Genomic DNA, 143,728 nt, shown 5'->3' with positions numbered 1-143,728 from the left:
TAATATAAAGTACGAGAAGAGTTAGAGTTAGTGCATATATTTCTATCTTATGCAATGCCTCATTAACACTAGTACTGACGAAGGTGCTCATTCATTTAGGAGGCAGAATGCTGGGAGGTAAAAAACATTAACACAACATGTCCTGTACAGTAGCACAAAATACAAGTATTCATGGAGATGTGTGAAGTGTGAAAATGGTTTCAGAATGTTGTTCAAGCACATCAAGTAAGCATCCAGTTGGTTAACCAGGATGTGCAATGATGTGCGTGTCTCTGCTAATGGCACTCATATCTTCTCCAAGTCTAATAGGACTGCTTTTAGTCCTTATGCTCCAGTTGTTAGAGCAGTCGATAAGATGACCAGAGGTGTGGCCCAACTCAATTAAATTAGTCTGTGGCACAAAGTGTTTTCCCCCATGCAAAATATGTTTATGTAATTTTTCTCTGTATGGGTTTATGCTTCACTGTGTAAGTTTGCTCCATAAGTTTAAGTTGATTAAGTACTTTCAACTTCGCCTCATGGTGAAGATTAGTGTGTGCTATATAAGGGGGAATATATATTACAGTGTGTACTGCAGTAGGCCATAAAGCTCAGGGAACACAGGCAACCTCACTGATGTTCAGGCAGTATTACTCAATAATGTGCATTATTGTTCAGGGCACAAAGCCTCTCTCCTCAAGATAATCTTTCCTGCTTCATGAATGTCTTGGGGAAGAATAACAATATGGAAAATTTGCAATTAAAATTTAAGAAAATCTTTTGATGCATTTACGCATCATTACGCATTTACGCAAAACAGGATAACTTTAGTTCTAGAGACCTGCCAACTGTAAAAATGAATCCATGAATCAGAACCATTTTCACAAGAATATTCTTTTGTCCAAAAACTATCATGTAAGATGGAAGTTTTCATGACCTTATGAATAAATAAACCACTAAAATGGATAAGAAATGCTTCTTATCTACTGTGACACAGAATTTGTAAAGCTGCATTGGGACCACACCTCATAACAGGTGACGATCATATTACTTTGAAGTGGCACTAAAATATCAGTGCATCGGCACTGTACTGTAAGTAGATGCCAGAGATTAGTTACAGCTTAGATGTCCTCAAGGATGGACATTTTCTGTGTCACAAGGAGTGAGAGTGCTGTGGCTGCATCTGGCTGGTTAATCTTATCAGCAGGTGGCAGGGAAGGGTGTGTGTGTTTTGGGAAAGTGAAGAGGAAAAGAAGAAACCTCCAGCAGAACTAGGCCAATCTTTATCACAACTTCTGAATTTGAACAATTTGTTACAACAAATGGAATTTGTTACAATAACTCAAAACAGGCTTCAGTTGTATTTGATGAAAAATGGAGAACTATACACTTAAGGATCCTCCATATTTCCTCCAAGCAGCATTTGTCCCCAGTCCCCAAGACTGTGAGACAGCTGGTGAGGGACCCACAGCAATTTTGAAGTGTGACCACTGCTTACACAGTTCCCATATGTGTTCTCACACATTTAAAACATATGACTAACCAATCAGTGACATTTCTGAAAAGCAAAATCAATCAAAAGGCAAAGGCTATCTGAGTGACACCTTAGCCAGCTCACATGAAGTACAATTAGCTGATGAAATCATCTGATGCTCTCTCACACAGGTCACCTGGACATTGGAAGGCTTCCAGGGTTTTGGAAGCATAGTATATTACTGGGGTTTGTGGCAAAAGAAGAGAACATCACAAAAAAGACTGTGGAAGAACATGTTTTTCAGTATCATAGCAATAAAGCCCAGTCAGGGAGAATGTAAAATCATTTTGATTGTGTACAAAAGACTGTGCCTGTTGACTAATCTGCATACCTGTGCAAAAACCTACAATACTCTTATGCAGATAAAGCATGGCACACGCATACAGCACACATTGCAACATACTGTACACCAAGGGCTATAGTATGCTTGTATAGTTAATACAAAAAATAGAAAGTGCACTGGCGCACTGTTAGTACAAGTGGGAGATACTATGTACTATAGCGTAGTGGATATCTGGTTCAGTAGAAGCAGTAAATGAGAAATAAAAACAGACAGGGAAGTAACCCAGCCGGAGGCGCTATCTTCACCTTTGTGTTTACGACTTGCCAAGATTGATCATTGTAACAGTGAAAGGTGCACCTCTGCATTGTGTGTGTACACTAAACTGTGCAAGCTGGCAAACCTTATACCAACCTCACACTCTTGTGGATAAATCAAAACAATCCACCATAAAAATACCTGAATTTGATACTAATGTAATGTTAGCTGGATAGAAAATCAGCAATCACTTTAACTGCTGCAAATTTAAATACGCCACGACAGTAGAAAAGGAAACAAATTGCTATAATAATGGATTCCCTGCTAAACAATACACTTTTGAGTTCTGGTGCATGTTGCCACAAATGTGCCATAAACATATTGACTCCAGTCCAATTCTGCCTCATGCTTCAGAACTAATTTAAATGATGATGAGCTATATTACCAGAATTGTGCTAGACCTGATCATCATGGTTTCCCACAACTGAACATCTTAAGAAAGTAAGAATTAAGAAAACCAGAGCAGGAGAGAAGAGCAGAGGTGGAGGAATGTTTGTAAAGACCTGATGATGGTTGAAAAAGGAAACTCATTTGTCACCATCTGAAATAAAACTTGTGTAACTTTGCTGAAAAACATGTTTACATAAAAGCTTAGTCTTCCTGTAGATCACATTTCTGTCAAATCCCAATGCATTATTTTGATCTGTAAAATGTCATGTTTCCCATTTTCCCTGCATGGGTTGCCACAGTCCAACCATCTGCTTGCTGGCTCTGTATTTCATTGCATCCAGATCAAGAAATAAGCAGCACATTGGCCACGTCTAAAGAAATTAAGCCATCCATCTCATATGAGAACTGCCAACATTCATGTCAGCATTTAAAGCAAATCAATGTCCACTTCACTGAACTTATTTAATGTTTTTTTCCTCTTCTTTACAAAGTACAGTGCATAAACAATTTCTTCTGCATCATTGGTTCGCAAGAGAACAGGAAAAAGATGACTGGAACAACCTGGACCCTTCCTACAGCAGGAAACCTAGCCAAACAGAGCAATCAGAGAGAAGGGTCTTGGTAAGATAGGTGACCAAAAACCCAATGGCTTCTCTGGCTAAGCTTTAGACATCCTGTGTGGAGATGGGAGTAACTTCCAGAAGGACTGCCATCATTGCAGCACTCCACCAATACACATAAAAGTCAGACTGTGTGAAACAAGATTCTGAGGTCTGTTGAAACCAAGATTAAATACTAAGCATCATGTCTGGAGCAAACCAGGCACCACTCATCACCTGCCCAGTAACGGTGAAGTATGATGGGTACAGAGATTGGATCTGGGTTAAGGAAAGAAGCTGAATGAAGCAAAGTATAGAGTTATTCTTTTTGAAAACCTGCTCCAGAGCACTCAGGACCTCAGACTGGGCCGATCTGTCCGAAAGGATAATGACCCTAAGTACACAGCCAAGGCAAGACTGGAGTGGCTTTGGGACAACTCTGAGAATAGAGTGGCCCAGACAGACTTGAACCCAGTCGAACATCTCTGTAAAGACCTGTTAATGTGTGACCAGCGATGAGCAACCTGACAGAGCTTGAGAGGACCTGCAGAGAAATCCTCAATTGTGGCATTCCTAAGAAGCCTGAAGGCAATAATCATGCCAAACAGTTCTGAATACTCATGACAGTGCGTTCAGTTTTTCCTTTTAACAAATGTGCTAAAATGTCTGAAATTCTATTTTCAGTTTGTCATTATGGGGTACTGAGTGTGGACTGATGAGGGAACAATACATTTAAAGGAGTTTAGCATAAGGCTAACAAAAAATATGAAAAAAGCGAAGGGGTCTGAATGCTTCCTGAATGCACTGTATTTTTATCTGCTATCCTACCTCACACAGTTGTAACAGACCAATACATTCGTGATAGGAGGATAAAGAGGAAGGATGAACTCAAGGACAGATGCAATGGACTGTAGTGTGCATGTGTATGTGTATTAGGGGTGGGTGGTAAAAATAAGCCATGAGACCCAGAGGAGGGGGAGAAGCATAATGGCAGGGAGGGGCAGTGAAATGTAGCCACCCCAAGGACACTGCACTGAGATTATATTTAATGATCGCAGCACCGCTGAGGGAACATGTCCAGTAACATGTACTCTTGTAGAAGTAAACTTGCACAGTTATTGTTACTGTGTTTTTGCATAGTAATCAACAGAGGAGAAGTGCTTTAAATCGGCTTAGTCCAGATTTGGATTGTTTCCACTGTGAATCTGAAGATTGAACTCGTAGGATTTTAACATATATAAATAAATAAAACTCCCTTTTTTTTTTTACTATGCAACAATACTTTGGACATGTTAGGTCATGCTCTTTTGGCTAAGGACAACCATCACATTCATGCAGCCATGTAACCCATCTAGCATTTGGTTTTCCAGGACTGCTTCTGTGTTGATGGGCATGTTTACTGCAGCTGAGAAGCAGCACTTCCTCATACATCATATCTCTTTACACCGTATGTGACTCACCAGCGAACCTTTGAAGAGCTGGTGCAAGCGAACAAAGAGAATGGGAGACAGAATCAGAGTCACAGTGACGTGTTGGGGGAAATTGTTCCCACTGAGATGACAGAAAGAAAACTCTACACTAACCTGCTGTCACAACAGTGGAGGAGTAAAAGACAAAGTAGTGATGGTTGTGTTTCCTGACTGGGTCACTGCATATCATCATGTTAATTAGAAACCTTACAAAAAGAAACAGCTAAAGATTCTTTTGTTTGGGGGATTTGTCCTTTATTTGGGGTTTGAATGGACTAATTGTATGTAGTATATACACTGAAACAGTTTTAGCTAGAATATCTGTAATAATCTTATTTGTTTAACTCAAGACAGCTAAGACCTCATAATAGTTATTATAGAACTACACAAAATAAGGACTATGGATTATGTCCTCCCTTTCTTATTTTGGAACTGTATTCTCTTCACGGTCAGTATGCAGAAGAACACTTGAGACAATCATGAACAATATCTGTGTAACATTATAACATTATGAGCATGTGTTAAAATTGAGTTGAGAAAGGGGAACCTGTGCTTAGCCTCCACTCTATATTGTTTGATGTTACAGATGTATCATAAAATAGTCCAAAAAAGTGGGATTACCTCCTATAGGTTGACATTTTCACATTTTTCTTTGATGCCGTCATTCCCTTGACTCTCTCATGTATTTGGTCTTTTTGGTGAGTTATGACTCACATTAGGCTCTTTAAAAACAGAAAAATAAATAATGGTCTAATACCATGGATACAAGCTTAATGAGGTGCAACCACCAATATTTCTCTAAATGAAAAACCTGGCCATTAGATTTACTAAACCAACAGATTGTTTGAGAATTGGTCCACTGCCTAAATATATTCTCAGGTTATTCTCATGCTGAGATCTGAACCGGTAAATCATTACTAGAGAAGGTTAAACATAGTATTAGGTTAAAGCATTGTAGTAATGATTGTATTGGAAAGTTCATTACTGTAATGAAAAAAACATGGTCTAAACAGAGATCATGGGATGTGGTATATTAAAGCTTCATTCTGCACTGAACACTTGCAAGAAGCTCGTGGGAGGCACAGTGACCTTGAGCCATAAGAAAGCCCTATAAAGAGAAAGTTACATGTTTGACTCTTATAATGGAAAATAGATCCCCATCAGTAGCATTTTAAGGAATTCGTTTTCAGTCACTTTAAATGAGACTTATGTTACCGATGCACAGCTTGCAGGAGTACATGAATGTGTTAGTGATGCAGGCTCTTTTCCAGTGAGCTCAAACTTGCTGTGGCTCTCTCCCAGGCTGTCTGGGCATGTGCAGAGAAGTACTGCAGTGCTGCACTGTGAAAAGAGAGAACAGAGAGAGAGGAGTTTGGAAAGTGAGACGCTCATTCCCTGCAAAATTCTCACTATCATGCATTGTGTAAGATAACATTTCAAGGATAAAAGACTGTATTTGCTAATATACCTCTGTTGCATTTACAATACAACCCCTTAAATTATTGCATTATAGATGTAATGTAGGGCTGCACATCCTTTTCTCCAGTTCAATTCAGACAGTTTCTTGCAGACATCTCAAGGACAGCCCCAGAGACAACCAAATCCCATCACAGACAGTTTTAGACTCTTTGTTTGTTCCCAAACAGATTTTTTCCTTTTTCCATCGAACACTTTTTTTTTTTCATCTAAATTAATTTTGGGTTCATTTGTTCTCTTGATGGTGCAGATTCTTTCCCTATAGATGCAGTAAAGACAGGATAAGAGTTTCTCTTGATGTAGCACTGTGCAGTGGAAAAAAAAAGTTCCACCTGTGCTCTAACCAATCGTTCTACATGAGGAAACATGCAGCTCAGATAAACAGCACTAAAACTGATTAGACTGAACAGTAAGAACAGAAAATAGATGTGAGTGAGGCCACTCAGTGTCTTAGCTCAACCTATCAGTTAGTCTGGAGTGTGGCAGCCAGATGGACACACGCACGCACACGAACAGAGCTCTGATTAAAGCAGAGATGCCAACAGTCCTGGTAAACAAGCTTTAACTACTTATAACCAGAAAGACCCCTTGATAAAGCATTAAATTGAATCATGGTTAATTGCTTCCTTTGTGGTTGTGTTGTTTTCTGCAAATTGATAACTTGGCAAAAGCCTCACAGGTAATTAGTTCTTATCTCTGAAAAAAAAATATTGTGAATGAGGTTATTAGTCCTGTAGATTTGATCAACTATCAACCTGCAACCCTAATTGGCTACTTGTGCTGGTGCAGGCTTTATCACTCTGCCTCTTGGGCTTCTGAAGCATCAAAACAGGTGGAACATAAATGGCACAGCATGTGTACCTCAGAGTCGTGACGCACCCTGGTATTTCTAAAAGCTGTCATCCATTTTGTGGGCAATGATGACGATAGTGGTAAAGGGGGCGTGGGGGTTAGAACTCTTGGTTGAAAGGGCCATCAAGTGGCTGGAAAGTGAACTGCACCTTCAGATTGCTATAGAGGCTCTGTTGTAATAAAGCAAGCAGACAGTGAAATGCTGCTTTCCCTTGAGCTGAAATGGTCATGCTTGAGCAGGCCCTTTGAAAAAGGCCCAGGGTGTCATTTTATACTGAATGATGCTAGAAAAGGCACAAGTTCCAGGCTCCAATAGAAAAGAAACTTGAATGTAAAAGAAAATAATGTTTTAGGTTTCTCCTGAATAGACACTTTGAACCAGGATATATTTCAATTAAAGTTAAATCATACCTGACTGACCTCAGGGATTGAAAAGCAACCATAGTGGCTGTAAGTGACACCACAGTCCTTTTGTTTCACTGGTATATCCTTTACAGGGTCCTCAGTGGCTCTACTATGCTGCTCCCTGTAATGTCACACTGCATTCCTGAGAAACTGAAGAACTCTTGGGTTCTGCAGGTGCTAGTGAACAATGTTTACACACAGATCAGGCCTGTTGGTAGAGGTCACACAGAAGTCAAGGTCATTCAGAAGAAAGCATATTAGTGGAGCTTAGATCACTTGCTCCAACATAGTGAAGTGAGATGGGTTAAAAAAGCATTAAAGTTACAATTTGTGGCTTTCACTAAATACAGTACAGTAAAGGTAAAATAATGAATTCACTATAATAATTTGTTAGAATGAGTGAAGCTCAACGAGGCACACATTGTTGATTAGCAGCGTTTGAATTCCAAGGTTGGGAACATAATCTGCTACTTTGGACATTACCTAATGAAGCACACAGTGTGCCAATGGGCATCAGATTGGAAATACATCACATTTGTCCTGAAATCCTAGTAGGGGATAGTTTTTCTAGATGTTTAATTAATTCACAAATCATTTCTCTTTCAGTTTGCTGCTCAGCTTTGTTTATACACCATAAACTCCCAGTGTTTAGACTGTAAATTAAGACGGTAATGTTCTTTGCTTGTACAGACACTGAAAACAATATTTAGTTAAATTATACTGTAATAAGTTACATCAAACGTGACCAATGATTTAAGGCAGCGGTCTGAGTTGCACAGAGCCATAACTCATTGACGTTTTGTTGTTGAGATGAAAACCTGGTCTTTTCAAGACACATCATCAGTTAAGAAATCAATCAAAAGTATTTTGAAATATTGTGTGAGGCTTCCATATTTGAGCTGCATATTAAAGTTCCACCAAATGTGATTTGGTAAATATAAGTCAAATACTTCATGTAGTAATCCTGTGATTTGAGAGGTCCTCACTTTACTACCCAACTAAACATGACACACTAAATATGTGCATCACTGTGGTCTAAATTTTCATTTCCCTAAGTAATTACATTTCCACTTTCCAGGTATCTTATTTATTATTTAATTAATGGTAATATAGTTTATATATAATTTATTACAAATGCTTTATAGATCAACCCAAAGGTTGTGAAAAACACTCCTCTGGCTCCTCAGCCAATCTCTCTCACTCTTGAATTTATTATTGATTAATTGTTATTTCGATAGCAGCCGCGCGGTGGTAGCAGAGATGTAGACATCATGACGCACGAAGCGCGTCTACTACAACGTAGGTTACCGTGTGCGGAACCCTACTGACATGTTCCGATCATTTTTGTCTCACCCACAGAGAACCAAAGATACATAAAATCCTCACTAAAGAGATTTTTGATGATTAAAAATATTGCGGCTCTTTTGGTTTCTGGGCCATTACGCGCCTGTCAGGATATGAAGCAGTTCATTCACCAGCCGCTCAGTGAGTGGGAGGGTCTGTCTGTGCGTTTCCACACTTCACGCTCAAAAGTTGTGGCAGTGAGGAGGTAATCACCATAAGTGCGGATTACTGACCGGACCCGAGTGACTAGACCGATGAGATGATACTAAAGCACAGCAGGAGTCCTCTGCTGCTCACCGTCACCTGCATGTGCTTCTCAGGAGGTTTACTTTGGTCCTACCAAGAAGAGGATGCCAGTGACGGGTAATTCTAAGACACCACATGACAGCAGGACTCCTTGAATGAGATGAAAAGGAAATGCTCACTTTGGTTCAAAATGTTGGGTTTTTTTTTCCACAGTGAAGAGTGCTCTGAAAATAATATTTCTACAACGAAATACCCCTGCGTGAAGTCGACTGGGGAGGTTACCACGTGTTACAGGTACAGTAGATAAGTTCATGTGCATGGATGCTGAGTGTGTTCTATTATTAAGTGATTGCTAAATGTAACTTTAGATTAGCATATGTAAAATTTGACTTATGTATTATTCACATTAATAACCCTGTCCAAATGGTACTTTTTAAATGTTTAATTGTGGAATATTGCACTGGGTAGACTTCTGCCTTATGACGCACTGGGTGAAAATCACATTAAATCTTATTGCTGGGGCAGAAGTGTTCATTTTTACTGTCTATGTGATTTCATTGTTTTCAAAGAATGCACTGTTGGTCATTTGTTTAGTAACATGTCAGCTTCTTAGCAAGGCTGCAGTTGATTAGCACAGATATTGCAAAACATAATAAATCAATGTAAGTAGCCTAATTATTTGCTAATGTGTTAAGATTATTTTTGGAGACAGATTAGTCATTGTGAATATTCCTCTTGGTCTTTCTTTGTGAACTAAAGGCATCATAGTAAACAAAAATATATCTACAAGCCTCCAGATTGGCCTGTTACACTGTGACACCAGCTTTAATTACGATAGTTCACAGATACAGTGGATATGGCATCGCCTCACAGAAAAACTCCTGTCAAAGGTTACGGAATAAGTTGTTAGAACCTAATCTGTCTTCATTGCAAAGGACCCCTGCACAGGCAAAATGAAAAGACGTCAACTACTGGATTTTAAAAAGCCATCTTTGGCTGTGATTTTGTAGACAGCAACAGAGTTCACCCTCACATTGGGGTGTTCCTTTTAAATATACTAAAATGAATTATTTCATTAAATATCTGATAAATGCTAAAACTCCACTGCATGAAAATGTATTGTCCTTTTTTCAGACACACTGTGATTTAGGCCAATAAGATGGAGCTTTTGTAGCTTTGGAGACAAAATGATGCAACTTAATAAGAGAACTCACTTCAAATATTCTGTCAGTGATCCTGATTTAGAGCAAATCTATTTCTGCATGTGCTTTTCTGGGAAAGATTATCAAGAACTAAAAGAAATGCCAGAATGTTGAATATCACTTGTGAGAAGTCCTCCAGCTGTAGACTTTGTAAGGTTTCATCTCTGAATCACTTGACAAACTGCTGGCCATGGTTCAAGCACACAGTGACATCCTGTTTGATCTTCAAATCTCAAACACACTCTTAACATAATTATGTTGGTTTATGGTTATTGGCCGTAGTCACAGTTGTTTCCCACAATGTTTATTTAAAGAAGAAAAACTGTTTCAGCTAAGAGCCAAGATAATATTCCTGGTGCGTTTCAGTTCACCTGCACAGTGTGAGCTGATGACTGCCCATCAGCACTGTAACTGTTAGTAGAAAACTTTTATTGTAGTGCCAAATATTCATATTAATGATCTGAATATGATAATATGAATATGAGATTTATATACTACATTTTTTTCCAAAATGCAGTCACATACCAGTGCAATTACACCTTGGCATGAGTGAGATGGAGTTCAAAAGGAACCAAACAGGATATAGGTTTCTGTTGCCAAAGGAAAAAGTAAGCTTATAGCATTCATTAGGCACTCTGCAGTGCATCAGTGTGTCTGCACACCTCAGAGCATTTTGTTGCTGCACAATCTGTAAAGCTAGTGTGCATCAGTTTGCATACCACTGCAGTGGGCAGTTCTATTGTGGGGGTGAGCACAGGGGTCATGGTCAAGGTTAGCTTTTAGTAAATACGCTTAAATTCTCACTGAGCAGTTCATGCTGTTATCACCACGTATTTAACATTTATTCTTATTTGGTGATTTGGTGCATTCCACACATGTTTTTCTCAGAAAATACAATACATTACAATTGTGTTACCAAAAACTTTTTAAACATGAATGTGTACAGATGAATTCGTTTTAGAGGTGCCGTTTGGTGGATTTCATTACTCTCTGACAGGCCCAGGCTAGCTTTTTCCTGTTTCCGGCTGATGGCTTTAGTTTCATATTTAACAGATAGATATGAGAGATATCGATCTTCTCATCTAACATGAATAATATTTCCCGAAACCTTTCCTTTAGTTTAGTGGTTGCTTTTGAATATTTGTCTTCTTGAGGCCCAGTGAGAGAGGAGAGGACCTCATGATGGGATTTGGAAACAGGTTCCCTTTGGTCATGGCATACCACTGTGTGCACAGCTCAACACTCATCCTTGGAGCATTTATCACATTGTGAAACCGGACCAGAGAAGACCCTAGAGAGCATATGTCACAGTGCAAGAGAGGTACCAGGGCCTCAGCTGACTTTGCATATCTGTCTCGCTGTCAGTGCATGCACATTGTTCGCTCTCTGTTTCTCCGGATTGTTTTATGTGGGGACTGTCATATTTGGGTTTTTTGCATTAAAGGCCTAGTGTGTTGGCATTCAGAATCATCAGGCTTTATGATTTTTGCTTAGAACTGTACTTTTACAGGCTGTAGAGTTAAACATGCTTGGTGTACAAAGGCTCTGTAGGGTTTTGTTTCAGAAGCTGCACATACACCATGGATGCCTGTGAGTGAAACAAACTAAAATCTATAGGGGAATAAGGTGTGGAGCTGTTTGGCAACATCTCCAGTGCCAAGAGGTCGCTGCTGTTTCACTATTGGTTTTCATGGTGGTCATTGCTTGCCAAGCTTACTATGCTCTATTTCCAAACCACAGTCACTGCAACTGAAAACCAAAATCCATCACTTTCTGTTTGCAGAGAATGTTTTTTCTGTGCCTCATGTCACAAAGTAGGATTACTGAATTAGCTGAACAAACACACTCAGAAGGGAATAGGTTTTTATTTTAATCCGTGTTGCAGATTTGAGAAGTTTGCAGGTTTTACTCAGCAGTTACTCAGCTAACTTTATAACCCTGCTTTGTCAGACAGGCCCTTTGACGAAACTGCATTGTACCTGACAGCAAAAAATATATATTTTTGAGCTTTCCTGAACTACTTAAGGTTGAATTTATGAAAATGTCTAGGGTTATGCACTAAAGGTGAATTATTTATTGTTTCTATGCTGTGCAGTCAGACTCAGAATGTAGACATTTTTCTGCTGCTGGAAAACATCAGAGATGATCAAATCCAAGATGAGAGCCAGATCCATTATATGGTGTTACCCCTTTACAGAATGGAGAGACATTCATAATCTTTGTTTATACCTTTTCTTGGGTGAGAAGAGGGTGCATGAAACAAAGATCACACTAGTTTGATTTATTGTGTACACTGTTGGCCTTACCTACTCTGTAAAGGAAATACTTTTCTAGTAAAAAAGCAGAACACAGGCAGAGTCTTTCACTCTACAGCTGTAACAGTTACACATAATTGATGCGTAGCAAGTATAATTGCTGCTTTGTTATTTTTCCAAATAATTCTGGTGATACTAAGCATTTTGTTGTGTTCCCCCTTTTCTGCTCCTTCCTCTTCACCTCTGGAATTCAGAAGAAACTCTGATGTATGCAGTAAAGAAACTGAGAATAACATTTCTACATTTTTTGCCCCCCTGTGAGACATGATAGCTTTGATACTTCACATGCTCTTGGCTGATCCAATCATTGTTTGTGTACTGTAAATGTTCCCATCAGCTCATTCCAATGAAATGCATTGGATTTTTTTTAATGCTATCTATCAATTTCACTTATTCCTTTTCCAGATTATATTGTACTGATTTAAGAACTGCAAAAAAATGTTAAAACACCTTAGCTAGATTTTCCACTGAGTGCAAAACCAGTAATTGATTTATATTGTTAGATTCAACAACAGTCTTATGTTCCAGTGAAGTGACAACTTGAGTCTGATTATTCTGCTTGGCTATGAAGTCTGAAGTCTCTTTTGTTTCCTTAGTTTTCAAATCTGTTTTTTACATTACATTTAAATGTGCTCTGCAACTTGGAACAACCCTCTCAGCTGGACTTGTGTTCCCTCTCCTGATTCCAATAGCTTTCAACACGAGAAATCCTCTTGGGGGTTCTTTGTTGCCATATTGTCGTCCCTCCAGTGATCGTAGCTCCTTGAAGGATTTATTGTGGCACAGCATAAGGAGTTCAGCAGGCCCTGCTTGTGTTTTGTCATTTTGGGTTACTGTGTTTCTGATACTACTATAAATGTTTTGTACTGAAAAACAAAATGAGTCAAACTTTTTGGACAACATATGAGTACAATCTTTCAGGAGAATTTCTTGGTGAAAGAATGTGTAAATCTGGAAAGGTCCCATGTCATGATGTTACTAAATAAATGTCAATTGAGCGGTAGGCACAAATCCACTATTGTTAAATACTGTAATTTACTGTAACTTAATGGAGTCTTTTAAATAGATGTCAAACCAAAAATTTCCCAATTTTTTAAATGTCTGCTCATAGAGAGGTTCTAGGTAAAATTACACATGTATTCATGCAGTATAATTACCATTAAGCACATAGCGATTACTCCAGGATGAAACAATGAAAACCCCCCATAGAAAGGCTGATAATTGGACCTGAGGGTGATGAAACTCAAATCAAATCTAAAAGGATTACATGCTGTTCTTCTGTATAGATTGTTTTAGTACATACAAACCCAATTTTCAACCACATGCGTCAGAGAACCAGTTTATAGGCTTGATAACTATACTTGTCAAGTCTTGTTTGTAGATCACAAGCACAGTGCAGTGATTTTTTTTTTTTTTTTTTTTCCAGAAGATTTTTGGCAGAAGCACTAAAACACTATAAAATGTTACGCTTGCTGTTGGGCTGTTGTAAACACTATTGTAGTGGTTTTCTTTTAAAGGTTTCCTGATACAGAGAGAGTAAATACCAAAGCAGGCACATTTTTGATTTATTAAAACCAAATTGGAAATACTAATAAAGCATTTGTTTAAACTGGTTTAAACTGCAAATTGTTTTTAGCGCTGATAACATTATAAATGTTTACAGTTCTGCTTTGGAAAAGACAAAAGCACATGATGATTGGGTAAATAGGTTGTCTGAGGAAGGAGCATGGAATGAGAACAAGCTGTTGCCCTTTGAGTGAAACTTAGCTTACCGGAATTAACTTCAGCAGATATAGAACAAGATAATGCTGCTGAAAATCATGCCAATCAAAAATGCCTGAAATGATTTACAGTACCTGGCACTGTTTCTCAGCGTCGTTTACTGTGTAACAAGAGAGGAAGTTAAAAAAAAAAAAAACAGTGAAAGTTACTGGTATGATGGGTCCAATTATACTACACAAGAAACTCTATTATTAACATGCAACAAACTCTAATGTAATAAAACATGTGGTAAATTACCGACAACAACCACAAGACTGGACAGACATATCCTATAACTCATCATACCCCAAGTCCCTCACATGATGCATAATGTCTTGTCAAAGAAAAGATATCACCATCTGTTTTCTATCACTATTCAGAAAGAGGATATGAAGCCTGTTAGCTGAAGTAGACTGCAGTAGTACTGCGCAGTACTGTGGATTCATAAGGTTGACATGAACATTTGGTGTTGCTCTTTAGTGACAGCTCCCACACAGTTGAAAGTTAAAAGGATCTAAAGGGACAGAGCAGGAAGTCAGCTGTTAATCTACCAGCTGCTAATACCATAGTCTGTCTGTTTTAAAGCCTGATGTGTATCAGCTGAAGATATGCTAATAATAACTTGTTTAGGAATTATTTTCTTTGGTTGACTCATAAACTCACAATTTTAAATAGAGCTTAAACTAAACTAACTAACCTTTGCTCATTCACCCATTTTGATTAATTAGCGGCATGTGTGCTCATGTGCAAGATGTACAAAATAAACCTGGATGCTTCTCGCTGTGCTGCATCACAGTAGTGATGGGATGCTCCAAATGTAGTTAATGTTATTCTTACTATGATAAATTCAGGAGTGGGTGTAGTTCTATTGCAAATTCTGTACTGACATAATCAGATTCTTATCTGTTACCGGTCAAAGAAAAGAACGTATATGGGTTGGTTTGATTTATGTTCCTGATATAAAAGATGTTGTAAAGCACATCCAAAGTGTTTTACAATACAAAATAAAAATACACAGGGCTGAAGAACATCTTACAAAATATTCCAGGAAACTGCTGCAGAGAGAGAGAGAGAGAGAGTCCATCAAAGGGAAAGTATTGTTTTCATACATCAACTTTATTTATGATTATCTCTTGTCTGTGCTCAGAAACATCAATATTGTTAATGTTAATCACTTTAGTTTGTTTTCCTGTCTATTGATGTTTATAGGTCACAGCACATACAGCCTATATATGCCATTATAGTGTGTTACTTTAATGGTGTCGCACTTTGCACCATATTTCCAAAAATATTGTTATAGAAGTGGAGCCAACTGGCTATTTATAATATCTTCAGGTCTTGTCATTTATATATTAAATTCACTGCTGTGTAAATTGTGTTGTCAAGTTTGAGTTACATTCATCTTTAATTTTAACAACAAACCGTATCTTTATTTTAGTTTATATGAGACATGAAGAATATATTTAGCCACAGTCTTGTCAACAATTGAACTGATATACTCGATTAGTTGATGATTCCCAATCCTGTTCCTTAAAATGACTGAGAAAGATACAGTGCAGTGTGTTATCAGGGTGAGATAAGAGGAGGATATGTTAGTGTTGAGAAACATTCTTTAGTAGAGCACAGGCAGCAGCAGAGAACTCACTCTGTCCTCTCTTATTTCTTTGGTGTGTTGCACATGTCAGTTGTTACTAATCAACAAACTCAGAAATAAGAAATGAAAAGCTGCCATTTTTTTGTCCTTGCCCTTTTTCTTGAATTCATTCATTTTTCTTTCCTTGCACAATTAGAAACATTATTTTAAGATTCTTCTCACATACTTTCATTAATACTAAACTGAGGTTATTTTGATTTGGTTATTTAAAAATCCATTTTACCCATCTGTTTCCACTTGAAAGAAGACTGTAATACAAAACATGCCTTTACTGGAAAGACCATGACTTCGAGAGCTCAAATGCTTAGTAATGTGTCCTAAAGCCTGTCTTATCGGAATAGATTGACAGCAGTTGTTGGGATGCTTTGAGCGATTGCCCAAATCAGATCTGGTTTAACACTATGCAGCAGATGTCAAATACTATGTTTAATTAAGACACATGGAGGACAAGTTGTAAATTGCCACAGCCTCCACATCTTCAAAGGCATGTTCAGGGTGTGGGTTAAGTTACAGTACTGACTGAATATCAAAATGGAAATAAAAACTGAGTAGTGATGTGAAAAGAAATGGCCATAAATCAAATGTATAAGTAGAGGAAATAACAATGAATCATATAAGCAATTGGCATCTTCATTAACTTAATAAGTTCTGAAACCTTTTGATCCTCTGTACAAATTCTGACTTTGAACGTCAGTTTTAAACAGATGCTAAATAGTAGTGCCTCTTATATGAAATAAATAAATAATGAAGATTAATATAGCACCTCGTGATCTTTGAGACCTTGTTTGGTCTTTTTCATATTTACCTTCATATTTTCAGATTGCATGCAGTTTTCCTTCTCTAAAATATCACAAAAACCTTGTTGATCCATTGTGTTATTTCCTACAATCCCTCTCTTGTTTCTCTTGGCTGATGCTCATCTGCTTTTTTTGCATGGGGAACTATGGTCATGCACTGGTCAAACTGTGGTTTTGCGCTGGTTAAGAAATGTGATGATATGTAAACCACAAGCTGCAGTTTTCTGCTTCTGTGACTCTGCTCTGTATATCTAAGACTGTGCTGCAGTTTTGGTCAGCAGAAAGATATATCTATATATAGCCAATCTCTCTCTCTCTCTCTCTCTCTCTCTATATATATATATATATATATATTCTGCATTTGTGTACCTGTTACTGTGAAGCAAGAACTTCTTGACAAGTTAATCAGCTAATTGAAAGCAATCAGGTGTGTGTTTTATTTTTTCATTGTTATTCATCATTGGGCCACTTGAATCTCTAATTTATTCTCCCATTAGTAATGAGTAAGCTGCTAATTTATCAGTCCTGAAGGACAACAGCTAAGTAAAGGGAATGATCTGCACCAGTGAACATGCTTCTGAATAGCAGTCATTTAAAATTCTAAACAGCTGCAGCTTTCAGTGTTAACACATTTAGAAAGAGGGACTTCATATTTGTTTTTTTTTTTTTGCAGCACAGATGTTGCCACTTCCACAAAATTTTGCTGATTAATTTTAACAACATTCACCTCTAAGCACTATCAGTGTGTTTTCCTGTGATGCACAGTAACATGAGTTTTAAAAAAAAAATTCAACTGAGTTAATCTGCCTGTGTAGTCCCTGGACAGAACACTGAATGTTAGAAACTGGAATCCAGTACATATTTACTGTTCAAACATGCTAGAGATAATTTATGCCTTATCATCTAAACCAAATGTGTGTACAGTCTTTGACACTTGAACACCAAGTGGCGCCAGCTACCCCTTGCACCTTTAAAACATTATATTTGATTAATCCAAGTGTGTTTGCTGAAAAACCATTTCTAGTTCCTCAGTAAATAAACTGTATTGATTTCTCTCCTGCCTGAAGTCCCATGGTCATTTGTTGTGAGTGGACTGAAGGTCGATTAAGAGCTGTTTTTAAATTTTATTGGCCTTTTCGTTGCACTTTTTTTCTTGTTAAATCATCAGGAGGAGGTAATGACACAGTAGACCAACTCTACTACTGGAAGGTCTTATATGAAATAAAGAACATATGCTTTTTACTCCTAAATCTTTATAAATATTGTGAGAGTTAACCTTACATTACAGTAAATTGGATTAAAAGTCAAAGTCAAATACTCTGTCATAAACCATTGTTGCTTTTAGTTCACCTTCCAGGAGTGTGGGCCAGTTTTCTTTAAACCCAATTTTACATGTGAATTTTTTGCATCATCAGGCATTTTATGGCTATTTTTATTGCAGTGTTTATTTTTTAACTGATTTTTCCACACTGTTAATGTAATGAGCTGTTAAATCTCTGAGTAACAACAGAGGAATTAAATTACTAATAATCCCTTCAAGATTTTTTTTTTTTTTTTTTTTACCATTTCCCTGAAGTGGAAGTTGCACTGACTTCACAGTAACTTCAGTGTTTGGAGATGACTGGTAATATCTGGCTTGTGTCCAATAGACTGGTTTGAGTTAAGAAACACATGGAAGGGCTGATGATGGTTTACTGTAACAGGCTGCAGACAGCAGTGCTCTGTGTAATTTCCTGAAGTGTCAGAATCAGAAACGTCACACCCAGCTCTGCACTTGTCCTCAGTATTTTAAATAAAATGGGGCTATTTTATTGATGGAAATTTGAGTTTCTTAATTTAAAATGTGACAAAAAAAGTGCACACTAGCCGAGGAAAGGCAACAGTAATACGCTGAAGTGTCTTTTGCAGCTGACTGGTAGTTTTTGGCTGCAGCAGCCTGCTAAAGCTGAGTGGAGCAGGAGTGTTTTGCTGCAGTCAGTCTCATTGGAAAACTGACAGTTTTGTTGGATTATGGTGGAGATGCCAGCAAGTGTGCTGCCCATGCCCAATGTAGCTCCAGCAGAGCAACTATAAAGAAAGGTTCTTACTTTAAGTGACCCTTTTAACCACACAAAAGTAGCTGTTGTTCAGTTTCCATGCATTATAAAAATTATTCATGCTGCATTTGGCTGCATATTGATCAGACAGACAGGAGTACTTTGGTTTTGATTTGTGCTGTTACTGTTATGAACCTCACATTCAAGCCATGATGTTACATGGTGTCACAGACAGAGTGGACATGCAAGCCATTCTTAAAAGAGTAGGTAGAGAATTTTGTTTTATGAAATAAAAAATGAAATATGTTATGGTGCATAAGGAGATCAGGGATATTGGTAGATAGATTTTTTTTTTACCTTTGACACAGGCCAACTGTTTCCAGGCTGCTGTCTATAGCTACATATTTGAAAATACATGCCACAGAGTGGTATATTTTTATTCAGTGTTGTGTATTTATTAAAATGTTGAACATAAAGACTAAGACTTTTCTGTAATTATCAGCAACAGTGACAGCATTTTTCCTGACCACATTTGCATTGGGTAGGGCTTTTTGTTACTGTTGTGTTACATGAAAACAAAAGGGAAAAATCAGAAAGTACAGTTTTGAAATGGTGACATTAAATGGAGCGCTGCATTTCCGCACTTTTCAAACCAGACTGCTTGTTTGTATTAAACAAGACGCCTTGCCACGGGGTATTGCACCAAAGCTGTGTTACTGTTATGGGCAGCGAACTCTGAGTTCAAACAGTCATTAGCCAATAGGTTATGTTAATGTACCATGTTAGTGATCAAATGGGCACCGTTATTTCTCTGGGTACATGTATATGTATATGTGCAGTCACCCCACTTACAGGCAGAAACAGCAATTCTTTTTAAGTGGAAGAAAGAGGATTTTACTGAAGAGAGGATATGTCACGTAAAAATCCCACTAAGTTGTATTCCATGCAGAAAGAGTGATGTGCTACTCTGGCTTGTCTTTCATTTTCTAACACCATGCCTCTGTAACTTTATTTTTTCATTGCTTCCTCCCTGCATTTCTTCATGTGAAAGGTTCAAGAATTCGCTCATTTGCAGTTTTATCATTGTTTTGGTTTCAGGGATTCCAATAGGTTAAAGATGTGAGTAATTTGTCTTATGGGCCTGAAATCTATTAATACAGTTTACATACCTCTGTCTGAGTGAACCCTCATCCTAATAACGGATGGAGAAATTCATAGCTGTACATAGACTAGTATGCTCTGCAATAATCCATCCATCCATCCATTATCTATACCCGCTTCACAGGCGTCAGCTGGAGCCTATCCCAGCTCTCTTTGGGTGAAAGGCAGGGGTACACCCTGGACAGGTCACCAGTCCATCACAGGGCCACATAGAGACACACAAAGACAGACAACCTCTCACACTCACACTCACTCCTATGGGCAATTTAGAGTCACCAATCAACCTGACATACATGTTTTTGGACTGTGGGAGGAAACCAGAGTACCTGGAGAAAACCCACACAAGCACAGGGAGAACATGCAAACTCCACACAGAAAGGCCCCTGCTGGGTTTCAAACCAGAAACCTTCATGCTGTGAGGCAGCAGTGCTAATCACCAGGCCACTGTGTTACCTGCTCTGCAATCTAATGTCATATCTATCTACTGTCTGATTTGTTGCTAAAACATGCAATCTGTGAAATGTTCCTTGAGTCTTCACGCTCAGTTACACTGCTAAGTGCTTTAGGCTTATAGTGCTACAGCTGTTGTTTTCTGAAATGTTCTAACCTGAAACTGATATATCAGATTGTGGAAAAACATTTTTTACCTTTTATGGTATTGCCAAACAATCATCTGTAATTACTTTATAATTACTCAGTAATGGGACACAATAGCTGAAGTAACAGGGAAATTTGAAGGGGGAATGTTAGGGCATTAATAACCATCACTAAAAGTTTGATTTCTTCCTTTTCTGAGTGGAGTATTTTTAGCAGAAAGAATGACCTTTCCAAGAGTATTTTGTTTTTGTCAGCCTGAGGTTTGAAAAAACAAAGGCATGCAAGCACTCTGAAGACTCTGCACTTCACTGTCAGGTTTATACTTTGTTCCTATAAACTTGGTGTCCTCAGGGTATTGTTTAGTTGGATACAGCACTGGCAGAAGAAACTGTCCTCCTTAATACACTCTAGTTGTGTCTAGCAACTGGAAACGCTAACGTGTTACGTAACCATATCTCCTGTTTGTCATGACGACCAGTGTGCGCTTACAAAAGTAGGACACATTTTGACATGTTGGAGTTTTATTTACAAATGACATGATGTGAATTACCCTGAACCAGGAAAAGCGGGTATAGAAGATGGATGGATGGATGGATGGATGATGTGAATTTCCAGAACAAATGTCCAAAGCCTTACAAACTGCATTGCACCTTTGTTCATTTGTTTATATTATACTGTTGACCCTGAAGCTAACAGGAGTCTGATGTGTCTGTGTGTGTTTGGCTGCAAGTATTTCTAAGTGAGACTGAGAGAGTTTATATGAAAACGACAGCCTTAAATATACAATTATAAATAACACACAGTGAAATATCCTGTAAAACTCTTTGTTATTCCTTGCATTCATAGTGTGGTACACAAAGTCATGGAATGAGGAATCTATGACGAGTACAGGAATTTGTATTAATCATTTTTCATTGAAATACAAGACAAAAGACATAAGGTGCAACTACAGTAGCCATTTCATCATCATGTTATTCTACAGCAGCAGCCAATTGTTATTTATAATATCTATGTATCTGGTAATTGCTTCGGTGATAATTGAATTACTTCAGTCAAAATATCAACAAATACAAAACATTTTAAATAGATAAAAAAGTTTAAAAGATGCTTGAATACAGTAGACCAGCATAACTGAAGCCAATTCATTTTCTATGGATCATCTAAACGTATTCGTCAAAAGACCAACATTACTTCTAATTTCTTTAAGGTCTAATTGTAGACTGGCTTTTCTGATTAATGCAACTGGCCATATCTTTTAGCTACTTAGAGAAAGATACAAATAGTTACAACCTTATCCACTTACTGTAGTCATCTTAAAAAAAATATTAATCATTGACCCCCAAGTCTACATTTCTAAGAAAAACAATGGAGCACATATTTATGCTTTACATGCCTAACATGCCTAACATTTATTTTCACAATACCTGCGATTATCATTTGAGTCCTTATTTTCCTGACCACGCAGTAACCAGAATTGTTATTCTTTTCGTGATGCAAGAGGCAATCATGCTCAGCTCTGGTTTTCTTCAAGATAAGTGTTAAACATGAGAATGTCAGTATCGTATCAGTACTAGTTGCACAAGAACATCAAAAGCATCTCTCACCGTATTGCTTAACCACCACTAAATTACTGATAAATCAAAAATTCTACTACATGTTGCTACGAACTCTTATTTAAAATGTTTTTTGACAGCAGAATGAGATGTGATACATTTAAGGTGACATCTAAGGGTTGTGCTTAAAAATTGGATTTTGAGTCTAGAGGGATGTGGCTTTCATTGTGAGTGGAGTATTGACCTTGATAATAATGAAAAAACAATAGCAATCAGACTGTAAAGCTGAACAGAAAGATGAATAGTTATGCTGCAGATTAATATGTAGTCTCAAATATCAGTTTTAGGGTTTTGGATGTGAAATTAGCTGCTATAAACACAGTGAGGAGACATGAGCTGAAAGAACTGGCTGCCTAGGAGGGAATTGCTGTAGTCCAGACAACATACTAAAGTTTGACAAAGAATTCAGGCAGAATTATGGTTGATGAGGAAACAAGTGTTTTAACAGTTTTTTTGCAAACATACTTGCAAAATGTTGCAAAACCTGCAGTGCAGGTGCAGATGACTAAGATCATACTGAACACTTGGCAACTGAAGCAGGAGCCACCACGGTCTGTCAGTAATGGCATCTTGTAAAGAGAATAGTTTTCATGGAAGAAAAAATGCAGCAGTGATGCGGGATGCAATGATGATGCAAGTGGAGAGTGGGAGAGAAGCCGTGGAATTTGATACCAGGGCCAAAGGGTGATCTGAGAGAAGAGAAGAAAAGGAGCAATGACTGAGTTACAGAGGAGTCCAGAGGACTAAAGGGTTGATCAATAAGTAGGCAAACAATCCAAGGCCTCCATCGCTAATGATTGAATATGGAGTGAGATCCCTGGTAGAGGTTGCATGACCTCAGAGTGATGAACACATTAGCAGCTCTTGGTAAGGGATGTGACTATTTAAGTAATTTTTTCTATTAAAGTTAAAGTTTCTATTTTTTCAGTTTGCCTTTTGAAGATTACAAGTCTCTGCACTCTCCCATATGAGAATTTCTTGCTTTTTTATTTTTCACAGTCATTTATATTTTGTAATGGAATTTTTTTCCTTCATTAAAACTCATTTTACTGACTAAACAGTTAACCAATTCACTACTAAAAATCAAAATATTAATGTATAGTATGTGAAAAATGCCAATAACACCTTTCCAGAGCTTGTTATTTTGTCTGTCTAAATCACTTAAATTGTTAGTGAGATAAAACAGAGAAAAGCAGCAAATCATCACATTTTTGTTGAAGAAGTGGCAGCTTGTATGTTATCACAGTTACGGAAGCGTGAGCTGAATAGTGCCTCTTTTATGCCCCTCCATTCAGCATGAGAAGGCTAATCAGTGTGAGTGTAGAAGTTGTGTCCTTTCCGCTTCAACAAACATCTTTTCTAGAGTGGAATGCAGACATGTTATTGTATATCAGTGGCAGCAACGCTGGAAAAATAAGCCTTCACTGAGCAGACTGCATGTGTTGTCTCACAGCTGTGTGTGTTTGTGTCTGAGACCCTTTAGTTTTGTAATTGTTATCCCCATTAAAGAGAAGAGCATGCTGGGACGTGAAGAGGAGAAGGTGCATGTACAGTTTGTCTGACTTCTTCATTCTTGTGAACTTTTATACTGACTGAATAGCTGCTTCCAACTAAACTCATGCATCTATGTGAATTAGTATGTTTCATTACGAGGTAAAGCCAGGCCAGGCTGGTCCACCGTGTTGGTTCAGGGGAGGTCCTGTGTTTATAAGGTAATTAGAGTGCTTATGCTTCACCCTGAGTAACTGAGGTCAGACTAATCTATGTCTAGATTTCAGAGGAGGGTGGGGAGAGGGGGCTGTAAAATGATATTGATCACTGGCAACTTAAATAACCTTCAGCTGAAAAAAGGCACAGGTGGCAAAACAATCATATCGTCTCTGATGTCTTGATCATTCTGAACAAGTGCAGGGCTCAGTGTAGTTTGTCTTGAGTTAAAAGATGTTAAACAAGCTGGTACGTGTGACTGTACAAACTCTGCTTGTAGAAAATTGTCATGAATGCTTTTGGGATATCTAAGTCAGCAGATGGTAGAGTTCATTGCTTCATGAGCACTGCTTATATAATAAGAGTTTCTTCTAAAAGACTTAACCCGGCCTTGTCTATGAGAAATCATTACTATATTACCTTAAGCAACTTAAACACTCACTTCCTCAAAGACATGTTTGGACTACAAGCACTAATTACAGCTCTAGCCATTGCCACAACTTGCCATTTCACAAAACCTGTGTAAAGTAGGTAATGATATTCACATTTAGACTTATTGTAAACACCATAAGGATCACACAGCTACACATAACTCTACACCAGTGTCTGAAAAGAATGTTCACATTTTCACATATCAGAATATTATCTCTGAGACCACCTTATCAAATGCTTGGCAGATTTTCTACTCCCAGAATATAAATCATTTAGTTGGTTTGGGGCTATTTTATTGCTTTAGTGCATTGACCTTCAGCTTAATATCCACTACTCTGTGTCTTTACTAGGCATGTTGACTTAACATGTACACAGGTCATATCATTTCTGTCTCCGTTCTCGCTCAGTCTGCCTGTTTTTTACGTTCATGTGTCAAAATAATAAAGGTTAACAAAGGGACAACATAAGAAATCAACCATTTTAAATTAAATCAATCTGTATAAATACGAAATGCAAGATAATACTGTAATTGTGTTCTGTGCTTTAATCTGCAAAGTAACCAAATATCACTTTTTAGACCTGTTTATTTAATTATATAATGAGAGGAAGTACAATTTAAAGGTAGATTGTTATAGACCTAATAAGCATTTTCCTGAATGATAATTTAATAAAGATGCAGTTTTTAAAAAAATGAACTTCAACACAGATATGGATCCGGTTTCCATGGGATGTTGTTGCCTCTTTCATGATCTTCTGCAGACGGACATAGATGTTTGTTTTCTTATGATTGTTCAACTAACCCTGGTTATTTTGCTAAGCTGCTTATTTGCTATAAGTGCCTTCTGTCCTAAAGGGGATGTTATTATGACATAAAATATTGGGTCACACAGGAAACTATACTCAGATCAACTCTCTCAGGGTGTCCAATTTGTAGCCTCCATTCATTGTTTAGGGAAGACGACTCTAGTGAGACTAAAACTGAAATGAAGGTATGAAATCAAAGCAGGATAAGTAAAAAAAAAAAAAACAGAAAATGAATATGTTGGAATGAGGGATAAAATGAAAAGAAATATTCAATGCATCATGGCATTTGTGTTTTTCTTTCACATTCTTGCACTATATAAATGTGCGCCTATGTCAGTGCTGTGTTACTTGTGCTGGGATTGTGATGGGAATCCTTATGGCCCTTCTTTGAGTAGTAAATATTCAGTTGTCTGAGTGAATAAGTACTTGGCTGCTCTGTATATCCTGTATCCATCAACATGATGACTACTGGATGTAAAATCAATGTAAAATCAGTTAGCTGTAAAAAGTAGACTTATTGCATTGCAGTAGTGCAGTGATTTACATTATTTTACCAAGACCGCATTTCTGTAATGATGTTTTTGTAAAACCCTTGACCTTTTTGTATATGGTTCATTAGATCCATAAATACAACTGCTAGTATCAAATGGAAAATCTTACTGTAATGAGATGAGAAACTGAAATGAAATGCTTGGTTTCAAAATGTATGACTTTAATATGCACTGATTCTGTTCCAACTCTCTAATGGACCATTTAATAGAGAGGTCTCAGAAATCAATCAACAATCTGTCAGTTTAACTGTCTTAGGATAACATATTCTGCTTTTCTTACTTTTCCACAACATTCGTTCAAATGATTTCCTTATGTATCTTCTCATGTGCGTCTCTATTGCTCCTAAGGTGTAGTGTTTTACAGCAGAGTCAGACAGTTTTTTATACAATATTTGCATCTTTAGAGATGAAATATCTGAGAAACTACTGGATGGACCACTGTGGAATTCAGCCCCATGAAGCCTCTGGCCTAGCTAAAGACTGTTTGGTCTCGTTTTCCTATGGGTCATGTTGCAGAAAATAAATTAATATATACATTACCTCAATTGTGTTTGGATACTGGTGAGCACACAAGGAAGAGCTTCCATTATATGAAAATACTGACAGGCCCATAGCACTGCCCCTATCATCCTAATTGCTCCTGTATAAAAGCTGCAAATAGTCATATTTTTTCAGTAAGGCCTTCAAAGTGACGGTGACTGTGCTGCATTGCATAATTTCATGGTGTAATTTTTTTATCACCTCCTGTTTGAAAGCAACACCTGGAAGCACTTAGAACTGTATGTAAGCAAGGAATGAAAAATGCTTCATGATGATGAGACTTGTGCTGATAAAATATTACAACAATGTGTTATCAAGGAGATAATGTTAGTAAAACTTAACACAGATGTGGGAATGAGGGATGGAAAAAGGGAAGCTAATTACTTTGCTGCTTCACAGCATCAACATCAAGGTGTTTTCTCGCTCCTCTACACACACACACACACACACACACACACACACACACGTTTGTATCGTTGTTTTTGTGAGGACAATCACAGACATAAAGCATTCCCTAGCGCCTAGTTTGAAGCTTAACCAGCCAAAATGTCCTCACATCCAGGATATAAAACTCAAACTAGTCCTTGTACTGTTGGCCAGACACATATTCAAGTAAATACACACACAGACACACACACACACAGAAAGACAACACAAACCATTTGGAAAAAGAGTTATGATATTAATTATGGTCTTTTTGAATTTTCTCCCAGAATTTCTTTCTACTGGATAGAAAGAAAGTACAGCATACACACATTTAGGCAAGAAAATGATGTGATAAAAACCAAAAGCAAGAGATTAAAAGAGTGACGTTCAATTTAAGTATTTCATCAACAGTGATGATTCCAACTGGAAACTGGAAAAGTCAGCATATTGAAACTGATGGAAAATTTTATTGGAAATTCAGAGGAGTGTTGTCAGACATGAACAACAGGAGGCCAGTCGCAGCAATGAGACCTGCAGAAACAGGTCAGAGACAGTACGCGTGTGTGTGTAGTCTGGCCAGACAAATCTTTGTGAAGATGTTTCCTACATTACAAGCACAACTGTAAAAACAGACTGAATCACTGGATCACAACGAAATCTGCACGACTTTTTGCTACAGTACAAACCTCATGTCGAACATTACACACATAAGGTCTACATGTATGTGGAAATATGAGATATATTATGTGAATGTTAAAGTATTTTGGATTTTTTTATATGAGCATGTCAATTTGATATTTTACAGAAAGAAATGTTGCAAGGGCTTCAAGTTTGTCCTGGGCCAGTGCATCCCTGAAGGTAGGGAAAACTGCTTGGATGTCTTTTGTATGTGTCATTTTTTTTGTAATTCCCTCCCATGATGTCCAATTTAGTTTTTTGATATACTTAATGTAACTTTCTCATGTTTTAACCTCACTGAATGTGTGATGAACTGTCACAGGCCTGTTGCCTGAAATTTTGAATAGAATAAGCCTGTAGCTAAATAAACAGAGATACTGCTGATGTGATATGAGATTCCCTTTCATGTTTTGTGAATGTAATGTTCACACCAATGAAATTCTTCATTACTGTAGATTTTGACGTGTGTGCTGGTGCCCCCTGTGAGCAACAGTGCACTGACCATTTCGGCCGAGTGGTCTGCACCTGTTACCCTGGTTACCGCTACGACAGGGAGCGCCACAGAAACAGAGAGAAGCCCTACTGTCTGGGTATGACCTTGTACTACACAAAGTCCAAATGCAAAAGGATCTGATACACTCACTACATCAGACCCTTTTGATAAATGCTGCAGTTAATCTCCCGTCATGTTACAGTTTATAATTGATGCCAAAGTGAAAGAGTTTATAAGATTCCTTAAGATTATGCAGGTTAATGTCAGATAGAAATATATTTTCTGCATCTATGATAATGTATATATTATATTGGATATGTGCAACCTTTTGTGTTCCTATGATTTTTTGCTACCTCTTCTTTCTCTGCAATGTACAGACATTGACGAATGTGCGGACAAAAACATAACTGCATGTTCTCAGATCTGCATCAATTCAGTGGGGAGCTACAGGTGTGAGTGTGAGAAAGGCTATTTCCTAGAAGAAGATGGAAAAACATGCACCAAGGGGGTGAGAGGTGAGAAAAGAAGTTTTACTCAAACATTTTCTCTTTATTCAAGGGCACATCTGACTGTGGTGCAGAGCTGACCACACATTGTTATTTAATGTGTGTGTGTGTGTGCACGAATGAGAGAGAGGGAAGGGGGTACTACAAATACCACCTGGTAGTCATTACACATCCCAGCTCCTTGTGCATGTCAGAGTAGTTTTGTCTCCCAAACATATTGCTGCCCCTGTGACTCCTGGTCTTTTTTAATTTGCTGGATGCATTTGAAGAAAACATCACAAATGGGCCAGGCAACAATAAAGTCTTTTTTTGCCCCAAATTCAGTTGCCAATGAAGCGGTCAGAGGCTGCAGATTTGCTACTTCCTCCCATGAGTTTATCTTCCATTACCTCCTACAAGATTTCAGGAGAAGCTGGAGAGTGAAAAATTGCTGTACATATAGTCATGCTCCTGCATTGAGTGGAAAATAGTGTCCAGACTTTTTGACTTATCCATTAAATATATGCATGGAAGTGGTAGGACCCATTCTACTACAGGCCAGAGGCAGTTTAGTATTTTTGGTTATTGAAAATGACAAAATTATTCTATACATTGTGATGCTACAGAAACAACGGAAATGTAACGTGACAGTAATCAGTTTCTTTTGATCAGATTGCTATCAAACAACTTTGAGCATGTTTGAAATTAACATTTTTAAGACATTTTTGCATGTCAGCTCACACATTTAGGAATTAGCAGGATGCTGCGTTTTTGTTATTTTCTGATATTTTTCTGAAAGGAACACTTTCTAGTAACTTCTGTAACAGAAACATTTCCACCACTCCTCAGCAATGCATCTCCTTGAGAAATCTGACAATGTGATGAATGCTGGAACTTGTTCAGCCACCTGTGACGATTTCAACCAGATCAAGATGTCAGTCCTGCAGCTTAAACAGAAGGTAAAGGTCACAAAATAATAATGAAAACCAAATACATTTTAATCTAAAATGTGTAATTGAAGCCATACAGTTTTCCTGTAACTACACTATTTTTTTACATCAATCATATATCTGCACCCTGGAGCATTTTCCATCATTGTATGGTTGACCGCAGAAAGGCTGCAGTGAGCATTAAACGTGCTTTCGTGATTCAGCTGAATGTAAATATCTGCAGAACTTTTGTTTCTTTATCACCACCTAAAAATCTCTCTTTATTGCCAAAGAGTTCAGACGTGACAGTATTTCAGAAACAACAGCAGACAGATTTTTTATAACTCTCTTGAGATGCATTACATCACTTCCTAATGTCCCAATAAAAACAATGCTGAAAACCATTTACTTTAGGTAGTTCACTGTAAGTATGAATTAGTGGGCAGTTTGTGTGAAAATGGTGATATAACATTTCCCTCTGTGTATTCTCGGGTGTCTGTCTGAGTCTATCTGAACACAGGTCCATCAGCAGTGGCACTCAGCACCCGCAACTGTAACACATGATATATCACTTCCAGCTGTGTGGTCTCAGTGCTCCTGGAACTGTACTCTCCTTTTTCTCAATGTCAATATTAGAAAACAAAGTGAAAATACTTTGTGCTTACTATGTATTATTACACTGAATAAATTCTCATTTATTTATATCACAGGAAGGTTAGAGTGTGAATTTAGATCACACTGCTGTTCAAACACTTGTGCCTGAGGTCACAGGCTACAGTCTTGTATAATGCTTACTGAACCATGACCTTGATCAGTGCATATGTGTGGGAGCATATGCTTTTATGTCTGTGCACATGATTTCTGATTTAGGCCCTTACAGCATAGTGAGGTCTTCCCTCTGGGATTTCCACATCCACATGAAGGTATACAGAGATCAAAGATAACTTTTCCAAAGGATGCCATACAAAGCAGAAATTCTCCTGGTCATGCTAAATAATGCAGAGGGGTTGCCTGGCCCTCCATCTGTCTGGCTAACAGCTTGTAGTGTGATGCAGATGGAAGATCAGCTTTCATCTTCGGCAGGATATATAGTTTTTACATATTTTTACTTGGAGTCATTCATTCAGTGTGTAATTACCCAGTCGTGTTTGACTGCCTGGATCTTTATGAATAACTGTATGTACAACCATTCAGAATGACAATCTAATGACAAAATCATACAGTTACATCCCATGAGAGTTGGCCATGTTCATTCAGTTATTTCTAGTGCTTGAGTGCATTCAGTCCTTGTTTTCTGCATTCTTATTTCAGATAGCCATGCTGTCAAATAGCGCCGACATCCCTGAGCAGATAACCGGCGAGAAAATCCTCACATCTCCCATATTTTTACCAGGACCTCCGGGTCTCCCTGGTCCTCCAGGTAAAACCCATAAAGTTAAAAATAACAGAACAGCACCAGTCTCTGCATAAGGAAAGTGTTCTGCATCCAGCAGGGGTAGCATGAAGCAAGACTAGGAGTCTACAGCAATGCCAGCAGTGCGTTAAGCAAAATGCTAATGTCAACATGCTAACATGCAGATAGTAAATGGACAAATTAACAGTTCTACCTGAGGATGGCACTAGATGAAAAGTTAGAATATCACCAAGACACTTCACTCAAAACCACAAACTGTCAACCTGAAGAGGAAAGGTCAATAGGATGCATGTTAATGTCCATACAAAAAGGTATCAAGTTATTTTAGTCAGTACCAAAGTTGCAGAATGACTAACTATTATTGCCACTAGCTTGGCTAAAAAATATTTAATCTACTGTTCAAAAACATTATATACCTTGTGTAATATTTTGCTCTGCCTTTTTCATGTGTCTCCAGTCAACTAATATCAGTCTCAATTATATTAGGAGATCCAGGACCAGCAGGCCCACCAGGACTTTTGGGGCCACCTGGCCCTCCGGGACCAAGGGGCATGATGGGACCCACTGGACCCACACCAGACATGTACCACATCAAACAGGGCCCTAGAGGACCTGTGGTCAGTATTTACCTTTTTTCAGAGGTTTTATAAATGTCAAATCAAATCTGCTGTATGCCAGTAAAAAACTGCCACACAATGTTGGACCAGGATAAAAGAGATGTTGAACCTTACTCAGTATTTTATATAGAATTTTATTTGTCATATTTAACAGCAGAGGCTTCTGACTCAGCAGATATGAATGTGTGTTTCTCCTGGCTCTGACCTTTCCTGCTCTGAACAATACTTGGATACAGTACACCACTCTGTCCATCATTGTCTTTATTTTTTGTTGGTTCGGTTTCACAATTGTGCTTTTTTCATGAGGAAGAATTACACAATGAATCTGGATAACTGCACTGAATGTAGTAAAACAGCTCCCTGTCAAGAGCTCTATGTTTGATCAATTTCTGGGTTTTATTCACCAAACATTTTCAATGCAGACGCTTTGATACACAGGTCCCAGGAGAGCCATGCCTGATTTATCTTCATGAAGCAATGAAATATCTCCACATTTAAAAAACATCCCATCATGTACCCTGATCTTTACAAGGTGAAAAAGGATGACAACAGTGTGGACTGAATCCATTTCCAGCTTTAGGTGTTTTCTTTGGCTCGCCATGTTTTGGTGCAGCACTCCATCTTGCCTGTGACTGAGAACCCTCTGCATTGAAGTGTGGGATCTGAATCAAGAATGTGCAGGATGTGGCCATTGAGACACATTTCTAGTTTTTAAGCCTCTTGTATTTACGCAGTCCTGTTATTGATAAATCAGACTATCAGCACCTGCACTCATATCATGAACTGCATGATGCCAGACCAGGAGTCTGGAAGTGTTTTTTTTTTTCTAGTAAAAAGCGAATCAATCGCTTTGTACGTGTATTTGGCAGTTAAGTGTGTTTTAATTTATGAGTTTTTATATTCATGACCTTATAATACTTTCAATCTATACACATGCTGACTAGAAAGTCTGACTAAGAGGGAGTTGTCCTCTCATCACATATAACCCTGATTAGATTTTGAATGTAGTTGTAAGGTTTGGCAGCCAGGTCACATGTGTTTGACTGCATGTTGAGGTTTCACAGATAATGATTATGGGCTAGTGTGTGACTCACATAGACGTTACTGAGCAGACTATTGGCCCAACTCCTTCCACAATGTTTTCATACTTCTTTAAAGATGATTATCCCAGGAAAGAGATCAAAGCAATCCTTACAACTGCACTGAAGTCATTCAGAAATGGCCTGGAGTTGAGTTAATCTTGGATATTATGTGTTGGTGGACCACAATGCACATGTCACTTATGTGTTTAGAAAGATGTAAATTAATGGATTTTCCCAGAAATTTTGGAATTGAGTATTAATAGATTTCCATTTGGGTGCAAGACAGAGAAACATCATAAAGTCACCAGGCAAACAGACAGAAAATGCTTATTTACATCTATGGGCTGCTCCTTTCAGATCTGCTGTACTTGCTAAAGGAGAGTTACATGATCATGCTAAGATGAAAGAAAAACTAACAGTGTTTTTATTTAACAGGGACCTACAGGAGCACCAGGAAAGGATGGCCTAAAGGTGAGGTCAGATGCTGTTTTATCAGCTGAGTTTGTCATGTTTGTGTATTTATTTTTAAAAACACAACTTTTATACAAAAATCAGCTATTCTAAACAGGGATGTCTCTTTCAGTTGCACATTGTAGAATAAGGTTCCAGAAATTTATCCCTCAGGTAGCGGACACATTCACGTTGGCTGCACAGATTCATATCTCAAAATGAAGAAACCAAAGATGTTACAGAAAACTCAAGAACACCAATTACCTAGCTTTGGCTGAAACTCCAAAGCAATCTCTATCAAAAGATGTTTCTCAATAGCTTTTTTTTTTTTTGGGGGGCAGGGTGTAAAGCACCTGGCAAGTCGCAGGATATTCACAAAATCTGCAGCTGGATGCTGCTCGGGCAGAGTTTGGCCCTCCAGATAACAGGCTCAGTTAACTGCAAGTTATTACAAGTTGAGGGAGAAAACCCAGTGTGCCAAACAGTAGTTTATGTAGAATATAGACGCAAGCAGAGTGTTGTTATTTGGTATAGGTGCAGCCTTGTGTTGGTACCTAGCTATGTATTGGTGTATTACTCCTAGTATAAAAAACATCATTGAATTAGACATTATCAGAGGATCACTTTTTGTAATCTCAATTGATCATAATTTCTTTCATCTGCAAACATGTTTTTTCTGTATATTAAGTTAGGATTGACCCAGTTCACCAGGAGCTGAGGCCAGAAACTAGTATACTGGTGTGAAGACTCTGGATACCTTTGGGCTATTGCGGTTGCCTGGACTATGACATGGATTTTGTGAACAATGCCTTTGGATTTGCTAATGGGAGGTAGTTTTTCAAAGGGCAAACTGGAATGTCTTTCTCTGTGTTTTTCTTTCCTGGAAGCCTATGGCAAAGTGTTAAAAATGCAGCAGATGGTTTTTACTTTTGTGATATTTATAAATCAGAAAATCTGAAACACAGCTGAGGTCAGGAAACATGGTGGCATCTTTGCTGCTTGCAGACAGTGTCATCACAGCGTTCAGATTTCTCCAAGGCACTTTGGAGAGTATGACTATGAGTCATTCAGATTGGGACTCTGCACATGGCCCAGTTATATATGTTTAGCTGTTGTTTTTATTGATAGCTAATGAAGTTCATCTGAGCTTGTTGCAAAAAATGGTGGTACAAAACAGGGGCCTATTGAAAATTTCCTGCCAATCTTTGTGCAGTGAGAATGGTAAGGTTTCCCTGCTGGTGCCAAACCTGACTTCTAATGAGAAGCTGAAGCTCTGTAATCCAGCACGATGTCAAAATCAATTTAGACTGAAAGCAGGCAGTTGGGGTAGTTTGGGCAGCTGATATAATGTCAGACTTGGAGACATTATCAAACTTGAAACTGACTGTGATTAGACAAGGATCTGGTTTTGATGGTTAAATCCTAAAACACCCCTGCATTCGGAATGAGATTTGCAACCCATGCCCATGTTATGGCTGACTTATTACATCTGTGTTTATTTTATTTCAGGATTACTGGATCTTTTCCTAAACTTTTCATCAAGAGCGACCAGTCAACCATGTCACACAAACCAAAATTAAAAGTTATAAAAGCTGGAAACGTATGGTCTTGCACTGGCTTTTTGATCTTGTTGTACCCACAACACTGTTTGCTTAGCTTTTAGATCACGTATGGAACAACTTAGGTGCGTCTGCTTTATTGACATAGTATTTCGGCCTTCTTTCAGTACAGCTGGGATGTTTGTGTGGATAGATAGAAGGGTGATGGTAATCTGTCTCACCAAGTTACAAATCCAAACCATCTGCCAAAACACTCATAGCCCCAGTGTGACCCTGAGCCTGGCCTACAACCACAGAAGTCAGGTTGATGTGTGTCGGCTACCATAAGTCAACAGGCTGCCATGACACATAACAATCAAGTTACTGTACAGTATATACAGCTTTTATCCTTCACACACAGACACAGTTTTTTAAAGCAATACTTTGACATTTTGGGAAAAACACAAGCAAGAGAACACTGATAGCACTTTTATGTCTGTTCATTAACAACTACTGTTAACTATTAAGCCAATTTACCAAAATGTCAAACTATTCCTTTAACTGGCAGTGAAACAATACAAAATCTAATCTGACTTTAATCTTCCATACTACATTTCATTAAAATCATATGATTCATTGAATTGAAGCTGTCACTTGCAGTCACTCTTATCCTGATGTTTTCTGTCACTTCCTTTAGCTCCCAGAATAATATGAATTCTTCTCATGCTTTTTTCTCTGCTGTATTTCATCTAAGCTAAATATTTGTTTTGATTCCACAGGGGGATAGAGGAGCTCCTGGGCCTGTCGGACCACCAGTAAGACAGTCTATCTATATTGATGCCACACCGAACTGAACTTGCTTGTCCATTATCCAGAACAATATAAATCCACTGACTGAAAAAACAGACCACAGTTGACTCTAGACATTAAATGCCATGACAATGATACTGTCAAACTGCTACAGAGTAAACATTATCCCTTTAGATAAACACTAATGATGCTAACATGAACAAATCAGGAAAAAAAGCTCAATCGCTACTGGTAAGACCTAGACTGATCAGCTGTGAAAATCTCCTTTGTAGGAACGGTCAGATTTCAGCTTTCCATTAAATGCATTATGTCTTTAAAAAGAGGAGCAACATTAATTTTGCAAAATATTGCTAAGAATTTCAAACAAATGTTTGCTTTTTTTGTACTTGTACCCCAGGGCCCTCCAGGCTCCTTTGATTTCCTGCTGCTGCTGATGGCAGATATCCGTAACGACATTGCTGACTTGCAGAGCAAAGTATACGGTCGGCCGGTGCACTCTCCAGGGGAGGACTTTCCTATGGTCCCTGACAGCTGGAAGGACAACCGGGACAGTCTAGATACAGGCTCAGGTGAGGACTACAGGGAACCTCCACCTCGAACAGGTGGAGGGTCCAAGAGGAACAAGAAGAGGAAACCAGTGCAAGACAGAACAGACTTTGATTAGAATATTTAAAGAGGGTGGATTTAAATACTTTATGTCTGGTGTAAATATTGAAATGGTTTTCTGTTTTATTTAACTTTTTTTTTAACAGAATGTACTGTATGTCTTTTGATCACAGATGTTTATTTTTATATGATATACAAGATTATATGTGACTGTTTTTTAACAAATTAAGTAGACCGGCCAACTGCATGTTTATTTGTATTTTATATTTTCAGAAACATATGGTTCTTTCACGGCATATTAAAGACATCTCTTATGAAAGCAGTTTTTCTTCATTACTTTATAAAACTCTATAGTACAAATTTCATAAGAAAGAATTAACAAGAGGGATTTAATCAGCGGGGATGTTGAACTAGAGCACTTGCACTCTGACACTAATGTTTTTTTAATCCTTCTAAATATTGATTAGTATGCAGATTAGATTTTTTAAAATAACCAATTCATCATATGGTTTATTAAAAATTTTTAAAAAATTGAAAAAATGCACAGTGCATATCATGATTTTGTAGAAAATATGTTCGGTGTGCAGGAAATCGTTCAGGGGCTGTGTGAATGGGACTATAGTTTGATTCTTTCCTCCACCAGAGGGCGACCTCCTCAAAGCCCAAACTACTGCCAGTTAGGCCTCAGCAGTACCATTACATTGGGAAACATATGTCTGGCAATCTGTAGAATCTGTAAGCTATTACAATATGCTTAATTAGTCTGTTTAGCTTTCCAGTGGTGACTCTATTGACCTCTCAGCAAAAACAGCAGCAAACAAAGGAATAACAAAATTAAAATGACAGACTAGAAGATTAATGGGTTTTCTAGCTAAAAAAAACAAAAAAAACAACACATTTTAATATAGTTGTAAGCATATATAAGAATAAATCTTTCAACATATAACAGTAATGATAATGTCAGCATTTATAACATCTTCCATGAAGACAAGACTGCATATGCATATTATGACTATTGTATGATTAATGTGACAACACTAACAGGATTAGGCAATGTGGCGCTATACAAATAAAACTGTATTGAATTGAACACTATTCTGTTTCTTGCTACAATTACCCAGTCTAGTCTCCTCACATTTATCTACATTACGGTGGACTGGGAGGTCATATAAAGTCATTGCTGGAAGAGCCTTAGCAGCTGCTGGGCCTTTGAAGTGAGAGAGTTTTTGGCAATGGGCTTCCAGTTGGGTTTGGACGTCTTATAGCCTTTTCTTAAGTCATAAACTTTGTCATGTCACTTCTTTTTGTTCACCTCTGACTCCCTTACTCATACTTTATATTTATCTTACTTTGTCTTTATTTGGAAGAAGATAACTTATAGATGAAATCTCAGGATCTTAACTAAAACAAGGTGATGTCGTCTTAATTTTCCTGACTAACAAGACCTTGCAATAAAAGCACTGTGCCCTAACAACCTTCAGTCTCATCTATCAGCACTAGTGTCTTATGTTGTAACTGCAGAAAAAAGTGGATTATCACATCTGTTAAACACGTATGATAGACAAAATCTTGTCTTATCATTTAAATGAGAAAATTAGCATTAGGCTAGTATGTGAGAATTATTACATGCAAAAACTTATCTCAAGAACTACCAAAAGTTGTTACTCTTCAGGCTTTTGGAAACTTATCACTGTGACAAGGAGGGACAAACTGGTCCATAATGTTGTGTATAATCCACTACAACTTTCTGGACAGTTATCCAGTACCCCTTTAAGTCCACTAGGTGGCAGTCATTTCTCAGTTATGTTTGCATATAATACTACTACTACATAGCTACTTCCACAGCTATGAATGAGGTCAATGTGCTTATTAAACTTTGAGGTGTAGTTATGTTTAGGATTTACAGACAAGCATACTAAAATAATAAAAAATATAAATAAGTTTCTGTTGATACATGGGTAATGGCTATTTTCTTCTTTATATATGTATGTAATGTCATTAGATAATTATTATTCCTCTCAAATACTGTTTGCACAATTTTGTAATTACATTACATTATAATATCCGCAGTCTCGGATGTCAACTAATATTAAAGTACCCAGAGCATCATGGGAATTATCAACATTATCAACATCCTGGTCAGCACCATTTATGTCATCCAAAACAAAAACAGATTTGTTCATTTTTGTCAGCACATGCCAAGGGTTCCTTCAAAACAGTCAGATTCCACCTTCATTAAACACTACACCATTGTTTACATGTTGTGTAGTTGTTCCATAATGAGTCCATTTTCAGAGAACAGTACATGTCATGATTTGCATTTGATTAAAGAGGGACCGAAATTAAAGCCCTGTGCACATCCTTTTAATAAGGTCGTCGCGTCCATGGAAAGACAAAAAAAAAAACTTGGCAATCGATTTCTCCAAACTCCCATTTGGAAGTAATTAATCACCGTCATGCAAGCACTAGTCTTAAAAGATTTCAAATATTTGCTGAAGTGGCCCCTTGTTCCTAATTATATCTCCCTGCTTGTCCCCCTCATTATTTAGAACTACCCACGAAAAGATGCAACACTGAATGGGAACTGTCACAGACCCAGCCCCTTTCTAAAGAAAATGTTTAATAGCAAATGAATGAGTGAGTTACTGTGTTGCAGTAAAAGCTTTAATGAGGTAATTTTATTAGTACAGACTGCCCAGAACTGTTGGAAACACATGGAAAACACAGAGAGAGGCAGCATAGAGAAAATTAGTGTTACCCAATTCATTAATTAATGCATTAGTGTGGGCAACAAATTAACTGCCCCAAAAATCCCCATTCACTGAAGATTATGATGAAAAAATACTTTGTTGCCCTCCAACATAATTACAAGACAGTGCAAATTCAGTTCTAATGAGGCGAAAGGCACCCCCTTAACATACATCCCCTTTTTCCCTCTCTAAAAGGGCTTGCCCTTGTTGAGGACTACGTTTTAGGAAGTATTGAGAGTGAAGGAGACAATAATGAGTGATCGGCCTGGCCCTAAGTGCTTTATATGCTGCAAACAGGTAGAGAGGATTGAATGGCTCTCTTTCTGGGACTCCTGGGGGGCCTGTCTTCCCAGCACAACAACACTTAGCCCTGAGAAAGGGGTCCGCTGAGGAGCCTGGAGAGTGAATAGACCTGTGCTGCAGTGGGTCAAACTGAATGGCTACAAGTTCTTCACTGATTACAAACTATGTTGTGCTGACCTGGGCTCCATGCATGTACACAAACACAAGCACACACACCTATGTAGACGAACACAGAAACACACGTAGCAAGCCCTCACCCTTCCACCTCTCCCTCTCATTGAGTTATCTTTACTCAGGCTTTGTCTCCTCTAATTGGAGCTGATGAGGGACTAATTGGTAGCTTTTTTACAACACCCAGTACTTAAGCAATGGCAAACCAAGGGAGGCAGCATGAGTGGAGTTAATGAGAGGCTTTGCACAAATAAAAGCTTTAAAATGGGCCTGTTTCACAGAATGAGAGAAAAGGAAAGTTGAGGATATCTTTTGTGTGCTCCACATCTTTCACTTATGTGCAGGTATCTGAAAAGAAGAGGGAGTGGTGGAGGGCACACAGTGGTTGCTGAAACGTTGGGTACTTGTGCACATAAAGGGATCTGTTCTGTATTGTTTGGGGCCCATCGTTTAGTGTGTCTGTTAATAATGAGAAAGGACTGCTCCTCCAATGAATGTGGCAAAGTCCTTAGTGGACAATAAGTGCCCTCTCTTCCCTGGACCACACTGGACTGTGGTGAAACAATCTGAAATAAAGGTTTAGTCCTTCTGCACTGAGGAGGGCCAGTATGTGGCCCATGTGCACAGAATTGAGCCAACAAATAATACAGCAGCAAAGCTAGTTTACATGTTATTCAAAGCTCTAAAATCCTTGTAGACTTTTGTTTCAAATGCTTATGACTCAAATTTAAATTCTAGTACTGATAAATGGGGCTTGTGTGTGTCTTGTTGGGTGTGTTTCAATCATACGTGTATTATACATGTGCTGTATGAAAAACCAACAAAACTAGATGGTAATTCAAACTTCAATCAGGTTCCCTGGTCCTAGAGATTTGCTTCATGGTGGCAAACTGAAAAGCACAGTGGGTTTGACTATGTGACAGTTCCTTAGCATGCTGTCGTCTCAGCAGACATTTTGTTCATGTTATAATAGATTGCTTTGGGCTTTTCAGGTATGAATAAACACAGTGAAGCAACAGGCTTCATTTAACTAAGCCGAGGTGTCACACCAGGAGGTGTCAAGCCACTCTCCCTTTCCTCCTAATGTGACATGGGTAATACAAACATCTTTAGATGCCCTGATCCTCAATGACAAGTAGCCCCAGGCACAGCACAAATGTTATTTGTTTTATCTAATTAGGCCCATTCATTTAGGGACTCCAAATCCAGACTTATCCAAATATTGGCCTACAGTAAACAGAACAAGTGGAGCTGAGGTAGAAAATATAAAATATGATGTTCATTGTGGTAAAAATAACAAAATAAAATTGATCCAAAGGTATGAAGTGTATATATAGGTCTGTAATACATAAACAATTCACCCCAGCAGCAGCTCTCTAAACAATAGTGCAGGCTCCAGAAAATACTGTATACCACAAACTCAGATCAGTGTGTTGTCACTTCCAACTCCCAGTACATTTCCTACAGTGTATAATTCACTGGCCAAATATTTGTACTGACTCATGTGATACGCTATTCATACTCTCACTGACCCATTAACATCCTACAGGTTTCCATTGTCCACCTCTAAATGGATCCATTAGCATTGCTATTGTTATTTAAATCCAACATTTCCTAACAAAGAGTGTGGTTTAACTCTCTAATAAGGACTTCCTCAGACAAAAGACAGAGGCCTCTACTTTCTCTGCTCCCTTAATCCTCAGGAAAACCTGTTCAATTTCATGAGTTTCAAAATATTATGCAAGCCTTATGGTTCACACATCAGATTTAAGATTTTTAGTGTGCTTTCTGATGTTGCCATTGCAGGTTAGTGCTGTTTTTAAGGAATCTCTTTTGCCCATTACATTCTATCATTTTATATGCATCTCCACTATCACTATCTTCAAAATTCAAATTTTCTTATAGAGATCAAAGACAGCAGTGTTTTCCTAATGACTTTCAAAGTTGCATACTCTAAACCCCCTCCAGCAAAGATGCTGTATGTTTGTCACTATATACTGTTAAAACACTATTTATGTTGCCTGGCTATAATTAAAAATGTATCTTTTGCACATGAAATGTGCATGAAACTTGCTGAAGATAAGTTCTTGCTATTTGCTGATCATTTGCCAGAATAGTCAGAAACTCCAGATTAGTGCCACCACAATAGCCTGTTTTGTTTTGGGGTTCATTCCTGAACCCCTAATTACTCATAGAAAGTGATGCTGCACCTCCAGAAGCAAAAGGAGGAAGCTAGTGAAAGTAAATAGAAAGTGGCACATAATTGTGTCATCTCCCATCTCCCACTGAGGCTTTCAGACAGCAGCAAGACCCCTGCAGCTGGCACGACTAACCTTTCACTGACCTTATGCAGACTTACGAGCCAGTCTAGAAGAACACAGGCAATATAGCAAAAGACAGGAGGGATATCAGCATGTGGTATTTGGCATATCTGATATGTTTTATGTTTTTTGTTCATTACTCTGATTACTAATTAAGTTAATTTGTACATGATAAGGTTGTCTGGGTGAGATTCCCATAAAATCTCTTGGTCCAGTCTGTGCTGGATGTAATGATGCGGCTCAAGTGTCGCACACAATAATATATATATTTTTTTTACATAAAGGTAACTAAAAATACTTTACACATACAAATAAAAAAGCACCAGTACAGCCAGATTGAGGTTTCTCAAGAATATTGACAATTTAACTTTACAATGTTTATCACATTACTGGATTAAAATCACTGCATTGGTGTGTCAAAATCACTTTGATGTTGCAGCAATTTAAGGTAGGACTAATTTCAAGTATTTTATATACTGCTGGGTAGTTTACCAAACTTTTGCACACAACTCTATATGTGATGACTATGGGTGTAACAATGGACCGTTGAGGTTGCTCCGGTGCATTTTAAATCTGCTGTGTTGGGGTTTTTGGGTTTTCAAGCACAAAGGCAAGAACGTGGGAACAAAGTTGTAGACTGAACAAAGACTATTTGCAAGCTCTTCACATTATTTACTCACTCTGAGGAGCAGCACATATGCAGAGGCAGGTGTATATTTCAAATGTTGTTATTTGAGGTGCTCTAACTGTTTTAGATGCAAGAAACAGTGTGTCAACTTTCAAAAATGCGGATTAAAACAGGTTTTTAATGTCCTGCCCTTTAGCCCACATCGCCACAGCCCTGTTAGTTCTGTGCGGACCCTCCTGTCAACTCAGGAGAGAGAGAAAGGGCCCAAACAAAACCGTCCAATGAGAAATCGCCCTGTTGGCCCTACAGGCATCCCGGCATGCATGTGGTCTCAGCGCTACGTCAGCAGTGATACCCGAAACATGGCGGTGTACACAGCACAGCGGCCGGCTGCTAACGCTACAGTGTTGCTATTAACTTTTCTCACCACGTTATTATTTCACTGCTGCGTCTGCGACATTGTCGCTGGAGGGTCGACGTCAGAAGAGCCTCCTCACCGGCGGTTTGAATACAAGTACAGCTTCAAAGGACCGCACCTGGCTCAGCCCGACGGAAGTATCCCCTTTTGGATCCACACTGGAAGTAAGTTTGTATCCAGCTGTCAGCATCACTAAATGTTTGGTTGAAGCCATGCCTTCAGGTCTGCAGGTCTGCATGTTGATTTAGCGCTGTGTAATGGACCTGTTCCCGCTCACTTGGCTGTCTTCATTCAAAACTGCAGCAGGAACTGCGCCGATTTTAGCACTCTAGATTTTCACAGCTTATTTCACAGCCCAGGTGAAAAATGATGTGCTGGGTTGTGATCTAAAGGTCCTGATACAGGCAACTACAGTATTGAACCTTTCCTCCTGCAGAAACAGGCCTTTGGATTGTTGCATCACAGTCAGAGGTCCAGCTGCTGACAACTTGTTGGCAATCAACTAAACTACATGAGATTATACTGCACTGATCTATGGCTGTAAATAAAGATTATTTTCATTCAGTCAATTGTCGCTCATCAGTATTGCAGTGTGCCCACAGGGGTCTTACTTCCCTCATGAACATCAAACTTAACCAGTCTGTGAATTCTGTCTTCTCTCACTCTGTCCCAGATGCTATTCCCAGTGCAGACCAGGTGCGCATTACGCCATCTCTCAGGAGTCAGAGGGGCTCCGTGTGGACCAAAAACCGGGTCAACTTTGAACACTGGGAGGCCGAGGTGACCTTCAGAGTGTCTGGAAGGGGCAGAATGGGAGCTGACGGTTTGGTAAGGAGGGGTGAACTTTGGTGTATTTAAATAAGACAGTCAGTCAGCCAGTCAGCTTCCTTTTAGAAAAAGTCGTGTATTTTTGATGCCCGATTGTTAGAAATTCTTCCCCCCACAAGTTTCCATTGCCTCCAAAAACACTAATCTGACATTCACAGCCCCTACAAGCAGCCAAGGCTTTGCACTTTGTCTGCAACACGTCTTTTCAAAACATTACACCCAACAATAAGCTTTCAGCTGATGAACTGTTCTACATGTATGCATTCCTGTATGGTGACCATGCCAGTGTGAGAAAGTTACAATAACCTCTCGCTGTCACAACAGTTAGATGAGATCTACACACTAAGTATACTTTGTACATAAGATCAGGAGAAACGTCTGCATCCTGTTTCTGGAGGTGGGTCCATGCTACCTAATGAATAAACTGGTGAACAGTATAGTCATTTTTGAAATGCTTTGTAATACTCCAGATTGATTAAACATCAGTGCACAGCCTCATCTGTCATCCTGTTCGTAACAAGAAAACATTTACATTCTCTGTTTGAGCTCTATGCTGAGCTCAAGGTAGTACAGATCTGCAGCTATTTAAGCTGTTTGCATAAAGGATACTTAAACAAATATTCATATAATTCTAAGTGAAATATTTGTTCCACCTTCTCCTACAGGCTGTGTGGTTCACAGTTTCACAAGGCCTTGATGGCCCAGTGTACGGAGCTGCTGACCAGTGGAATGGAGTTGGAGTTTTCTTTGACTCTTTTGACAATGATGGAAAGGTTGGTGTCAAGTACAAGGATTATATAGCCTTGAGTATTAAAGGTGGTATATTTCCTAGAGTGTTCATGAGAGCTTCATGGAGAGATTTGTAAATTGCACGTGTTGAAAGAAGGCTGTTATTGTTTGGTGGAGACAGTCAGTTTAAAATATATATATATATATAATATTCTATTAAAAAAAGGATTAATGCATTTTCTTCTTTTCTCATCTTCATTCCAGAAAAATAACCCTGCTATACTTGTGGTGGGAAACAATGGCAAACTTGTTTATGACCACCAAAAGTAAGTAAACATTTCTTTTGCTTTGCTCTGATGTCATCACCAACTGATATTTTACCAACTTAAAGAAGATTAGGAAATATGATTACATTTGCTTGGAAAGTAAATAATCCTCTATCTTTCCTAATCTCCCCCAGGGCAGTGAAAGCTTTAAATCACTTTTTCAATGCCATTCCAGTTTTGTCTTAGAACTCCCCGTTTTCCATATCATGAAATAAATGTTGACAAAAACACACATTGATGTTAATGTTATTCACTTATCTAATGAAGCTCAATCATATTTTTTCCCCACTCTTGTACACCCTCTTGGTGGAGCACTCTACTGTATGCAGATCTATATTATAGTTATATTTTTGTCTGAAAATGTTGTTTTCATTCAGTGACGGCACCACACAGGCCCTCGGTACATGTTTACGAGACTTCCGCAACAAACCCTATCCTGTCAGAGCCAAAATAACGTACTACAAGAAGACACTGACGGTAGGAGCCAAACATGAAAACACAGATAAGGACAGACGCCATCTTCGTCACCATCAGACTTCCTCCTATGTTTTTTAATATCAAGTATTATTTGATGTACATCACAGTCGGTAGCAGTTTTAATTGCTGCAGTTGTTTTGTTTCTTATTCCCCAGGTCATGATCAACAATGGTTTCACTCCAGACAAAGAGGACTATGAGTTTTGCACAAAGGTGGACAACATGATCATTCCCAAGGAAGGCTTCTTTGGCATTTCAGCTGCCACTGGTGGTTTAGCAGGTATTACTTTTTTGTGTTAAAAGCATTGCAGCCCTCATACTTTAAATCTACAGACAGGTCTCTGAATTATTTAGAAATCAAATTGCTTAGGTTGAGCTGAAATGCAATATTTCCTAAAGCATTAGTGCCAGATGTGAAGGATGTATTGCTATTTAATAGAAACTAATAGTTCACAGTCAGGACTTCAGTGTTATTCTCTGGTTATTGGTGATTTCCTGCAGTTTTTCATGTATTGTGAAAACTTTACTGTAATATTAACAACACACAAAAAGTAATATTTACTCATCATCATTATTATTATTATTGAGGTGTTCTTCCTAGTATTCCTAAGATATTTTCCCTCTTTACCTTATTACATTACAAATGTTGTAATATAAAGTGCTGCTATATGCTACCCTGTCGTTTTCTAATTCAGTATTTCTTTCCTTGATCAGATGACCATGATGTTTTGTCCTTCTTGTTATTCAGACTGACAGAGCCAGGCCAGCAACCGGTAACTACATTTTCCTAGCGCTCCTAAGACTTTCCCAGTCTTGTGTTTGCCATTCACTTTTCTGTAGTATTGTGTCTGTATGTGTGCATCCATGTGCACAATATAGGCCGAGCATGGCCTCTGTTGAGTTCAGAGTAGTTTTTTTGTCTTTCTCATTGAAGCCCCCACCTGATTCTGAGATTCCTAAAGAAGAGAAGGACAAGTACCAGGAGGAATTTCAGAACTTCCAGCAGGAGCTCAATAAAAAGAAAGAGGAGTTTCAGAAGGAGCACCCAGATGTCCAAGGAGAACCAGGTTAGTTTTCTAAAATCAAATGACTCTACTGATCATGTGAAACACATAGTAAAAATAATCATATAAAGTTGTTTTTTTATTCGTAATATATGATTTATATTATCTTAATAACTAAATTGTTTTGAAAATGACTTACATTAAAACATAGGTATGTCCAGTTATTACACAGAACCTCACGTAACATTCCTGTATCATAACATTTTAAACAGTTATAACTGATTTAATCTTTTGATTTTCCTCTTCAGTTGAGGATTTGTATGAGAGTGTGAACGACCGAGAGATTCGTCAGGTGTTTGAAGGCCAGAACCGGATTCATCTGGAGATCAAACAGCTCCATCGGCAGCTCGCCATGATCCTGGACGAGCAGCGCCGATATGTGTCTGTTATCAGTGATGAGATTGCCAAGAGAGGGGCAAATGCTGAGTCGGGACTGGTATGCATGTCATGTTGGATGGCATTTAGAATTTCCCCTTTCACACTAACAAAAAATGTGTGGGTGTTTAACGTTTGCGTCACTGCTGTGTTTGTTTTTTAGGTGGATTCTGCAGGACAGCAGTTGGGCTCCGTCATAGCCACGCAGCAAGAACTACTCAGAAACCTGAACGATTTGAGGTAAGTTAACAACAGCGTCAGGTGTTGTTGGCGTTTGGTCACTCTTAAAAATTGGCTGTTGTTTTTGCAGCATACATACAGACAGATCTGTGATGCTCCAGAAAAACAAGGGAAATCCTGGCAGTTAAATCTCTCAAATCATATTTAATCTCAGGATGCCGTGGCTGCTACATCACAGGTGTCTGCCAGCCTGATAATCCAGCTGCAATCCAGTCCACAGGCAGTTCTCGCCACTTTACAAACACGTGCACGAGCACAGGCTTGGCACTAAATGGGACAATTATCACATTCCATTGGTTTTTACCTCTAAACCATTTGACTTGTTTATCATCTTGGTGTGTGGTATTGAAATGATAAAATAAAAATATAAATTGTATTGTATGAATATAGCAGATGCCTAATTCAGATGATGTTGTAAAAACAGAACTTCCTTGCAGAGGTTTGGACATATTCTTATACATTTTATCAGCACATTGATTTTGGCTGAATGCAGTATATGGCCCAGAAGGTGACTGAGCATGAAAGCCAGTATTTAAAAGATATTATCTCCATGTATACGACTTCTGTCATTGCTGAGACATACAGTAATTACAGTGTGATAGGTACAGTAATATCCAGTTTTAATCTTCTTTAACTATAAAAATTGTCTCCTTACCACTTGCAGATGACAGCCTGTACAGATTTTTAATGCTAAGATAATACAGCTTAAGAGGTTTTATGATGGTGTGCTTTCCATGGCAAATGCTCAAATGGCTGTTTGAGTTCACTGCTTACAGTGAGTAAGCCTGATTAGGTGTACAGAATGTAATTTTTGACGTTTAGAGCTTATAGGCTGTCGGTAACATATTTATACTTTCGAACTGCCAGCCTAAGGCGTTTGTGGGCTTCGTTATTGTGAGTGTGCAACAGGTTTAAAATCACATCTTCTTCAAAACCCTCCTTGTAGATTAGTGAGTGGATTACTGTTTTTAATAATTAAGTTATGGAATATACTGATGGTCTGTTCATTTATAGTCTGTCAACCTTTAGCTGAGCCGTTAATTGTGGAGAAAATTAAAATCTTTAGTTCGTTACTCAGGCACTTTGTAACCATTTAAAAATCATCTGTATAGACAAATAGATTGGGTTTATTTATTCAATAATGACATGTTTATTATTCCTCTGCCATTTGAGTGTCTTAATTTTGACACACCATCTGCATAAAGAATTAATCAGAATTACATGATGTTAAAGATTTCATTTTATGTAACATTAATCTCTTAGTCTCGTGTATCATAAAAGAACCAAGCTGTTGATATGCCCTAAATCCAACAGGACATTCAGTGTCAACTGATTTTGCATACGTGATTTTCTTTATTATATTATTGACCTACAACTCACATGGACCTCACTCTGTCACTTACATGTCATATGCTCATTTTATCCAAAGACATCTAAAAGTGAATTATTTCCTGTAGATGGCAGGGAAAGATAATGATTCAATTTTAAGATAAAGTGGTGCACAGAAGTAAGCTGATTGTTAAAGTAAATAAGTTCAGACCCTGGCAAAAGGCTGCAGCTGCTCCCTCTAATGTGCTAATCTGTATTTCTAGATTAAGTAGACTCAGTTTATCTTGACTCGTCTTTTAAAACACAGAGTTTATGATAGGACTTCATCTCAGACTCTGAATATCCAAGGAGGGCTTTCTGCTCATAAATGGGTCACTTGTAGCAGATGAAGATTAGATGCAGGGTTTAATAAATGCTCACTTAGGTTCTCAAGGGAGATTTTTTTTTCCCTGTCTGTGAAACAAATGAGATTTTGTTTATATGTCATGCCTGGCTGTCCTTTCAGACTGTAGTCAAGGGGGCAGAGCAAGAAAAGGGCACATCTTAGCACCATTTTGTCCCTATCAGATTAAAAGTCTTTATATACATCTGTTATAAACAAGAAAAACATGGTTTCTGTCCAATTGATTTCCTGTTAGAATCCCCCCTCAGGGCCTTCCTACTTACTCTGCTGCAATTCCTACCATTTGTCAACTCGCTTTTTTCTTTCTAATCGTCTTAGATGTGTTTAAGATGATAAGTGAAACTTATTGCTTCCTCTCTGTAAGTCATTCACTTTAAGAAATTACATTTTGTTGAGAAATATGATCCACGCTAAGACGTCTTCATTCTCCTCTCAGAACGGTTTACACTGTATTTTGCCTTCATTTACTGATGACATTGAAAGTGAAGATACAGATTTCACAATTAAAGCTGGGTAAGCTGTAATCAGTTTAGGATCATTGGATATTATTTTGGACTGCCAGATTTTTTTTAGGGAAGGATGCATGCAAATATCTGCTTCAGTAACTCAAAAATGACAATTGAGTAATAAGTACATTTTTGGATAATACTTTCTGGCCCTGCTAGGTTTTGTTGGAGTAAGAATGGGAAAGCACGAGTTTGTAATTCAACCAAAAAAGGACTATAGAAACTTAGAATTTAACATATTTTTTTAGCAGGTGGTGAGTTTTATCAACATCAACCATAAATTCTGCTCTTCTTAAAGGAATAGTTCAACAGTGGAAATGGTTCAATAGCTAAGAATATGCTTGCCTCTTCACTGCTTGCCTGACAGCCTAGTCCAGCACTTAAACGCCAATTAAAATAGTCGATTTTCCACTTGCCCTTCTTTTGGGTCTTGATATAAAGTATAAATAAGTATGAAATAAAGAAAAGGTTTTCCCATCTAATTTATTGTTTAAAGTAAACAAATTTGTTTATTCACATTTTTCAAGTGCTTTTTTTTTTATTTAATCACGTTTTTCATTTTGACTTCATCATTGACTGGAGCCTGCGTATTCCAGATAGGGTTTCTCTGTTGTCTGTTTCTTAACCTACTGGTCTTGTAAGCTGTTGTAAGAACATGTTTTTATAAGGGATTAATTTAGCAATCATGACCTCTTTTATCAGATGGTAATTTTCTGTTTTTCAAACTTTGAGAATATGTAGCCTCCAGTGAATAGAGATTAAAAGATTAATTTTGGACAATTTGTATTTATGTAAATAAATGATACCACACAGCATATTTAGTGTGCATCATGTTTCCACAACACAAGTTCACTGAACACATGTATCAAATTGTGAAAGGAAAATATTTTGACTAATCCTGCAATTTTTTTGAAAAAGGCTGTTGGACTAAAAAAATGTCTATTTCAGTCCCTCGGGGAACCAGTTGCAGTATTAATGTTTATAGCGCAGCCTTTCTACCAAGACTGGTTGTTCTCCAGCCTGTAAACTTTGTCTTCTCTTCTCTTCTACAGAAATTCATTTTTTGAGTCGCTGAAACAGATTGGCTCAGCCCAGGCGAATGCGGTTGGTATGGGAACGTATGAGACCATTCAACACTTCAATGACATCAAGGAACATCTGCACACAGTCAAAAGGGACATGGAGCATCTCGTACAGCGTAATGCTCAGGTACAGGTCCGAGTGTAGACTCCCCCTTAGAGCATTTTATAAAACAGATCAAGATTAATTTGAATGAACCCTAAGCTCTGTGTTGTATGATTTCACATGCAGAATCCTGCTGAAAAGGTTATGAAGTGCCCTGAGGTGCCTCCCATGCCTTCGTGCTTATCCACTGTTCATTTTGCAATCTTCATTGTTGTCCAGTCTGTACTATTCTTCTGCTACATCATGTACAAGTAAGACATCGTTGTTATTTTTACTTGGCTTAATGTAGCTGTGTAGACTCAAGGGTTTTGCTAATGCTTTGTGTTTCTTCCTCTTGTCTCTTGTAGAAGTCAACAAGAAGCAGCAGCAAAGAAGTTCTTTTGATGAAATGCATCCTGAAATGAAAGTGTGTAAATGAGGGAATGTCCAGTTTGGTAATTTCTTTGGTTTAATTATCCTCAGATGTAAGTTATTGTACTTGAAAAAATTGTTTTGTTGGAGACGTTTGTTTTAATTCATTTTTAATTTGATCAGTAAAGTTTTGTTGTGTATGAATGCTAGTGTGAGACAGAATTTCCAACATGGTATAAAATATTCCCGGCAGTATTACATCTTGGACAGATGCTTAAATTTTGTTTTCAAATGCTGAAGTCTGCCACAGTTCCATTCCATGAAACAGAACTGAAAAGGAAAAGAACCTGTGTTTTGAAATGTGCAATTTTGTATGAAATAATGCTGAACTATTGGTGATAAAACCTGACAGCAGGGGTCTGCTTCTGTTAATCCATTTTGACTGACTTCGACAAGTCAGCATGTGACATATTTCCTACCTGAATAATTTACATAAACAGAAATCACAAATTACTTTGTGTGTCTTGTTTCACCCTGAGAAATATTTCACACATGCATCTGCCTTATTATAAATGTCTTCCAGTTATCTCTTATTTTTATTAGCAGCTGCATTAATTTGTAGTTTTGCATATGTAATTCTTCATTTAAAATTCACACAAGGCAAACAGCACCAGTGAAGAGCAGCACATGACGCTAACGTGTAGATGTAGTCATGATATTGTAAATACATGTGGAGATAAAGAGTGTAAAAGTAACACTGTGCCAAAAAAAAAAACTACAGTTTCTGGACAAATGTATGTCAAAGTCAACAAACTAAGCCACCAGGACAACCCAATATTTTCATTAGCAATCATTTTGTTCCTATGCACACACACACACATAAATACCAAAGAAAAGCCTCATAGAGATTAAAATCTCTTTTCCAAAATTGCCTCAAAGACAACTGTTACAACAGGATATGAAAGAAATATAAATACCGTCACACGCTACAGATGAGTGAGCACAACGTTCAGTTGACAGTAAATGGACGTACTTTTCTGCACTCAAGTGCCTTTAAAGAGCTTTTACACTATTTGCCCATTCAAACATACAATCACTAACACACTCATACACTGATGGAACAGCCACTGAGAGCAATTGAGGGTTCAGTGTCTTGCCCAACAACACTTCAGCATGTAGAGAAGCCAGGGATTGAGCCACTGACCCTTTGACTTATAGACAACATGCTCTACATCCTCAGCTATGGCTGCCTAGTGCAGCTCAAGGGTAAGTCTATGTCATTGAAATAATATTTTTGTCTGAGCAAACTGAAAATTGGCAAGTATTTCTCAAAAGCAACAGGTGTCACTCAATGACAGTCATAAACATAGACAGATGAAGATGTACTGCTGCAATATCGCAAGTTTTTACTAACCTATACTAGACAGACTATACCAGACAACAGGGGCTGGGACTAATCCTGCTAAAAAGCACAAAGCTCAACTTCATGGCTGTGCTGGAAAAAAGTCAGGGGATCACTAAGGGCATTAAGATTTTAGAAAGTTTTGCACAAAGTTTCAAGAGAAGCCATCTTAATTCTCAGTGTTTGAGACATTTCAGCCTGGACTGAAGTGGTGAATCAACACACAATGCTATAAAATATTCAGCAACATGTAAGAAACAATAAGAATTATTTGTGACTGACTGAAGTCATTCTGCTAAGCCAAAATACTGCTTTACATTTCCAGTTAAAGGAAACCTGAAAGCTCTTTGGAAGCAGTTTGCTGGACATCTTTCCCCTAATGACTCACATGTTACGTTCTATAGCCTGTGGTAATGGCTCTTTTATACAAATGTATGTAGCTCACGTTTATACAGCAAATGGCGATTGGAGCAAACAACAGCCACATAGGTGGTTTCAGATGAGCATTTCAGAAACATGGGAGTGCTCTGAAATATTAGAGTAATGTAGACATTCTTCATCAAGCTTGCAGACATGGTGGAGTAATATGAAGTGAAATGAAGTCAGAGCTGTTTCCTCCCCATCTCTCATTCTACTGTCCATCATCGTCCCACTGAACAATAGCACAGCATGAAGGAAGAGGCTCCAGTGGGGACAAACAAGCCTGTAATCCCACTCCTCTCTCTACTCTGCTTGGTCTCAGCACATGGGCTGGCCCATACTTTACTAATATGATTAGGCACAAGCAGGCACAAGCAGTAGATGTATGGTCACTTACTGAGGATACCCATCTCTAAGACTTATTTTTTCAGTGCTGCATGTAGTTCTTCCACAGAATGCTTAAAATCTCAAAATGAATAAAAGAGAAAAATACATCCACAAAGGTCTACATGATTTAAAAATAGAGAGAAAACAGGCCATCTGCCTCTTAGTATAGTGAAGCAGGGAGGATTAAATCCAGATTATGGAGAGGGCAAAACGTGGTATGTGTGTGTGTGTGTGTGTGTGTTGCTTGTCGTCAGTGTGTCCTTGGCTCCATAGACAAGCAGCAGGTTAGCTAGAGAGCTACCACTGGATTTGACAGCCATAGGAAGCCTAAGCGGACAACAGCATAAAGGAAGCAGCACCATTTTCATCTAGGAAGCAGAATAAACAGACACATAACTTAAAATGGCTTTCTTGCTCAAGAGCATGATTGGGAACCCCCTGTCTGGAATGGGCCTTGGAGGTGGAGGTGACAAAGAAGAGGAGGCCACCCCCTCAGATCCAGCCAAAGCAGCAGGGATGACACGAGAAGAGTATGAAGAGTACCAAAAACAGTTGGTGGAGGAGAAGTAAGTAGCAACACAGACACTAATCCATTATGAATGCCATGGAAAACAATATGGCTGCAGAGTACACAATCTGACCTTGACAAGCTGCTATCTACCTCATCACTGTATATTTTTCCTTGTTTGCAACCACACTTCGCTACACATCTAAACCTACACAAATGTTAATGCCAATGGTTTGGTCATTTTCATGCGTTCACAATGAGTTTTTGAGAGATGCAGTTGTTGCTGAAGGTCAAAATAGTGTTGCCTCCATATTTTCATTTTTACAGAATTCTCTGCACAATAATCGAAGGTCATGCTGGACCTGAATCAACAATCTCTCATAATCTACTATCTGTTGTTGCATCAAGCAGTTTTACACACAACCCAATTGTTAATGGCAGTTTTGTTCTCAGCTTGAAACCAGGGACTTCAGGGGCATTAAATCTCCCAGCATTTGAACAGAAATAGCTGTTTTAAAAACACATTTTAATACTGCTCTCGTTTATTTATGGAAAATCTATTGTGCATTAGGTAACAGTGTGATTAGTCTGTCCTGAATTCCATTTGGAAGAAATAGTGTAAACAGTATATTCTACTGAATTTGAGTAGATTTTGTAGCTTCAAGCAGATCGAGTCAGTCAGTATTACATAACACGATTAATCCAGCCTCTCTGCTCTTAGGGGAATGATCTCTTTTGTTTTAAAAGACAATATCTCTGTAAATGTAGTTTTTTTAAGTAATGTTTACATCTACAATGACAAATCCTGATTCACAACCTATGACTGAACTAACTTAATATAAATGTAAAAGTCTATATGCTGATTCTGAAAACTCTACAAGTACCTAGTGTATAATGTGTGTGGCTCATAGGAACATTTTAACAAATGTATAGTTTGTTAATGGTTTGTTAGAAAGCACGGTCCACTGTGATGTTCTTGCACTACATTCCAAGATGCAGCATCTTGGCTTGATTTCAAATCTGCACGACTCAGTCTGGCCTAATAATCCCATCTTTAATTGGCTGAGGGAAAGTATGTGAGTGTCTCAGTATCTGAGTTTTAACAGTACAGTTACAGTTATTTATGGGCATCACCAAGTGCAGGTTAATGGAAAACAGTTATCACATGTATGTTAACAAAAAGCCTTAGATAACTTGGAAGCATAATCCTAATATAAAAAAGAAATTGTAATAATAAGATAATAAAATACATGTTGAAACAGTTATATCATTCTTGTTTTTACTGATTTATACATCCTGTATGGTGTGTATTTTATATTCTGTGGATATAGGTTAATTGATTCTAGCATACCTGAAATAAAACATATTAAAGCCCATGGATTCATTGACATACAGTAGAATACAGTAGACATTGCATATCTAATTTCCACATATATCTCTGGCATAAATTACTAAAAGTTACCAGAGACTGTATCAAATATTTGAGAAGATTTACAATCAGTTAGTTATAAGGAGACTATTAAATGGAACTTGACATGTTAATTAATGGCCAAATCCTCCATGAAAGGCCAATTTAAATCGTTTACTGATAGTACCAAAACTTAAAACTATGCAGAAATTAAGAGCAATACTGAAGGAGCCATTTAGAAGGAAGCTTTTTGTTTTGAAAAATCAAATTCAGAATATTTCATTATGCTGTTCTTAAGCTGCAGATGCACTGATGAAAGAGCTCATGAACAAACTATTTTTATTGGAGTTTTTCCCTTTGCATTCTCCAGAAAAGAGATTAACAGATATAATATTTCCTTTAACCAACCTCAGTTGCCTAACACTAAAGTGTATGGTACTAATATTATTTTTTTTGTCTATTTCAGAATGGAAAGAGATGCAGATTTCTTACACAAGAAGGCAGAGAGGGCAACACTCAGGGTCTGCCTCAGAGAAAAATACAGGCTGCCAAAGGTAAAACCTATTTTCCTTAAAGTTTAAATCATATTTTAAATTTTATTTAAACATTATTATGAATAAACTTTCCTCACTAGAAACAGTAAGGCACAATGGCTGACCCTCAATTAATAATATTAAAGGTAACACTACGCTCATAAGCATTTTTGATTAATTATTTATACACTTTGTAACAATTAACAAGTAACAAATAAGCACATGTGAGGACATTTATGAATGCTTAACACACAATGTGTCAATAATTATAATACAAAGATGTTTTTAATATATTTAAAATATGTATAAATATATATTAAGTTTTACATTCTAACTATTAATAAACTACAGAATAGTTTCACTCATGATGCTGTTTCTATGACAATTTTTAATCATACTCATTTAATCACACTCCTTTTGTCAGTCTTCTAAGGAGTTACATGTCCTGCCTGTGCAGGTAGAGCAACAAATAGCAGCTTCATGGTTAGTTGAGACTGTCTTTATTTAACAGCAGCACTTGGCAGCTGCAGCCTGGACAACAGGAAGTGGAATCAGTGCCAGGAGATTAGTGAGAGAGATGTTCCGCTAACCTCCTAGAGACTTTAGTGTATGTTTCCCATATTGCACCTTGAGTCTTACGAGGCCAAATTCCACAGAGCAGGTATTCCAGGCTCATCAGTGAGAACCAGACACTGTGAACTGGTGTTATGAAAGAACATCTCTAGTGGATGTAAACCAAGCAAATTGAAAGGATTTTTAAAGAAAGACTTGGTGTAATGGAAGGAGCAAAGCAGGTATGTTGGGGTTTTATTTAACTCATTTAAACATAAATACCAGTATAGAAACTTCAAATGTATAAATCAATCTAGAGGTGAAACCTCTCTTGTTATGAACTATGTCTTTTTATGGTAAAAGAGCAAAATCACTTTTAAGAATCAATAAAAGCCAAATAGTCTGTGTTAGTTCTGAAATCTGCATTGTAATGGTTTTTTAACAATAAAAAGGCCTAAAGGAATCCAGTTTTGTTAATACTTATACTTATAGACTTATACTTAATAGCACATGCTATTAAGTATAAGTCTGTTTCATGGAAAAAATGAACTTTATCAACAGAAACAGGAGATTGGTACTGTTCATCTAATGGAATTAGGGTTTTGTGCGACACTATAGAAGATATCTTTAGACTGTGGCTGTGATTTGAAGAGGAAAGGCTAAGGCAAGTCTGAGATAATCCCACAGATTGAAGTTTAGAAGAATCACAGTTCAGTGCCTTTCGCACCACTATAACAGATATTGATTAGATTTAGTTTGTTGGAACGTCTTTAAATAGCATATGGATTGTTGCTTGAACGTAGGTTAAGACAGAGATTGTCGGTTTAAAAGTTTTGAATGTTACGTCAGATGTTAAGGAAAATCAAAGGAGGGAAATATATTTAATTAAAATTAAGTCAACTAATTTGTCTATTTCTAGGTTTATGTGCCGTTCAGCTTAATGCTACGTCAACACTTGGTATGTGTTTGTCAGATCTGAGTACAGCAGTGGGAGGATACAGTGTTTTTTTCGAAATCAGGAAGGCAAACATCATGTTAATCCCATAAAGAGCTCCCCTGTCAGCCTTGAAGTTGTTTACTTCTGCCAACAATGATTCATTGTCCTGAAATCAGACTTTCTTATAACCAGGAAATATTTGCAACTTGAATTATCTTCTAAAGATTTTTGAATAAACAAATAATTGACATACTGAAATATATTTGAATACTAGGACATCATAAACTGATTTATTGTTGTTTGGGGATGCACCTGCACACCAAATAAAGTCCTTGGTAGATCCAACAAAACAAGATTTCCTTGTTAATATTAATAATCAGATTTATAGTAACCTCTACTGGCATATGTTTGTGTTCCTGCGTTCTGACCGTGTTTTCTGTCCTCTGTAGAGCGAGCAGGATGAGAACATGATCGAGATGGCCGGGGATGATGTTGATGTGCCTGAGGAGCTGCTCAAGATGGTGGACGAGGACGCTACGGAGGAGGAGGGCAAAGACTCCATCATTGGCCAGTTTCAAAACTTGCAGAACATGGACATAGATCAGCTGAAGGAGAAGGCCACAGCCACCGTCACTGAGCTGAAGAGCAAAGCAGAGGAGAAGTGCTCTGTCATGTGAATGGCCAGAGAATGGTGTGTGTGTTTAAATGAGGAGGAGAAGAACACAAGAAAATGAATTTCAGCACTTTTGGGGGAATCTACAGACCAAGCTGTTTTAAAGTCTGGGTTTCAGTCAAAATCCAAATCAAATACAGAGTATACACCTTTATTCTAAGCACTAGAAAGGCAGTAACAAATAAATAAACAAACCTGGCATGTCATATTGTCAATGCTCACAGACTACATTTACTGAAGAATCTTCTGTAACAGCTTCCCTGTTAGCTTGTTAATTAATTTACAACTTAAAAAAGACTAAACAATGTGCAGGACTCCCTGTCTCTCCCTTATCACTGTTTTCTTTAGACAAATGATGTAGAAAAGTGATGTTTCCCCAAAAAAGTATTTATTTCACATCTCTCATAAGCTCACAGGCCATAAATAAATATCAAACTTGATCTCATTCTATTGTCTGTTTGCTGTAAAGGAGGCAGTTCAGTCTCTCAAATTGAGACCTGCTTATATAAAAACTCATTTAAGTTAAAAACCATTCCTGTATTTCAACTTTCCTTTTGGTTTGTTGGTCATTCTAGATTTTATTTTGTATGTGATGTTTGAATTATGATATTTAGATATTCTTTTGTTTTGGTGTTATTAATAAAGCAAGTGATATTAATCTACTGTTAATTTCTCCACATGTATATTTAAATTGTTATAAAACTGTTCAGCCTGAAACATTCACCGAGACATTTGCACTTTTGCACAAATAATTTTAAAATAATGAATCATAGATCCAAATCACATAAAAACAAGGTACTGTATGTAAACACTGATGAAAACAAGTGTATTGCTCAAATAAAATAAATAAATAAATAAATCAGATATCAGATTGTTTTGTGAAGCTGGATGCTGCGACATTTTGACCGATAGACATTATTTCTCCAAATATCAGCAACAAATACAAATGTTCAAACTCCATGTCTTTAGAAACCTTCAGATAATTTAGTTCTTCTTCAATTATTTTATGGATATGATTTTAGAAACCTTCTTATGCCTGTTTACTGTAATGCTGTATCATTGGGCTTTATGTTTGGGTGTGTCATCTCAAATACTTATGTGATTTTAAAACAGCCAGCCAAATAGAAATCCTTTTGTACAAGCAATAAACATATAAAGCTTAAAAATTATGATTAATCCCTTTTACCTGAATCAGTGCTAATGCACTCAATAAAGAAATAGGTCTAAATTTAATTGGGCATTATCCAAACACTTGTTAGGGATTATTAGGCAGAATGGGGTGGGGGATCCTCAACATTTAAGAGTTTCACATCAACCCAAGTTTAAACGGCTGTGGATTTGTAAAGTCTTGAGATTACTATCTAATAGGATCAGTGTGGCCAAGTTTGTCAGGCCACGCCCTCTCTCTCTGTCTATCTCCGGATAAAGATACTGGAATACAAACTGAAGCACTGCAATACCAGATATCTCATACTTGGAACTTGAGCTGCCAGCTATCCACATGTCCGTCTTATTCTTCTTCAACTAAGAAACAAAAGTTACAGTTTTATCCACTCAAGAAAACGTTACCACCAACCCTAACTTCAAGACGCCTAAACATACAAAATTGTGGAAATGAATGAACCTATGAAAGTGGAGGTGCAGCACAAGGCAGTGTGGGTGGAGATAGATTAGTCTAGATTAGTCCTGCAGGTGTCAGAATTAGGGTCTGTGCTTCTAGCTGGTTGCTGGTTGCTCAAACAGATGTGAGCAGTAGTCTCATCAGATTTTCAGCAAGGAAGAATGGTTCCCAAAATGCTAAACTATTACTTCCATCTTTCAATCACTAAACTAAAATGATCAAATATCTAGGTTTCATATTACATACTTTGAAATTAGATGAAGAAACCTGCAGGACATTTTCCTACTTGATCAGCTCTTTATAACTGAAGATTATAATGGGGCTGATGCTTCACTGAGCCTGTGTGTATGTAACTCTCAAAGCTGACAGCTTCCTGTGACTGAATGTTCAGCTGTTTCCAAACATAAGACACATATTTAAACAACAAAACTGAATCCAACACCAGACGCAGCTCAAGAGCCTATAATCCTGCTCCTAATATAATCCTGCACTATAAAACATGATCAATGCTCTTCAACAGCAATCAGGAGAACAACAGAGCAGCATTACAAAGTTCAGCTTTCTAAATAAAGTTTTGCATGTAGTTGCCTAATTTGTTCAATTTGCATCTCTCTCTTTTCTCTGGTCCCGTCTTTTCTCTCAGTCAAACAAAGGATAAGGTCACCTTCTGTAATTAGGAAAAGCTAAATAGTTTTAGGGGTTTTAACTCTTTTGACTAAAATAATGTAATCCCCTTAAGCAGGATTACCACACTGTTGTCAATCTTTGTTTGCTGTTAAATGGTTATAGCCTAAAATTGTTATTGTTTGGGCTTTGTTACCCTCTTTGACACAATACCTTTAAAAAACTGGTTAGAGATCCTTAAGTCAGGTTTATGTGTCATTAGTGCATGATTTAATTTAATGAGCTTATTAAAGCATCCAAGTTATTATACTGAACATGTGTCCACAAGTGTGCTGGTGAAAACAAAATGCACATAGTTTTAAATGAAGCGTCTATTCATTTTGGCAACAATATCTTGACGCTTTGATTAAATATTAAGCTGTCATCTTGCAATCCATGTTCTGAGCAGAAATCCTGTAATTATGATTTTGTTGCAACTTAATCTGTGGGCCTAATCTAGCTCTTTTTTTTCAGACTGACATGAACATGACATCTGGAGGAGCTGAAAGATGGTTTTAAGATTTATGTAAGTAGGTTTAGAGCCAGCACTGACTGATGCACTTGACATGGGGAGGAGTTATGGATGGTGCGCGCTTGTGCTTGCATGGGCGCACGTTACCTCTACAAATCCAACAGGGCCAAATCCAACGGGACGTCCCCTCTCTGACGTGCAGCGGGGGTGCCGCATGAGCAGGGGGTCTTACAGCAGGCGCTACTTTAAAAGCCCCCTCTGAAGATGCTCCATAACCACCGAGCAAGGCAGTCTCATCTTATCTTGTGCGCATCTTTTCCCAACATCCTTCGGGCTATAACTTGAATATAACTTTAACAAACAGCATCGAGACACTTGAAAAGAAGCGCGTGTTTGCGTAATTTTGACCATCATCTGGACTTCGCCGACCAATGTGGCTCCTCGGATCACCTTCCCAAGGGATGAATGAGCGCCTGTCTCCCTCCGCACGCTCCGTGCAGAGCCCGGGGAACAACCCGTCCACAGTCCACAGCATCGAGGCCATACTGGGATTTAAAGAGGATACCATCTTCCACAAATCACCCTCGTACAACATGACAGAAAAAGTCAGAGAGGTCGAGCGCAACGGGAGTGTAACACCAGTGAAGAAAAGTCGCTACTCAGAAAGTTTTGACGGTAAGTAGAGTCCAAATGTTACAACCAAGTCAGTCTGTAGACTGTTTAGCCTGAAATATGAAGTAGTTTTAAGTTTCTAATCACATACGTTTTAGTTCGGTTTTTAAACTTTTAGATAACTAAACACTTAGAAACTCATCTAATCATTTTCATAAGTCAGACTTCATTTTCTTTCTGGGTGGACTGTCTTTTCAATTCGTTTAAAAAATAGATACACTGAAAAAAAAAGTAGAGCATAAATTAATTTGAAGAAAGATATTTAAACTGGGCCAAAAGCTGAAAGTTTCAGGTTTTCTCTCTCGCTCCTCTCCGCAGGTGTGTGTTGTGCCAACAGCACCGCTGAAGCGTCAGTGTGCCCGGACTCACCGGACAGAGACAGCAAACTATCCGACGATGAAAACCCCAAGAAAAAACACCGACGGAACCGGACCACGTTCACCACCTTCCAGCTCCACGAACTGGAAAGAGCTTTCGAAAAGTCTCATTATCCGGACGTGTACAGCAGAGAGGAGCTGGCTCTGAAGGTCAACCTGCCGGAGGTCCGAGTGCAGGTACTGTGTCCCAAAAACAACTTCTCTGGTTTTCAAAGCTTTTTCCTCTCTGTGCAGGCCTGTTCGGCACAAAGGCCTGCATCAATCAAGACCTGCCTATACCTCAGCACACATATCTGTCTCCTTTGGCTTCGACCATTACATTGGAATTTAGGGAAACATTCTTCTATATAATCATTTAACCAGCATCATTAATATAATTTCATATATTTAAATCCTACAGCTGAAAGAGTTTTAACACCTGTATCCACTTTTGTTAATTGTTGATGTCAGTGAAGGCAAGATGGTTTCTGCTGAACAAACTGAACATAAAAAAGAGCTTTTTATAGTTGTTTGAAATGTAACTGAGGGACAGAGACGTCTAATTTATTTGTGTCGTAGATTCAAGATAAGAAGAAACTGAAAATCAATTTATTTCTGAAAAGATGTAATAACTTGTGATTGATCCTAGTTTGCAATCAGTGCAAGGTGTCTCATCCTCTCATTTCTAAAAGCTTCAATACTTTCAAACAATATTATATTTCATATAAATCATTAGAAACTGCTATAGGTTTATATGGTTACTAGATGGTCTTTAGCTTTTCGTGTTCCGGTGTGACCTGTGTGGCAGCTTATAAATAAAGTAGCATTGAGTTGATTTGAATTGGGAATAAAAACCTTCCTCCTTTTCAGGTGTGGTTCCAAAACCGAAGAGCCAAATGGCGTCGACAAGAGAAGCTGGAGGTGAGTTCCATCAAGCTCCAGGACACCTCCTCCTCCTCTCTTCTGGCCTTCGGCCGCTCTCCCGCTAGTTCCCTGGGCTCCAGTCTGCAGCTGGACCCCTGGCTCTCTACCCCGCTCACCACCTCCACCTCTCTGCAGTCACTCCCAGGCTTCATCGGTGGTTCGCAGGGCCTCTCGGGAACTTACACACCTTCTCCTCCTCCTTCCATGCCCTCCTCCTTACCAGCCTCCTTCCTCAACTCCCCAACCCTGGGACACAGCCCTCACCTGCCCCACATTGGCTCTATGTGCCCCCCACCCCCGGCATACCAGTGCTCAGCTGATCCAAGGAACTCCAGTATTGCCTCACTGAGGATGAAGGCTAAGGAACACGTTCAGTCTATTGGGAAGACGTGGTGATGCTGAGTGGAAGTCAAAAAAGGACAAGACCCAGAAAACATCAGCTGCATCTTTTAAAAAACTGACTCCATGCACCTGCTGATGGGATTGTATTATTTTGGAAGTTTTAAAGAGTGAACAGTGAAGAGTACAACTGAAGGATTAAAGACATATTGTCACATCCGCATGACACAAAACTGTGAAATTACTGTAAAATATGGAACGACTGATAATAATTCTCTGGTTTATCTCTTCTCCTTTTTTTCTCTACAAACTGTTTTTCCTGTAATGTTTCACATTCATTCAGTACAATCTCAATCTCATCCAATGTTAGAATGTCAATATTACAGAGTTGAACTGTATCCATCACTATTAAATCTACTTTTATAAACGGAGCACTCCTCCTTTGATTCATTTTTTTCCCACTACTTTTTGCCAGGGTGTGTTTTTGCATTTTCACCATGAAAGCTTCATCAAATGTATTTCTCTTTACAATAAACTTGAAAATTTTAAAATCAAACAAAACAATGACTAATCAAGATTTCCCAGACTATTTGTCCCATTTGACAGATGAAGATTTAAAAAAATGTAATAATATATATATAAATATAGTAATATATATTTAAAATGACGAATACTAAATACAGCGCCCCCTGGTGAACAACTACCAGGCTGAACACAAACGCATTTTTTACGAAAGGTCACTGACCAAGGCATTATGAGCTCAACAAGCCCAGGACATCCTTCTGTAAATGCAACTATGCTTTGAAAAAAGACAAGTGAATTTTAATAGTATAAAGTTCTACACCAACACAACATATAATCATTTAATATGAAGCTGTTTTAAGGGGGGGGGGGGGGGGGGGGTCAAGAAGTATATTAAACTCCTACATTTTCTCATTTCCTCCCTCTGTTCTAGAGAAGGAGTTTGTCAACTCACTTATTTCCTCCTCATTAACTCCTATAAACTTTATCCCATTCAACTCCTTGGATTACACTCATAATGACAGGGTGAAAGTGGTTTGTATCTCTTTTGTTCACCGATCATCCGTGACAAATGTGAGAAGAGAACGGACGAGAGAACTTTCCGTTGGCTTTAAGAGAAAGATGCATGTAACCATCCATCCATCCATCATCTATACCCGCTTATTCCTATTTAGAATCACAGGGATCTGCTGGAGCCTGTCCCAGCTCTTTGCATGAAAGGCAGGGGTACACCCTGGACAGGTCACCAGTTGCTTGTAACCAAATTGTTCCAATTAGCAACTTCTATTGTCTGCAATCCCTGAGGGCTATTAATAGTCTCCAATATTATCTATCCTGCGTGCTGAAACAGACTCTGATGAGTGTGACTGTTTGTGTATGTCAAAGGAAGTGTTTGTTCCTCTTTATAAGAAAAAAACTGCATCAAAGCAAATTGAATTAATTATAAATTGCGTTGGTGATCAGTTTTCATTTTAATAATAATTATTTGTAGCCCACTGTACTTTACCTTTCTGGTACGTTTCTCAAATTGTCACACAGAAACTACATTCATTCTTCAGAACGGATATTTTGCGCCACCTGCTGGTGCAAACTGGGTACTGCACAGGTGAAATTAGTCAACTGATTGTGTGATGTGTATTAAATATAAACTGCCGCTTAATGACGTGGTGTGCGATACATGATGACATCCACAATGCAGTTATCACAACGTTAAATTTATTTAGGTTCTCAGCTTATGTAACATAACAGTTTCAGGTGAGCAGTGAAAGAGCTGCATGACAAACACGGGTGACAAACTAAAGGAGAAACCAGAATGCTCGACCCCCTACAGTCTCTTTCAGGATCACAATTTCCCCATTAGGCAGGGAGGGGTCATTAATAGTTTGATGAGTATGAAAATGATGTGAATGACATGCTATGGCCTTCCCAGTCAGCAGTTCTCAAGTCCATCGAACACCTATGGGAGATTTTAGAGTGATGTGTCGCAGCACTCTCAGTCACTCTCATCAAAACACCAAATGAGTTAATATCTTTGGAAGGAAAGGTGTGCCATCCCTCCATTAGGGTTTCAGAGACTTCTAGAGTTAATGTCAAGGAGTCATGAAGCTGGTTGGATGGCACATCACCTTACTAAGACACTTACTGTTGGCTTTTCCTTTAAGATGTCACCTTTCTATCCAAATTAGACATTTCAAATTACTGATAAATTAATTTCTGCTGGGTGTCTGGTGTTTTCCTACAGCAGTAAAACATACAACATGGATATGTGATTGTAGGATGCATATTTAATAGATGACTGTATTGAAACAGAACTCATCTTCCATTCAGCTGGAGTCATTGTCTTGCAGATTCAAAGCCAGAAGAAGCAGGTCCGACATCTATAATGTAGTGAGGAAATGGAAAAATACATGTCACCATAACTTCCAAAATAAAACTTCACAAACACAGATAGAGAAAATAAAGAACCCACACACTGACCTCTCTGAGATACTTGTCTCTGTCCTCTTCTCTCCAGCTGCTGCGCAGATGAAGCAGCCTGTCTGTAGATTTTGGCTTCATCTGTTTTTGCTTCTTTTGCTGCATCAGAACCTGCATCAGATGCTCGTATCGGTCCAGCTGCGTGACCGGAGTGCTGCCCGAGGGTGTGAGGTAGTCACTGTCAGGATTTGTCTCCTGCAGATGAGGCAGGCTCTCAGTGCTCTTCTTTCCCATCAGATGACCTGGGACATTGGACATAAAGGACTACATGAACTATTCTCACATGATATTGATCTATATGTGCTCAGTCACACTCTGACTTACTACATATTGGTTAGCCAACATTATTATAGACACTGTAACTACACTGATTATTAACCTACATTTTCACCACATATCAAGGCTGGATAGTTGGAAAAATATCTAAAGCAGAGTACTAACTATGTTTCCCATTAAATGGCTTTATTATCTAAGTGGTACATTTAATTCAATTCAATTCACTGACATTATTTTTCTTTCAGAAACTTATCCAGCAGAAGCTGTTTAAAAAAAAAAAATCTACATTTCAGTTGTATTAATTATTATCATTCATTACTAGTCTAATTTTTTTAAGTATTATTGTTATTGACAAGCAAATGTTAGTTAAGAATATCGGTGCTAAAATATAATTTACACCAATATGTCAAGTACTTTTAAAACCAATTTTTATATAAAACAAGTAATTTCTGCTAAATACCGTCACAGCATATATTTCTCACTGAATCAATCAAATGAAGTGTAGTTTAAATGAAATGAATATTTCCTTTTATCTATCCAAGAAACCTTTAAAGTGCGCCTTACCTACTGCCCAGTGATTACCGCGGGGATACATCTTTCCAATAGCTGCTGCAGGAGTCTGGGAGCAGCGCAACACGCACGGGATTGTAGCCAGAAAAATAAAAACTGGCCACACTGGTCTGCAGGTCCACGAATAGTAAAAGCACACGCCGCCCATGTTCTCAGAGAAACAACTGTCAGATCAAACAGCAGGTATTAATCCTCAGCTGCAGTGAACGAGCTGGATCCAACTTCAGAAAATCTCAACCATAGTCGATTTTTATTTCAGTGATCAGGCATCGCGGGAGGGGGAAAGGGGGCGTCCAGTGGTCACACTGTCGGTGCCTTTGGCTCTAAGTGACTAATGATGGAAGTTAACTGCCCCTCCTGATCCAGCTGTGCGTCAGCAGCTGTTTGTAAAAGTAGCACGGTGATGAGGACAGTTTGTTATGAATAGTCTGTAATTAGTTGTCCAGAGAAACTCGGGGTGGACGCGGGGGGGGGGGGGGGTCAGCGTCATTAACACGATGATGGACGGAACTTGTGAGTAACTGCTTTGGTATCAGCACCGAGGCCCATGTCCTCCAGCGGTGGAAATCTTCAGATCATTTACTCAAGAAACCGTATAAAATACTCAGAGCCTTTCTTACCTAAAGTACTTTTACTAGTGAACTATTTTCAGGGAAATATAGAAAAGATCAAGTATGAAAAGTAGCTGCTAATCCTGAAAAGAGTTTTATAAGAGTTTTTTATTATTACTGTAGTGTTAATATGTTCCCAGCTGGTTGAAGTGGAGCTAATGCTAATTTGAACCATTTTAGAATCTGTAGTAACAACAATAAGACTTAAACAGCAGAACTACATAAATGTTATTGGTCGCTATGTGAAACATACAATGACTTTTCTTTGTTTGTTGGTTTGTTTTTGTCTTTCTGCTTCAGTTTCAATCATTCTGCATCTTCCAATGACACAGAACTGAAGTGCTACATTACTGGAATATCTCTTAACAAACATTAGTTGACTATGCAAATGTGAACTAATGTTACACTCCACTAATGGTAATACAGTGATACTTTTACTACAAAGCCCTTTCAGGGCATTCAAATGAAGAACAACGTGCCCACAAATGTTCCTAACCACAATGCTTGAGTAAATATGCTTATTGCTTAGGTACTTTTAACACTGGAAACTGTGCAGGGTATAAACTTATTGTTGCTATGAAAATAATATATTACATTTGCCACTGATATAACCTGAAAAGCGACTTCTAACCTCACCACAAATGTTAGCAGAGCTCTTTTACTCTGTGCTGTACTCAACAACACTTTGTTTTGATATTGTTTCTGCATTTTAAGCTGTGTCTTATTTTATTTGTCTGTTGCCCTTATCTTTTATTTTGAAGCGCACTGTGATATCTGCTGTGCAGTGACAAACAAACTGGTTCAAGGGAGAGAAAATGACGCAGAATTTAAAAATCAACACTGATTGCGAAGGAACACAGGTCAAACACATCATGAATGATGGTGAATATTTTTGCAGCACACACACCTGTTGTGTGCTCAGTTACAAGAATTTCACAATGCAGCATATGCCAACTTGTTGTGTATAGCCCACATCATTTATCACTACTGCTAATTACAGTGTATTTATTTCTTTTGGAAAGGTCAACAGTGTGAATTAAACTGTTTTCAAACACAGTGAACTGCCCACGCAAGTGCCTGTGTGAAATTCTTATACTTGACTGATTCCTTTCATGACAGTATTGACATACAGATTGCGGGAGGAAGAGAATAGGTGGGGACAGATAAGGAGTCAGTGTATTCGTCCATGTGTGTGTTTGCAAGCAAGTAACATTTTGTGTTGAAAAGGTTGAAGGTTTCCTTTGGGTACTGTCAGGTCACAACCCTGCAAACATCCCAGCAGGATATTAGAGAATATATCTGGCTCATAACATATCATATCCTCGTCCAAGGATGACCTTAACAAAACGGGATGAGTCACCTATGGTCAAAGGGCAGCAACAGCTAATTCACAGAGCAGTGCCATCTGAAATATTTGCTGGTTTATATTTATATGAGACAACAAGATCCTGCGTAAGACTGGATGAAGAAAATGTCCTGGGAAATCAATGAATTCCATGGAAATGTAAATATGTGCAAGAAACATAAGATTCTGAGTGCCAGTATCTCCTGAAACTAGTTGGTGTATTTTGTGTTTATTTAATTTAAAACAGTTTTACTCTTTGCACTAACTATGAATACCTGAAGAACATTTTATCTTCAATGTGATCAGTTTTTTTTTTTTTACCTTCCTGAGCACTTACAGTCTTTCTGGAGACAGTGCTCAGCAGACATCCATATCACCTACTATGTACAACAAAAGTGAAAAGTAATATTAAAAATGAAAGTGATCTCTACAGCATTAAAATCATGCTTTACTCCTCCCTTCATTTGAGACTAGAGACAGCAGATGGCGCTGTGGGGTGAATTTAGAGAGAGCTCAGTCAGTTTGTTTATTTAATAATGAGTCATGATTTAAAACACATGAAACTATCAATTTTATTATTATAAAAAAAAAATCAATTACTACATCAGTTCATAATATAATCATTTTAATGGTTTTTTCATGCTAATTTTACACATTTCATATACAACAGATTGAACACAATTAGTGACATGCTAAAAATCTGTTTTTGAGCCTTTTTTATTTTCTATTCATACTATTCATTCTTTTCAAATGTCATTGGAAACACTAAGTGGCCCAATGATGGTGTCATGACTGTAAAAATACAGGCATTATGAAAAGTAAAAATTAGCCACTTAAAGACAGCCTTTCTGTTATGAACTGTCAATTAAAGTGGAAGCTTTGCCATTATGAGGTCTCAGCCATTTGTCGTAGTTTTGACTAAATCAGCTGGCAGCTATCCAATCACAGACCTTCAAGGTAGTGCGAGGATTTATAGGAACATATTATTTTCATATGGTTACACAAGAGGAAAGGTTGTACTTGTATTTGAAGTATTAAACCTTGAATCATATTGTTTCATACTGTCTGCCACTATCATATATAGTCAGTTGGCAGGTTATGTGCAAAATAATATAAAACTTGGAAAAAATCATTTCTTTATGACAGTCATGTGGGATTTCTGTTTTTTAGTTTAGCCTCAGTAAGTTAAATTAGCTATACCACTCATACTGTGGGGGGTGTGGAGCCAATCCCAGCCTGTCACTGGGTGAGAGGCAGGTTATACCCTGGACAGACTGTCAGTCTGCCACAGGCCTGACACACAGAGAGGCCAACACTGACATTAACACCTATGGGAAATTTAGAGTAGGCAATCAACCCTGCATGTCTCCGGACTGTGGGAGGAAGCTGGAGGATCCTGAGAAAACCCTCCGTCACACACTCTGTTTGAGGATTAAAAGCAGCCTAAGGGCCACTGGGGAACACTCCTCCCATGCCTACAGTATGTTCTAAACTTAACCTTTAAATACATGGGCTATTATGATGATCATAAAAGGACTGTACACTATTTGTAGATCTTAAAACATGTAACATGTAATATACCATAAGTGATTAAATGAATATTATCTGCAACAAAATATACTGTATATAGCAAATTTGTTTCCGTATATAGCAAATTTGTTTCCATTTATAATGCTACAGCTGTGCTTTGAAATAATACAATTAAACATGTTCATGCAGGTAGTTCAGGAAAATGAGGTGACAAGCATTACTGCTTATAGCCAACATGAATGGAGGAAGTGTGACGTCATGTGACTGTGTGCCTGTTAGGGGTGGGGGAGCACAGCAACCTCAGCCTCCTTTCCTGCGCTGTCACACTGTAGAGAGGCTGAAGTCATAAGGAGGGCCTTTTATCATATACATGCACAAATCCAACCGCCTTGCAGTGTATAGAATCCATCTGTGTTGTCTGATGAATAAATCTAGCACGGCCCTTTACATAATGTAGGGTAATTAGTTTATGCTGCAGCATTCATGGCTGCCTTTGATAGGTCTGCCAGATGTACCACGGACTGGTAGGAGGCCAAAGAGAGACAGCCTTATTCTGCTGAAAGCCCCTCTCTGCAGACTCCCAGGTAGGTTTGACTGTTTTGTTTATAAACTTAATGTAATGTGATGTCATCTTTTTCTCTTTCTGCTTTGCAATTAGCTTGTTTTGTGTTATTTTTCCTGTGTACACACAATTAGGTGGGCTCAAAGCAATTATGTTGACATTTCCAAGTACCTATATGTGCATATATATATATATATATATTCACAAGTGAACAGCTGAACTGCTATAACTGCTTACAGCAAATTAAAATAAACAAACAAAACCTGTATGACCTTGTATGTAGCATGTCGATGTGCAGAGTCTTGCTCAGAGGCCTGAACTATTTATATATCATGTTATTTAATATGTTATTTATCCATGAAAATGATTAGCAGAATAAAGACTGCAGCTCAATCCCAGCCAAACATTTTTTCACTCTATCATATAGTTATGCTTTGGCACAGGCCTAAAATTTGAACACAGTATATTCAAGCCCTCATGAGACTCTTCTGTTCATTTCCTTTTCTTCCGATCTCCCCCACCTCCCTCGGTCTTCATCTCCCTCTCTCTCTTTTTGCTCTGCACCAGCTGCTGCTCCAGAGCCAGAGTGAAGAGTCCCCTCACCCCTCTCCACAGACAGAGACAAAAGGCCTGATTTGTCTGCTAAACACTGCCCCCTTTCTCCATCCGTCCCTTCATGCACTGCCGTGGTGGTGGTGGCGGTGTGGGCTTCAGGAGAAAACGAGGCCTAGACTGGGACTAAAATCTAGGATTGGCCCAGTGAAGAAGAGTGGGTAAAGTGGAAGGGGAGGAGGAGGAGGATGGGGGCTGAAATGGTTGGGGCTGTGTAAAGGCAGGTGCTGAGGCCTCTACAGGAAGACCATTTTTCCTGAGTATCTCTCACAGAGTGGGAAAAAACTGCCCAGGGTATGCCACATTTACTTCTATATATGCATGAATGTGCATGTTTATATGTGTCTCTGTGGCTAATAACAAATCCTGCGAGGGAGGTGCATGAATGGCCTGTGATTTCCCATGTCAGATAGTGTATGTAGGGTTTCTACATTCCTTGTCTTTATATCACAGAGTTAATGTTGCTGGGAGCTGTGTGAAAGTTTTAGTCTTCAAGGAGCTGAGCAGTGTGTCGAGTACAAAGCAGTGGGGGGTCTGGTTGAGAAACATGCCAAGGTACCACTGAGCTTCTGCAAGTCGCTGTTTGCATCCAGCATCATTTATATTTCTCGTCAAATCTGGCCTTGTGCAACACAATCTTGTTTACACGTCATTTTGTTTCCTCTTGTCCTGTTTTTTTATTTGTGCAAAGCCAATTGTGCTAACAAATCACCTTGTCTGCATTGTTGTTGTATTTTTGTGGCCTAATTTTATAGCAGTGCTGGTAACCAGACTAGAGAATCACCTTGAACAATATCTCCATCCATCTATAAAATAGCATGTGTTGGTGTTTAACTAAATCTATGGTGATATACATGTAGTTTGGTGAAAAATGTTGCAGTGTTTTTTAGGAGGTAGGCATATCGCTGCTGCCTGTGTGTTTCTAAGGCCGTACTGCAGCACAGGGCTTTATGTTGGGTGACCGGAACCAGCTGAAACCGGTTTGAGGCAGACGGAGGGCTGACAGGAACAATGGCGTCTCTGTGCTCCACTGAGGGATAGAAATAGTCCTGGCTACTCCATGGCAGCCACTATACCATGGCACAGGCACAGACCCTGCTGCTGCTCCTCGCTGGATGTCGATGTGCTGCAGAGCATGGCTCACAACGAGGGAAGCAGGGAGATTTGGGAAGGGACGAGGGCAGGGGGACGTGGCTGGCTGGGAGTCTATAAATCTGCAGCCTAGAGCCTCCCTCACACACACAGACACACACGCACACGCACGCACACACACACACACACACACACACACACACATAACATGATCTATCTGTCTGTTTGTATGTCTGTGTACTGCTAGTACGTAACGAGGATCCTTACCAGGACCACCAACACTCACCAGTTCCCTGGATGTAACCTGACCCTGTATTCTGGGCCTTTGCCTGGTTGGGAAGAAACAGGACTATTTTTTTCCAGGCAGGGTGGGGTGGATGGCTTTTTGTGGGTTAGTAGTGTTGTGACTGTGTTTGTAGCAGGATGGAAAGAAGGAAGGAAAGAAGGTTTGGCTAGTGGCTGGAGAGAGACGGAGGCAAGAGGGTGAGGAGTGGCTGATTCACTTGCATGTTTCCACCATTGTTATTTTACATTCACTTTACTGACACTGTAACAGTGTAGCATTGTGTGGACCTCAGGGGGTAAAAATGCATGTATATTAAACTGTTGTTGCTGAGAGGGGTTCTGCGTTGTGTATTTTTCATACTTGTCTGAATTTAATCTTCATTCGCCTTCTATGCCAGGCTGCTCTGGCTGCCATGGTTGTGATTAGCTGTTCTTTTCACCAGGCCTTTCTCTCTCTGCTACAGCTCAGCAGCCATTTTTTTTCCCTCACTGCATTTCTCGCCTGCCCTCTTCTTCCATTTCTCCCCTTCTCTGTCATGTTTACCTAACCAGCAGGTTAGAAGATTATCTGGATTGATAATAGCTGGTTTATTTAAAAACCAAGGCTGAACTTATGAGGTTTGGATCTGTGTGTGCACATGTGATTGCCATGAATGTGGATCAAAGAGCAGTACTGGTTTAGCTGCATACACAAGAAGAGCAGCTCCATGGCTGTGCCTTTTGCCTCCAGCACCCATAACACATACAGACACATGGCATTTCAGTCCCATCATATTGTACTTGCAGTACTCACTTTAAATAAAGTTTTTTTTTTTCAAAGTTTATTTTCTTACTTTGAAAAATTTACTTCACTATCAAGAACATGTTCATTAGACATGGTTGTTTTGAAAAATAAACATGTTTGGTTGAAAGATTTTTTCTGTATCACAATATCAAATGTTATATTTCATTATGCTAAATCAGCTGATGCCAAGCCTCTGACAGAATGACTAAAATCACAATTACACTCATCTTCCGTGTTGCTTTAATTATTCTCCTGATTCTATATCATTGAATCTGTATTTAAAAAAAGCAACAGGTGCCTTGCCTTGTTTTATGAGCAGTTGTATAGAAAAGTAAAAACCATTTTTGGCACAGTGCTATACTATTGTTTTTTTTCTATTTCCTTTGTTTTAATTTTAGAATTACTGAGCATGTAGTGACTGAAGAGAGGAAGTGTTTGCTTAACTTAATGTCATCAGAATGTCACACCTACCCCCTCTTTGGAACAGCATGTGTGTCCCCAGCTATTTTCTCTGACAATAGGTCCATAAAGTTACCTGTAAGGACTAATGTTGCAGAAATGCTCCATAGTTATATATACATACTGTATGTGAACTGGATTTACGAGACATTTGGAACAGTGACTAAGTCATGGTTGATATAATATTTCATAGGCTGCACTGAATGTGGACACTAGCACACCATGTGGAGACATGAAACTACATCTACCCTTGCACATTAAATCATCATGGTGGTTTTAGTCTTTATTTTGTTCAGAGACGTGAGTGTGTGAGGCATGCTTCTAGATCTGAAGAATATGAAATTGCCCTGCATAATATTACAGAAACACCACTACACAAATTAAGCTCAACTTGAATTGTCTTGTTATTCCCATTAGCAAATGCAAATAACTAGCTAGTTTTTAAGGATGGATGTACGGTGATGTTACTGTAGCCATTCATTGCACCCAACCTTTACAGCTCAATCAATACATCAAAATTTTCACTTCTACAAATACAATCTGCACAGAAGCCTGCACCATGCTGACAATGGCAACTCTGCACACAACACATCTCATAGTCTCATATCATGCAATGTAAATGACTTTCATCACCAGGACACACGAGATTAACTGCACCACACTGTTCTGCTGATCTGAGAAACAAGTCAAACCAAATTTTGCCATGTAAGTTGTATATGTGGCAGCAACAAAAACAATGTGATTACATTAAATTCTTTTATAATGTTATTCATACACAAATACATTGATTGTGTAAATTATGAATCTTTCTTTACAAATTACAGTATTTTCTTTATCATGTTCAAGATATAGAAAAAAGACTAGTTAATTACAATGACAACATGTTTGATTATCTTCCACTTTTATGTTCCACTATTATGTTCCCAGGCATTCTCCTTATCAGAAAAGGAGCAGGACCATGGGAGATATGAAGACACCAGACTTTGATGACCTGCTGGCAGCCTTCGACATCCCCGACATGGTGGATCCTAAAGTCGCTATCGAATCGGGCCATCACAATGACCATGACGGACAGCCCAAGCAGTCCAGTGGGATGACTGCCAATGAAGATAATACGTCAACAGGGCATGACATTGGTGTTAGTGTCATTGTCAAGAACATCCGAAATACAGACACTAGTGAGCATAGTGCAACTACATCAGAGAAGGATGGACATTTCCACTCCCATTCTCAAGCCCATTCTGCTGGCACTGACAATGGACTCCATAATGGCTTCTTGCCCTGCATAAAACCTGGTACTCATCACACCAAGAACAGATGGAAAGCAGCCAGGGAGGAAGGGCAGCTAGTTAACAATCAGTCATCTACGTTTAATCAGTTCAGCCCCATCTCCAGTGCTGAAGAGTTTGATGATGATGACAAGATTGAGGTAGATGACCCTCTGGAGAAGCAGATTGGTCATTCATTCTTTAGGTCCAATTCAAAGAGAGAGGACCAGAATCCCAAAACCAGAGTATCAGTGGACAATGTTTCTAAGCAACGAGCAAACAGAGAGCAAAAATATGATCACACCAAACATGATCAGAACAACAATGGCACTCTGGGGAGTTCTAAGCCTAGCAATACCCCTCAGTCAAGTTTATCCGAGGAGGAACTCAATGAAAGTGTCCTAAAGTCTCGAGATCCGGAGTGCAAGGAGACTGGAGAGTCCTCAGGACTTGTTAATGCTTCCAGTGTACCCCAGGTCAAAACCAAGTCCTCTGCAAAGCTTTCTTCTTGTATAGCAGCCCTAGCGGCCCTCAGTGCCAAAAAAGCTAGTGGTATAGACATAGCTGTTTTGGATTCTCCTACAACACAAAAAGAATCTATCCAGGCCAGTGAAAATCACAGAGCTCCAGAGAAGCCACAAGAGCAGGAGTCAGCTTTAGAGTTTGCAAAGAGGCTACTAACAAGACCATCAGACAGTCCTTCGAGTGTCACCAGTGAGGGTAGCAGCAAAGGTTCCCCTGCCTCAAGCACAGACACTACCCTGGTTATCCCAAAGGTGAGGATCAAAACAATCAAGACCTCCTCTGGACAGATCAAGCGTACTGTCACCCGAGTGCTCCCAGATTTTGATCCTGAGGCTCTGAAAAAAGGAGACAATAGCCTGTCTCTAATGGCAACCACGAGTGCGATTTTCCCATCTCCCACAAGGTCCTCCTTGCCAACCACAGTAGTAGCCACCACAGGTGGCCCTTCAATTGAAATAACCAAACAAATGACAATTAAACCTGTGGCGACTGCTTTTCTGCCAGTCTCTGCAGTCAAAACAGCTGGCTCACAAGTCATTAACCTTAAGCTGGCTAACAACACTACAGTCAAAGCAACCGTTATCCCTGCTGCATCAATGCAAAGTGCTAGCAGTGCCATCTTGAAAGCTGCTAATGCCATCCAGCAACAGACTGTCATGGTACCAGCTTCTAGTCTGGCTAATACCAAACTTGTGCCAAAGACAGTCCATCTTAGTAACCTCAGTCTTCTGCCTCAAACTGTATCGTCTGCTGCCTGTGATCTCCAACAGGCCCTGTCCTCCGCCAAACAGCATCAACAATCACATCAAGTCAAACAGCAGACAATTCTTTCTGGCCAAGCCTCAAGGAAAGTCTCTAGGGTTCAGGTTTTCACCAGCTCTCAAAGCTCTGTAGTGGATGCCTTCAATAAGGTTCTGAGTAGCATAAATCCTGTCCCCGTGTATGTCCCAAACCTCTCTCCACCAAACTCAGCCTGTATCTCTCTACCCTCACGTGGCTACAAGTGCCTGGAATGTGGGGATTCATTTGCTCTTGAGAAGAGCCTGACACAGCACTACGAACGTCGCAGTGTGCGGATTGAGGTTACCTGCAACCACTGTGCCAAAGGTCTAGTGTTCTACAATAAATGCAGCCTCTTGTCCCATGCCAGGGGTCACAAAGACAAAGGTGTGGTCATGCAGTGCTCACACCTAATCCTAAAACCCATCCCTGCAGATCAGATGATAACCACATTATCAGGACCACCTAATACCACAGACACCATCCCCACTTCCCCAGCCCAGACATCCACAAGTCAAATCCCAGGGAAAGCTGCTAGTAGTGCTTCTCAAACCACAGTGATTTCAGCTCCATGCAGTTCTCCGCTTGTGGCAGCTATGCCTTTAGATGATGATGCATCAAAGCTCTGCAGACACAGCCTAAAATGCTTGGAGTGTAATGAAATGTTCCAGGATGATAGCTCGCTAGCCATTCACTACCAACAGGCACCAGAGTCCACTGGGCAGGTATGTGTATGTCTGAGTGATCTGTTGCATAATACAGCTGCAATTATCAGCACTCGGAATGGGAAAGAATTAGTTGGACTACTGCTTGATGTACTGATTAAAACAAACATATGGGGCTATAGTAGTGATGTAATTTAGCTCTACCTAAAACTGTAAATACTGTTTTTATGGCAACCTGGGGGCAGTGGAAATACGTTAAAAACATCTTAATGAGCTGTTATGGAGAAAGTGTTAGTAATAACTAGTCAATTCACACATGTAACAGTTAAGCAGCAACATTATGATTTTACTTAAAGTCATTTTTTAGCTGTTTTTGGTCTCCACAAATTCCTAAGGGGAAACATCTGGCTTTTTAACTTTTTAGGTGCAAGATGCTGCACTGTGGGCACCCACTAGTATTTAACTGTGTCTGTCTGCAGTTCAGTGCTGGGCAGGTAGTTTAACTGGGTTTTTATATCTTTTTCACAAAAAATAGCTTTTGAACAAAAATGAAAAACATTTCATATAGTGAGAAAATGTGAAAACAAATCTTTGTGATGTAGTTGACCTGATGTTTTACTCTATATTGAAGAATGTATGTAAGATAATGCCTCTTGACGCTGTTGTTTTAGAACCATGATAAAACACAACAATTTTTTTCTCCTCTTTTCTATGCCCCTAGAAAACATGCACTATTTGCCAAATGCTTCTTCCAAATCAGTGCAGCTTTCTGTCACACCAGCGAATTCACCAGCACAAGTCTCCTTATATCTGCCCTGAGTGTGGGGCTAGCTGCAGATCTGTGCACTTCCAGTCACATGTTACCAAGAACTGCCTTCATTACACTCGTAAAGTGGGCTACCGGTAAGTTCACCTTACTAACTAGAATGACATTATTTTTAATTTACACTTTTGTCTTTGCTTGTACTGAGATTTACAGTAGTTCTTAAAGATGTAGAGCAAGTTCATACACATTTAATTCTCAATATGAAATTTGTAAGGAGGGCACCATGGTGGCTTATAGATTAGCACTTTTGCCTCACAGCAAGAAGGTTCCTGGTTTGAAACCCAGCAGGGGCCTTTCTTTGTGGAGTTAGCATGTTCTCCATGTGCTTGCCTGGGTTTTCTCCAGGTACTCTGGTTTCCTCCCACCTAAATAGGAATAAGTGGGTGGAGATAATGGATGGATGGAAAAAGGACCCAGATTTTTTGGATGTGATGGTCAAATTTCAAAAACAAGCTCACTGTATTTACCAGTGTTCTTTGTATGTGGCTATACTCTGACTTAAATGTCTCTTGTTCTTGGTTTTCTTTCTAAGTGCCACTTATGACATTTCTAATTACACTTATTACATTATAGTGTCATTTCTAATTATACTTGTTACATTATGCTTGCATCAGCCTGACAAGCCCATATCACAAAAAGTGATATTATTCACAATGAAACTTATGGGGGCAAAAATTCGACAGTCATAATTTTTTTGTGGCGCTACCAAAGACACAAGCCATTAAAACTGAAAACTCAGTACTTGGCCAATTACGGTTCATTTATGAGTCTGGTCTATCAGACTGTCATGAAATGTCCATTGTCATTTTTTCCGCTGCATCTCTGTACACATGCACTTGAAGAACATTCTAGACTATAACTTTGAAGTTCAAATCTATACTATGTGCACAAACATAAAGAATTTGCTTATCAAGATATCAACCATGCAGGTCCTTGAATTAAAACCTATATGCTCTTCTTAAAGAAACAGTTCAGATACATAAAAGCACACAACTGAAAACCTGTTAAATTCTGTGTAGCTATACTGTAATCATATATTTGCAAATTGCAAACTCATTTTTTGTCCCTCTGCCTTCTTTCTATGTCCCCCTTTCCTATCAGCTGTATCCACTGTAGTGTGATCTTCGCAGATGTTGCAACTCTAAAATCACACATCCAGAGTACTCACTGTGAGATCTTCTACAAATGCCCTCTCTGCCCCATGGCCTTCAAATCTGCACCTGGAACACACTCTCATGCATACACACAGCATCCAGGAGTGAAGGCAGGAGAGCCCAAGTAGGTCTTTACATGGTGCTCCTACTACCAACAAGACTGGGGATGCATGACTTATATAAAATATTTATCTGAAGCAAATCTGTTATGTTTTTGTAAAATAACTGTTGCAAATAGATCTAATACATACAATTTTAAATAAAAAATTGTATGCACAGCTTTTTCCTCCAAGAACTGCCATCTTCACACACAGCACATATATGCACTCTCTTCCTTCCACACAGGTACACGTCATTGTAACCCAATAACTCTGGCCAATTCATTTTCTTAGGAAAATCATCCTTGCTGCTTCATCAGCAGCAGGATTTGTGGGTGTTAGATACGGTGGCTTAACTTGGGGTTGTTTTTTCCACATGGCAACCTTGCACTGGCTCACATGATAATCACTACTGATAAATCAACTATCTAAGAGCAGGTGTTCTTGCACCGCACTGCACTGGTTTGGTTTGGCACTGGTTGTGCCATTAGTTTAAAGGTAAAGTCTGTTTCAGTGTATGTAATGATTTGTTCATATTCTTCTATAATCCAATCTAAAAGTGTTTAAAGTTATATTCATTAGGTGCAAGAATACTGCAGCTGGAAGTTTGATAGGTGGATGTGAAATAACAATTTTTCTGTAAATGTCTGTTGCATTTTACATTGATTTTGAAGCGCTTTTGGTTTTTTCTTTGTCTTTCAGGGTGATCTATAAATGTTCCATGTGCGATACTGTATTCACTCTGCAGTCTTTGCTCTACACGCACTTCGACCAACACGTTGTCAATCATAAAGTCTCAGTGTTCAAATGCCCTGACTGCTCCATGCACTATGCACAGAAACAGCTCATGTTGGACCATATCAAAGTAAGTATTATTATATCCATTATCCTAATTATCCATTTTTTATGTGTCCTGATTAGAACTCTGAAACCAAAGAATAATAATGTAAATGTTGGACAACAATATTCTTTGTCAGAGACAATTATATGAGTAAAACAAATTAATTTAATCTAGAAATGTTTCATATACCAGTTTTTGTTATTTTCTTACTAACTAATTCCTTTTCAGGCCATCCATGGAAACCTGAAGACCACTGTGGGTCCACCAAACTTGGGTATCAACCTTCCTCTAAGCACCAAGCCCACTAATTCTAACAGTGCCAACAGCAACTGCCCCACAGATAACAGCAAAGATGGAGCAAACATCAACAGTCAAGATAAGGGAGAAAAGAAGCCTCCATCTTCACCACTAAAAAAAAACAACAGTAACTGCTCAGCAAATCTCAAGAACCCTCCCAGCTCAGGATACACATGCAGAGACTGCAATACCCTCTTCAGCTCCAGGGAGGTCTTTGTGGCTCACATGAGGCGTGAACATGACAAGGTGAATGTCTAAAACCATTCTCAGAAGGAAGCTTCCAAATCTTCAAATGGTCTTTGTTGAAATTTGTCTTAAAAGTTTCTAGGGAAACATTTTTAGACACTTTGCACATTCTTCCTTTTATATTGCAGATACTGAAGAAGCACCCATGTCGACAGTGTGACAAGTCCTTCAGTTCTTCACACAGTCTTTGCCGACACAACCGTCTCAAACACAAGGGACTGCGCAAGGTCTACACTTGCCCGTGAGTACCCACCCTGATCCTAACAGACTCAGCATGGTCAGGGTGCCCACCTGTGTCGATATGTATGTACTATCCACAACAATCAATGTGTATGTAACCATTTAGGTTCCGCTTATTTTGTATGTAAATCAGAATGAGGTTCTAATTGTTATTTTGGTGTACTTTGACAGGCACTGTCCAGCTCTCAGTCAGCCATTCACTAAAAGAGTATTGCTGGATCAGCACATTCAGCTGATGCATGGAGTCAAAGACCCAGAGGGGAATACGGGCAACTCTGACAACACTGAGGCTCTTCCTGACAAGCAAATGGTATTGTGGCATAAACATACATTCATTAGAGGGGAAGCTTTTTCAATCAATTTGAATTACAAAAGAATTTCATGATTCTCCTATCAATACAAACCTACCCTCTCGATCTCCTCTACAGACTCCAGGCCCTAAAAGGAAGCCGGAAGAGGACGAGCCGTCTCCAGGTTTGAACTCCAGGGGCTCAGACTCGCAGCCTTTGAAAAGGCTCAAAGTGAACATCCTCAAAGTCCACAAGTGCGCTGTCTGCGGCTTCACCACTGAGGACATCACTGCTTTCCACAAACACATTCCCCAGCACAAGTCTGATGGCTCGTCCTACCAGTGTCAAGAGTGTGGCCTCTGCTACACCTCTCACCGCTCGCTGGCACGACACCTCTTTATCGTCCATCGGCTGAAGGAACCGCAGGGTCTCGCCAGGTACAACGGACGGGGCAAAGACGACGATGAGAATCAAAGAGAGAACCAACTGGATGTTACAGACGAGAACAATGATGGGATACCAAATACCAAATGTAAAGTGTGTGGGAAGATGTTTGAAACAGAGGGAAACCTGAATACTCACATGAGGACCCATGGGATGGCCTTTATCAAGTCAAAGAGACTAAGCACAACCGAGAAGTGATAAACTGACTTTTTAACCCTTTCATCTAAAGCAACACTGCTGCAAACAACTTACAGCATGTCCCTCGACTGTATGCTGTATATACATATTGTACAAGTAGTGTACTATAACATGTATACAATACATATATACAAATATGTAATATATGTCAAAGTCACTTTATGTGTCCTTAACTAAGTGGAACAAGTTTTTGTACACATATAGATGTTTCTATAGGCCTTGAATAGAACCTTTTTTATTGAAAAGCTTTTATTTTAAACACTTTCCATTGCTGTCTTCTCTCTAGGACTAGGTAATGTCTGGGTATATTGTATGGAATGGGAATAATCTTTATACACTTAGCAGTGTTCTGAATTTCCAGTGCTGCTAATGTCAAATGAATGTCTGGTAGAAAAATCTATAAAAATTTGGGACCCTCGGGTTTCCCTATATATATGTCACACCCAGCTGAGGTCTTCAGTCACAACTCACAAGTTGACTGGAAGTGAAACATTCTTAATATTTTATGTATTTTAGTTTCATGGATAACTAAAGTTTCACCCTGAACCTTTCTCGTCTTCTACCTTGGTCTTCATCCAATTCAAGCTAAAACAATTGATCCTAAAACTAAAGCTCCGCATTATTTTTTGAGCTAAAATTACATGAAATATCACAATATTTCAGGACAATCTGTAAAAAAAAATGAAACCTCATTTCAGCTGTATCACAATGCTGTTTTCAGGTAATTATCATATACATATCAAATACATTTTAAAAAAATCGGAAAATTTTAAAATGAGTATAAAGCTTCCAGTTTTGTCAATGACAAACATTCAAAGACGACTGTATGGGCCAAATCTGAATTTGCCTTTAAAAAGTACAGTATTTTGTAAAAAAAAAAAAAAAACCTGTGAAAACCTTTCGAGTAGGTGTTTAATTCCTGTCTTAATATACTATAAATGGCAGCTCTTTGAGATTATAACTCACTTAAAATGTTTATTAACGGAATATATTTAAAATATAACATAAAAAGCACTTGCTTCTCTTTTAAGAGCGATCTACAAAATAGTTTTGTTACGTCTAACAAAAATAAGATTGTAATGGCTGTTTGTCATTTTTGTCTTCTTTTCTTTTCACATCTCTTTAGTTCGTGATTCTTATATGAAATCATATTGAATGTACATCGACAGGAATCACACTGAAATATCATCTAAAACATCCATGAATGTCAACATGACTGTGAAACTGAATTATTTACCCAAGACAACCAGTTCAATTAAATTAACTTTGAAAGTTGTGGGAATACTCAATATTTCATTCTTCCAAGCATTTTTCAAAACTCATTGTAATTCAGTTTTGGACTGTCGTTTTTCTACCCTGACAATAAAACTTTAACTGTCTCGCGCTGTAAACTCGCATGTGAGAATCGGTCTGTGAATTGCTCGTCGATTACGATGTGTCTTGCTGCTGCTGCTGTTTTTAGACATCTCTTATGTTTGTGTACAACGCTGTTCTTGTCAATAAATAATGAAAGCACCCAGGGGCAAGAATTGATGTTGACTGCACATGAGACACCAGCTCATCTCTATACCACAAATCCTCTTGTGATCATTCATACTGTATTTCTATCATGGAATATCATGATTATGATGGTTAAAGTGGTCGATTTTGAAATCTATTTGTCCTGCAATATTATCTATTACTTTCATATGTACAACTGGACAGCACTCACCTGATGGCAGTAGTGATCGTAACGATATTTAATGTCACAAATACTAAATGTCAACCATGTCTCATAAAAATATTATTTTAATTACAGATTATTTCATCGTTAGATAATAAAAATGTCAATATTTGACTTGATGCATGACATAGAACAGTTTGGCTTTTAAATATTTGACTAAAACCACAATTCTTTATTAACCTCACAGCTCAACAGCTCACAGCTCAATGTGAAGGTACTTTCACACGGACATGACACAGATGATTTTAGTGTGTCTAATGATTTATCATCTTGTCTCTCTAACACAAACCGAAAAACTAAAACAAATTAAACCATAACTGCATCATTTGAGTTATTTCTCCATACTGCTGCCTGGTGCAGTCATTGCACCTTACATAGGTTTTTAGGTTAAGAACGCCCTCTAGTGGCCAGAGTTACTGGACTGTCATTTCTTCTCCCATATTTTCATATGGTTCAGTTTTTTCCCGTACCATTCATTTAGACACAAGTGAATGAAGACAGAAATACATACAGTCCTCATATTCGTCATTAGTCACCATTTTTAAAAGACGATGCTAAACAAGTCTAAACAGTTGCTAAGTTGCCAAAACTGCTACTGAGGGTGTGACATGCTTCACAGCAGAGATAGAGACTTGGACTTGGGCCTCAAGTCGCACTTAAGTCCAAAAAAAAGCAATAAAATTCCTTAGATGAACCTGAGCAGATATGTATGCAAGGAATACAGCAGAAGACACAATGCTCATTTCAACCATAAGAGACATGGTTTGGACTCTTTCTCAAAGACTTAAGAGCTGACTTAAAGTTGCAAACAATTACTGCTGAGCTTCTCTGCTTCACATGCACAAAGCAAATTAGAGGAGACAGGCAAAGTGAGAAAAACCAGAATAGAGGACAAAGTACATGTGTCAAAAAAAGAACAGATGTCGACTACATTAAAACTCGGCAAACAGTCTGAGGCCAAACAGTTCAAAGAGACAAACAGTCTTAGGCAAAATAGTTCAAGGTGGCAAACAGTCCCAGGAAAAGAGTTTAAACAGGCAAACAGTCCCAGGTACTATACATTAGAAAGAAATTCAGATGTAATGTAATGTGATGGTTGTACATGACCTATGGATACAAAACAAATTACATATGGGGATTAATCCAGATCAGGTTAGAGGCGTCTCTTTGGTTGTTTAACAATGTAAGATGCACTTTAATTCTGGTGATTTCATGTGGTGACATTATAATAAAGTCTGGATGTTTATATTTGCTTTCTCGTGTAACTAAACCCCACTCCCACCTGTTGCAGAAAACCAGAAAAACACGACCCACGGTTACCAAGGTAGCTTTTTAAATCCACCCATTGAAGATGGATTTCACACTATTTCACACCTTCTTGATGATGATGATGTGAAGCATCCACTAGGGTTTCTCATTTAAAACTCCTTGCTCATTAAAAGATGCAGTCAGTCCCGACATGGCCCACCAGGCTTGTGTAGTGCTCTTTCTGCTTGCAGCTGTACACTCAGGTTGTACACAAGTTTTAAAAACTATGCAAGCATTGAACGTATCTCAAAGATGTATGGAGGATACCAACACTTTCCTCTGGGAAATGATGCAGGACAGGCCGAAGGAATACGCTGTTATCAGTAAGTCTTGCTACCTTTTTATGTGCATGTCCAGTTAGACCACAGAGCTCAGACTGGGGCCAACTGTTTTTGAAGAGACTCTTCAATTTCAACTTAACTTCAAATTTCAAAAAAGATATATAGTACAAACATAAAAATATATGATATATGATATATAGTACAAACATAAAAAAGGATCAGTGCATGTACTAAAGGCTTTAAGGCTGCATATTGAAAACTGTATAAGAGATATTTGCAGGATAAGGGGGATGATGTGATGATGGATAACAGTGGTTACAGTGGTTATAACAGTGTGGGTGTTATCACAGTTTTTTTAACATTATTTATTTTTCAATTTGATTTATTTTTCTTTAACAATCCATTGTTTCACATTATTCCTCCTCCTTGTTGTTTAAAGGGTAAGTTCTTGTCTTTTTATTTATAAAATACTTTGTGCCTGTTAATTGTTAAGGATGTTTTCATATATATGAAGTTTATTATTACTCTTAAATGAAATTATTTGCCTTTTCTATAACTATTTTCTGAAACTTTATCGACCAAATGATCTGCAGAGTAATCAGCAGTCAAAATAACAGGTAACTTAGCCTCCAGTGTCTAATGCTAGACAAACTATATGCACGACCCCTATTACAATAACCACACAGAAGGACATTAACCATGTAAACACACTGAAGCGCTAGAGGTGAAATGAGCAAACAGAAGAGGATGTTTAACACTCACGTTATTTCACGTCTTCTTTCATTCGTGGCGTTGAAATAGTCCCACAACTTTTTCTGGCGGGAGTTTGGGTTTTTACCATAAAACTCCGTAGATGGAAACACCGAAGAACATGCTACAAACACATTTAGTTTGTTTTTATGTTTGTCTGTTTGGGGACAAAACTTAACTGGCTGCAAAAAATTTACTTGAGCTTATTTTCCCCATGTTCACAGTTTCACAGCGACTTGACCACATTTGTTTGTTTCAAACTTTCGTACAAATAAACTCTGGATGAACTGAAGGGTCACGTGGTAAGTGCTTTGTCACGTGACCCGAAAGAAGGCAGCCGCTTCCTGGTGAAATATTTCTCACGTGTTTGAAGTAGTTTTGTCATCTTTTGAGAAATACATTTTAAAATTTGATAATTACATTTTTCTGTTAAACAAACACACATTTTCATTTTAATTATTCAGAATTATTAATTTCCTAATTTTTAAAGGTTAATATTGTGCAGTGTAATATCAGAGCCAGACATTTGAACCAAGATGGGTGCTGATTTATTTCTTTAAAGCAAGTATATAAAAATGGGAAAGACCATGAAATAATAAATAAAGTGTAGCTGATGTGGGGTCGTGTTTTTCGTGTTTTTTTATCATTACATTGTATAATGAAGATCTGCAACTGCCATATCATTTTTTAAGCCATATGGTTTATGATGAAAATCTAAAATGAGAATTTTTTTAATTCTATTGAAAGATAACACTTTTTTCACTATATTGTATTTGTGCGTTTTCATTCAGTGTACGATGCATTTGGAAAGCAGGGTAGCGGTATTATTGAAGGTAATGTCAACCAGCCTGGTATGATGCAGCAGTGTCGCTCTGCCCACGGTCCTACTTTCTCTGGACAGTATTGTCAGGTGTTCATTAGCCAGGTAACAACAAAAACTGTAATTAAAGAAAACAAAATGTCATCCTGACAGTTGGCTACTAGGTGACAAAGAGAAGATCTTAAAGCGTTTTTCCTGCCACAGGGAATGTACATGTACTTTGTGGGTGTCTGTGTTCCTGACTCCTGTGGAGAAAAGGATGTGCAAAATCTGGCTCTGCACGGTCAGTTATTTAAAATTCTCCTTTCTCTGGATTCACTGTAATCCTTGTTTATATATATTATAGATTTTTACTTATGTTTTTTGTTGCCTCATAACAGGGAAACTTCAGCTTGGTCAGATGTCCCTTATTCCGCCTTTACCCCATATCCTGGTCAATCAGTCTGCCCAGGAGGTGACCATGACCCACTGTTTGTTAAACACCTTAACTCCTGATACCTCAGATATCATCTGCATGTCAGTATATGACTGGACTTCTACCCTTTCTACTCTTTTATGTGCATGAACACGTGACTTTAAACAGAACTTTTCCATTATAGGACACTTTATATACCTTTTCTTCTGCAGAACTGTGTGCTGCGTAATGATAGCAATTCCTCTTCTGGCTACCTTGCTGACAGCTATAATAAGGTGGAAAAGGAACAGGGAGGTCAGTCCATCTGAAGAGTCCTTCTGTTCAAACACTGGCCTCAACCTTTATGGGACGCTGAAAACCGACAACTCCCATAGCAGTGAAACAAATAGTAGAACTTTAGAGGAAAATAGTGAGTATGATGTCTTTTATGAGTTTTTATGAGAGTGCTTGTTCACAGAGAACAATTACAAGATGACACATCACAGGGATTGACAGATGGTAAATATTAAATAATTTACTTTAAATATATAAACATAACAGACCTTTATGAGACCATGACTAAATTTCCATTAACCAAATACTTCACTAACAGTAAACTGGTGCAGTGTTCAAACTTTTTTATATCGAATTTGTTGTTGTATGAATATTCTCTTTCATAGACAGCACCAAGAACACGCCACAGTGTTTTCCTCGAAGCTGCTTGTACCAAGGCCTGCAAGCTTTCTCTTTACAGACTACCACTAAAGGTGTCCTCAGCACCTCTGTCCCAGGTGGAGGCTATGCATCTCTGAATGGCATCCGCGTTCTCAGTCTGTTTTGGATCATGAGTGGACATACTACACAGATACCTATATTGAGCAGCCTGGGTATGACAGAATTATTGCACACCTACCTACCAAGACTAACTGGTATTTGATTATTCATTATGTAAGCCACTTTGTTTTGCAGATAACATAAATAGCTTGTTGAATACAGTAGAAAGTAACATTCTACATGTGTTTACCATCGGTGGACCTGTTTTTCTGGGTGTAGACACCTTCTTAGTCCTTGGGTAAGACTATATATATTATATAGTATATATAATATACAATTATTATTATTATCATCAGAAAGTTTTTTGTTTTTGTTTAGCTTTTTTTTGTAGTTTTTTATATCAGCTTCTATGTTCAGGGGTCTGCTTAGTGCCAGGTCACTACTGGGCTGTATTGATAAGGCCAAGGATAAACTTACCTTCAGTCTGGTGGCCAACTACCTGTTCAGGAGAATTAAAAGGTACTGACAGTATATTGATCATTACACAACAATTAAGCTATTGATCTATGTCACTGACTTTTTAAAAAACTCCTTCATTATAATCATGAGCTCTAAACTAACGATAATGTCGGTGTGAACTCGTCATGTTTTGCTGTTTGTTTTTTCTTTGTTACAGGGTTCAGCCGCTTCATCTGTTCATTACATGTCTGGCCACCGGCATACTGCCTTTGTTCCAGTGGGAACCATTCTGGTTTCCAGATCTAGAGAATTTCATGGATTGTAAGAAGTACTGGTGGGCTAATGCAGTATTTGTCAGCAATCTGATTCAAGTCTCTCAGATAGTAAGGGCAACCACTAGTATAGTGACTGATTCTTTTCTTGACATATATTGACCAAATGTGACCTTGACCTAACTTTAATTGAATATTTTTCCCTAATCTCTCTCCAGTGTATTCCTTGGACATGGTACTTGTCTCTTGACTTCCAGTGTTTCCTCACCACTCCCCTGCTGCTCTATTTTTACAGATTGTATGTCCACGTTCCTTCATTCTCATATTATTGTAAAATGTTTCTAAGTTATGCATACTATCCACCACTGTGAGCACTACACAGCTGTAATTTTATCTTTTCTATCTTTTGTATACCAGGAACAAAGGTGTGTTTGCGGCTGTGGTAATAGGCCTCCTGTTGGTAACCACTCTTTCTGGTGCTGTTTTAACTGCACTGCTGCAGCTGCAAGTTACCTACATTGGACAGTAAGACACTGATGATGGGCTAATATAGTGCAAACAGCTTAGGAACCACATAAAGTAATTTAGCGTGACTTAGATGTCAAATAAAAAAAATCACTTTGCATTTGTACAAAAGAAAGCATAAATGCCATTTTCAATTGATGCTTTATTTGTTATGTGTGTTTGTTTTTTTTTTTAGCTCAGTTGGGAATTATGCCTTCCAATACTATCACAAACCCCACACTAGATATGGGCCTTTTCTATTAGGGATCCTGACTGGACTGTACTTGGGAAAAAGGAAAAATCCATTCATAAAGAAAAAGGTAACAACATTTGACCAGAATAACTGTATATAATTTGAACACTGTACGCTTTTGTGATATTACCAAGCCAAAACGATAGTACACATAAAAGACGTTTAACTGCTGTCTCACTTTTGTGCTTACTGTGTCCAGTGGCAAGCAGCACTTGGTTGGTTCTTTTGTCTTTCACTCCTGGCTGTGTTGTTTGGATTGTCCTATCTCCTAGTGGAGAGCCCGCCCTACCCATCTGTCCCACATGCTCTGTATCAGGGACTGCACAGGCATTTGTGGGCTCTGGCTGTCATTTGGATCATACTGGCTTGTGAAGACGGTTATGGAGGTAAACTAAATTCAGAAAAACGTCATATTCAGAACCAACAAAATAAAATAGAAAACACTTGTTTTCATTATAACTGGCTAAGCTTTGATATTAACTACTGTAGGGCAGAAATGTGTAAACAATCCTAAAGTGAAAAGAGGCATGTAGCCACACAGGCACTTGCTGTTTAAGAATTTAGCAATATCAACTAAAATATACTGTAGTGAATTTTTATATTTAACCTTAATATAATTTGTTTTGCTAATGTCTTATCTACTGTATCTTACAATACAGTATCCTACAATATACACAAATCCATTAGGTTCAAATACAGTAAATATATGCTCATTCCATAAAGAAAAGATATATATTGAAAAATCTATGCCACATTTTCTTTATGTTTTTCTCTCATTTTCCAGGGTTTATCAAGAGCTTCTTGTCAATGGGCTTTTGGGTCCCACTTTCCAACATTAGTTTTGCTTGCTATCTGATACATCCGATGTTCATCATCCTCTATCTGGCCTTGCTACAGACCCCTATCCACTACACAGAAATCAATTTTGTGAGTGCTTCAAACAGCTCATTTTTTCAGTTTCATTAAAACCTACTGCTCAGGCATTGCAGATTTGACCATTGTTTGCTACTGTCTCTGTATCTTTTTAACTTAATACAATGTATGCCTCCTTTCTTTTTTAGCTGTACCTGTTCCTTGGTGTCTTGATGCTATCTGTAATTTTGAGCTACATCTTGACTGTGCTGGTTGAGAAGCCCTTCGTCCTTCTAAAATGGAGCTGTAAACGGATGGACGTCAGAAAACAATAGACAATATATAGTTTCCAGTTATTTGCTCACCTAGTCTAATGTTCTGTTTTTGATTTAAAGGTTCTTAATATTTTATCTTCTGCATATAAAGATATGTTGTATTTCCTATCATAAATAACTTCATTATTCAAGTGTTAATAGGAAACATGCAGAAAACATGTTCCCTATTCAGGATTAGTTGTGAAATTCAATATGCATAATATCATTTACTGTTTTAAAGTTTAATTTCAATATGGAAGTTCTAAAAACAGGAGTATGTCAAGATTACAGCCAGATTACAGGACTAGTGTGACTGGCTTCGTTGCAATTCAAAGTTCATATTTTCCCTCTGCAATATTTCCTGTCCTTTAAAGGGTTCTGTAAGACAACACAAATAACTTGGGCTATATTTTGACTGCATTTTCCATAACAGCGGATCAGAATGTGCAATTGACACTGAGTCATCTGATGAGATCATAACAAAGGTTTTCTGTTTCTTATGACGCAAAAAAGCAGAGCCACATTTCCATCCTAGCACTTGAGGGATGCAGGGCATGTGCTCTGCTGTGTCCTGTATTAAAATGAAACAGTGAAAAGCCTGAAAGAAAAATCATGAATCATGAATCAACCATTGTTGCTGTTTATCTCATGCAATTAAAGAAAAACACATTCAGTATGTGGTGATTTTCACTGAATTAATAGTATCAAATCTGCATTTCTGGGAGAGTTTGAAAGCTGATGATGTTATGTCATATGCAAATGTGTGTTCGGACATCCTCTGTTTACCATGTTTGACACCAAGATGGTGTTAAAAACAATTTTTAAAAAAATCTTGCACAATTCCCATTGTTAGCACTCACAGTGAATAGTGTAGCTGTGTCTTGTATTTGTCATTTGTCATAATCTGTTCTGGAAAGGCAGCCTTTAACTGACTTTCTCACACACCCACCCAAAGAAAACATGCATGACGTGCACTTCTTATGTGCTGCAAAATTCTCCACCTGGTTACATCCGGGGCGAATACAGGGAATAGGGGCAATCGCCCGACTGAGACAGCAACAACATGGTGCAAAAATATATCTTGCTTTGGTAAGATGATAGTTCTCTCTGCATGAATACCTGAGCCCATAGGGCCATGTCCAATCCAATGCTTCACAACAACATGCTCAGGATGGCGTAACATGTCTGAGGTTGTTTAACAGGTCTATAAATGCTAGTTTGGAGGAAAAAGTTTAAGAAATACTGAAGTTATTAGTATGGTGTCATTAGTATGGTGCCTGACACATTCAATATTGTAAATTCATCTTATATATGTATTTAGAATATTTGACATATATTGTTGTGTAGTTGAATACGTTACTTGTTGCCCACCAGCTACACCCCAGCAGCTGTTCCTTGTGGAGACCTATAATGTGTTGCTTATTAGAAGCCACAGAACGTCTCACATGTACACAAGCACGTCTTAAAACAACTACTTCATAACAAGTCCTGTCTGAGATCCATCTGTGAGTCCTACTGAGTCATTATGAATAAAGCTTCACCCTAAAGGTTCAAATGTATTGTTGTTGGTGCAAAATAGTTTTAGTTTAAGGAACCTTCTCTTAAGTTGTTTTTTTTTATTCCTCAAAATGAAATAAAGTAGAATATCAATGCAAATTAACATACTTCCATGTGCCTGTACATGCACCAGTACTCCAATGGTATTCTTTCTGTCGTTTAGTAGATTTACAAGGCTCCACAAGGTGTGTGAACAACAGTGTTGACATAATGACACAAAGACTAAAATGTCACGAAATATCATTTTGACAGTTTGTGTCCTTGTTCTCTTCTCTTTAAGTGTGTGGTTGTGAGAAGTTACATTCATGAACTTTATCACTGATTCCTTGTGCACGCACACACACGCACACACACACACACACACACACACACATAAACAATTGTGACGTTGCACATTGCTGTGGCAAAGTAGTTGTAGGGGTATCTGAGTTCACAGAGACATGTAGTAGCTCAGAATAGACATAAACTATTATAGTTCTATTATAGTTTTTATTAATAAAAATCAGATGTGAGACATTATTATTTTCTGAGAGGATTGCTGTTCTTAAGCCACTGTTTACAACATGACCTGTCAAGTGGCCAATGAACAAGCTTAAATTTCTCATCATAAAACTGTCCTTCAATTATGAATCCACATTTATTAAGCATGATTGTTTCTTTTTCATTATTTTTCTTTTTTAAACATGAAGTCAATGTACATGAATGAAGGCCCTACTCCAAAAAAAAAAAAAAGGAAAAAACATTTTGAATGGGCTTAACAGTGATGTACAGGAGAGCAAAATGAAAATGTTATTCTTGAGAATATACACTTAATGAACTAAACTAAAAAGGGATGATCATGATTAATAATAGCATATTTACTAATTGTGATCATCTCACAAGTTGTATAAAACTGTACCTCAGATGACCCTAAAGAATTCAAGCTACCGAGCAGAAAGTGTCCTGCTTGTTTATAAATACATAATTAATATGGCCAATGCCATACTATAGAACTGAAAAGAACAATTGTTAGAGAAATTAAAATGTTACCCTCAGGTTTGTTAATCCACTTTACTTTAATGTAAGTCAAAAGCACTGTTGAGTAGGGCCTGTTACCTCTTGTCTCTTCTTAAGGTCAGTCTGTTCTGACCTTCACTTTCTGATAAGACACTTAGTATCGAAACCCAGATGTTTTGCAGTTTCATGGGAAACTGCCTCCTCTTTCTTCTTTTATCACATGACTGTTTGTATCATAGTATTAAAATGATGTGCTGCCCAGCTAAGAGCCAGTGATCCTCATGCTGTACCAAGGTGCTATGTGACTGTTACTCCTTGCAAGTAAAACGTCTATATAATCTTACCGAAGTTCGTCCTCTGAGTCTATTTGTTAAAAGAATTTACCTAACAAGAATTTACAGATTTCTGCTGTCTAAAGTCATTATTAATGGTCAAAAAAGCCACTTCCCGTTTTAAAATTCCTGTATCAACTACATATTTCTGTAAGAGTCATTCTGCAAAGCAGGCCATTACTAAAACAGCTTTTAAATATAGATACGAGTGTTAAATGTTCAAGATCGGCACATGTCTGCAATATCAGGTAACTGACTTTGTACTTGCGGGGGACAACATTTAAAAATAGACTCACACCCTGAGACCACTGGCTCTGCCCGAGCTCATACTGAAGTCCTACATCATAAGTCTATAACCTCAACCACACGGCTATGAAAAGGGTACGTACTACTTGCATGGCTGGAAATCCCCTTCACAAGCTAGACAACTGTTTTAATGCCTCAAGTAATAATAATACTTTTATCGTATATTGTATGATTCAGCTGTGAGGTAACTTGTTGGATATTTGTTTGTGCTGCCAGCACTGCCTCCTCTGTAACAACTCTGCAGACAGACTGACACACACTCTGGTGTACTGCATGACTCACTCTGTCAAGCATCAGTATTTATACTGTGATTTACAAGTATAATGATTTTGGTAAGCGTTTGCTTTAACCTGCTGACATGTACAGTGCAGTCAGTACAGTCAGAAAGTCTTACTTTTTGCAGCAGTTTTTGTTATTATATTGAAAACAAATGTTCTTAGTTAATCCCTGAGCTCACGTGTTCCCAGTAAGTCATTCACAAACAGAAGCTTTAAAGCTGCAGCAGGTTCCTGGGGGTTATGTGGCTGAGGACTGAGCTATTTTGGCACAGACAATCCAAATGAAATCAAATTACACTCGCTTGAGCTCAGTCACAAGGTGCTGACAGTTTTATTGTTTTTCAGTGTGGGTAGAGAGCAAGCCCTACCCAATGCACTAATCAATCATAAAAATAAGATTGATTTCTGTTCAGTTTTTTAAAAAGTACCCTTAACATTAGCAATTTAGAGGGTTTTAATGTTTTGCGCGATGTTAAAACTTTGTGAAATGTATTTATGTTCAGTGTGACTTGATAAACACAGCTAGGTGTCCTTCACTGCAGCAGGAACGTGACAAATGCAGGTCATAGGTGAAGATATACTGGTATTTTCCAGTGTCTGTGCCACCAGCTCCCCCCTCAACCATGTATATCAGGGTGCATGTTTTGAAGCTACCCTCTTCAACACTTCATATCAGGCTTCTGTACACCATGTACATCAGATTGTCTGAAGTGGGCAACATGGGCAATGTGTTATCTTAAACAGCAGCAGAACTATATCAACCTTTGTCATAAAACATGGTTACTTGCTTTTACAGTCACCTAAAATCCCTAAATACCTGGAGCTCTAATCTAAAATAAAAACAACATTATAAACAAGAAGAAAACTGCTTGTTCCGGCGATGATTCTCCTTGTTTTTAAATGTATAACATTTAAGATGCGTGTCAGATCTAAGGCCTTGTGAAATGATATTGTTATTTTAATATTATATTCATATTTTTATTTGGTAAATAGTGATTAGGATGCATACTTCTTCCAGGACTCACACTCATAACACAGACATTTGGGACATATTTCTGTGTTCTGTATTTCTGAAACTGTATTTCAAAAATAGATGCAACATGTCGTTTCCTGAACCTAAGATGAGAATTGCACACAAAGTGACAGCTAGAGGGAGATGATGGGCCTTAGTTCAGATACTTCAGGTAGACAATGTAGATAAATACATGAGACTGAGTTGTTTTTTGTTTTTTTTTTAACTCTGTTTTCTCATGTTACAATTTAATTGTGAAAAATCTTTATCCTCTAATGCCATGCTTCCATTTGCAGGTACTGAATGTCAAAAGTCAAGCATACAGTTGGACCCAGCAAAGGAAATGATACGAGAAAAGCCAAGAACAAACAATCTGTGACTGTGTACAGAAATCCATCCTCAAACTGTCTGACAGCAGGAGTCTCCTCCAGCGCCACGACTAGAAGTCCTGATGGACCTGTCACGTTTTTGCACAGATGACCAAACACAGTCACCTTCAGGTCTCACAGACGGTCAAACAAGGGATTTAGATGCTCATTCTCTTTTGCACAGTCGTACAGAAAACACGCTGCCTGCATACCCGACAGGGACAGAGACTGTGTCAGATTTTTCAGATCCCACTGACAAATCCACTGAGCCTTTAGCAAACGTTTCCAAATGCCTTCTCTCTCAGGAGACAGGCACCAACTCAGACTGTTCAAAGCCATCATCATTCAGTTATAATACATCAGAATGCTTTTCATTTAATTCAGAGCCTGCACTAAAGGAGTTCAGGGTTCATGGCTGCTTTGGCCCATCAAAACCTATTTTACCTCTACCTCACCTTTCCCATGAGATTATTTCACCCCCACCTCAGACCTACACTAAACATGAATCAGGTCTCTCTTTTTCTGTCACACAAGACAATATTACATCTCAACCTTTAGGAGACGTATCATCTGTTCCTGGTGGTTTACTGGAGCCACCTGTCTCTGAGCTTCTCTCCAGCCACATAATTAGCTCTGAACACATTGAAGACACAGATCTAAAAAGGTTGTTATTATCAGAGTCAGATAGTTTAGAGCATGATGCGGCTATAGCTCCTGTGTCAGACCTTTATATCTTTGAAAGTGAGACACAAGACTTTGTCCTGAGCCGTAATGTAGATCCCTGGGAGATTAAATGTCCTGAATGTTGGCCATTATCACAAACAGGGAAGAAAGAGGCACACGGGAGCAGTGATACACATGTCCTGATGTGTGATTCATCAGACATGGCGACACATTGCCATTACAATGCTACTCAGGAACGAGCTATGGTGGACTATGAGTCAGATGGGATCCAACACATAGTGCTAAAACCACCTGCTGCGAATGCCTGCGAGATGTCGATAAATGATGTGGGAGAAGGAAAAGCAGAGGTCACTGGTTTAACCCACCAACCATGGCGAAATGACAGCCCTACTGAGCTGTGGCTGGATGCGTGCCAGTACCTGGCAGGTGAAGATAACGAAGATAAGGATGCTATGGGTCATTCTTTGGTACAAGGAGCGCTCTCAGCCACCAGCGACTTGTCTTTTCTCCCAGGAGAGATTCAAGGTTCAGGTTACAACCCTGAAGGTAGCTACGGGATTGGCTGGTTCAAGGATGACACCAGAAGTTGGGGGCCACCAGTGGAGAGGTGGTCGTCAGTGGACAGCTGGGCAAGTGCTCTCTCAGACTGGACTGGGATCATCACGGCTCCACCAGAGGACATCACAGCTGCCTTCACTGAGATAGGGGCCGAGATAGATGCTCTGACACAGGCCCTAGCAAAGGACGATACTTATATAGAGACTGAGCCATCTAAAGAAGAACAGAGTCAGGCGACAGCAGTGGAGACGCAATCACAGCCACTCATGGGTGTCCAGGATCAACCTCTAGTGTCTCAAAACATTACAGAGAGCTCAAAGAGCTGTCTCTCTTTATGTGTCACTGCGGAGGGACCTGAGCGCCAAGACGGAGCAGTTTCCCAGAGTGTTGAATCTGTGTGTGATTCAACACCTACTAAACAAGGAGAAAAGGAGTCCAAGAAAATCCAGGGCAGCCAGACAGAATGGTCTCCAAGGGCCACTGACTGGCCCTCATCCATGAGTTCATCCAGTGCTACAGCGGCCTCTCGTGGAGGAGGCGCAGATGTGACAGATGTTCCATTAATTCCTGTATCTACTTCTTATGCAGAGCTGGACCTTCCTCACTTTGGTAAATATGTCGAGTTCTTGGACCCGGACATTTTCATCAGCAATGGTGAAGATCCAATCATTCTTAATATAACAGAGGAATCTGATTTGGAGGGACAAAATGTAACTGCAGAGCCAGTAACCAAAGAGGTAAGATGACTTATTATACAGACTCTTTCCTAATTGTACAATATAGACCTTCTGTCCTGTACAAATTTGAAAAGTGCAGAAAGTTTATGTTCTTTTTACAGGAAAAGCAAGAATTATATGCAAATGTTCCACAACTAAACTTTCTTGAGTAGCAGTCCCACATACACAAACACATACAAATGGCTGCCCACACACTCAGTGGTAAGCCACTTTCTCTGAAGTGAGTAGCGGAGAGAGAGCGAGAGAGAGAGAGAGAGAGAGAGAGCGAAGACAGGAAAGATTCAACCTTCACAACAGAGACAATAACAGCAATCACGTTCACAGCGGTTGTGCTGACAGACACATCAGTCATGCCTTTGGAAACATGGCTAGAACATTAAGCGACATTCCCTTTCCTGCCCTTGTCAGTGTTGTCATACCTTCAGCAATGATAGCCAATCATGAGGTACGTAGCGTACCCCTGAGAGTGTCATCCATGTGCAGAATGCCGCCACACGAGCCTCACCAGAATTTGCACCTTGCTTTGTAGTGGATCCATTCACTTTGCACCCAAGATTTTTCACACAAACGTGGTTTTGGATTATTTGGTTTCCATCTCAAAGACTGACAGCTGAGTGTGCTGAACTTCAGATGGACAGAAATGGCTTCTAATAATAGCTGAGAGTTCATTGATAATAGCATGCATCCGTGGCGTGTCAGGGTAGAAGGGTGAGAGGAGAGCACAGCTGAGGACTGAAACATGATCCTCCTTTGCTCTCTCTCTCTCTCCTCGAACACACCCTTTAACAGAGCCATTCCAACTACATCTCCTTTAAAAACACAGGATCAGGACACTAGCAGGTCTGTGGGCCTGGGAGACTGCACTTGATTGGTTTAGGTGCACAAGATAAAGCTGGAGCTCCAGTTTCTAACAGTGACACATTAGGTTGTATGCAGGACATATGGACTGTGGGACAGGAGATAGAAGCATGGTGTTTCATAAATGTTTGCATTATGGCTCTATACAAAGGTATGTGTTAAAAAGAAAGATATTTTACTTTAACCTACTATCTGTAGAATAGACATTTCAGAATCTGCCTTAAGTCTTACAGTCTGAAAGTGAAATGTATGAGGATTGAAATTGTTCTCAATACATTACAAATACATGGTTTTTTAAACTTGCCTAATATTTTTATTATCATTTGACTTCTTGTTATCAGCCCATTGGAGATGGACTGTGTGAAGTGACAGATGAGCACAGTATCTCCCAGCTGGGCTTGGTGGTTGAGCAGGAAGAAAAAGTTGGGCCAGTCGGGACTGATGTCAAAGGAACCAAATCTTCACCAGATCTTCATCTCCTCACCACACACTCTCTAACAAACTCACAGGTACGAGTTGAGGACACACAACCTGACCTGGATTTTACTGTCCTCACACGCTCGTCACCTGACCTTTACCCCGACATTGATGGAACATGTCAGGTGGAGCCACGGTGTGGGAGTCCTAAGTTTGTTATTCCCTTAGCCCCTCTCAGTATCAGCTCCTCCCTCGTCTGTCAAACAAGCAGCAGTTTGGAAGGAGATCAAACTTGTGCCAAAAGGTCTCTCAATGACAACACAGAACTCTGTTGTGATCACGTACAGCCCTGTGTTCCACAGCCAACCTCGGATGGGATTACAGACAAACCATCTCTGGAAGGTGATGAGGAGCTGATTCATAAAAAGAAAAATACACCAGACTCATCACCAGAAGAACAATGCAAACACACAGATGCCACCTCTGAGTGTTTCTTCACTGGGAGAAAGACAATACTAGAGGACGTTTATGAGCTCAGTAGAGAACTTTCAAACTTGGCTGTCGTCCCTGCAGATCATTTCATCATTTCAGAAAAGAACCGTGTTGCATGTATCACGTTAGACTTAAATGACCCATTTGTTTCCAGGGCTGCCAAACCCATGTCCATAAAGGTACAATCTGTGAAGACTGAGTTGAATAAAAAAATTGAAAAGATGCCTCACAAAACTCACAAGAACATCTCAGAGAGCAAAACACGTTCCAAAAAGGACAAGTCAGGTGGCCATCATCATCATCATCATCATACCGCACAAGCTTCCAAGAAGCAGGAAAATGTATCTCCCCCTGTTTCTGCACAACAACAACAAACCTGCAAACAACAAGACACTCTTCTTACTGGAGAAAACCATACCAGTGAATACACTCCTGCTGGATTTGAGAGCAAGGACGATAAACTGGTGATTGAGACCAGTGTGGAAGCTGACAAGGCTCACAGCAAGCCACATGGCAAAAAGAAGAAGAAACATGGTCTGAATGCAACACCAGGAAAGAGTTCACCACTGGTTGAAGTGGAGAATGGAGCAAAACCAAAGAGTGCAAAAGGAAGAATTGATATGTTCGAAGCCAAGCTGGGAGCTAAAGCTGGGGAAGCTAAGAAGAGCAGCGAGCAGTCAGATGTTGCTGAGAAAAAGCCCCAGCAACTGGAGGCTAAAGCCTCTCAGGAAGAAAAACCTCCACATCACACAGGCCATAAAGATCACCAGCCAAATGATTTCACCAATCCTCTGAAGGACGATGTTATTAAGAGGCGACGTCTGTCAGGACAGAAGTTTACCAAGATTGTCAGCATTTTGGAGTCTAAACTAACAAATGCAGATGTTTCTGCCAAAGTGAAGGGAGAGGAGTCCAAGGTAGACACTGGAGCAACTCATAAGAAGTCGTACAGTGAAGTGGTGAAACAGAAAACCCCACCTAAAGAAGGTAATGGATCTACATTAAACCAATTTTCTGCTCAGATCAGTTTTCCAAATGTTCTCTTATATAATTATAGACATCATACTATATTTTTCATCTTATATTAAAAGCATCATCATAATTTATGCAGATATCAAGGTGGTTCAGCCAGTCCAAGCAGTGTCAGTGAGTGGGGATCCCCAGAGTCTGTGTCTGTGGTGCCAGTTTGCTGCAGTCACCTCTGACCACTCTGTCACCTGGAGCAGAGAGGGCACTGTGCTGGCTGAGATCAAGAGAAGGTATTTTACCTGAATTTTCCTTTTCTTTTTTTCTCAAAATTAAGTCAAATATGTTGCTTTGTACAAATCTTTGTACAAATACTCATGGCCGGGAATCTCAGGCAGTTGGATTTTGCAGTTATGCAGTACTGCAGGGATAAAATAGGTTTTTACTCTAGTAGTACTATTGTGTGACATCTACTTTCTATAGTACAAATAATGCACCTAGATATACCATTACTTGCAAAAGACTCCAGTGAACATGAACATTTACCAGGAAGAGATTCATGTTTTTGTCCCACAAAGCATCCTGAATTACCAAAATGTATAGAATATCATAGAAAATCTGAAAGAAATTCAGATTATGTTCAGGTTTAGAGGCAGAGGGTTTGTGGATTTACCTGGTGCATGTTGTGACAGTGTTCCTCTCTCTGAAGTGCAGGGGACGAGAGTAGAGCATCGTTCACCATCACCAACGCTTCTCACAAAGACCTGGGCAAGTACCAGTGTCAGCTCAGCAGCTTACATGGGTCCTTCACCCTGGACTACCTGCTAACATATGAAGGTATAAAACATGACTGTCGACTATAAAAAATAAAGACCACAAACAGGAAAAATGTAAAGCTATAAAAAACAAATTTATTTACAACAACTATATATCTTCTTTTTGACTCTGACTCTTTTACAGTACTTAGTGAGATTGTCATCCCTTCATCTCCCAAGACCATTGCAGGTGAGTTGTGATCTCAGGACAATAGTCATAACACAGTTTAAAAGCCTGTTTGTTGTTTTAGATTTTGACTGACATCTTTTTCTTTTTCAGCCACTCCTGTAGTTGTGGGGGCAGAAGAGGAAGATGTCCATTGTTCTAGGCTGATGTTCAAAGAGGATTTTTTATCTGACCAATACTTTGGAGATAACCATCCTGCCAGTATCATCACTGAAAAGGTCCACTTTGGGGAGGGGATGCACCGTCGGGCTTTCCGGACCAAGCTGCAGGCGGGTGAGATACCCCTGTTAGAGCCGGGACACCCCTGTGTGCTCAAAGTACACAACGCTATCAGTTACGGGACCAAGAACAACGACGAGCTCATTCAGAAGAACTTTTCCTTGGCTGTAGAGGTAAGAACCTCACAGGACTCTGATGTTAGGCACAAGGCTCTATCCCACTGTAGCTGTGTGTCACATATGGCACGGCACATCTTCTTCTGCAATAAAATGATGGAAATGGGATGAAATAATAATTTAAAACATAATTACAGTATTATTTGTAAGGTTAGGGACATTGTATTCATTATAATGACCCTAATAATTAGATTTATTATCATTATGTGCAGAGATGACCTGATACATAAAGTTGACTTTGTGCTCTGTAGGAGTGCCAGGTTCAGAATACAGCAAGAGAGTACATCAAGTCGTACACTGCTGCAGCTCAGTCTGCTGAAGCCTTTGGACAAGTCCCAGAGTGAGTGACATGTTTGATAAACTGCAAACACAAGGCACAAATTAGCTTCTTGCAGCACATTTATGTTGTTTTATTTTACGTTATTGTGTTTGATGCTTCCATCAGAATCATTCCCATCTACCTGGTTCACCGTCCATCCAATGACATCCCCTACGCAACACTGGAGGAGGAGCTGATTGGTGACTTTGTCAAGTATTCAGTGAAGGACGGCAAAGAGATCAACCTGATGAGACGTGACTCTGAGGCAGGAAGGAAATGTTGCACTTTCCAGCACTGGGTTTACCATAAGACTGAAGGCAACCTGCTGGTTACTGACATGCAAGGTCGGGGCAAAAGAGTCAATGAGAGTGAAATGCATGCAACTATATGAGCTCAAATCAGTCAGCAAACTGTTGTGCTGATCTGAGTTTTGTGTTTTTCAGGAGTGGGAATGAGGCTTACTGATGTGGGGATAGCCACATGTAAGAAAGGGTGAGTATTGTATTTTGAGACTAATAATAAATGCACTTTTTTCATACATACAAATTAATCTGTTAATAATGGATTTCTTTACAGATATAAGGGTTTTAAAGGAAACTGTGCCACCTCCTTCATTGATCAGTTTAAAGCCTTGCACCAGTGCAACACATACTGTGAGATCCTGGGACTCACATCCCTGCAGCCCAAACCTAAAAAGCCTGCATCTGCTCCAAAAGCTAAACCCCAAACTTCTGCTGCACCCAAGAAGAAAACGTTTGGGCCAACGGTCAAGGGCAAGTCATAGCAGCAGAGTCCTGGATTAAGGGTCTTAGTGTTCAGTGATTGAAAACTGTGTTTGGTTTGGTTTGCTTCTCTGACTCTGGAACTCTTCATGCAGAGTTTGACCCAATAGAGGAGTAAAAACCACAACGGGCTGCTGCAGGCTAGATGATGGAGACAAATGGGTTTGACAAAGACTATTGCACAATCCAGTTTTTCATAAGTGAGTTTGCTGCATCTCATATTGACCATGTGGGGGTATAATTTGTTTTTAAGATGATTTTACCAGAGATGTATAAGAGTTTGCGCATTGTATTTAGGATCTAAGGGAGGACACCTTCACGGAGTCTGGGAAAACTGTGATACATTTAATGATGAACACTTGAAAATGATGCTGAGAATGATGAGTTTGTCTACAGTGATGAATTGTGACTTCTTGATTGCTTTGTTGATGAGGTATTATCTTTTTTTTTCTTTTTTCTACTTCTGTGATTTTTTTCAAACTATTTGTTCATTAAATTAATGAACATGTTAATTGATTGATTTGAGGAAATATGTTTGAAGTAGGTTGTAGTGTCATAAAGACACAATCGAGAACACGTTACTTGGTGCAGAGTCACACAGCATGAATGGACACTGACTCTGTTGTGCTGTGACGTGACAAACGTAACTTCACTTTAATGTTACATTAGTATAATGTTTGTTTATTGATTCAGGATGAGCTCATATTTATATTCTGGAAACAACACAGACATCTTGTATGCCTTTGAATGTATTCATTGCAAAATGTGAAGATTTATTGATTTGTTATTTCATTATCTGGGGCAATTATGCCAGTAATTTCTGGCATGTTTTCAAAGATCAATACTGCACTGGTTAAAACTCAAAATATGTGAAAGCAAACCCAATAATAAGACATAATATACCTGAAATCCAGAGCCAGCCCTATATATACACAGTGTAAACAGTCTATATGTAGCATGCCAACTATTCCACTGCGGTTTCAATTTGTTTCAGTGTAATAAGACTCTGTGTCCTGACACGGCCTCCCCGTTGGAGCTGTGTCCAGTGTGTAAGCAAACTGTAGAGCTGTATTATTAAAGAAAGGTTTCTGGCTGAAGACACTTTCAGATTTCCGATTGTGGTTCCAGATTTTCCACATATTTTTCATATTAACTCTAAGGAATGGTGCAACCATTCAAAACAGAGTTTATTTACAACATTTGCATGGATGGAGACAATAATACCTTTACAATAGTTTAAATAAGATACATTTCATTTTAAAATAGCCAAAATCAGGACAATACAAGAAATTCCAGCAGCATGCAAACAAATGACCTATCTATTCTTATCTGTGCTTATAGGAGAAAGACTCAAACAGCACATTAGCCCCTCAAACAGAAAAGAAAATAGGTCAAACTTAGAAGCTCGAAATCATCTATGTTTTCAGCTACATCTCCTGCATGGTATGATGTGTCCCACACTAAGGCCAATATTAACACATCAGTACATCTTAGGCTTTATAAATGTAGAACGAATCTATCATTGATCTGCAAAAGAAAAGTTTAAACAAATTAAGATTAAACAGAAGCCACAAGAGAAACTGGTGGCCAGAGAGAAAAATAGACAAACCAGGAAATGGAGGAATACACTGAGGTCCTTTTCACACTGTAGCTATTTAGTGTGAAAATGGCGTTTGATACACAGGACACAAACACCATTGTCACACTCCACAGCTCTGGAGGACAACGTTTGCTGTAGATATGCAAAGGAGAGATTTTTAATACAAACTGGTGCCTGGATGACCTGGTGAAAGAAGAAAAGAGTAGAATCAGCCATGGAGAGAGCAAAAAAAAAAAAATGAAGGTGTTGGTGTGTGACGCCAGCTGTCAGGGCTGAGATAAACTTCAAACTCATGCTGGAATTATATTAATGTATGATTTATGTAGATTTTAAACTCAATATGTTAAACTATAGAACACAGTCAAAAAACATGTTAAGCAAACATGCAAGGCTTTTAAGCCTTATCCAATGTGTCCAAAGTCCATTTGTGTGTTTTTTTTTACTGATTGTGGGGATGACTGCACCTGCATGTATGTGTGTAAGTGCAAGAAAGCAACAAAGTTAGAGAAAATCTGTGTGATCCTGCTTTATTTCTACAGTACCAATATTTTGTTCTTTAATTTATTTTAGTATTTGTAAGATTCAGCTGGTTCAGACTGTAGATCACAGTAATCAATGGCATCTTTATCATTTTTGTTTTTTTATCATACATTTTTGAGCTAAAATGTTTTTTCACGTTAAGTTCGTCATTAAACATGAAAATTCGACTTTACGAACCGTAAGAACTTTGTTAAATCATCTATTCTTAGTTCAGGCCACCAACAAACTTACCTCAAGTTTCTAAGGTGGATCCTCTTTCCATATTCGTTCATTCATACCCAGCAGTCAGTCTCCTGCCCCTGCTTCCCCAAGCTACTCTCTCTTCTCTGCTCATTCCCTCTCATACCAATGTCTTTGTCTCCCAATCTTTCGGTGCCAAACAGAGTAACACGTCTGTAGCTGCAGGTTCATGGGGGCCTTTTGGATTTGGTGCTGTCCCGTCCAAGTCTTTATGTAGACAGAGCAGGGTTTGGACAAACAGCCAGTTCCACATTAGTGATAAGCTACAGGGGAAGTATTGATCGACCCTGACCAGAGGTATTGCGTGAGGGGTGGAGGAGGGGAGGGCCAAAAATGGCTCTGATGAGGCAACAGGGCCTTAATACCAAAGTTTCACTGAAAGTCACTGTGAGCTGAATGTAACAGACTTTAATGTCCAGGTGATAGTTCCAGACAAAAAAAGGACTGCAGGCACAATATGGAGCAAGATTAGACACATATAAAGTTAAGATGTTTTATTCCATGCATTAATTCCTTATTGTATTTTTCTGAAAACAAAGAATATTAAAGAAAAACTGCATTTGTAAAAAAAAAAAAAATCACTACAGTACTGTTAAAATAATACACAAAGCGAACGTCCATGTTCTTAGTAGTTAAAGGTTCAGATTAAAAATGGTTAGTATAATCACGATAACTAATGATGCTATTAGGATCAGTTTCACTAAATAAGCTATTCCCATTAAGACTGATTATTAAATAACATCCCTCTTAACCAGAGATCTGACAGGGTCATTCAGCTCAGTTTTCCCCATGTGAAGCCTTAAATCATTTCCAGGAGTACTTACCAGCTTAGTTTGCCTGAAAAAAATTTACTTGAAAAAATAGAAATCACATTTTGATTAAATTATTTACTTACACATACTATATATAGTACACATACTACACATACTATAATAGCTAAAGGGTGGAAATATTGTAGCTAACTAAAATAAAAAAGTTGCTACTGCTACTCCAAATGGTGGTAACACAAATGTACACTTGACCAATCTAACCTACACTGTTTCAGTTGTATAAGGCTTTAGACTACATAATTAACCATGTTATGCAATCTCCAGTTTAAAATCAATTAAAATGAACACATGTGAAACATAATGGGTGGTGTCAGTAAGGGGTAGTTACCAGAGTTCATCTGTAAGGGCTGTGGGGGTTCAATCAGACAGAAAAGGTTGGGACACAGCGTCCTAAGTGACCCATCATCATCTAACATCGCAAGCGATAGCATTTTCACTTGTTTATGAAAAACTAGACAAAAAGACATACGTTTAATTTTGGCTTGTAATATCTCACACAGTAGCATAGAAAATACAAACAATATCATATCTTTAGAAATCAGGTATTAGACCATTAAACCTACCTCAGTGTAAAATAACTGAGTTAAACTCACATTCATATACGGTAAAATGAGGCTTGTGATTTCACTGCATTAAGTGTTTTACTCACTGAAACTGAGCCAGTGTAGATATGTTTTTAATAGTGAGTGGCTTCTATTAATGCATAACCTGGACAACTAAATACTTTAAAGGTTTCCTCAGATGAGACATATGTACAACATTAGAGTTGAAAACAACCATTATCATATTTATGCTTTCAAGTTACTGTTAGCCACTTTGTGTCCAACTAATTGCTTAACTTGTCGTCAGGGTTTCATTAAGGTCAATGCTGTGACAAAGACAGAAAAAAATCTAATTGTGAGGTCTGGAAAGAAACGTGCTTTTTTTCTAATGACTAATTTATAAGTCCACTTCCATGGAGAAGATCACCAACTTGTTCTCATTTGGTTTTTTTTTATCTGAGCAGGTGGAACGTTTTAGAAGGTGATTCTAGAGAAGAGTTGGCTCTTGGTTTGTTTGTGACCAGATGGAGGTTAGAAGGGCTTGATAAAATGTCCCCGGACTCGCAGGGTGGCTTTTATTTGCTTGTCCTTGGTGCTGATAACTCCTAGACTACCTGTGTGAATGAACTGAGGTCCCTTCACCACACCACGTGCGCTCACACACCACCAAAGGACAGCAACAGAAAGAGTTGTACGTCTCATTAATGTAACATCAGGTATACTTACTTGTATGCTCTGTAAAATGAGGTGACGAAGGCATTTGAGCATGAGGGAAATGGTCCAATCAGGAGAATCTGTTTGTGGTGTGGATGGAAGAAAAAAAAAAAAAAAAAAAAAAAAAAAAAAAAAAATCCCTCAGCAGCTGCAAGACTGCTCCACATGGAGTTCAACATTTTCTGAGAACTGTGTGAAAGGAATATGTTGGCACAATTAAACAGATTCCTGTTGCTATGCAACGGCTACAATTAAAGGACCATTCCCACATTTCTGTAAGTCCTTAAAACAGTGCTGCTGAACTGATTAAGGGACTGGAATAATGATAAGGACTAAAATGTAACATTGCATGTCATCACATTTCTCCTTGTGTCTGCATGGGTTTTCTCTGGGTACATTTCAGAGACATGCAGTTTCGGGTTAGGTTGACAGGTGACTCTACATTATCCATAGGTATGAATGTGAATGTGAGTGTCAGCCCTGTGATAGACTGGTGATCTGTCCAGGCTGTACCAGGAAAAGCAGCAGATGATGGATGGAGGGATGCTTAAAATGCTCAATACTCTAAAATGGAATAATTCTGTGTCTGCATCTAGTATGAATAAAGAAAAAAGTCTCAATTACCTCGAACAGCAGTCTGAGAAGTTTCAATTTTATTTGACTGAAGTTAAAGCACAAAGAGTTGCAGAGAGTGGTGGAATCTTTAACAAAAATGATATTTCATGCCATTCATTAAAAAAAAAAAAAAAAAAACTTCCAAAAAATGTAAAAAAGGGATGACAAGAGGGAGGAAAACACAGGGGAAGGAAAAGGTAGAGAAAAAGGATAAAGGAGATCAAATAGGGAACATTAAAAGACGTGAATCTCTGCATCACTTCTGTCAACATTTTCTACCTTAGCAGCAGCCCAGATTTACAGACTATTTATATTGCACCAGGAGAGTGCTCTGAGAAAAAAAAAAAAAAAAAAAAAAATCACATTCAAGTTAATGACAAAAGACATACAATAGGCGACATGACCTCAGAGTGATCTATAAAGTGCCCTTTAGGTTAAATGGTGTTAGAAAAAGGAAGGAGAAACAAAAAAGTTCTTTCTTTGTAAGAAACGTGCTGCTTTATATTCAGTGCCAATCACAGCTTTTCTCTCAGACGCACACACATACAGCTTCATTTTAGTGTGGATCAGTAATACTTCTGTTAAATGTAATACATATATTTATATATGAAAGAACTTAAAGTGATTTTTGAGAACAATTTACAGCATTATGAACAGCAACAGGCATGAGGATATCAATATAACCATGACGTCTCGGGGAAACTAACCCCAGTTTTAGTTTTCCCTTCCCGACCTTGAGACCGATTATACTTTCAAATTACTATGTAGTCAAAGCAAACACAAGATACAGTTTCATGCTGCTTTCATAGCACTACAATAAAAAACATTTTATTCAACACATTTGCTATCACCATAACAAATGATATGGATTAATAATTTCCCAGACTAACCAGATTTACACTTCGTTACACACTGTCATATAGAATTGTCAAAATAGTAAACATCATTGTTCATCAGTACAAATATGTTGAGAGTATTTTTCTGCAAGAATTATACCAATGACTTAAAAAAAAGTTTCTGTGATGTCAAAAAAATTATTTAAAAAAAAAAAATTCTTTGGGGATTATTTCATCCCCCATTCTCAAATCCTTAGCAGTGGTTAAAAAAGAAAACAAAAACATTATTCTACAAAAGGCTGCAGAGGCAATTTCTGATCACAAAACATAGAAAAGGCTCTACGAAGGGGTGTGGCCGGTTTCCTGAAATGTGATTGGCTAGCATTCCTAAGGTAATCTGGTGTTGGTCTAAGGATTTCAGAGAGTTGTGATCATAGTGCCATTGCAGTTTCTTAGAGAAATAGTGCATGTAAGAGCCAGATTAAGGCCATGCTAAGACCCTTCCACTGAAGGGTGCTTGAATACCGTGCTATAGTGTGAGTAAAGGAGTTATTGAAATGCATTAGTGTTTTCCAGCACTGCAGATTTTCACAGGACGAGGGTAGAGGGGAACGAAATGGCCTAGCAGGGCCAGCTCTCGTCATTCATCGCTCATGCCTGTGGGTAATAGATTTCAGCATTGATCATTTCCTTTCTGTCCCCAGCACCTTTAAGGAGTGACCAACCCAAACTGAAAAGATATAAAGACATAGGCATATTGGCTCAACAGGTTGCTGTACAGTCTCAAACCACCGTGCTGTGATGGTGGCTCAGTCAGGCATTACAGTACAACATGCTTGCACAGAACTGCTACAGCAGCTGGTATTTGACATCCCTGTGGCTTTTTATTTTGTTAATATTATTATTTTTTCTGTTAGTTGGATGCAGTCAGAGGCTGCTGTTTTAGTCGACCCCCTCGAAGCCCTGTGCGTTCTCCACAGCCATGAGGAGTTTCTCTCTCAGGTCCTCGAACGATTCGTAGGTGGGCAGGTCTAAGCGATTGAAACTGAGGGAAAACATTTAATCAGCATTTTAAAAAGATAACAAGTAAAACAATAGCAAAATAAAAATTTAAAGTACCATGTTAACTGCTGAAAGAATTGCCATGACAATGACATTTTGTTCCCAGATGATTATCCAAATCACTCCGCTGATTACGAACTGTTCTCTAAGATCCCTGCAGCTCTACATGTTTGTCTCCTTATAATATTTACAAAATGAATATTAACAAAATCTGGTATGACATTCATGTCTTCCTTCCTTATGAATTCAGCTGTACTTTGCATTTATTGCCTATTACCAAATATTATACAATGTTAATAGGCTACACAGGCTTAACATTAAAATATTAGCACTGTCAATGTCATCATGACAGCATGTAGATGTTAGCATTTACAGTAGCCCAAAGCTCTGCTGTGGCATCCATGAGGCTGCTGACTGGCTTTGAGTTGCTTTTACTGTGACTGTGCGTGCGCGTGCGTGTGTGTGCGTGTGTAGTAGTAGCAGTGACATACCATGTGTGAGCTCTTGGCAACTTATCAGGTGTTCCCCACTGCTCAATAGTGAACAGCTGAGGACCATTAGAACCTGGCACAAAAGAAGAAATTATAATTATATTGACACTGTTGATGTAGAAGTGTTTTTATTAGATCACAAATTTCACCTCTGGCTCAGTTAAACAGATTAAATAGTTGCTGTAACAAGCAGGAAGGACAGCTCCTTTGTGCCTCATGCCATAACTCTGCACAACACATCTTCTCTGTGTGTCAGATACCACCCTGGACTGACTGTCTGAACTGGCAATATTTGCACACAGGTTCTCTCTTTGAAATTTTTTCATACTTATAGTATATTGTTTTTTGTATATAATTTCTATATTTCTGTCTTTTTTTAAAATAATTTCTAATATTGTTTTCTTTTCCTTGTGAGATTTATGTTTATGTTGAGTGCCTGTAATTTGCTGCTGCAACAGAATTTTTTGGGATGAATAAAGTACTTCAATCCATCTATCTATCTATCTATCTATACTAATTCAGTTCTTGGAATAGAAACACTGTTGCTTCATCTTTTCTAGGAAAACAATTTTAGTGTCACTGTGAAAAGTCAAAGTTCAGGCCCTGCAGCTGTAACAGAACACATACGACTTTACAAACGATTTTAAAGAACCAGTACTGCTGTACAAGTAGGAAATAAAAGAAGCATGAAGTTATCTGGTAAGGTCACGCACCATAAAGTTCAGCAAATCCGTTCATTGGCACTCGTGATGTTCCTGTAACAAACTGAAGGAGTCGGATCCTCTTTTCAGCATCCATCAACAGCACAACCTGACAGGAGAGCAGAGTAAACAGTTTTCACGTAGAAATTGCTTTATGAAATAGTTTACAGACATTTATCAAATATCAATCAACGCTTTGTAAAAGATCATTTAAAAATGATCAAAAATATCATTACAACTATATCACAGAGAAAATAAAATGACTCAAATCTTTAGCCTACAGTTTTGCAATCTAGTCTGTGTGTGTAAGATATCAAAGTTAAAAAAGAAAAACACACAGTGGCACAAATTCAAACAGAAACTGTTTGAGCCAGTTTAGTTAATCAGATGACATGGCATGTTTGAGTGTATAAGTGTATATACATGTGCAAAAAACTGTGCTTGTTGTTTGCTGTCCGAGTACACGTGTGTGTGTGTGTGTGTGTGTGTGTGTGTGTGTGTGTGTGTGTGTGTGTGTTAAAGCTTAAGTCAAGACAGATGATAATGCGGCCAGTACTCTTCTAGGCTCTTTCATCACAGCAAACAATCCCGTTCTTCCAAGCAGACTTTGATCTTCAAAAGTGAAGCCAGCCAACCTGTCGCAGGCCGGACCAAAGCTGGAGCCAGCTTTTATTATAAAAGATCCAGCGTCCATGACTTACACGTAGAAGCATGTGGCTGGCAATTTACAGTGTGCATAACTGTAAACGGCTGTGCATGTGATACCCTTTGTCTATTTGAGTCTGTGTGGGTTTATAACTAATCTACCTTCCAGAACCACTGTATGACAGGATGGTTGGGGCAGTAGCCGTTCTTGTAAACAGTGTGTTGTCTCCAGTCGTTGACATCGACATCACCCAAACCACACATGAGGAGCTGCAGAAAGACAGAGAAGGAAAAGAAAGACAGCATTACTGGAGTCATCACACACACCTTTTCATAAATTAAATACATATTTATGACTTGTCATTCACGTTCTGCTTGCAAGGTAACCATACCTCCAGTTCGTTTTCATCAAAGATCTTAATCAGATCTATGAGAATGAGCTCAGTGAAGCCCTGGAGATGAAACAAAAAAGAATTGATGACAACTAAAGCAGAATTCATGCAGAGCAATTTGTTTCAAGAAGTTTTTTACGTACGTTTACACAAGTTTAAATACATATTCGTTACAGAGGCTGAATTTAAGGTTTATTCTAAGGGCCTCACACAAACACAAAGTCTGTGTCATACTGCCCCCATGTGTTGACAGCATCATTGCACATAAGTACCTCCAAGAAGGCGTTCATCTGCTTCTGGACCCGATTGACAAACCTCCACTGGATGACCAGGCTGTTATAGAGAAGATTTTAAGTTTTAGCTTAATGTTTCATTTTTATGTATTTATATTGTAACCATTGTTGGTCCACATATATTCATAAAAAAAACAAGATTGATGAAGTAAAAGGGAAAATATGTATAATTTATATTTCGTACTCTATATATTCCTTTTTGTTCTCATTGGTGACAACCATGTCTGAGCCGCTTGGCTTCAGGTCGACCTGGTACGTCTGAGAAAGAAAAACGCACAAAGGAAATAAAGATCAGGAAACCCCTGCCATCCAGCTACTCACTTTTATTACAATGCAATAAAAATAAATATTGAGATTTTAAGAAAGTCATGCTTCCACACCTGTCCAAAGTTGTCCTCATCAATACAAAACCTCAGGTCCAGCTCAGTGGGATCATTTTCCAAAATCCACTTCAGAGAGTTGTAGTACTCACTGTCCTGCAGGGCAGATAAAATTGGATTTTAGCTGTGAGATTGTGGAGTCCTCACTCTTCACTTTAATCACTACAATCAGCCAACCAACCTAATCAACTGTTAATAAAAAAAAAAAAAATTAATGCTGATTTTTAAAATAATGGAAAAAATGGAATCAAAAACTTAAAAGCATGTTCACTGAATACATACTTCAGTATATTCCACAGCACTAAACATGTCCTACAACAGCGTAATTATCAAATTATCAAGAAGTTCATCATTTAAGGAGCAAGGAGATCTTACCACAGACTCCATGTCTTTAAGAGAGATTTGTTTTCCCAGCATCATTTTGTAAAAGGGTCGGATGAAAAACCCTGACAGACATACAACATTGTGCTGTAACATTATATGTGTGCAAAAAAGCTTAAAAACATCATTGGTAATGTTTTCTCATACGTGGCATATACACTGACATCTATTATTCAATACATTTATCATAGATCGAATCCAACAAGAAGCAGCTTACCATCCAGTAGTTTTCCATGAAACACGGCCATTCCTGCCACACGTCCAATGAACTTGAAATAGGAGAGATGATCCTCATTGCACAGGCCAGAGTTGGGATTGATTTGGAGAGTGTAGTTGTCCCTGGACGGACAAAGTGAAAAAGTCATTTTCAGGATACTCAGTAACACATGAGTAGAGACATGATAGCAAGCATGGTTCCTTCACAGTATCGAGGGTTTAAACCTGTCTTCTCAGTCAGTGGCAGCTCTGTAAATCTAAAGTAAACACACACAAAGCAGACACTTACGTGGCAGAGTATTCAAACAGGCCATAGTAGGGATTAAACATCTCCTTAGATAAGAGGAAGAACCACTCTCTGGCCACACCACCGTAGTCCAGTCCTTTCTCTGACTCAAACTCGATCCACAGCCGTGCCTTCAGAACATCGGGCCTCTTCAGGGACATGATTCGACGGTACGACTCTTCAAAGATGTTGTTCCTATGCAGCTTCATCTCAAACCGATTGGGGATATCAGCCTTGGAAAGAAAATACATTAAAGCAAATAAAAAAAATTAAAAAAAAAAAAATGGTGTGTTTAGATAAGTGGAAATGTGTGACCTTGATATAAAGACAAGTGATACTACTAAAGACAACTACTGCTCCTAAAAACTGCTGTCTGAAGAGTTTGACTACAATATTGTTGCCTGATCAGCCTGATATAGAATCATCTAGAGGCATCTTCTCAACATTTGTGATCATTCGTGATTTATTGAACACAGGCTGTAGAATTCACTGTCAAAACCATTTTATGCAAAAGCTCCCCTGTGTGAAACCCAAGGCAGATCTGCATTTTAAAATCAATTCTTACCGGTTTCTTTAATTTCTTCCTAAAGTAGTCATACTTCTGTTTGAATTCTCTGGAGTATGGAACAGCCTGCACAGACAACAAAAGAGCACACAAGAGTCAAGAAATGACTGTTAAGTAGAGTGACAGCTCAGCAGCGCAGGCAGGGCAAGCTATTTACTGTCCAGCAAACATTTTGCTAATGATATAAATGTTTCCATTTCTTATTAAATGAGGGGAGAACATTATCTGAAGTGGCACACAGAATGACAAGAAGGTGTTGGCATGTTAAGTGACATCTGCAGTGACAAAGTGATTTATCTGTGCAAGAATGTGCTGAGGCTGACGATAGTGTGCAACAGATAGAAGTAGAGTGTTAAAAGAAGAAGGCGTTTCTGTGCAGCAACGCTGATTTGGCAGTCACTCTCTGAACAAGTGGAGCAGTAGGAGTGAACTACTCACGGGTCCTGTGATAGCTGGGCTCTGCAGACGAGGGTCCTCCCACTGTGTGTTCTTTGTATCTAGATGAAACAAACAAATAACATGTGACTGGACTCATCAGGACTTTTTTTGGTCATTTAGCAAACATTGGATGTATTTACTGGTTTTATTTTATTGGCTTTCTTGGCATTGGTTGATTATTATATAATTAAGAGTAACTCCATTCAGACACAGAAAGATCAATCAATTTATGAGGAGGTTTTGGTACATTCATTCAAATCAAGATTCTCTGATTGTTTTTCCACTTTAACAGCTAAGTGAAACTGTTGCACTACATTAAGCCAGAACACTGTGAGCGTTTGTACTCAGTTAATGCTGTAATGGATGTGGTGCTTTGCTGTCCCTGACACTGAAAAATCAGTGGCTGCATACTTTACACTTTAGTGATAAAAGAACAAAGCAGATAAGGGACATACACACCACCAAATCCACACATCAAAAGTCATCTGTGAGTCATCTTACTGTGGTCAATGTAGAAAGTGCGTCCATCTGAGTGAACCCTTTCTTCCCATCCAGGCTGAAAAGGGATCACAAGAGAACATTAGGAAAAGCAAAGAGTCAATTTTAGACACCACAATTAAACAGGCCACGCTCAAATAGTAATTTAAATCCATCAGCTTGTATTCCTTTTTTTAAATTTCTGTTCGATTGAACTTGACTGACCATTAAATGCCCCAAACAATGACAGCCCAGCAGTGCAGGCAGGGTAAGCTCAATCAAACACCACAAAGGAACTGAAAGGATTTTCTCTCCTATTTGAGTCAGGTCTGCAACTTTAGCAAGGCAGGGATACAACCACAACATAAAAGTTAATCACCACCACTAGTTCAAACCAATACACCACCACTGTGACCACTCATTACAGTGTCACAGGCCACAGACACTTTTACAGCACCAGCAATCAGGCAATTAGAAAAATTACAGTAGAGAATAAAGGGTTAGGGAAAGGGACCGAGTCTGACTATGTATAGTATGTGCATTTCAAAGTATGCTGCAACTGCGTGAGTGGAGACCAGACTGATGGCATCTGCAGCATACAGCCAGTTCCTTCCTCTAACATACAGTACAGCAGCTTTTGTTTCTCTTGAAACCTCCAACCCTCCCGCTGCTCCTAATTCACCCCATTTTCCTCTTTCTGTCCTTCAGTGTTCATTCCTCTTCTCTCTCTAACAAATACCCAGAGCACCTCGCCTCGTTCCACTTTCCCAACTCGTCTATCTGTGCCTCAGACACCGATAAAAGTACACAGACATGGAGCAGTCTGCGGGATCCCAGGAGAATGGCAGGGAGCTCCAAATGTTAAATCATTAACAGAAAGGAATGACAGTGGTGCAGGTAGGGCGCACAGAGAGAGGAAGTGGGTAAAATACTGATGAAGAGAGAGGGGAGAGGTACAATCCATCCATGCTGGTCATGAGAGAGAAAGAGAAGACAGAAGAAGAGAGAGGAAAAAATAAATAGCACAGGCTGTCCGCAGGCATTTGACCAGACTGGACCGGACCAGACAGGTAGGTAACGCAGGCAGATGGAGGAAGGCACCAACCAACCTCCTCTGGTAGGTTCTGCCAAACAGACATGGTCAGGTGTAGAAGTAGTAGCAAACATTAGATCCACCAGAAGGGAGAGAAAGGAGAAAGAGAGAGAGAGAGAGAGAGAGAGAACACACACACATGCCACACACAACCCTGTGAGATGTACAAATCCACGAAGCTTTGATTCTTCAACATCTAGCTATGATAAAGTTTAGCCGACAAGTTAGTAGTTGCCCAGTATCACACAGATAACGGTAGGTGACCCCTAACTAGCAGGGCTTAACTGCTCTCAGACTCTGCCTACCCCCCTTACCATTTACATTCTCATTACTCTTTCATTTTTCTAACAGTGCCAAAAAGGAAATGTCTTGACAGTCTGATCACATGATGCTGTCTGATCATTATTGCAAAACTCTCTTTATTCATATACTTAGAATTAAACATAAATTGTCCACTGAGTTGGGCTTAGTTGGCCTGTGAACAAAAACCAGACCTCCAACATGAAAAGTCAGCAATGGTGCAAAAAGCAGTTTTTTTGTTTGCTAATGGTTAAATTCCTAATTGTGACTGAACTTACAGGAAGAGGACCAAGGTCACCAGGCTCCATTGAGTTCTTATTCCTCATATGGACTGGATATTTCAATCTGGGATCCTCCTAGTTGTCAAAAGAGATGAAATAAAACATATTTTGATTGAACTATAAAAAAATATATATACTATACACTCCATAACTACTATTGTTAAAGGACAAAAACAAACTCTGAAATATAACACAACCTTCCAGCTTTCACTTAAACCGAATTAGTTGAATCAAAAAGGGTTAAAGTAAATGTGACACTGACTTTTACACCACCAGATGTCACTATGAGCTCCAGTGAGAACAACTCTAACCACTGCCCTAGATTTTAAAAGCCTCAAACTCCCAAAAAAATGCTTGAAATACATTGCACTGGAGTATTAACACCCTATGCTGGCCTGAGATTATGCAGGCAGTACCCTAATTCAATGTCTCTGTTCTTCTTATAACTGTTATGAAATATTATTGCCCTTTTCTGGAAAGTGCTAAGAAATGATATTAAAATTATATCTGCACAATAAAGTGCTATCCTTCATTTAGATAAATAAGAACTTCAACCACACAGCCTCTTAGCTCACCCAGGTGGTTGTTCTGCTGTTGTGGTCAATGAAGAAAGGCCGTCCATTGGGGGCTATCCTCATCTCCCAGCCTGGGGGCAAGAAGCTCTGCTGCACTTTGTGCTGTGACTTGGGGGAGCTGTAAGGGGATGGTTGGGGAGACTGCGGGTTGGAGAATGTGTCCTTCACAGCCCTCCGCACCTGGATGTTGTTTGCTCCCTGGAAACACAGCTTGTATAAGTTTTTAAGTCCTGCAAATTTCAGGTTTTACTGACTCCCTGGATACTACTTCTGACATTTAGATAATATAAAAGTAAAAAAAAAACGAAGAGAAAATCGTTCATTGTAAAACCTAAGTTCTTCTAATAAAAGATACCTTGCTCCAGAAGAAAACATGTATCTACAGGATACCTACCATTACTGGCATCTTAAAAACTTCTAAAACAACAATAAAGAGACTAAAGTTTTCTACCATAATGAGTGTACCTACATCACAGTGTTCTTTTAGAAGTAATTATCACTGACTGAGCAGATTTTTAACAAGAGAAGAGACTGCATTAATTAATCCACAGACCTCCCACCTCTGGAAGTTGTAATTACAGCATTCTGCTGTGAGAGTTTCACTCTTTTTTTTTTTTTTTTTCTTCCATAACACATTGTTAATACTCAGCCTCCTGCCCCCACACACACCTAATTAACCCTCCTTCAGGTCTGTTCCCTTGATAGTGAATCCATTAAATGCAATGGGAGGTCAAAACAGACACATTTTTAGATTCAATGAGTTGATTTTAATTAGCCAACTGCATAATTTAAAGGTTAAGGTAAGATTATTTTTTTTACATTTTGCATAATGATAAATACGCAAGAAGATAAATAAGTCACTTCGTAAGTTTTCTAAAAGGTCAGACTTTCGACTGACTTACACTGAAGGTATGGGTGTGCACGCAACGCTCTCTGATAACTCACTGTGATGATAATTGCATAAAATCATGCAAGACAATCTAACTCCAAACTGAATAATTTTACAGCTTGCGATCGTCTCAGGTAGTCAACTGCTTCATGTCACTGTCTTATAAAGCTTGTGGGTCAAGTTAAAATAAAAATAGAAGGTTAATTGAATAATCTGTAGTGTCATGCGGTCAACACAAACTACCTGCCCTGTGCAATTATCAAACCCCCAATCAAAAGAGCTGGGCCTCAGGAACAAGAAACAGTTGAGAATTCATCAACTTGTGTAAAATGTAAAATGTGACATGTGACATGGCTTCTTGCTTCAAGGACTGCTTCACTTTTTTGTTTCTGGGGAATGAAGATTTTTAGTATACAGCAGTCTGGTTACAGGCCGTACGACACACAAGGTGTCTGAGGTAACCTTAAATGTTAACCAGTACCTATTCTTTCAGCTGCAAGACACAACAAAAGGGATGGTTACTGGTTTAGGTTGGCATATTGTCAGGATTCTAACCTTTGCAAGTTGTGAGATATTAAGATCAGATTAAATAAGTAAATCCACCGTGCAGAAGAAAGTGACCAGAGAAAACATAATTCTCTGGTCTTATATTAGTGGGTATTACATAGGTATAGGCTCTTTAAAATCCTCAAATGTTCCTTTATGGTATTTACAAAATTGATCTTAAAATACAAAACACAAGACCTAACAGGGGTGTGGCTGCATTTATGTTGCTAAAAATTAGGTTTAAGGGTGTTTGTCCCTGAGTTGAATGTTAGCTGTTAGAAAACAACAATCATTTGTGCACTGTGATCAATTTAAATAACTGATTCAGCAAGTGGTAACCAGAGCTTTCATCTTAGATTCACAGCTTCATCCTGTTAACGTGGTTGAAAACATTCTGTGCTGTAATGCTGACTGTGCCAAGAGTGCATACTGTTAACATCATACTCATCATCATGATTAACAAAGCTTAGAGAGAGGTTGGACCATTTCATGTGACTGAGTGTTTAACAGAGAGCAGGTTTAGTGCTTGGTCATCATCTTATCCATTGAAATTGAAAGAAAAAGCAGTTTGAAGAAAGAAAATCGCTGTTAATGCAGATATGAAAATAACAGACGAATAGAAAAAGTGGTTAAATGATAAGATTAAAATTTCCATTGGGTTGTCAAGGATGGGAAGAGAGAAATGCCGCATCAAGACAGATAACCTAAAAGGAGGAGAGATAACAGATGAGAAGTGTACTTTCAAAGAAAGATATTGAAGCTTTGGTGACATAGGTGGGTATGGATCATGATTTGATCGTCGTCTCTAGGATGGAAACATTGGTACAATGAAAAAAACAGGTGTGGAAGGTTAAAGACTGGAAAAAAAAGAAGAATCAAAAGAGTTCTTCTAAGGTAGTGCAAAGAGGAAAAGGATCTGGGTATGGTGGGACAGGGCAGTGCAGCTGGTTAATTCTCACCTCCAAGGGGGTGGAAAGGGTGACAGTAGGGGAGCTGAGGCTACGAGGTCGTCGGACTTGGGGCTCATGGAGGTGGTTGTTGGAGGCATTGGAAGAGGAGGAAGGGGTGGATGCAGGCGCCAGGGCTGAGGCTCCTCCTGATGCTGCAGCTGCTGCTGACGTACCAGCTCCGTCTTCAGTCAGCTGTCAGTGAGAACAGTGCTTTTGAGGTTAAAGGGGGTTCTGAATAAGGCAAGTGATGTTGTTTGAGAAACCAAAACTCGTCTCCATTTTAAATGTTATCCATGATCTCACTGATGGAAAGAAGTTTTTTTTTTTGCACCGAAAAGGACTGGAAGCAAGCTTAGAAAGAAATTCCTAAAACGTAAAATGTGTAATTTGAAATACACTTCTTAATGATTAAAAATAATGCTTCTGACTGAAAGGATAACTTGTAAGTTATTGTTGCAAAATTATTTTTAACCCTAAACCTTGTAGTAAGCACAATGTGCAAATTTACATTTACAATCAGCTAAGATACAAAGCATTGCAAGAATACTGCTATCTAAAATCATTTGCCCTCTTTTTTCAGAGTAATACCAAAAACAGATTAAGAATCAGAGAATGAAAAGGGCATGGGATGAAAGACAAACAGGTATGACACAACCGACAGTGCTATGATAAAAGCAGAAATTAAAGTGGTAGATTTCAAACAGGAGAGACATGAGTATTAAACATACACCCAGTCCCATGTAGCAAACTCTCCCCAAGCTCAGGCTAAGTGTAGTTGCCTCATTTGCAGACTGAGAGGCATGGGAAGCCAAGTGGGGAAAAAAGGGGTAGAAATGGGAAAAGGGGAGGGAAAAGTAGTGGTTTCTTGCCAAGATGATGTGACCAGAGCAAAAGAAATGCTAGAGGAAAAGGAAGACACACAATAAAATTGGACAGAAAAGGAAACCAGACACAGAAAGAGGAGAAGAAGAATGAGATTGGAGGAGGTGGTCCAGCACAAAAGTGAAGGCCATGACAGGGGCCAGGGCAAGGTCCAGTCCCCATGCACAGAAAGAATCCAGCCAGCCCAGCAGCCAGCCTTCAGACCTGCTGTACCTGCACTATTGGCCTAGTCCAGGTTGTGGTGCGGTTGTTATGGTTGACATAATAAGTTCTTCCCTTGGCATCCTTCCTCTCCTCCCATCCAGGGGGCAGGCCAGGGGTGGTCAAGGTGTAAGCGGTCGCAGAGGGAGACTGGCAAAGCAAAGAAAACTAATCAGTACAGGCTGACATGTTTAGGGGCCTGTGGAGGGAATCTTATATTTTAAAACGCTTCTGCATGGAAGAAGAATCAGGTCATATTATTACTGTTTGTACAGGTGGATAGAAACTGATGTTTTCAATAAAGTCAAGTTTAAAACCAGCGTTACTCCAGCATACCACACATTTTTTTCAAAATCTATCAACAAAACAAAGACATTAAAATAGTTTCCATTTCAGCTGTGCAGTGAAAGAAACAATTTAGGCACATGATATGACAAAATACATTTTTTAACTTTAATGGAAAGATAAAAACAAAACGAAACATTAAGGAGCACTAAAATAAACACTGCAGTGGATCATTGGATCATTTTCTTAATGAACCAATAACCACAATAACACAAAGAGTAATGAAATGATCAACCAGTCATAAACTGGTAATGTTTAAGATTGCCAAGATGGCACTACTAAACACTGAACACTTTCTGATACTGATTTATGGCTTATTATCAACGGCCAATGACTGAGATTACCAAATACTGCATTGACTAATAGGTCGATGAGTAATACATTCAACACAGTACACCTATGAGCACTCCAGTACATCCTACCTTCACCAACAAAAGACGACATTAAAAACTGAATCATAAAGATCAACTAATCCACAAACAGTCTGTAGACAAACCTGTGCAGAAAGAATGACTGCTAAATTATTTTATTCATCATGTGTTATAGTAATGTGTTACAGCATATTCATATGTATGTTAAATTCTCGGGAAGAGATCTAAAAAGCTAAACAAAAAATAACTAAAAAAAAAAAAGAAATTACAGAAAACTCATGTGTAGGTTTGTATGACAGCGATTCAAAAAACTAGCCAGGAGACACATATAGACCATCCTAAGTGGTATCTGGGAACAAAGGGGTGTACGACTGAATTAGGGTTTATATTGTATACAAATGGAGATATTACCATATGTTCCTCACCACCTGAGACTGTTTGAGCTCTTGTTCTTCTGGTCTGGGAACTCTGCTGTTGGTAGACAACAGGGGAAGATGATCTTTAGTTCACATTACATTACGTTTCCATTGCCAGGGTGGAAGTAATGAGGCAAGGAAGTGTGTTTGGGCAGTAGTGAAGGTATAATGGACAAAAAGGGCAATTTATTTCCAAAGGAGTGAACAAAAGTGAGGTGATTCTTGTTATTATGGGGGCAAAGAATACCCAGTGAAGAACATGCACAGCAGGAGAGATCACAATTAATTTGGCAAGAAACTGCTGTTGTGATTGGCTGATTCGATTACACAAGAGGCAGGTTAAGGAAAGTTTTAGCACCATGCCATCAGTGATATTTGGGTGGTAAATTGGAAATTAAATCTATTTTATTAAAAAGACAAAAACGATTGAGACAGCCTCAGCTGCAGACGTTTTTAGGCTTGCATTTCCCTGTCAGGGGGAACACACATTCTTTTCCATGAACTGTAAATGAAATCCACAATCATTGCAGTATCTTTAATCTCAAAAAGTAGAAATGCTACAGCAACACCAGTCAGACCAGAATCTCAGACATGGGCTTTAATAAAATGCACAAATTAAAAAACAAACAAAAGAAAAAAACATTAAGATTTGCCATTTCATCCATGCAACAACAATAAACTAACTATCAAATAAATAAAACTATGTAACAAAATGGCTTCAGGTAAAAGACGAAACATGTGGACATACATGCTCAGATCTGCATTTAGTCACTTTGAAATTTAAAGGCACCACACACTATTACTATTACAGCTACCATACATTTACATACAATTACCGGTATTCAAATAGAGTCAATGTATAAATGCCTAAAAAAAAAAATTAAGGGCAACAGTGTAAATAAGTGACTGTGATAAAAGTAATTTGTTGTAATAATGGATTTGGCTTTGGCATTGTGGAAATGTGCATAATACTTATTTTATCAGGTAAACATGGATTAGGTTCTGAGTTTGCATTAACTGGGAGGATATAAGGAATAGAAGTGTTTCTCCAATATAAGCCTGTGTTAAATAAAGGTTTGGTCAGTACAAACAGCATCCACTTAACTGTATACGCATTTAATATCATTAAGGAACTGTTTGCACTAACAATGACAGGAAACTGCTTTCCTGAAGCAGACTTCTTTCAGCTTCAATATGCTCAATACTACCTTAAATATTATATTGCTCACAAAATCCAGAGAGCAATATAAAACCCTAGACAAGCAGCAAACAAATACAGGTTATATTTCTTTCTGATGGCTTCTTAATGAGTCTACTTGTCCTGAAGGATTTGTCATTCAAGGGAAAGGCTGACATCAGCACCTGTACTTTTCTGTGACTTGACAATGCCAGGCTCACTGCTGTGACTCAGCTGTGACAAACATCTGACTCAGATCTTGTGACAATTTGTTGTGCTGCGTCTCAACTGATGCTATGAGTCAGGACACTCTAGGGAACGTCTAAACTGATGTGCTGTCCTTAATCTGACTTTCCTAGTTTCTACTGGAATAGGCATTCTGCTGGCAAACAGCTTTAGAAAGAGCATTTCTAAATTATATCCAACATAGTGGTGTGCAAACGGCAAAGAAGAGAGAGTAGCGGTGCAAGTGGAGGGGGAGGAAGAGTTGTGGTAATCCTACAGAGGCAAGAAGAAGGGAAGGAACAGTAAAACAGTAAACAGAGCAGGAAGGAAAGGTGAAGCTGTGGCAACATCTGTGTAATACAACACACGGAAATTTTCAATGAAGAGCGGGAGGAGGCGATAATGTGTGGTGCAGCCACAGCACTGGGAAATATGAATAGCGTTGAGGAAAATGAGACAATACAAACATGTTTAAAGCATTTAGAGAACAAAGAAGGACAAGGATTTTCACTAACATAAGGAAGAGAAGGATGCTGAAGAGGAAAGAGAACAGGATAGAGGGAAATGTGTCCATTCAGAAATATTACCGTAAGAGGAGGAGCCTGGGCCTGATCACTGACGCCATCCGTCATACTGGAGGAACGGAGTCTGTTTGACAGCTGGCTCTGTTTATATATATTAAAAAAAAGTAAGCAAGGAGAGGGTAAAAAACATTATTGTGAACACTTCCCATCACTCTATTGTCAGATGCAAAAAGACCTGTCGGGAAATCAAGTCCGCTGCCTATGCTATTGTCACTTGAACATGGAGTGGATTAAGTTCTGATGGCGGAAAATGACATTGTACTACTCTTACCAGAGCAGAGCTGGGCCCCGGCACTTCGCCATTTGTATCAGGAGTGAGTGAAAACCTCAGATTCAAATCTTCAGCAAACTCTTGGGTGACAGGTGTCGGTGGGTGTTGGGGTGCCAACATGGACGAGGGCCCAGGCAGAGACTGGGCCAGGCTGTCATTAGGATCCTCTTCTGTGATGAGCTCCCAGGACTACATGGGCATCAAGGAAACAACTATGAAATGCTGATAACAACCTAGTGACCGTATTTCTTCACACACCTGTGGCTCAGTATGTGTTTATACTATATTTTAATGTGTATATTCCTCTCTCTCACATTGTCCATGTCCCTGGGCTCCAGGTGCTCGTTCTCTAGGTCTTCACTGATGTGACGTCTTGAACGAAAAACACGGTGGGCCTCCTGATGGATCTGCCGCTGCTGATTGTCATTCTCAGTCTCAGAAATCACATCCCTGAGAAAGGAACAGTTTTTGACATTTTGGGAAATATATCTTCATTGTCCTGCCAAGAACTAGATGAGAAGTTAAATTTCTGACACAGACATTATCCACCATATAAAAAAAACTACTGTCATTAAGACTAATACAATCGATCCAGCTCCAGAGTTGTCACACTTGAGGTTTTCAGGAAACCAACTGAGACCACAAGACTGTGCCCAACCAAGAACTCTCCTGCACAAAATATAGCTCAACAGATTCAGTCCCAATGAGTTTCATACATAAAATAGCCCCCTAGAATATATGAGTTTACACACCTATGCAATAAAAGATATACTTTTGATACTTTTCAGGTCTGTGGTGCTAAAACAAGACTTTCTCAGTAAACTCAAAACTCATAACATACATGTTGGAGGGCCGCTTCCACTGTGTAGTGCGATTGTTGTGGTTGACATAGTAGGTGCGTCCCAGGTTGTCCACCTTCTCTTCCCAGCCTGGGGGCAATGGGGGCAGCATCTGCTGGGGTCGTTGGGAGCCGGAGTCTGCAGACTCATCCCATCCCTTAAAGATTAAAGCCATATATTTTGACATAAGGTATTATGAGTAACTCCCTTGAAGCAGGACTAATGCATGGGCATTAGCTCATGTCTACAGATCCTGATGTGGCAGGTATCCTAGTGATGTTTCAACTTGTCTGACACGTATTGGCAAAACAGGCCCAGTTTAAGAGAGGATTCAAGCATGGAAAATACATTAAAGATGTTTGATTCATTTGTGGCCAGTTCATTTTTTCTGTGTTGTGGTTTGAAATGTTTTTGTTAATGTTAATTGGTGTTTATTTTTGCCTGACAAACTGCTGGCTGGCTGGGATATCTCCAACCACAGGATCTAAGACTGAGCTCGTGTTTGTGCATCAACATTACCATAGGGCTGGGCAAATGTGAACTCTATTACTAGAAGATAGGACAGACAGTAGCTACCAGGAAAATATATATAGAATCTTTTATCCACACTTGAACACAAAGACACATGCAACAACACAAATGAAGTCAAAGAAAGCTAGCTCCTATTTCTTCCAATAAAAGGGTGTATTTTAAATGGTTTTTCCAGCCCTTGACCTGAAAAAGACTTTCACCAGATTCTGGCAGCAAGATGCTGGTGGAATTCTTAGAGAAAATAAAAAGAGGAACTGTCTTTTCTCTTCTCACACTTAGCAAAAACCACTCTCACATTTCTCCTGGTCCAATGTGGAACAATAAGATTCATATTAAAGCGGTGAATTGTCTGGGTTTACTGAGAGGAAAGAAGGAATAAAACTAGAATCTGGTTTGGCTTCAGGTCATTATGAACAAGACGGTCAAAAAGATGACGTAGGTAACGCTAAGTCAGCAACTAACTCACTGACAATAGTGGCCAACACCTTACCTCAGCCTCCTCCCTCATCTCACCAGCCTCGTCCTCATGTCCTCCTTGTTTGGGCAGATAGGCCATCTTTAGACGCAGGTAGCCCTTCACCCTGGATTTGTGACTAGAAGATAACACCAGTAAGAAAGGGTCCACTTAAAAACATCACATTAAAACTCCACTCTCAGAGCCCCTAGCAGAGTAATGCTTAGAAATGTAAGGGAGTTTCCAAACTGTCTATTAGCACAAGATGGTCTTTCATCTTCAGTGTTCAACTGACTGTCACGTGAACTTACCTGTTTCTTGAAATATGACAACATTCTACTTAGTTTTATAAACCATGACTAAGTCACTCTGAACATAATGTGTCAGAGCCTTCTGCTTGTTCATGGGAGCACAATTTAACCTAATGAGTTTTATTACTAGCTTCTATTTTCACATCTGGTAGAAACTGACCTTCTGGGCCGCAAGAGGAAGTCCTTAAACGTGTAGGGACGCTCCATAGCAGGGTCCTCTGTCTGTAAATTAGAAGGAGACATTTGTTGACAGCAACCAATTGAACATAAAAGCACAGCTGCAATCGTCTGAGCCATCCCAGGATCATTATGTAATGCTGAGCTTCTCCTGTTACACACCGAATAGGAAAAAGTCTTCAAAACCAGTCCACACTAGCTGCTCACTGTATATAGATCTGCACCCCTGAATCAGACTGGTAATTTCCATATTAGAAATATAATTTCCGCAAATATGACTTGGTTATGACGGGCGCTTTCCAGTTTGGCTCGATTAATGAAGTCTCTTCATTAATGTCCAATTCGTCTGAAACTTCCTCGTAAAAATAAAAATGACGTAGATGATGGGGCTACCGACCCCATCACTGCAGTTGCTTTCATCCATTTTTATTTTTACCAGTCTGTGAGGAGCCGACAGGTGACATGAGCAGAAGGGTGAGAGAATAAAAAAAAAAACCCACACAGATTCTGACCTGACCATTTTGACAGCGGTCGAATAACCAGAGAGATGATGGTATAGAAAAAAAACTGTGATGACTGAAGTCACGCCTAGTAACTATTAAGGTCAGACAATAAGTGTGTGGCCGTGCTAATTGTGAGAATCATGAATAGACTCTAAATCCTACAGCACATTGCTGTACATAAAACTAATACATTAAATACAAATACAACATGCTGATCATAGCATCTACAGAAGCAGGCAATAGAGTACACATCAACCAATTTATTTAATGGACAAAAGATTTTCAGCACTAGACAGCATGAGCTGCACCAGGACAAGATGTTTTCTATCTTTCCCATTGACTTCACCTCTCAAAATGACTCAGCTGTAGCTGCTACTAATTCCCTGGCCCTGCCAAAGCCAAATAGGACATTAATAATTAACCCCAACAGTTTTCACCTATATGCTTTTAAGACTCACAATTTAGACAGAACCTCAGAGAGCCACAGCCAGCCTGAGAGCACAGATCTGAGTAGAAGAGGAGCTGCTTCAGAAAAATTCAAGTTTCAGGTCCTTTTTATTTATATCAAACCTAAACAGTGATGTTTTCATAGTCTGTTATCTCCTTAAATTCACTTTCCAGGTGAGTACATGCACATGTCTGAATTTCAGTGTAGTGTAGTGTTTTCCATTGATTCAGAGGTTCGTCTGCCCTCAGGATAGTCACTTCTGTTTACAATCTAGACAGTCCATTTTCCACTTGTAAGCAGGTGTGCGCTGTTTGATCACAACAAAACATTGCTACCACTTTCTCACAGCCACACACAAACACACTTTTTGCTTGACCTTCACAGAAGTTATTCAGGTAGCATAAAATTCAAGATAAGAAAAAGCTGAGTATTCAAAACACTGTTACAACAGTCAATTTGGACGGGGACACACACACACACGCACGCACACATGCAAATAACTCACCGGCAAATGACTGAGAGGAACATCGACTTGACCCAGGAAATCATCTCTGGTCTAGGAGAGAGCATAAGAAGGTCATATTGAGCAACGTGATCTCAGAAATAAGAGTTTTTTGAGCTTCTGTCTGGAAAATACCAACATTTCCAGCAAGGAAAGTTAAAGGAAAACCACAATGTTGAGATGAAGTACCTAATAAAACCAAATATCCAGCAGTATTTGTATTTCTCTGTCACAGAGTCAAAGAGACAAAGATTTTCATTTCATGGAGAGCCACATCCAGAAATAACCTTATTTGTGAACACCTGTGGAGATAAAAAAAATCTCATATAGCTGCACAGCAGTAAAGTGCAACTATGTGTTGGCAATTAATGCTATATTTTACTGAAAATAACATTTACAATAACAATTACTCTGTTGTGGTTTATCAGGTGACACACACTTCCACAGGTGTCTAGGGAGAAGTTTATTTAAGGACAGGCCTCAGGTATCACTACAGAGGAGAAGAGCCCATGAACCCAATAAGGAAAAAGCCACCAGATGGAAGTCAGCCAGAGAGGGTGAGGAGGATGGATGTGACAGGGAGGAACCAGGAAAGGTTTGCGTTTCAATTTAAGAAGCCCGTAGATTTGTCCATTGTTTTGCCATAATGAATGCAGACTGAGAGGTGAAGGGGGAAAATCAATGGATGACTGAGCTGCACTAGAGCCACCGCAAGTGGGAGCAATGATTACCTGTCCGATATGGAAAAGTCCATTCTTGGAAGTACCCTGTGTGTGGGACAGAACTTATTTAGACAACAGACATTAACTAACCATGTCTATTTGTAGACGTGTTTGACAGGAAATGCTGGGTTGAAACATCACATTACTTCTATTAACTCAGGTAATATCAGCCTAGGTTGTGAAACTGCTATTATATGTTGTGGGCATTTAATGGATTATCAATGAGTCAAAAAAAAAAAAAAAAAAAAAAGAAAACACCTGTTGCCAAATGAAGACATTCTTACGTAAAAACAACCTGGCATTCTGATGTGCACCACACAAAGGAAAAGTAAAAGCAGTGTTGGGAGGTTAACAGACCTGAATTCAATGGTGAAAGGCTACAAATAAGTCACATAAAAACGCTGACTTATTAATGCACAGGCACTTGAACAGACACTTGAGTATGCATGTGTGATCACACACATACACACCACCACTGTACACTCATGCTTAAAAGTATTTCTTCTTGGAAAAGCCTGAGCCACAACTTGGTAAATTACCACAGTATCTGCTTTCATTTATAATAGTAAGATAATTGAGTTACAACTTATTTCAATGTAATTCAAAGTAACCAATTCAAAAAAGTTAAGAGAGCAACAAACACAAAGTGGACCCAAGTATGGACCTGTTTTGAAACATGTTCTCATTTTCTTTTGAAAAGTGCTTCATAAACTATGATGAACTCATGAGTCACTTAACCTGGAAATTTCATTTGCTACCGCACACACACACGCACAGAACATATACAGGAAAGGGGCAGTGACAATAGGCAATACCTTATGGGACACATGCCTTTCTGTCCATAATAAGCATTTTAAGCTGTGAGCATGAGCATGCAGATGGATATAATTGCAGGGTCATCAAAGGGTCACAGTTGAGCCTACAGCTGCCTCCCCAAGCCAGGTTACACTAAGGGAGAAAGGGTGCTCCTAGCAACCAAGACAAATTTGGTTTTGGTTTTTAGCGAAGAGTGAAAAAGCCATTATGAAAATGAGGAACTGTAAACAGGTGGTTGAAAAAGTTTGTCAAAAAAAAAAAAAAAAAAAAAAATCTTTGCTTTTTCTGCTGCAACGCAATCACAATGAAAGTGAACACAATTTAATTTTGTGGCGCTCAGAACAATGAAAAACAAAAATCAACAGCAAAATTCCCTTCTCTATTGAATTTTCACTACTGTGAGCATCAGTAATGAAATTTCACTCCCCTGTATAGGACCTGAACAAATAAAACCAAAACTATCAGCATGTCTTAATACCACACGGGGAAGGCATGAAAACATTGACTTCAGCAACAGCAGTTTTCAGGACAAAGTTTTCTTCAATCCGATAAGACTATAGTAAATTAGATACAGTCATAAGAATTAGCCATGCTAATTGTAGCTGCTCTGGCATTAAATGACGAAGTGATAACAGACTGAGAAAGTGTGATATTGGGTAACCTGGAACAAGCTCAGACTGACACTGAGGTGTGAAAATGTTGTCACATCTACTCAACAGTCTCCATCCTGAGAGATCAGAGCCGACAGAGAAAAGCCCTTCACAACAATAGCGATTTGAATGCCTCTCACATGCTACTGGACCAAAATAAAAAGCGAACCCACCACTCAGCCCACCCCAACCACTACCCCATCTCAGGTAAATATAGCCAGCCCAGTGGCCTGGAAGAGATCTTTGTGAATGGTGACTGGGGTGCGTTGGGGCAGGGCTATAACGAGGCCACGGCACGGTGGCATAGCTGTCTACAGCTAATCTAGCTGGCACAAACACACATGCGCGCACACACACACAAAAACACAGATGTGTAGTATCCCATGCAGGGATTTAAAAAGGGGCACTCCAATTCCAGGCTACCAGTTGGAAAGAACCTGTCATTATGGTCTAAATGAGGATTTCCTTGTTGAATAAGAAAGGGGATGCCCTGGTGTAGCACAACGCCATGTGTTTTCAAAGAAGTGAAAGGAGAAGATGTGTGTGCTGTGAAAAATATGCCTAAAAAAAAGCTTGTATATGCATTAGTGAAGAACAGCCAATATTAGCAAGTCAGTTAATCAAAGGTCTAAGCATGTCATCACATATGTTTGCAAGACAAACAAAGCAGGGACATATTTGTCAAAAAGCTAGCTCCCATTACTAGAGATCAAAAACTCAACAGGGTAACTGGGTTTTCATAATTCACAGATTTTTTACAAAGAAAAAAAAAATCTAGAATTGTGAAATGAACAGGACAGGAAGGTAGACAAAAAATGTATTTAAAAAAATGTTTATTGCAGCATACTGCTCTAATCATTCAAGGAAGTTTACTTTTTTTTTTTCTTCAGAAATTCCTGGCACCAAACCCCTTCCTGAGAAACTGCTGGGATTTACACAGACAATGACAGGACCTATTTTAAATAACTACTGTACGGTACTGTTAAAAGTACTCTTTAACATGATTTAAAAATCTGCTTGTAAACAGTAAATTGGGCAATGATACAGACAAAGTGCAACCTTTAAATTTGTTTTGCCTCTAAAGTTTAAGATATAATGAAATGAGAACAGACATCCAAGCAAAAACACTTCAGGCTTTCAGAAAACATTGATCCTGCTTATGAAACCTTCGGAACATCATGTGCACTGTAATGACATCTTAGTTCTTAATCACTTGCTGAGCAGCTGCGGGAACACTGATCCATACCAGCACAGAGCCAGAGAAGACATGCCGCCTGCCCACTCTCAAAATCAACAACCACGCTCGAAACAGACTAAAGATAGAAACACCCAACTCTCAAAGAGCACTGGCTACAGTTAAGGGTATTACCAAACTTAAGTGTCACATTTCTATGTAACAGAAAGCAACAAGTGCACAGACAGAAATTATCTATTTATCCATAAGCTTGTTCCCGCTTTATTTTGGCTTATGTGTAAAATTTCAAATGCCTGTGGTCATGAAGAGAAAGAAAGCCAGTGCATGCAATTTAGCTGAGAAACCATGTCTGTGCTTTTCACTTCCCAGAATGTCACCACCCTCTTCCTGCACCATATGGATCTCTCATCTGGGCTAGATTCAGAGTGAAATACCAACAACTGTGCAAAACTGAAAACTCTTACTTAGCATAAATTTTTTTCTATTATTCCATGGCTGTTCTTCCCTCTTGTTCCTCTGGCTACGGTACTTACACGCTAAGATATATTCAAGTAAATATCATATGAGGGAGATGACTCATCCAACATTTATTTTTTACCATTCATTCTCATTTATTTTCCATTAGGACAAGAAGACTACAAATCTTGTTTGTTTTTCCATTGAAGAACTTTTCCATTAAACATTTTAGAGATGAGCTGACAGTACTAACAATTATCTTTACCTTGGAATTATTCCTCGAATCACTGCCAAGGCTCATATCCTGGTCTCCACCTCCACCCGGGATAAAATATATCTTGAAATGAGGCTGCCTTTTTGGAGTATCCCCACTTATTTTAAAAGTACAACTATTAGATCCATTTCTTTCTTCACATATCTCTGTCTCCATGTCTGTTTGGGTCTCCTCAGCAGGTTGGCTATCTGCACAACTTTTCTGGCGTCGATTCTCCAGCAAGAGCCTCTGATGAGATGAACTCCTCTCCAGGCGAATTCTGGGGTAACGAATTGTACGGCTACCCCTTAAGCTAGCAAAGCCAACATCTGTGCATTGTTCCTGTGATGCAGGAGCCTGTTGCCTGCCCTGGGTCTGATCCTCTTTCTGATTTTGCTGGAGCTGAAACACTAGTCTTTGAGTTCCACCATCAACACCTGACCACTGGTCCAAGCTCTGCTGTTGGCCAGACCAACCAGTACCACCATATGGGAGGATTCTGAAATGCTGAATGTCAGATCCATCAGGAGAGTTTCTCTGGACACTAAAGCCTCTAACGTTGATACCAGACTGGCCTCTGCTGTATGTAACATGGCCATTTGAACCAATACTAAAGACTCTGTATTTGGGCAGGTTTGGCTCCGTCAGAAAAGTTTGAGAGTTTAAAGGCTCTGGGCTGTAGTACGGTGGAGGTGACCGTCGCAGAATGTCTGCTCGGATCTGTGGTTCGGTGTAAGCAGGCGCAGGTCCTGGCGGAGTATAACATGGTGGAGAGACATCATCAGAGTGGCCATTCATATCCCCATTACTTGATCCACTGGCACGCTGGAGAGAGATGTGCATGGAAGAGCTCTTGGTGGGCCGTGTTTCAGAGTACGCAGTGAGCTGCGGTATGAACATGGAGGAACTGCGTTTAAGCAAAGGCTCTGAACATAACCTAAAAGCCCTTGGTGGGACATGCTGCGTAGCTGGATCCTGAGTAGGCCTTGAAAGTATAGGTGGCTGCATGCAGTGCCCTGTGACAACATCATCTCCCTGCTGCTCCTCTGAGTCTCCTTCCAGTATCTCCGGAGCCGTGTTGCTGCGGCCTGAGCCAAAGTACAAACGCAGCCGTTGTGCCATTTTCACCTCACGTCCCACAGCTCCCGTTCCCTCTCACGTTCTTTCTGACTGGTTCTTTGGTTCTCTCCTCTGACTCTCAGCTCAGTCTCTCACTGTCGCCCACTTCTCTCCTTTGGCTGGTTAGATGACTGATCCCCTTTTTTCCTCCACTCTCTCTCTCTCTCTCTCCCTCTCACAAACCCCCCACCCACCCTCTCCGAGACTCTTCCACAACTTTCCTTCTCACAGTAAACTGTATGAAGGAAAGAAGTCACACCACAAAAATTAAACAGGCAGCAAAAAAAGCTGACAGCTTTACACTACACACTCAAAGGAGTGACCATATGAAGGATAAATAAAGAAACGGTGAGAGGGGGAAAAAAAAAAAAAAGAAGGATCCCGGTATGCCAGACTCTTAACACTACCAAGCACCAGCGACAGACAGCAGAAATAGCCTGAGCCGAGTGACGGCCAGCATTCCTGACATGATTGGATAAGAGTGGCCAGCACTCCTGGTTTCCGAGGTGACAGGGGGTTGCCTGTCAGTCATGTGACCGCAAATGGCCCCACAACCTCCTGTTACAACCCCATGCTGCCCTCAAGTGCCAAATGGCCCTTCAAACACAGCCTACATACCCCTGCTCATCCCTCTTTCCATTCACATGGTCTCTTTCAACCAAACACTTAACTGTCTGGTGGTTTTATATACTGTGTATCCAAATACCACCCTAGACACTCAGCTGTGATCCTAGCCTGCATTGTAAATGCTTATACACAGCGATTATAATATTATATTATTCCTAGGAGAATGGTTATATCACTAGACTGCAAAGTGATTCACCATTGTATCAGAATGTGAAAATGGGGCTTTTAAGCTATTTTTCCCAAAGCCAAAGTTACTAGGGGTGTTGTCCGCCTCCACACACATAACTGACAAAGGCCCTATAATAATTTGGCCTTTCAGAACTAAATGGCACAAAAAAATGGCTGCCTTGTTCCAACTCCTATGACTGGTTCGACCTATGGTTTAGCAAAGTGCGTCACCTTATCCATCTCAAAAGGAAAACTGCAACAAAATGACAGCAAGGCAACTGATGGTGTACTACACTGTGGAAAAAAGGAAGAAGATAACAAAAAATAAAAAATAAATAAAAAAAAAATCAAAGCTCTGCATTGTGTACAAGCGACAGAGGATATTGAGTGGAGGCAAAGAAAGAGCCAAAAGGAAGAGACTATAGGACAAGAAGAAATCGTGGCTTGGCAACAGTTACACTTGGTGATGACACACTGACTACAGTGTAAGGCACAGTCAATAAATGTGTGTGAAATGCTATGGAGAATGTTTTTGTATAAAAGAAACAAAATGCCAATGTGTGGTCTAATGGCAGCATGCCCAGCCTGCCAAATGACATAACATGCCTGCATCAAACAAAGGACTACACTGTATTGTACGCCTATTCAGCCTCTTTCTTTGTGTTCTATATGAAGTATCGGTCTCAAATGTAGTTCTCTTGCCTATCCGGAGCATTAGTATTTCTGTACATCCACATAAGTATATCACAAGCTGGCATCTGTGCTACAGCACAAACTTGGGTAATCTTTACATCTCAACTGACAAATAAGCCATAAATGAATGAATGCAGGAGAACAAGCAGCTCCTTCAAAGAAATACTGGCTAATAGAGGAGATGCCTTAGGCATGCAAATAGAGAAAGTGAGAGAGGAAAGCACCTCCTCAGACATATAAGGAGAGGATCGGGGTTGAGGCTGCCTGTGCTGTGTTTTCTTGTGTCATCCTTGTCTATGCTGTAATTGAGAGCTTCCACTGTACTGAGCACTTTTCTTAGTAGGTTGAATGCCAATAATTCCTTTCTGCAGGGCCAGACTTCCTGTTCCTTTCTGTGGAACAGACAACATGCTACAACACATGCACTGATTTTGTCAGTACATGAAATGTGGTTGAATGAGATTTCATTGTAGAATCTACATGTCTTCATATCACATTTGTAGACATTACATTATTTCGAAAATAAATAATCACGAAAACTACAGTGTCCTGCTATCCAAAGACAGAAATCTGTGGACATCCCACACCAGTCCTTCACCCACAAACTCAGAAGCCCTGAACCTGTGGGGCCCAGACAGAATGTGCCTTTTCCAGCCAAGAACACCAGTACTATGTTGGGCTGCATCTGCTGTTTGTTTTATAAAACATCAAACCCCAGATCCAGACCCCAGAGTTACTGAGAAGCCATAAGAAACATGTATCATCACAACCCCAAGTCCCTCCCAGAGAATCCTTTTGTTTATTAGTCACACGTCTTCATTGTATCAACCACAAACTTCTCTGTCTGCTCTGATGATGGTTCACCAAAGTGAAGGTTACACGTAAGCTTGAGTTAGTGAATTGATTATCAAGATTTACTTCTACTGTTTGTAACTGCTGCAACACTTGACATTGTGGAGACATTTAATCTGTCATGGCAACTGAGGGCCTACAACGGGCTTAATTTCACAAGTCAAAGAAACCCAGCGTTCTTGTGTGTAGGGGAAATCTGAGAAATCTGACATGGATGTGAGAGTGTTAATGAACTACATTCTTAAAGTGGCTCTTGGAAACAAGGAGAGAAACAAGCTGTCCCCTACCTATGTCCCCTCTTCCTCAAAGTATGCAAGAAACACTATGGTTTTTTGGATTGACTGAGCCAAAATCATAAAAGAAAGTACTACAAGAAACCCCATTAACACCAAAGGTAGACAAGATGTAACCAAAATGTGGCAGACTGAAATTTAAAATATTTGATGTGTGAAACCATAGAGGGAAGAACGGGTAAAAGGTTATGATGTGTGAATCTTACCAATCTGTTTTCATCAAACACCTCAAAGAGCAGCCTGTGATTCTGGGGACAAACCTGTGTTGGCAACAAAATAACAGAGACGACGTTACAGCGGTCATCCAGTGGCTATGTGCATACAAAGCCAATGCAGGTGTACACATATAAACATTGGGTAGGTAACAGAATCAGAATCATTCATCAACTACTGTGGCTAGAAGGTGGAAAAACTTATTCTTAACTTATAATTAAACTATAATAATCAGTGCAGAGTAGTCATATGCATGGTCTAAGCTTATAAAGTCTAACATGGTCTGGTTACAGTGGAGTTGGGACTTACCTTTCAGTTAAACTGCAACCAAAGATTAACAACTAACACTATCACTCTAGAATAAACAAGTGCAATAACAGACTGTGTAGTGAAGGATACTGGAGACACAGTGAACCTCTTAATGCATGCAAAGACTTTTCAAATCTGAACTCACTCTGAAGTAGAATTCTTCATTCCATTTGGGATTGAGTGTCTGAAACAAAACATACAGGCATGATAAGAGTACAACTTCATAAACTATTTATTAAACACACTGAAAACGATCATTAGTTTATACAGCAAACAGAGCAGATGTATGAAATCAATCCAAGTCAGAGTGAGAGAAGAAAGCCAAAGTGAGAATTTAGGCTCAGTCTTGTGCGTCAATGATCCTCTTACGTAGTTAGAGGAAGTTTGGAGGTAACAACATGTCCCAGTGATTGGCATTAGGCCCCAGATTAACAGCCATGAGGATTTTCTTCCACTTTCTGGATAGATTAGCTCACTAAGTGGATGCACAGATTCTCTCCTCCTGCCTCACACATTTGATATTTTATTGGACTGGAAACTATGTGACACTTCTCATTAAAATTCCTTTGGTGATTGAAATGAATTAAACACCTGGATGTCAATGCAGCCTTAATTTCACAAGTCACTCTGATTAATAAACACTTTACAACATTTAACAGCAGCAATAAAGTAACATCTCTGGTGCAATTGCCGAGATACTAAATGAACCCACTGCCCTTTGAGGAAAATCCAATTCGATACTAAAATCTGTCACATGTTCCATGGTCAAACACTGAAAAGATCCAGCATACCATGCCAAATGTCTACTTTTGGGAAGTGCTCAGGGTTAACATGTAGTTATTAATGTTAGTCAGAATTGTCTCTTCATTTTAGATTCACATTTTATGCCACAAGCCAAACTCTAAATTTCAACAACAAAGATGCCATCAAAGGTGTCCCACTTAAAGACACATAGAGCCAGCAGAAGAGTTGAGGCAAGATGCTTCTTTTTCTGCTCCACATAGCAGTGCTTTGTCAGCTATTTATATCCTATAAGGCAGCATATGTCTGCCTGCATGGAAGCCTGAGCAGCCAGCAGAGGGTTGGCTGGCAGCTACATGTAGCTAACATAAACTACCAGGAAAGGAACCATTAGAAGCTTCCTGCAGAATCAGACAACATTAGACGCAAACAAGATGTCAAAGTAGATACATTTTATGCATTTCCACAAATCCTAACCTTGGGCTGTAAATTACATGCAATGCTTAACTCTTTGAAACCACAACGCCTCGAGCATTGCACTATTGTGGCAATGAATATGTACGTTTTGTTCAAAACCACAGACAATGTTGAAATTAAGATATGATCTGAATGAGGTTTACAATAATAGCAAGTAATGGCTCCCCCTGCTGTGAGTAGATATACTCCCAAGAATAGCCCGCTGAAGGGGGAAGCTAAACTAAATGCCAGACAGGAAAAGGAAACACTGCCTTCATGCTTTCTGTCTCTCAAGATAACATGATTGCTTTGATTTGAAAGTAGTGGTAGTGCTGGTGGTAGTGGTAAGGATGGGATTAGGAGGATCAGGTGATCTCAAACCTGTGACTTTAAACAGGTGAACAAAGCCACACTTAAGTGGCTGAACAGTAAATGCGTGGTGCAGGTGTTGGAGGAGATTACCACTGAAACAAGAAGCCAAAGGTCTGTGCACAGAAGGAAGCAGTAGTATGCAGCATGCATCAAAGCCATTTTTACCTTAGGACTTACCTTTTTAATAGTTTTTGTTTGGACTAAGGCAAGTTCTCTGTTTTCATCCGCAACATAGAGGGAAAGTTTGACATAAGGGTCGCTGCAAGAACAGAACAGAAATAAAAAAAAATTATAATAATAAATCAGTGGCAAAAAGTGTTCTTGAGCCTTTCACAGTTTTCACTTTGTAACAACACATTCAAATTCACAGGTACAAATCTGCTCCCCACAATCTGATGAGTATTGTTACATTTCCTTCAGTGCATAAATTTCAGTACAAAGTACAATGTTTTTCCAATAAACATCTTTCCAAAAACTTTTCATCAATTATGAAAATTTGCCAAATTACTGAATTAAATTATGGTTTAAATGAGGTATTATCTGCACAGAAATACATTCGACTATGAATCTGATCAAGGCAAATTTAAGTACTGCGGGTTATGTAAAAATATACACTGGCCGCACCAAGTGACAGTATGAAGCCATATGGTGATTATCGCTGTCGCAGGAAGACTGTGGGGTTGAATCCCGCTCACACTGAGTATTTTGGGGTTTGCATGTTCTCCCCATATCGGTGTGGGTTCACTATGGGTACAGTCCAAAGACATGCAGTTTAGGTTTAAATTACCCACAGGTGTGAAAGTGAGTGTTTGTCTCTGTGTATCTATCTGCCTTATGGTGGATTGGCAATCTGTCCAGGGTGTACCCCCATTTCTCACCCAATGTCAGCTGGAATTGGCTCCAGCACCCCCACGACCCTGGATGTACCAGGATAAGCAGTAAATAAAGATGGATTTAAGTCATTTTTTTCTAATACAGTTCAACTGTATAGGGTATTAGAGAGCCCCATCTTGTACAATAAAAACACACTCAAAAATCATACCAATGGTGATTATAGCGCAGCTGCATCTTTTTTTTTTCAGATCTGAAACCTGAGTCTGGGACAAACAGCCCAGCAGATAAAAACTGCTTGCATTTGGGTATTTTGAGATAAGACTATAATGTCATTGACAAAGTAAAGTGCTAAAAATAGTAACTGCACAACATTTTGAGGTGAGCAGCACAAACAGTAAGCAAAGTGTTTGTGACTGTGCTATTTTAAAATAGCCAGTTGGTGTATTTGAAGGTGCTGACAGGGTAGAAATTTCCAGTGACTTGTGGATAGAAAGGCAGAGCTTCACTATTCACCAGGCAGACCAATTACTCCACTGAGGTTAATCCCAACCTCATATTGCCATATGAGGGACAGTGCCGGACAGCTAAAACTGCCTACGATATCATTGTAGAAGCCAATGTGACATCATCAAATGTCTAATTTTCTTGACCAACGTTTTACAGCAATTATTGACCAAGAAAAACACATTTACCTAATTACCTGGCACTATCAAATATACTGCATTTTTCCTTGATAAATGAGTCAAAACGCTGGTAATAAACTAATAAACCAACTTATTAATGCTCTATTTCAGAGAGCTTGGTTTCCCCATAAAGCCTAACTTTTTTTGCGTTTTTCTCACCTATGGTGTTCCCTGAAATTATTCCAACATACTGCATCAACACATAATATAGCGACAGACGGCATGTTTCATCGGTGTGGATGAAAAAAGCAAGCTACAAAAGGAGTAGAGATACACGGACTAATTTTTCACACTAACACATCTAGTCATGGCACTGAGCTTTAAATCTTCCCAGATGACACCGGGGAAGTGAAAATTGTTCCTTTTCCAATGCTTTGAGTGAGATATTGCTGTATAAATTACATTTTGATTGCAGTGGCTGGAATTAGCAGATACAGGGTAGGAAGTTGATTCAAATCACATTTCAACCATCTATGAATGTGTTTGAAATCTGATATGCTTCCATTGGATTTTAATTTTTTTTGCCAGACAGACTTGATGAAGAGCAATCGAATTCTAGTATGGATCTACCCAAAATTAGACATGGCCCACTAGTTGCAAGACAGCTTTATGTATATTTGAATGAAACAGCTTAGTGGTAACAAAGAAAAAGCAGAAGGAATGGGAAACATTCCTAACAGAAGAATTAACTTCAAACAACCGCCAAGCAAAACTGCTATTTCTTGATTGCTATTTAATGTTTTCAAGAACCACAGAGCCTCTAAGTGCATGTGTGTGCGGTTCTGTGATGTGCTGTCACTAAACAGAAACAATGGGCCTACTGTAGCTCGGCCGCAAGTGAGACTGTTTCACATCTCCTTCTCTCTATCAACAAAACTCCTGCTGAGGGAGACAGACAGGCTACTTCAGGTCAACACTGGCAGATGAATTCCAGCAAAGGACACCGGACGCAAAAGGTAGCTCAGTTAAATTGATGTTTTGAGTTGTATGGGATTCTATCAACAACTCACATAAAAAAAAACCCTGGGGTGTTTCGTTTAGTCTTAAAAAAACATCAGCAAAACACAAGAAATCAAAGTAACAGTAGGGTAAAATACAGCAAACACAGAAACATGTTTGGAGGAAAAAGAGGAAAAGAACAAGCCTGCACTGTCTGAGCATCTTATGGGGTGACAGATTGCCAAGTCAGCACTGTCTCCTACAGCACCTACTCACACATTGAGACCTATTTCAGTGTTTCTTCATTACAGATCAGTTTTCTCCTGAGCCAGGCTGAGCTGAGCTGTCCTGCCAGCAGGACATCAGGATGCTAACACACACGCACCCTGTCATGTGAGCAGCACTCACACAATGCTAAACATGCCAGCTTCTTTCTCTGAAAGTATCCGTAGGAACAGTCTTCAAATGCAGAACATATTTACATTTCTCAAATGGTGAGGTTTTCCAGATAACAACTGCTTTTTAAAAATACATTTAAAAAAAAAAAAAATCACAGTTTGAAGTTGCTGTGATAACTGAATTGTACTTAGAATAAAATAATTAAAATCTGATTGGGTAGGCTGAAACTTTGCTCCAAGTATCTATTCCTGGACTTACTCGTGTGTTCTTTACTAGCATACGTCACAGATACACACTGAGTTAAAGTATGATAATATGCCCTATTTAGTGAGGCAGCCTTTTGTGAACTTATTCTGGGATGGTATTACATGTGTTTGCATTATATTGCCATGTACAGACCTAACTGGGTATTTAAAGGTGCCTTCCAAGAGTTGTCAAGAATATATATGAAAAAAAAAAAACAACACCAATATGCAGATCATTAAGTAGAATTTAATGTACTTCTTCTCACTCTTCCACCTCCTCTGAGATGGTATCTTCCAGGTTCTGATTGGCTGAACACACCTGATCCAGGTAATCAGAAGAGACAGTGTGACAGGGATAGTTGGAAAACAAGCAGGACATTGGCCCTAGAGAACCAGGGTTGAGCACCCCTAATCTAATGTAATGTACTTTGTTTAAAGGCTAATACAGGAGATCAATACCAGTGTACCCATTGATGCTCATGAGTCCAGCAATGCTGCATGATACAGAGCTCTGGAATGTGTTGCTGAAAACAATAGCAGCCAATGAGTTTTGACGGAATAACAAATCTACAGCAGAAATGGTCGTAGGACATTCTTTAACGTGTACATGTACAGGTTTAGCTATCTAAACCCTTTCAAACAAAGCAAGATAGGCTCTGAATAGACAGAATAATGTCTTTGCACGAGGCTGCTAACTAGGTTTCTTTTAATCTTTCCATTTACAACATGAAAAAATGTCACTGAGTGTATTATTGATTGGGCCGTTCTATCACTGCAACTGGTAGGTAATTAAAATCCACAGCTAAAAGTCACAGTGCTCAGCCATGCAGAAATAACTAAACACCTGACTCCACATACAACCCCAGAGGGGGATAGTAATAACATGTAAAAGGTGTAAAAGTGGAACATTTGAAGGAAGAAGCATGAGACAAAGGCCATACGATGAACAACATGTTTTAAAGACCATCAAAAGTTTGTCTTCCCACTTTAAGAAACTAATCGAGGTGGGAGATGAGGAGGACAAAAGAGGCAGGTAGGTAATCTTTGATCAACACTTGGGAGTTCAAGGTCTTTTAAATTTTAACCCTAGTTTGGCCAAAAGATAGGCAATGCCAGAGGCAGGAGTAAAGCACCTGAAGTCTAGCAGCCTGTGTCCACAGCAGGTGCACTGGCCAGGCCTACACACACTCTCACACAATGACATGAAAGTGGCATAACAGGGTAAATACCAAGCAACATCTGAGGAAAACAGCATCTTCTGCTGTGCCAAAAGAGAATCCCGTAATGCTCACCTGGCTCCAATGATGTCTTTCTTCGCCAGATCAATACCTGCAATGACCTTAACACGTAGCACTCTCGTTTCATGCTGAAGAAGAAAGGGATAATGGATTAAAACATGTAATCAAACACATGGAAAAAATATTTCATAACCTGACAACCTGAATCTTATTAAAGTTAACTGCCCTGACCTAGAAATAAAAAAAAATTAAACAGAAAAGATTTTTTTCTTAAATAATTCCAATATTTAGAATATGCCAGATGCCTTTAACCTGAAATGCTGCTGAACAAACACAGACAGCAAAACAATATCACAAAATAGGCTTACTAACATGCATGTTCATCAGTGTTACAATGCTTTGACGATTCATTGTCTTGTCATTGTATTAGTGAACATATATATGTGTGCATCCCAAAGTAACCCACAGCATGGGGCTTAAAGTTAAATCATTAACACAGTGCTTGATGATGGGTCGGCCAAATAGAGTTAATGACATTCACGTAAAACCTGAAAGCAAATTTGCTACCAGTTTTAATTATGACAGGTTCTGGAGCCTGACGCAAAGGAGGGAGTGGGGGTCAGAGTCCAGGCCAACCCAGATGTTACACTACACTATGGCCTTGTTGAGAGGCCATAATGTTTGTGAGCATAACTGAACAGTTACCTCAACGTCACAGGAATGCATTGAACACAGACGTAAAACTGGAGGTTAGGCAAAGTGATCTGCTAAAATGTTTGTAATATGGTGAACATTAACCAAAAAAAAAAAAGAAAAAAAAAGAAAAGGACAATTAAGTAGCCAAAGTCCCATGTGTTGCAGTTTGTGTAATATTGTTACCAACATACCACCCGTCCAATAATAACTGATAGTCAGCACACCACAAAGCTATGAAAGTGAAAAAGTCAGCTAGTTAACACACTGTAGCAAACACAGGTTTAATTAGATTACTCAAAGTTTATCATTACCTGTTCTAATCCTACTGAGGAAAAACACTGCAGGTCCTGGAATATCTATATACATTTGGGGATGTTTAATGTTGAATGTATCTGCCCAAAGTTGGTTACTAAACAGGTTTAGCATATGCAAATCTCTCCTGCCTTCTGTTGAAAGAGAGAAGGTTCAACCTGGAGATATAAGCTGAGACAAATTCAGTCATATACGCACGCCCTTATTCTCCTCTTCTGATGAAAGCATGAAAGAATTATTTTTAGTTACCCATTTGAGGCCATCCAAAAATCTGCAGCCTGCCATTCCTGGCTGCATTAGTAATATCAGATTAGTAGTTGGCTGATATGACAACAGCTCGGTTAGCAAAGATTATGTTTATCAGTGATGATCTCATGCTTGGCTGCCAATGTTTACATGTCAGCATCACTATATACGATATTGTCATCCGAGTGTGTACGACGGACATCATTCATGGTCCGACTCGTTTGGTGGTCACCTCACCATCGCTCGGATTTGATTATTCACAAGAGGCAGGTGATTAAGTGGGACAGTGTGGTTAGCTTGTAATGCGCCCCAGAACGAGCAGATCTGAGCTTGGAAATAGCGTGTTGTTGTACTGGTCGAGCTACAAGTCACTCATACATAAAATCAAACATATGGTGCAACGTGACAGGCTATCAAGCCTGCTCAATGTCCAAAACACGAAGTCTTTACTGAAACTAAACTGAGAAACTACTGGGCAGCAGACTAACAGCTGCCTGGACATTACTACGGAGTGTAATCGGGGGTTAGGGCTTGCTAGTTAGCTAGCTTCGGCTAACGTTGACGTTAGCTATCTCCGGCTGAATCCCCGTGAGACAACTATTCACGACTGCCGTGCACATAGCAAATCTCTGTAGGTTAAATCTTACCTCATCTTCGGAAAGTCCATATATTGGCTCGTAATTCGCAGCCATATAGCCTGCCGTCCACTACACACGCAAAAACAAGCCGCTTGGCAATGCTAGCTAGCTAGCCCTGAACAATAAAGTCCCACTTTCCTCTCTTTGCCTTGCGATGGTGGTCAAGTCCACGGTGAGATTAAATCCTTGGCACGGAACGGTGGGGGTTGGTTCGCAGCCGTATAAAGTAATCTTCGCCAGCGTGGTCCGTCTAGGACACAACTTGGAAATAAAAAAAAATGTGTCCAAAATGTTTCGCCTGAGACTGATCGCTTTTGTCAACTCCAGGCTTGGCCCCCTACACGGTGTGAGTTCCTCCTAGGAGCTCAACCAATAGCGAGCAGATTAGACGTGATTGATGTGAATATCAACCAATGAAATGTGCCGTGAATTCTCCAAAGTTTCTCACCAGCCAATAAAACATGCAGAAGGCGTGGAGAACTAAAGCGTGTGTGTCTGTGTGTGTGTTTTACCCTTTTTCAATGTATGTGAAGCGTCTTGCAAAGCAGGATATATATTTATATATATAATGTCATTATTAGCAGCCAACTGAGCTCATGGTGGGTGGTTGCTTTCTGGTTATTAGCATTTGGTCCTGGTTGCATACATGTCAAGGGCGGGGCTTGTGACAGACAGCCAATCACAGGCTAGATGCACAGAGGACCCAGATTAGACGAATGTAGTGATGAAGCGGCAGAAGTTATATGAGTCGACGTGGGAAGTTTATATGTCCAATTATTATGCAATAACAACAGCAATTAAGGAGAAAAGACCTATATTTTGCGGGATTATAGTTGCGCCAAAATGCACATAGCCTACTGTACTGTGCCGAAATTGAAGGCACAGATGTTTAAAGTCAGACCCAAATTCATTCCACAGCTTGACCAGCCCAACCGTGCAAGAAAGTCATATTAACTATTTTCAGATTCTTCAGTGGTTATGGATGGAAGGGGGAACAGCAATGTTTCTTGGTCCTCCTCCTCAATCACTCTCTAATTTAATTAATAGTGTTAATAAGATATTACCATGTTCAGAAATTGCCCTGGCTCACTGAATTATAAAATGCCACATTGTAGCATGTAATTTGTAATATAACTTAAAAATATTATTACAATGACCTTTGCTTTGTTGCATTTACACCTTATGGTGTGGCCAGGTATATTTATTTTTCATATAAAAATGTTTACCTGCTTTATTATTCATCTTGATTGACTGTGGTAAACTGCAGAAAGTAAGACATGTTTAAATGACGTTTATGAGCAATGTCATAGGATAGTGGTGTGATACTG

General features: G+C 39.0%; 9 protein-coding genes across 15 annotated transcripts; 7 read left to right on the top strand and 2 right to left on the bottom strand.

Annotated features, from left to right (window-relative positions):
* The first annotated feature begins 8,674 nt into the window (after positions 1-8,674).
* On the top strand, positions 8,675-35,912 carry ccbe1 (collagen and calcium binding EGF domains 1). The gene is made up of 11 exons (XM_026297648.1): positions 8,675-9,009; positions 9,106-9,186; positions 27,294-27,346; positions 27,622-27,756; positions 28,037-28,174; positions 28,994-29,103; positions 30,385-30,493; positions 30,974-31,104; positions 32,622-32,657; positions 34,954-34,989; positions 35,382-35,912. Exons 1-11 carry the CDS (start codon positions 8,906-8,908, stop codon positions 35,646-35,648), a joined length of 1,200 nt encoding a protein of 399 aa, XP_026153433.1. The 5' UTR covers positions 8,675-8,905; the 3' UTR covers positions 35,649-35,912.
* A 6,187-nt stretch (positions 35,913-42,099) lies between these two features.
* On the top strand, positions 42,100-50,506 carry lman1 (lectin, mannose-binding, 1). Its single transcript, XM_026297647.1, has 13 exons — positions 42,100-42,345; positions 42,855-43,009; positions 43,675-43,782; positions 44,003-44,064; positions 44,442-44,541; positions 44,697-44,820; positions 45,255-45,313; positions 45,475-45,607; positions 45,853-46,040; positions 46,143-46,219; positions 49,510-49,666; positions 49,769-49,893; positions 49,990-50,506. Exons 1-13 carry the CDS (start codon positions 42,126-42,128, stop codon positions 50,024-50,026), a joined length of 1,545 nt encoding a protein of 514 aa, XP_026153432.1. The 5' UTR covers positions 42,100-42,125; the 3' UTR covers positions 50,027-50,506.
* Positions 50,507-52,604: 2,098 nt separating this feature from the next.
* On the top strand, positions 52,605-56,817 carry cplx4a (complexin 4a). Its single transcript, XM_026297651.1, has 3 exons — positions 52,605-52,768; positions 54,585-54,672; positions 56,590-56,817. Exons 1-3 carry the CDS (start codon positions 52,605-52,607, stop codon positions 56,815-56,817), a joined length of 480 nt encoding a protein of 159 aa, XP_026153436.1.
* Positions 56,818-60,000: 3,183 nt separating this feature from the next.
* Positions 60,001-61,917, top strand: rx3 (retinal homeobox gene 3). Its single transcript, XM_026297650.1, has 3 exons — positions 60,001-60,244; positions 60,560-60,795; positions 61,468-61,917. The coding sequence occupies exons 1-3, from the start codon at positions 60,001-60,003 to the stop codon at positions 61,915-61,917; spliced, it is 930 nt and encodes a 309-aa protein (XP_026153435.1).
* A 2,252-nt stretch (positions 61,918-64,169) lies between these two features.
* grp (gastrin-releasing peptide) lies at positions 64,170-65,353 on the bottom strand. The gene is made up of 3 exons (XM_026297652.1): positions 65,200-65,353; positions 64,360-64,601; positions 64,170-64,259 (listed from the first exon to the last, which is right to left on the bottom strand). Exons 1-3 carry the CDS (start codon positions 65,351-65,353, stop codon positions 64,206-64,208), a joined length of 450 nt encoding a protein of 149 aa, XP_026153437.1. The 3' UTR covers positions 64,170-64,205.
* Positions 65,354-70,077: 4,724 nt separating this feature from the next.
* On the top strand, positions 70,078-81,868 carry znf532 (zinc finger protein 532). 3 transcript variants are annotated; one of them, XM_033325481.1, is made up of 9 exons: positions 70,078-70,159; positions 73,413-75,783; positions 76,445-76,626; positions 77,651-77,827; positions 78,504-78,666; positions 78,871-79,185; positions 79,314-79,426; positions 79,597-79,735; positions 79,854-81,868. In XM_033325481.1, the coding sequence occupies exons 2-9, from the start codon at positions 73,444-73,446 to the stop codon at positions 80,355-80,357; spliced, it is 3,933 nt and encodes a 1,310-aa protein (XP_033181372.1). In that variant the 5' UTR covers positions 70,078-70,159; positions 73,413-73,443; the 3' UTR covers positions 80,358-81,868. The 3 variants fall into 3 exon arrangements, with proteins under 3 accessions (XP_033181372.1, XP_026153431.1, XP_026153429.1); XM_026297646.2 differs by lacking the exon at positions 70,078-70,159 and adding an exon at positions 70,904-71,440; XM_026297644.2 differs by lacking the exon at positions 70,078-70,159 and having other exon boundaries at positions 70,904-75,783.
* Positions 81,869-83,635: 1,767 nt separating this feature from the next.
* On the top strand, positions 83,636-89,082 carry oacyl (O-acyltransferase like). The gene is made up of 15 exons (XM_026297810.1): positions 83,636-83,711; positions 85,211-85,344; positions 85,444-85,522; positions 85,620-85,755; positions 85,867-86,063; positions 86,314-86,520; positions 86,603-86,705; positions 86,825-86,926; positions 87,084-87,249; positions 87,357-87,436; positions 87,556-87,663; positions 87,839-87,962; positions 88,095-88,281; positions 88,680-88,822; positions 88,957-89,082. Exons 1-15 carry the CDS (start codon positions 83,645-83,647, stop codon positions 89,080-89,082), a joined length of 1,959 nt encoding a protein of 652 aa, XP_026153595.1. The 5' UTR covers positions 83,636-83,644.
* A 3,161-nt stretch (positions 89,083-92,243) lies between these two features.
* Positions 92,244-102,488, top strand: alpk2 (alpha-kinase 2). The gene is made up of 11 exons (XM_026297643.1): positions 92,244-92,327; positions 93,839-95,889; positions 97,089-98,643; positions 98,768-98,915; positions 99,332-99,459; positions 99,583-99,627; positions 99,718-100,016; positions 100,271-100,359; positions 100,465-100,682; positions 100,782-100,830; positions 100,915-102,488. Exons 2-11 carry the CDS (start codon positions 93,994-93,996, stop codon positions 101,120-101,122), a joined length of 4,635 nt encoding a protein of 1,544 aa, XP_026153428.1. The 5' UTR covers positions 92,244-92,327; positions 93,839-93,993; the 3' UTR covers positions 101,123-102,488.
* Positions 102,489-106,300: 3,812 nt separating this feature from the next.
* On the bottom strand, positions 106,301-142,732 carry nedd4l (NEDD4 like E3 ubiquitin protein ligase). Of its 5 annotated transcripts, XM_026297162.1 has the most exons (32): positions 142,410-142,732; positions 140,563-140,636; positions 136,348-136,429; positions 134,747-134,785; positions 134,286-134,339; positions 126,967-127,002; positions 126,239-126,289; positions 124,766-124,827; positions 124,331-124,433; positions 123,312-123,466; positions 122,785-122,920; positions 122,471-122,659; positions 122,203-122,280; positions 120,209-120,268; positions 119,094-119,231; positions 118,008-118,190; positions 115,614-115,811; positions 115,036-115,113; positions 113,389-113,443; positions 112,888-112,946; positions 112,450-112,515; positions 111,888-112,117; positions 111,600-111,721; positions 111,377-111,447; positions 111,002-111,097; positions 110,806-110,879; positions 110,601-110,661; positions 110,329-110,388; positions 110,099-110,206; positions 109,304-109,400; positions 108,591-108,663; positions 107,980-108,082 (listed from the first exon to the last, which is right to left on the bottom strand). In XM_026297162.1, exons 1-32 carry the CDS (start codon positions 142,452-142,454, stop codon positions 107,980-107,982), a joined length of 3,036 nt encoding a protein of 1,011 aa, XP_026152947.1. In that variant the 5' UTR covers positions 142,455-142,732. The 5 variants fall into 5 exon arrangements, with proteins under 5 accessions (XP_026152943.1, XP_026152947.1, XP_026152948.1 ...); XM_026297163.1 differs by lacking the exon at positions 126,967-127,002; XM_026297158.1 differs by lacking the exons at positions 126,967-127,002; positions 134,286-134,339; positions 134,747-134,785; ... (1 more) ...; positions 140,563-140,636; positions 142,410-142,732 and adding an exon at positions 130,340-131,449 and having other exon boundaries at positions 106,301-108,082.
* Positions 142,733-143,728: the final 996 nt, after the last annotated feature.

The sequence above is a fragment of the Mastacembelus armatus genome, chromosome 12, assembly GCF_900324485.2.
Source record: "Mastacembelus armatus chromosome 12, fMasArm1.2, whole genome shotgun sequence".
In the NCBI taxonomy this organism is placed as follows: domain Eukaryota; kingdom Metazoa; phylum Chordata; class Actinopteri; order Synbranchiformes; family Mastacembelidae; genus Mastacembelus; species Mastacembelus armatus.
This window is presented reverse-complemented; position numbering and strand designations above follow the sequence as displayed.

Excerpts from the sequence above, each read along its gene's own strand:
- ccbe1 (XM_026297648.1), top strand. The coding sequence starts at position 8,906 with ATGATACTAAAGCACAGCAGGAGTCCTCTGCTGCTCACCGTCACCTGC. Across the intron at positions 27,757-28,036 it reads AGAGAAGCCCTACTGTCTGG|ACATTGACGAATGTGCGGAC; the intron begins GTATGACCTTGT and ends TGCAATGTACAG. Across the intron at positions 31,105-32,621 it reads AGGGCCCTAGAGGACCTGTG|GGACCTACAGGAGCACCAGG; the intron begins GTCAGTATTTAC and ends TTTATTTAACAG.
- lman1 (XM_026297647.1), top strand. The coding sequence starts at position 42,126 with ATGGCGGTGTACACAGCACAGCGGCCGGCTGCTAACGCTACAGTGTTG. Across the intron at positions 44,065-44,441 it reads CTTGTTTATGACCACCAAAA|TGACGGCACCACACAGGCCC; the intron begins GTAAGTAAACAT and ends GTTTTCATTCAG. Across the intron at positions 46,220-49,509 it reads AGAAACCTGAACGATTTGAG|AAATTCATTTTTTGAGTCGC; the intron begins GTAAGTTAACAA and ends TCTCTTCTACAG.
- cplx4a (XM_026297651.1), top strand. The coding sequence starts at position 52,605 with ATGGCTTTCTTGCTCAAGAGCATGATTGGGAACCCCCTGTCTGGAATG. Across the intron at positions 52,769-54,584 it reads AAACAGTTGGTGGAGGAGAA|AATGGAAAGAGATGCAGATT; the intron begins GTAAGTAGCAAC and ends TGTCTATTTCAG. Across the intron at positions 54,673-56,589 it reads AAAAATACAGGCTGCCAAAG|AGCGAGCAGGATGAGAACAT; the intron begins GTAAAACCTATT and ends TGTCCTCTGTAG.
- rx3 (XM_026297650.1), top strand. The coding sequence starts at position 60,001 with ATGTGGCTCCTCGGATCACCTTCCCAAGGGATGAATGAGCGCCTGTCT. Across the intron at positions 60,245-60,559 it reads CTACTCAGAAAGTTTTGACG|GTGTGTGTTGTGCCAACAGC; the intron begins GTAAGTAGAGTC and ends TCCTCTCCGCAG. Across the intron at positions 60,796-61,467 it reads TGCCGGAGGTCCGAGTGCAG|GTGTGGTTCCAAAACCGAAG; the intron begins GTACTGTGTCCC and ends CCTCCTTTTCAG.
- grp (XM_026297652.1), bottom strand. The coding sequence starts at position 65,353 with ATGGGCGGCGTGTGCTTTTACTATTCGTGGACCTGCAGACCAGTGTGG. Across the intron at positions 64,602-65,199 it reads CGGTAATCACTGGGCAGTAG|GTCATCTGATGGGAAAGAAG; the intron begins GTAAGGCGCACT and ends CCAATGTCCCAG. Across the intron at positions 64,260-64,359 it reads GAGACAAGTATCTCAGAGAG|ATGTCGGACCTGCTTCTTCT; the intron begins GTCAGTGTGTGG and ends ACTACATTATAG.
- znf532 (XM_026297644.2), top strand. The coding sequence starts at position 73,390 with ATGTTCCACTATTATGTTCCCAGGCATTCTCCTTATCAGAAAAGGAGC. Across the intron at positions 79,186-79,313 it reads TGAGGCGTGAACATGACAAG|ATACTGAAGAAGCACCCATG; the intron begins GTGAATGTCTAA and ends TTTATATTGCAG. Across the intron at positions 79,736-79,853 it reads CTCTTCCTGACAAGCAAATG|ACTCCAGGCCCTAAAAGGAA; the intron begins GTATTGTGGCAT and ends TCTCCTCTACAG.
- oacyl (XM_026297810.1), top strand. The coding sequence starts at position 83,645 with ATGGAGGATACCAACACTTTCCTCTGGGAAATGATGCAGGACAGGCCG. Across the intron at positions 87,250-87,356 it reads TGATTCAAGTCTCTCAGATA|TGTATTCCTTGGACATGGTA; the intron begins GTAAGGGCAACC and ends ATCTCTCTCCAG. Across the intron at positions 88,823-88,956 it reads ACTACACAGAAATCAATTTT|CTGTACCTGTTCCTTGGTGT; the intron begins GTGAGTGCTTCA and ends TTTCTTTTTTAG.
- alpk2 (XM_026297643.1), top strand. The coding sequence starts at position 93,994 with ATGGACCTGTCACGTTTTTGCACAGATGACCAAACACAGTCACCTTCA. Across the intron at positions 95,890-97,088 it reads CAGAGCCAGTAACCAAAGAG|CCCATTGGAGATGGACTGTG; the intron begins GTAAGATGACTT and ends TCTTGTTATCAG. Across the intron at positions 100,683-100,781 it reads GCTGGTTACTGACATGCAAG|GAGTGGGAATGAGGCTTACT; the intron begins GTCGGGGCAAAA and ends TGTGTTTTTCAG.
- nedd4l (XM_026297158.1), bottom strand. The coding sequence starts at position 131,449 with ATGGCACAACGGCTGCGTTTGTACTTTGGCTCAGGCCGCAGCAACACG. Across the intron at positions 122,660-122,784 it reads AGCCCAGGGACATGGACAAT|TCCTGGGAGCTCATCACAGA; the intron begins GTGAGAGAGAGG and ends ATGCCCATGTAG. Across the intron at positions 115,114-115,613 it reads ACAGCAGAACAACCACCTGG|GAGGATCCCAGATTGAAATA; the intron begins GTGAGCTAAGAG and ends TTTGACAACTAG.